At 48.1% G+C, this 144,179-nt stretch overlaps 1 protein-coding gene and 1 long non-coding RNA gene across 8 annotated transcripts; one reads left to right on the top strand and one right to left on the bottom strand.

Annotated features, from left to right (window-relative positions):
• Nucleotides 1-79,746: 79,746 nt before the first annotated feature.
• LOC307116491 lies at nucleotides 79,747-121,397 on the bottom strand. 6 transcript variants are annotated; one of them, XR_013815215.1, is made up of 7 exons: nucleotides 121,275-121,397; nucleotides 117,652-117,773; nucleotides 116,167-116,232; nucleotides 106,647-106,839; nucleotides 90,879-90,987; nucleotides 81,375-81,511; nucleotides 79,747-81,195 (listed from the first exon to the last, which is right to left on the bottom strand). It is a non-coding gene; the product is annotated as an uncharacterized lncRNA (long non-coding RNA). The 6 variants fall into 6 exon arrangements; XR_013815216.1 differs by having other exon boundaries at nucleotides 81,396-81,511; XR_013815217.1 differs by lacking the exon at nucleotides 79,747-81,195 and having other exon boundaries at nucleotides 81,338-81,511.
• Nucleotides 121,398-123,237: 1,840 nt separating this feature from the next.
• On the top strand, nucleotides 123,238-126,285 carry IRX5 (iroquois homeobox 5; the record flags this gene model as incomplete). 2 transcript variants are annotated; one of them, XM_079760013.1, is made up of 3 exons in its annotated part: nucleotides 123,238-123,874; nucleotides 124,911-125,316; nucleotides 125,504-126,285. In XM_079760013.1, exons 1-3 carry the CDS (start codon nucleotides 123,626-123,628, stop codon nucleotides 126,283-126,285), a joined length of 1,437 nt encoding a protein of 478 aa, XP_079616139.1. In that variant the 5' UTR covers nucleotides 123,238-123,625. The 2 variants fall into 2 exon arrangements, with proteins under 2 accessions (XP_079616139.1, XP_079616138.1); XM_079760012.1 differs by having other exon boundaries at nucleotides 125,501-126,285.
• Between the last annotated feature and the right edge of the window lie 17,894 nt (nucleotides 126,286-144,179).

The raw sequence follows: 144,179 nt of genomic DNA, 5'->3' as shown, positions 1-144,179 counted from the left end.
ATTGATGTTTCTGTCTCTCTCCCTCTCCCTCTCCTCTCTGAAATCAATAACAATATATTTTTAAAAACCACAAATAGTTATGGGCACCGACTCCAGGCCAGGCACAGTTAACACAGGACCGAAATCCCCCGCCCTCAGAGGACTTGCATCCTCACAGGGGAGATGACAGCCACCACACCTGGGCACGCAGGAGGCGGGGCAGGTGCTGGACGTGGACACAGTGAAAGGCCTGATGTCCGTGGATGCCGAGCTTCGCCCGCTGCCCGGCCCGCTGTCCATTTCCGCCACCGGGGAGCTCACAGCCATTCCTGGAGCTGCACTGTCGCCGTCAGGTCCCTGTCACCCAGGCAGATTGGATAGGAACCCCAGCACTGCCCCTGGCGCGTCCCTGCCCGCACTCTGGAGCTGTACACGGCCGCTGATTGTTTCGCTGAAAACCATTTAGCAGACGAAATACCTCCCCGCCAAGAGTGAGCGTCCCTTACCCTGTCCGTTCAGGCTGAAATCACTGGGAGGGCGACGGGGGCAGGCGTGTGATTGGACACGTGTTCCATCTGCTGCAACAGCGGAGACGCCACCTTGAAGCTGGTGCGTGGTGCCACTTTGAACCCTGGGTGCCGGCGAGACAGCATGCAGGGGGTAATAGGAAACTGACAGCTCAGAGCTGGAACACAGGGATGTACAGACGGCGAAATAGCAAAGCCGTTATTTGCTGTGATGATGGTTATAACCCTGACACGGGACTCAGACCCCCGTTCTGCTCCGGAGATGTGTGCGCCCAGCGCAAGAGCTTTTGTGCGGCTTAGCTGAGAGCTAAGACGTTTCAGGGACATGCAGCAACTCGAAGTGAGTCTCTCTGCACCCGTTATCATCCCGGCCGAATAACACAAACTCCCAGCACATGCAGCAGAACCCGGGCCAAGGAGGAGCGAGCTTATCAAGGAAGTGCAGGTAGGAGCAAGTCTCCGTCATGGAAAACACGGGAGATGGACGTAGCCCTGGCTCAGGATCAGAATATCAGAGTTCCGGCTTTCGCTGCAGCGAAGCCCATACACAGACGGTCTTTGGACTTGTTTGTGATGTTGGCTGCTTCCCGAGGTGCCTTAGGGCCGCCCGTGTGCCCTGCCCTCTGCTGAACACAGCCTCAGTGACCACCTCCACTGAAGGCCCATCTACAGATGAGGAGACACAGGCCCAGAAAAGCCAGCCCCAGCCGGTTTGGCTCAGTGGATAGAACATCTGCCTGCAGACTGAGAGATCCCAGGTTTGATTCCCGGTCAAGGGCAGGTCAAGGGCACATGCCAGGGTTGTGGGCTCAATCCCCAGTGTGGGGCCTGCAGGAGGCAGCTGATCAATGATTCTCTCATCACTGAGGTTTCTATTTCCCTCTCCCTCTCCCTTCCTCTCTGAAATCAATAAAAATATATTTTTTAAAAATCTACTTGGGCTCCACAGTTTCCCATGAGGCTAGAAGTAAACAGCACCAGGGTGTGAGTCACCACACTATGGGCCCCAGAGGGGGGTCTTCTGACAGAGCCATCCCCCCTAAAACAAAGACACACACTGTTCTCCAGTTCAGAAGACGATGGGTCATTCACGGGCACGAGTCTGGGCACATGCCCGCTCCCCCCAGCCCGGAAAATCCGCTCCCTGCTGACCTCGGCCCCCGCGTGACCCGCCTCATGGGTCTGGGAGACGTTGGCTAGGACTGGGCAGCGAGGAACTTGAGTGTGAAAGTAACCGGCTCACAGGAGTGTGGGAGCCACGATCCCGGGCTTCTGAGGGGCCACAAGGAGAATGGGGATGCGGATTCCTCAGTGTTCCCCATGGGCAAGCACAGGAGATGGCAGACAGAGGCCCCAAGTCACACGCAGGAAAATACAAAAGAAAAGAGGTTTGGCCCTCGCTGGTGTGGCTCAGTGGATGGAGTGCCGGCCTGCAGACTGAAGGGTCCTGGATTTGATTCAGGTCAAGGGCACATGCCTGGGTGGCGAGCTCAATCCCCAGTAGGGGACTTGCAGGAGGCAGCCGATCAGTGATTCTCTCTCATCACAGATGTTTCTATCTCTACCTCTTTCTTCCTCTCTGAAATCAATAAAAACATTTTTAAAAATGGATGCAGAGCCCGTGTATTTGGGAATCTTTAGAGGTAGTCTGTCGGGGCTGGAATAGAGTGGGTTCCTGAGGTGAGGCCAGAACTTGGAGGTTTTCGAGGGGCAAGGATGCAAAGAGACGGCGTACTCTACCTGCAGGCTTGGGGAACTCACCAAGAACTCGGGGCCGGGAGCGATTCGGCCAGCTACGCAACGGACTGAAGAAGAGTGGAGGCAAGGGATTGGAATCGGGGAGCTGGGTAAGGAGGCTGCTGCCAGTGTGGAAGGGAGAACTGGGGAGAGAGTGTCCTAAGGCAGAAGCCGAGGAGCAAAGGGAACCATCACCGGAGACAGGAAGGGGAAACCACAGCCAAGACCTGGCCACCAGCTGGAGGCGGGAGATGAGGACGGGCATGGAGACAGCCAGCCAAGGCTCCTGGAGTGAGCCATCCTGCTGAGTGGGTTAATGTGCATTGCCCTGATGAATGATAATTCTGGGCACCTTGGCAGAGTCTTATTGGCCATTCATTCATCTCCTCTTATGACGCTTGAGCTCAAGTTGTTCGGCCATTTCGGGTTTGTTTTGCCCATTTTAAAATTGCTTTGTATTTTTTTTTGTTATTGATTCACAGGAGTTCTTTATATATGGTGGATAGGAATATATATATATATATATATATATATACACATACATACACACACATATATTTTGTGAATATTTTCGCCCAGTCTGTAGTTATTTAATTTTCACAACAGTTTCTTTCATCGAGAAGAGGTTTTCATTTTAATTCAAGTTTAACTTAGCAAATCTTCTCTTTTATGGTCAGTTCTTTAAAGTCTAGCAAACCTTGGCCTACCCCAAGATCAGAAGGCTATTCTACTGTTGTCTTTTTTTTGTTGTTGCTGTTGTTTTTGAAAGACACATTATGGTTTCAACTTTCACACTGTGGGCATGGTCCCTGCTGATAGGAGAGGGCAAATGACAGGAAAGGTTTGGGTTTGGTTTTTGTCCTTTTTTTTTTTTTTTGGATGCCAGCTCGTGTCCTCTCCATCCACCACGTACCAAGGACCTGGCTTCCACTTGCTTCCTAATTCCAGCCGTAGACATCGGCTTGTCAATCACGCAGGCACAGCATCCCCGAGTCCAGGCTTCCAGGAGAGAAGCGGAGCCCTGCTCTGCGGGGAGAAAGAGCGTGTGCGCCTTCCGGTTTGTGCTTCCTCACCACAGGCAGCGTGCGGAGCTGGGGAGACCTTCCTTGCTTCATCTTCATGAAATATTTACTCTTTTAATTATGTGAACGGCCGAGTGCCGGTTGTTTCCCAGTAGAGCTCTCAGCACAACCTCCCGATGCCTCTCCGAGCATCTATCACCTGACTGCAATCTCTCCAAACCCATGAATCATATGTAAATGTTCGCCGTATCCCATCATGCCCCTTTTACAGCTCTATTTGGTTAATTACACTTGCTCCCTATTCATCTGAGACAACCAGTTTGGGGTTGGGATTTGAAGAGAGAAGAGAGAGAGAGAGAGAGAGAGAGAGAGAGAGAGAGAGAGAGAGAAATAAGTAAATGAATAAATAAATAAATAAAACGAAAACAAACTCCAGAATGAAAGCCCCTTGGTCTTTGGGAGGTTTAATCCAGGTTTGTGTTTCGGCTTGCACTTGGAATTCTTTCTCTGACTGCTTCTAAGTCACTGCATCTGTCTCTGGGTCGGTTCCCGTCTTTTAACCCCCTGGTGGAAATCCCTTCACACAAGGACGCCTTCATCGTTGGTATATTTCTAACAGATCGTCACCATCTCACCCGCTCTTGTCAACCCGTCAGCTCCTATAGCTCAACTCCTACGAAGAAGGGAGACCTGGAAAATGTGGACCAGGACAGCCAACGGCTGGGGAACGATGCTACATTTTTAAAACAGCCAAAATGAAGAGTATTTGTAAATGCGGGGGGTGTGTGTGTGTGTGTGTGTGTGTGTGTGTGTGTAATTTCCCGAGGCATAGGCCTGATCAAAGGGAACTTGAATCAAATCATATTAATAGTTACTTAAAGTACCTCTCTCGCCTGCTTTCAGTTCCAGAACTTCAAAGTGAAACCCGCTACCCGCTAAGTGGCTTCTCCCCACTGCCCACTCCCCCAGCCCCGGGCACTGCCCAGCCATGCTGTGTATCTATGGATGTATCTCTTCTGGATGTTTCATAAAAAGGAGCCAGGTGGTACGTGGCCTTTGGTGTCTGGCCGCTTGCAAGAAGCATCACGTTTTGGAGGTTCGTCCCCATTGTAGCAAGTATCAGTACTTCATGGTTTTTAAAAAATATTTTTTATTGATTTCAGAGAGGAAAGGAGAGGGAAAGAGAGAGAAAGAAACATCAATGATGAGAAAGAATCATTGATCAGCTGCCTCCTGCACGCCCCACACTGGGGCATTGAGCCTAAAACCCGGGCATGTGCCCTGACTGGGAATTAAACTGTGACCTCCTGGTTCATAGGTCGACACTCAACCACTGAGCCACGCCGGCCGGGCAATACTTTGTTATTTTTATGGCTGAACAATGTTCCACTGCATGCATATACCACAGTTGGTTTGTCCTTTCATCCACGGGGGGACCTTGGAGCTGTTCTCAGCTTTGGGCTACTGTGAATAGTGCTGCTATGAACTTGTTTAAATGTCTGTTCTCAGTTCTTTGAGGTCCTTTTCTAGAAGTGGGATTGTGAGATCATATGATTCATTCTATGTTTAATTTTTGAGGTTCTGCCAAACTGTTTTCCATAGGACTGAACCACTTTCCATTCTGACCGGCAGTGTGCCAGAGTTCCAGGCAGGCTCTCCACACCCTCACCAGCACTTGTTACTTCCTGGCTTGGTGTTTGGGGTACGGTCATCTAGTGAGTGTGAAGTTGCATCTCACTGTGAATTTGACTTGCATTTCCCTAATAACTAATTAGCCATTTCCTTAATTTCCCTAATGAGTAATGATGTTGAGCATCTTTTCATATACTTACTGGCCACTTGTATATTTTCTCTGGAGAAATGTCTGTTCAAATCCTTTGTCCATTTTTTAATGTGCTCATCTGTCTTTTTGTTGTTTTAAGATTTTTTGGTGGTTGTTCTCCTAAGAGCTCTTGATGCAATCTTGATACTAGATCTTTTCAGGTATATGATCTGAAAATATTCTCTCCCATTCTGTAAATCAGCTTTTCACTTTCTTGGTAATATCCTTTGATGCACAAAAAATTTTAATTTTGATGAAGTCTAAATTGACCCATTATTTTCTTTTGTTTTCTAGGCTTTTGGTATCATATCTAAGGATCTGTTGCCAAATCCAAGCTCATAGAGACATACCCCTATGTTTTCTTCTAAGACTTTTATGGTTTTAGCTCTTATATTTAGGTTGTTGATCCGTTTTGAGTTATTTTTTCCAAAGGGCATGAAGTAGGGGTTTCAACTTCATTCTTTTGCAGGTAGATATCCAACTGTCCCAGCATCATTTGTCAAAGAGACTATTCTTTTCTTGTTGATTGGTCTTGGCGCCCTTGTCGGAAATCAATTGGCCACAGGTGTAACTGAGACACTGTCTTGCCTTGGCTTTGATGACTTAGCACTGCCTCTGAACTCTCTTTATCTCCTTTGCAGGCTCAACATCTTCCTCCCAGCCATTAAGACTCACTCAGTCCTATGCATTTTTCCCTTATCACTGCATGCCTGCTCTCCAGGCAATGTCTAGCTTCAATTACCACCCCTTTACAGATGACTCATACGTGTGGATTTCTAGCTCAGCCCTCTCCCCAGAGCACCAAACATACTAGGTGCACCAGTTAATAATGCGGATTTTTTTCAATCGATGGAGTTACACATATGTTGATATATATATGCGATTTGATATGTAGACTATTTTGTTGTATTGACAGCAAGCTTCAAAACTTCATATGTCAAATTTTCTGAAGGTATTAACATCATAGATATTTTTAAACTTGAAAAATGTCGAATTTCGTGCCAGAAAAAGAGCATTTGCAGGAAGTTTTATTCATTACTTTATTTTGAAGAAAAGTGCTGCTGAAAGTTATCGTATAATTCAGGAAGCTTATGGTGAACATGCTCCATCTCAAGATACTTGTGAACACTGGTTTAAACACTTTAAAAGTGATTATTTCAATGGGAAAGATAAAGAACATCCAGGTCAACCGAAAAAGTTTGAAGACCAACAATTATAAGCATTATTGGATGAAGTTGCGTGTCAAACTCAAAAACAACTTTCAGAAAGATTAAATGTTGCTCAGCAAACAATTTCTGATCATTTACAAGCAATGGGAAAGATTTTAAAGGAAGGAAAATGGGTGCCACATCAACTGAATGAAAGACAAATGGAAAACCGAAAAGTCATCAGTAAAATGTTGCTTCAACGAATTGAAAGAAAGTCTTTTTTGCATCGAATTGTGACTGGAGATGAAAAGTGGGTTTATTTTGAGAATTCCAAAAGCACAACATCATGGGTTGATCCAGGTCAACCATCAACATCGACTGCAAGGCCAAATCACTTCGGAAAGAAGACAATGCTCTGCGTTTGGTGGGATCAGGAAGGTGTGGTGTATTATGAGCTTCTAAAACCAGGTGAAATGGTTAATACTGACCGCTACCAACAACAAATAATCTATTTGAACCACACTTTGATCGTGAAATGACCAGAATGGGCCAGAAGACACGGCAAAGTAATTTTGCTTCATGATGACGCACCATCACACACTTCAAAACCAGTTAAAGACATGTTAAAAGATCTTGCCTGGGAAGTATTAACCCACCCATGGTATTCATCAGACCTTGCTCCTTCAGATTACCACTTGTTCCGATCGATGGCACACACACTTTCTGAGCAGCACTTCAAAACGTAAGAAGAAGTGGAAAACTGGGTCTCTGAATGGTTTGCCTCAAAACAAGAAAAGTTCTATTGGGACGGTATCCACAAATTACCTGAAAGATGGAGAAGTGTGTAGCTAGCAATGGACATTACTTTGAATAAAGGACTTTTAATGTTTCTCTTGAAATTATCATGTTTTCTTTGATTACAAAATCCACATTATTAACCGGTACACCTAGTACACATCCAACGGCTAACTTGCACACGTCTCCATGGATGTCACAAAGGCATCTCAAAATTCACCTGTCGGAAACCAAACTATAGCTCTTTCCCCTCCAACCTGGTTCTCTTCTGATGTTTTCTATTTTACTGAATGACACCACCAGTTCTCCTATTATCCAAGCCAAGAACCCGGGAGTCCAACTTTCAATGGTTAACCCACCAGTAAGGCCTGTGAATCGTGCATCTCAACTGTCTCTCAAATATAATCCTCATCTCTCTTTCTCCACCAGCACCTCCAGTCACAGCTACATTTATTTCTCCTCAGAATTAGCCTTCTCTTTTTTGTTAATCCTCACCCAAGGATATTTTTTCCCATTGATTTTTAGAGAGAATGGAAGGGAAGAGGAGAGACACAGAGAGAGAAACATCGATATGAGAGACACCCATTGGCTGGCTGCCTCCCACACACATCCCAACCGGGGCAGGGGATTGAGCCTGCAAGCGAGGTATGTATCCTTAACTGGAATCGAAACCACAACCCTTCAGTCCTAAGGCCGACATCCAACCACTGAGCAACCAGCCAGGGTGGGACTAGCCACCTCTTTCATCTACTCTCATCTCTTCTTGCCTCTTTCAAATTGTTCTCCGTAACTGCAGCCACAGTAATTCTTCTGAAAAACAACATAAAATCGATTCTCTTTTTATAACTCTTCCCATTCCTCTTGGAATAAAGATAAAAAGCATTAGCCTGGCCTACCTGGCCTGATAGCTGGGTCTTACCCTCGTCGCTGACCTGCTTCCCTGCATGCACCCCTTTGTCCGCTGTATTTTAGCCACATTGGACTTCTTTCCGTAACTCAAACTCACAGTGCTGCCTCCAGCCCCAGGGCCTTTGAACATACGGTTCCTTCTTTCTTCTCCTTCAGTCCTCATCTTCATTATCACTTTCTTAGGGAAGGTTTCTCCGACCTCTTCGACCAAGTCCGTTTTCTTGGGATTTATCAGACTTACACTTTTTCTTTTGTTTGTGGAAGTCTCTCCACTGGAGGGTCATCTCCGTTAGAGCAGGCGCCATGTCTACTTCTGTTCGCCACTGTGTCACCGGCCTGTGATTTCTTGATTGTAGAATAAATGAACAAATGAGTGAAAGAATTATTTTCAAGAAAGGTTATTCCCAAATACATAGCCAGTGGCAATAATGAGAATGATCTTGAAGTACCTTGTATTTCTATCTACTAATATCAAGTCCTTTAAAGTTAATTTTCTTTTTTAAAAAAATATATTGTTATTGATTTCAGAAAGGAAGGGAGAGGGGGAGAGAGATAGAAACATCAATGATGAGAGAGAATCATGGATCAGCTGCCTCCTGCACTCCCCACACTGGGGATCAAGCCTTCAACTCAGGCACATGCCCTGACTGAGAATCAAACCATGACCTCATGGCTCATAGGTTGACGCTCAACCACTGAGTCACACCAGCCACACACAAGTTAATTTTCTTAGATACAGCCCGATACTTTGTATCTTGAAAGTGAACTACCATTTAATTCACTATAGCAGTAAAAATTTGAAATACATAATTTTAATGAGAAATACTTAAGGCCTATGTGAAGGAAAAGCATTATTGAGGAACACAGTTTTCTAAAAATGAAAAAGGACAAACCATGCCTATGGATAGGAAAGTTAATATTGCGAAGATGTCAATACTTCCCAATGCTGGCTTTAAGTCAGTTCTAATAAAATTACGTATCCACTGCACAAGCAAGAACATGCACCAACAAGAAGATTGCAACGCACTTCATTGAGGTGTGGAACCTGCAACATCTCTGAGATATGCCTGGGCCAAACGTTTATAAGTGAGTACTGAATGACAGGAAATTGTTTTTAATAATTTTTTTATTGATTAAGGTATTACATATGTGTCCATATCCCCCCTTTGCCCCCCCCATCCCACTCCCGTACATGCCCTCACCCCCCTGCTATCTCTGTCCATTGGTTATGCTTATATGCATGCATACAAGTCTTTTGGTTGATCTCTCCCCCTTACCCCCACCCAAATTTATCTGAAAATTTAATGGGCAAGACTATTGAAGATGCTGTGGCAGAGAAAGATAATGAGTAAGGAAGTGACAAATATATAAACATATTAAAAAACTACAATTATTTAACCATTGTGTTACTGACACAAGAAGAGACAAAGAAATCAGTGGGACAGGATATAGATTCTAGCATTTCAAATTCTTGAGAACATGAATACCATCAGCAGTTTTAGAATAATCAATGAACTGTTTAGAAAATGAAATTTAATTTCTTTCTTATCCTATATAATAAAACCCTAATATGCAAATTGACCAAACAGCAGAATGACTTGTTGCTATGACACACACTGACCACCAGGGGGCAGACGCTCAACACAGGAGCTGCCCCCTGGTGGTTAGTGTGCTCCCACAGGGGTAATGCCCCTCAGCCAGAAACCGGGCTCACGGCTGGCGAGTGCAGAGGTGGTGGTGAGAGCCTCTCCCGCCTCCACTGCAGGTAGGCAGTAAGGAGCGAGGGGTCCCGGATGGCGAGAGCCTCGGACTGTGAGAGGGATGTCTGACTGCCAGCTTAGGCCCACTCCCGCCAAGGGGTCCCGGACTGCAAGAGGGCGCAGGCCGGGCTGAGGGACCCCCTCCCTCCCAGTGCATGAATGTTTTATATAAAAACTAGAGGCCCGGTGCACGAAATTCGTGCACGGGGGCAGTGTGTGTGTCCCTCAGCCCAGCCTGCACCCTCTCCAATCTGGGACCCCTCGATGGATGTCCAACTGCCCGTTTAGGCCTGATCCCAGTAGGATAGGGCGTAAATGGGCAGTTGGACATCCCTCTCACAATCCAGGACTGCTGAATCCCAACTGCTCGCCTGCCTGCCTTCCTGATCACCCCCTAACCACTCCCCTGCCAGCCTGTTTGCCCTCCCCTGCAGGCTTGATTGCCCCAAACTGCTCTCCCTTGCAGACCTGGTCCCTCCCAACTGCCCTCCCCTGCTGGCCATCTTGTGGCAGCCATCTTGTGTCCACATGGGGGCAGCCATCTTGTATGTTGGAGTGATGGTCAATTTGCATATTACTCTTTTATTAGATAGGATAAACTCTAAATCAAAACAGAGCCCTAGCCAGCATGGCTCAGTGTTTAGAATGTCAGCCTGCCTACCAGAGGGTTGAGGGTTTGATTCCCAGTCAAGGGCACATACCTGGGTTTCAGGTCTGATCCCTACCCCTATTAGGGCTTGAGTAGGAGACAACCAACCAATGTGTCTCTCCTACATCAATGTTTCTCTCTCTCTCCCTCCCCTCTCTCCTTCCACTCTCTCTAAAATCAATGGAAAAAAATATCCTTACTCCTTGGGTGAGGATAAATAAATACATACATAAATAAATACAGAGTTACATGTAAAGAGTGAAAGTATTAAGTATCTAAGTAGAATATTAAATAGTTACCTGTATTTAAGGTGGGAAAAAGTTTCTAAGCCTAAATTTGAATAGAAAAACCATGAAGGACATGAGTGGTGGATTTAAATGCATAAAGATGGAAGAAACAATGATCTTTTAAAAAGTAATTAAAATTAAAAAATAGATAAATTACGAAGAATGCAAAATATCTTGTATACAAAGCATTAATATCTTTACATTCTAATGAGTGTTTGAATATCAGTAAAACAAAAATGAAAACCCCAGTTTTAAAAAAATGGTTGTAGACAACCAAACAGCTGATTCACTAGAAATACCAACAATCAATAAAAAAATGATAAATATTTAACATCACTAAAAATTTAAAAATGCAAATTAAAACAATTCATTTCCATCATCAAATTTGGAGAGTTAGCAAAAAAGAAAAATGATAACAGATCCTTTGAAATACTGCTGGTAGTAATTTACATGGATCTACTCTTCCTAGAGTTTAATTTGGCAAAATGCATCACTGGTCCTCACTAGGGTCTCTACTTTGAACTAGTAACTCGACTTCGAGGAATTTTCTCCAGCTTCAGGAAATGATCCGAGATGTCCACAAATGTGTACACGCAGGGAGAGTTACTACAGAATTCCCGTTAATAGGGCCACAAATTGCAAACAAGAAGCAGGTTTAAAAATGTCGCAGCGCATTAGGTATGCATAGATGATGGAATGCTGCACAGGCATGGAATACACTATTTTAAAAGAGCCTTTAAGAGCATGGAAAAATGCTCACCATCTAAAGCTGTGAAAGGAAGAATATACAGGATTAAAGTGTGGGGGAAATTACAACAGAAGGTCATCAGTGATTTTTCCTGGGAGGTAAGCTTATAGGTGACTTTAATTTATTTGCTAGCCTTTCTATCCTGTGAAGAAAAGGTATTTTTGTTTACTTTTTCTTGAACAATGTTTCATGTAAATGCATTGCAAAGCATTTAAGGAGTGGGTGAATATATGGAGCCCCTCTTTCCTCCTGCCTCTATCTGCCTCCCTAGGAGTAATAACTATGAAAGGTTAATATACCGAGTGGGCACAAGTAGGTTTTCGGTGGTGAGTACACGAAAGAGTTTGTTCTTGTATTATTATTCATTAATTACTATATTATTTCCCATGTCAACAATTGTAAACCTACTTTTGCCCACCCTGTATATTCTTCCAGACATTTTTCTATATAGTTACACATATGAATATTCATGGTAACTATTTTCACAATCAGAAAAATAGTGCTTTAATACGAAAACCAAAGAATTCGGGGATCGTCGGGGGTTGACTAGATTTTAGTAAATTATCCAATAACTAAAACTTAAAAAGAATGACAACTTTGCCTTTATTTCAGAGTAAAATCACTGCCCTCAATTTTCAAATAGCCAGGAAAAAAAGAAATGTCTGGGGGAAAAGGTTAAAGTGGCAGTGGTGGGCAAGATGCATGGCCCCGTCAATCAAATCAATGGCGAGCCAACTCTCCTCTGGCCCTGCATTCTGTGTTAGGAAATGCTAAGCACACGCCAATTCGCGATCTCCCATTCCAATGTCGAAATAAGTGTGTTTTGGAGAGTAATGTGTGAAATACAAATAAACCCCAGGAAAGGACCCCCGCACAATAAGGGGGAGGAACAGTCCACGCAGAGCTGCCTGCTCCCGGGCGCTGGTGGTCGTGGGCAGCGAGCTGAGGGCGGGGACATGAGCCGCTCTAATCCCATTCTCCTTTATGGCTGGCTCGAGAAATGACCTCTAGCGAGATCGGGCCCTTGTCCTATCCGGCAACTAGATTTTTCTTACAGAAAATAAATTAAAAAGGTGTGACCTTGCTGAAGGCTTGCCGAGAAAATGAGGTACATCTTGTCACGGGCAGAGGACCTATTTGTTCAATTTGAAAGGCTGCCGCTTTGCTCCGATGAGAAGTTAAGATAAAGGCTGGGGATGAAAAGAGGAGAAACATTTCTAAGCGAGGAAATTAAAGAGCTACATTGGAGACCCTTTCAGCGCGACAGCGGGCTTTTTGTGTGGGGTTTATCGGGCCCCATCAGCCACACCTTGTCCCTGCTCCCGGCTCCCTCTCCTGCGAGCACACAAAAGCGGGGCATGTGGGGGGCCCAGGAGAAGGCCCCTGGCTGATACCATCGGCAGCTGCCACCCCCTCCACGGCGGGTCACAGCGGCGGAGAGGGACCCACCCACATTTCCTTCCCGGGGTCAAGAGACTCAAAGTCATTTCACAGCCTGCGCAGAAGGGACCGGGTCAGGAAGCTTCTTCCTAACCTTCCCGGCCAGGAAACGATCACTTCATGGAGAATTTCTCCAAAATCCACTCAAAGCAACGGGCACGGAAGTGCCTTTGTGTCCATCCAGGTCTCAAGCCAGCAAACATCTCCATCCAAAGCCCCGGAAGCAAAGAAACCTTCCCTCCATGTCTGTCTTCATGGTACAGAGACACCTTTAATGCTCCACCATGTCCTTCAACTCTCAAAGCAATGGTCCGCACAAGACAGTCAAAGGAGGCAAGAAAAAATGCTGGGCGTCCCCTCCCCCCCAAATGGATATCCAGCATCTCCTCCCTGCTTCCCTGTCCCTGCCGAGGCTCCGAAGACTGGTGGGTCCACCAGACACCTCAACCTGGAATCCAGTGCCCGGGTCAGGGGAGGCCCACTCCCCGTCCCAGTTTTAGTGTTCTTTATTCCCTCCCACATTCCAGCCGTGATGTGTCTCCCACGTGTCCACTCCCTGTCTGCGCTGGAGTGGATAATGCTGCTGGGATTCCTTTTCTCACTCTATCTTTCCGGCTCCCACTCCCTGCACGGCCACGTGTCTTTATTTGCAGAATCTACGTGTTGGGGGAGTGTGTTAGTTGGCTCGAGCTGCCGTAACAAAGAACCACACCCTGGGGGACTTAAGCAACAGACGTTCATTTTCTTACAGTTCTGGAGGCTAGAAGTCTGAGATCAAGGGGTCAGTAGGGCTGGTTTCTTCTGAGGCTTCTCTCCTTGGCTCATGGATGGCCATCCTCTCCCGTTGTATCTTCACATGGTCCTCCCTCTGGGTGTGCCTGTGTCCTGATCTCTTCTCTTAAGGACACCAGTCATTCAGGATGAGGGTCCACCCTAATGATCTCATTGTAACTTAGTAATCTCTTTAAAGACCCCATCTCCAAAGACAGTTACCTTCTGAGGTACCGGGGTTAGGGCTTCAATGTACCAGTTTTGGGGGATGCAACTCCGTCCACAACAGGGAGAATCCCTCACCCTGTGAGTGTTGGTGGGATGAAGGCACTCATTCCACTATGAAAGCTAAAGGGCAAGATAGTCCCCTTCGCGATTCCTGGCAGTAGATGTGCAAGCAAGCAACCCGGACCGCCAATCAAACGCCCTCATCTGGACCTAGATTCTGCAGGAGAGAATCCAAGATGCAGGGCGGTGGAGCACATCTGCATGGGAACCACGCTGAGTTGGGCAGTTGGGGGTAACGGGCACTGTCCCAGCCAAGCTGTGCACTGGAGTGAACTTGGCCTTAGTCCTCACTGCTGGACCTCCCTTGGTTCAGTTCCGTGTTCTGGTCCTCCATGGATTCTGGAGCCAATACATTGTTTCCAGTAAATTCCTTTTCTTAAGTCAGCTGCTGCCCACTTCTGTTGCTAGCAACCGAGAACATCAGCGGAGGATACACCATTGTTCAGGGTACAGCTGCACGCTCGCCATTTCTATTAAGTTTTCTCAGGAGTATCTACGTAGAAAGCACCACTCCCTCCCCTCAAGTGGCCTACACTTTGTCCTTTCATTTGCACAACTATGTTCTGGGCAGCTAGCTACCATATACTAAGCTCCATTTTTGGTGCCAGGAATCAGAAGATCAAAAACACACCTGATGGTATTCTGTAGATGAAAGGTGATGAAATTTTTTAAAATAATACTATTAAGTAATAATTGCAATGGAAGGACAGGGTTAGGTGCAATGGGAGAATATTAAAAGGAGACGCAGACAGCTGGTGGAGGAGGAGTAGAAGGAGGGATAGTCAGGAAGGCCATAATAGGGAGGAGATCTTTGAGTTTCCATGTGAGCACTGAGTGGAGCCAGGCAGGAGAAGTGGAGGTGAGCGGAGGGCAGGGTTGATGGACCTGGTAGCACCCTGTCCAGGCCCAAGAGATGTGCTGACCTCCAGGTTGGGGTGAAATGCCCAAGTTGGAAGAGTCCAGTCCATCTTGACCCTTCTCCAATCTTAACATTCCACTCCTGTTTTTCCCACTAACATTTAAACAATAATTGGCTGACTTTTAATTTTGAAATCATCATTTTAAAAGAGCTGAGCCTCTTAGCACATTTCCCCTCAAAATACTCCATCTGAAAAATTGTATTGCACAGCACAGCTTGTCCAGCAAAAAAACAACAACAATTTGTCTAGTGAATGAAGCCCCAACATCTTAATATCAGAAAGATGATCCCTGGACTCACCCTTCCTGTGTCTTCATGATTTAGCATTCTTAGGGTGTTGGCTGCTCAGTTGCCTACAAGAACAAGGAGGAACCGCTACCAATTGCCAGGAAACCCAACCGTGGGAAGTGCCTGCAACTTAACAACAGCTGGTGACCAGGGGAAGAATGAGAGCACCCTCAGAGTGTGTGGAGAACAAAGCACAGCGTCCCACCTTCCCGACTGGCCAAGGCTGCACTGTGACTATTTCTCCCGACATATGGGGGGGGGGGGGCGGGGTGAGGGGATGGGAGATTGAGGGTGCCAATGGGAGGCCTCAGGAACTGCCAAACCAATTCCTCTACTTGGATTTGCTCTTCATTCTGTCTCCCTAGGTCCCACCTAATAGCGGTGAGATTTTGCATTTTGATGTGAGTTGGACCTTCTATGCCTTAGGTGTTTGGATACTCCCACCCACAATGAGAGGTTCTGAAAGTGCCCCCAACAAACAAACACTTGGCCGCCAACTCTAAACACCTCACCTGTGACCCACTTCTCCCTCCCTTTAAGGGTCCCATCTGTAAGGTGACAAGGAGGCTCATCAAGACCCACCTAGAGCTGACACTCGTTCAATATGTGGTTGAGGCTTACGCGGAATATATCAGGGACATACACAGCCTCTCTTCACATCAAGGTGTTAACCAAACACATTCCTCTCCATAATAAAGTCAACATCCTGACACTATACCCACTATAATCACACCGAGAACTCAAGAACTTTCTGAGCAAAGGAAAGAGATTTCTTCACTCTGATCTAACAGTTGATAAGGAAGAGGAGGAGGAGGAAGAGGAGGAAGAGGAGGAGGAGGAGGAGGAGGAGGAGAAAAAGAAACCCACCCAAGTTCTGGTTTCTGTCTTCAGTATCCCTTGTTGAAATCATGCTTTCAATGACCCAAAAGCTGGTAGAATGATGAAGTAAATGAAGGGAGAAGCAAGGGAGAGGAAGGCAGGAAGCTCCCTCTTTCTGAGCACCTACTATGTGCCAGGTACTAACACAGCTGATCCCTAGAATGGGATGAAGCCCCTAGGAAATGTGTGGTTTGCCTTTTTCCATTTGAGTTTTCATTAAGTGACTTTTCAGTGCTGTAACTTTGGGTTGCTCCCAAAGGGCCTTTGCAATATTTTCATCACGCTTCTTCTTTCTTCAGCTTTCTTTTCAGACCCAATTTTGTATTTTCTAATTGCAAAGTCCATTCAAGTTCCAAAAACACTCTCTTATAATTATCGCCAAACAAATGCTGTGATTCCACAAAGCCCAAACATGTGTCGCATTAATTCTCGCAACTAAAATGCTTTCATTTTTCTTGGACTCTAAGCAAAACGGACCATAAGCAAAGTGTTTGATAAAATGACAGGTGGAATTCCATCCAATTAAGACATAAATATTTTTCCAGAGGCTAAGCTCACTGCGAAATAATCATCTTCAGTCAACGCATCTTTACATGTCTCTGGCAAAACACCTGTCTAAAACTGTTAACACTAAATATTTGGGGAGCTCTGTACTTCAAAGACATCCCTGAAAATGTCAAGGATTGTTAAAATGTTGAAGTAATTTTGGTTAAATGCTTCTGTGACAACTGTCGGACTTGATTTGTTTTAGCTGAATACATTCTGAATTTCGCTTGGAATCTGGCAATTGGTCATTTGCCAACAGATGAGAATTGGACCGAAGTCAAAAGAATTACATGCATCAAAGAAATGAAAAAAAAAATGGAGGAAATCTTTGGGTATTTTAAAAATGCAATTTATCTTCTAATTTGGAAGCTTCAAAAGAAGATTCTTACCAATGGGTAGCCTTTACAGGAAAACTATAAAGCACAGAAGTCACTCTGACTCTTGGCCAACTTCATACACAGGGTGTCACACTCACAGTTCCTCCAGCAGGTGACAAATAGCATATTTTAGAGCGCCTTGACAGGATGAGTGAGATTAAGCAATACAAAATGGAGGTGTTTTCCTGGGAACTTTTAGCTAATTGGTTACCAAGCGCACAGAGTTCTTAAATCCACAGATAGGCCCCAACTGAGGCCCAAAGACTTAAAGCCAACCCTAGTTGCTAAACAGAAACCCATACAGAAAACAGCGGATGCGTTTGAGCTGAAGGGTGGGCAGTGGGAGAGACATTTGGGAAACATACCCACATATGGTAAAAGTGGAACAAAACGCCACAGAGGTAGAGTGAGGCCTATGGTAAGAGGAACTAAGGTTAACTGGGAAATTGCTATGGGCCAGGCATTGTGCTAAGCATGTTACATACATCATCTCATTTAATTCTTGCCGTTACCTATGCACAGGGTGCCATTATTACCTCACATAGACAAACTTTCTCGGCAAATTGCACAAATTAGGCAGATAGCAATTGGAATCAGTCCTGTATGATTTCAAAATCCTTGCTCTTAATCACAGCTTGAACTTCCTCCCAATGATCATGACTACAGAGCTTGCTCCTTTTCCAGGAATTCAAGTAGGTATTGTTGTAACATGAGAACGCTACCATAATAATGAATTGGACCATCTGGACCCGCTACAGGTCACACCTACCTGTGGAGTCTGGAGAGAGTGTATTATGAGGGTTAAGTCTGAAATGTTCCATGAGACTCCAATTCCAATAGTCTACTCCACTGTCCCATAAGGATACACATTCTTGACATAGTGTGTGTTTGGAACTATTTTACAGAATGTTCTAGGCCTTGACTTAGTTGGAGAGACTCTTGGAGAAATGCAAAGGGGAGAATTCTCCATTTACCCAGCATGTTTTACTGAATACCACTCGGTCTAAGGCTGGCCCTGCACCAAACACTCAGCGTTTGGTCTAAACCAGATCAACATTGAACCTGGAGGGGATCAGCTATTTCCACGTTCCCTTCATAATTAGGGCTCTTTCTGTGCAAAGTGTCAGAATCCCAAGTCAAACTGGCAGAGACAGGAAAGAGGACACAGTCTCAGAGAACTGGAAACTGCCAAGGCAGGCATATCTGCAGATGGGTCTGAATCCTGAGACTCAAAAGGGCCAACGGGGTTAAGTTTCTCCCCTTTGCATTTCTCAACTCTCATCATCTCTATCGTTGGTGACACACAGGTGACTCTGCCTCCTCCCCAGCCATTCCAGGAATGCGTTATTCTTGTTGCCAGCGATCCCAGCAAAAGGAGAGTTTCTCTTGCTCTGTTTTTCTGGCAAAATTGCCAGGTTGCGTGTCATAGGGTTAGCTTAGTCATGTGTCTACCATCAAACCAATCACGAGGAGGGGGAGGGGCAGAGGGATGGACTGTGCTGATTGGCCACTCCTAGATGTGCAAAGACGTGGGCCCCTGTCTGATGACGTGAATTAAAAGGAGGAAAAGGGTAGTCCCCCCAGAGGGAAACCTGAGACCCATCACAGGAAGTGGGGGCAAATCAAAGCCAAACAGGCACAATCAACAGGTCCTCACACCAGCCCCATCTCTCAGGCATTGCCATCAAGGAGAGGCAGCAGGGACTGGCCCGGGACCTTGAGAGGCACACAGGAGCTGAAACAGCTGGGGGAGGGTGGGAAGCTAGGGAAGTGGTTCTCAAACTTCAGTTACAACACACTCACCAGGGGAGCTTTGCTAGGAAAACAGATTTCTGTTCTCTGCGCCCAGAAATTTGAATTCAGCAGACCTGGGACATGAGAAGTCGCATTTTAACAGCGCCCCCTAAATGATTATCATGCAGATGGAGGCCTGTATTTCAAAAGACATGGGTTTTCATCCTAGAGAGCTATTAATACCCCAGTTCTGGGGTATTAAATGTGTTTCACTAAATTCCAAACAATAGCCGGAGGGAGTCTTTGAAACAAACCAAATCAGTCTTGTCTCTTTCTCTCTGTGAGCGCCTCTCTCAGTAACTGTACCTCCCTGGACCGCTTTGGTGGGGGTGAGGGGGGTGAAGGGGGTGGGAGGCAGGTGCTTCCTACATGCTCTGGGAGATGAGGGCCTCCATCCATCCAGGCCAATGGCTGCCAGCTGGTTTGTGGACCCGCAACATGAAGACATATGGGACTTACAAAGAGCTTTGGATACCAAGTCAGAGATGCTGTACCTTATTATCCAATGCATAAGCCTGATCATAGGACTACTGTGTTTCAAGGAAATAAGCGGGCTTTTAACACCTTGAGAGAAAGAGAGAGAGAAGAAAAGGAACAGAAAGAAAACACTTCCACCACTAGAAAAAGGATTATATTTATACTAGAGGCCTGGTGCACAATCATACATGGGTGGGGTCTGGCTGAACTCCTGGTCGAACTCCTGGAGGAGGGGAAATTTGCATATTAGTCTTTTATTATATAGGATATGCATCGAAAAATAGAAATAGCGGACTGTTAATTGAGTCTTTTGCTCTCCTCTCTCCTTCTTTCCCTTCCCCTCTTTTCTTCTCCCTTTTCTCTTCTCTCTTCTTTTTCTTTCCCTCTTTCCTCTTTGTTAAATGCTCCATTGGTAGACATCCAAGCACAGAGCAGTAGCAGCCACAAATCGTTTGGAAAATGCTTCCTACAAGGTGGCCGGGCAGGAATTCCATGGAAGGCCACCCCGCCAGGGTCCCAGGACAGCCTGCTCTCCCTCCCAGTCACACAGACCTAAGAGGCTTAAGGTAAGTGTCCCTCCTCAAAGCCTGAGACAACAAAGATTAGCTTTTAGCATCACAAAGACACGTATATTTATATAGGTTCTGAAGGAGAGGAAATGCGTTAAGACGTTTGGAGTGAGGGTGGAGGTGAGGAGAGACAACTGTGGACAGAAATGACAAATTGTCCTTAAGCAAGGGAGGGAGCATTCCGACAAGATTACCCACTGTTTACAAAGAAATAGACTGAAATTGAGATTTACTCAAAGGTGACAAAGGAGGCATGGGCTGCAGAACCTCCTTAAGCTGAACTGACTGAGCGAGCACTTGAGATTGGACCCAAGAGCACATGTTTGGGGGTTTTTCCTACTCTGTAAGAAGGTTGGTGAGGATTATGAGGGTAATTGATAGTAAAGCCAACACGGCAAGAAGAACTTGGTCATCTTTAAGAAAAAATATACTTGTTTAAATAACTTCAGAAATGCCTTACTATGTATATCATAATGGAAAAATAACCCTCCATGCCTCAGTTTCCAAAAATGTTCAATGAAGCAGTACTTAAAAAAAAGGGGGGCTGAGCTCCCATTTAAAAGTCTAAAAGAACGCAGGAACCTCAGGAAAACGCACTCGTGTGCAAACTGTGCAGAGAACTGACTTGTTGCATGGGAAACGTATCCCCGTCCTGTGGTCATCAATAAGACTGACCTTCATACACATGTTGTGTCTTTCTCGCTTTTATTTTTATTTTTCCAGACAAAAATGAGTTGGCTACTTCCCCTCCCTCAAAAGGAAATAAATACGGATTACTTTTTTTTTAAGTAAACTTTAATTCTGCTCAAAAGCAAATTTCCACCGGAAGTTCTTTGGTTTGGCTGGACCACGAAGGTGAACCTGTGGATTAGTCTTCGACCTGGTCAGCACCGACATCGGACCCATTTCATCTCGTTCGTTCTGAGAGCCACCGTGTGGACAAGGCAGATGCACAAACATGAAGGTGGCAAACGGTGCCAGGACTCCCGTGGCTCTGGGGGCAGGTGGGGGTGACGCTAGAGAGAGAAACACCCAAATTTCCCAAGGCTTCAAGGGGAATGCGTTTTAGTGGGAGCCTCTGTCAAGTCCGACAGCTCATCTGCACCAGGAACTGCCTGGCTGACACATCCGTGGCAGCGGAAGGTTGAGCGTTTCACTTCTAAGGATCTCCGAGCTCAAGAGAAACGCAGCCACTGAAATCTTTCCAGGTGTCCGTCAACTTCTACCTGCCCCCACCCTGGCAGGGAGTGGCCACCGTGGAGTGGCCACCAGGGAGTGCATGACAAGGCCCTCCCACTGACCACGTTCCGCCCATAAGTTCTCCACCCCCAGATACGCATGTTAAAACTTCTGAACACAGTTCGCCCTCTCAGCCCAGGAGCAGTTTGAGGTGGGCAGTGCCCTCTCCTCCACTCTAACGGTTATTAAAGTAATGGCCTATCTTACAGGAGATTGAATCTGAACATCAGGGAAATATGCAAACACTCCCCCACCAGTCCCCTCATCCGGTATAGCAATAGGAAGGTGAAAAGGCTCAGAGCTTTTTATATATATATATATAACAGTTTCCATTACAAGGATGGTAGGACCTTGGATTAAAAGATTTATCCTGCCCAGCCGTGTGGCTCAGTGGTTGAGCATCAACCTATGAACCAGGAGGTCTGGGTTTGATCCCCAGTCGGGGCACAGGCCCAGGTTGCAGACTTGATCCCTGGAGTGGGGTATGCAGGAGGCAGCCAATCAATGATTCTCTCTCATCATTCATGTTTCTATCTCTTTCTTCCTCTCCTTTCTTCTATGAAATCAATAAAAAAATATTTTTTAAAAAAAGCTTTATCCTGTTCATTGTCTATTTTAAATTTGTCAAGAATGCCAAGATATAAGGAAATTTTTCCTCACTGCTTTGAGAATGGGCACTTATCTGCGGCTAAAAGGCCCATCAGGCATGCTAGGCACTGCCCTGGAAACCAGGGCCTTCTGGATGTTGGAACAAGCCTTCACAGTCAGTTCCCATTTTCTGACAAGCCCCCGGGAAATGCGATGAATTTGGACCTGACTCTGAATCTATGGGGACGCTTCCCTGTGGTCGACCAGATGCCTGTCGGCATGGCTGGCGTGCTGTCCTGACACGAGTGGAATCCTCTGGAAGAAGCAGTGAGCCAGGACACGCACAGAGCTTCTTTATTCCCCGAGAAGCAAAACCAGATGGGGCGTCAAGCTCTGCAGGTGCCCCGTGTCGTAGGTCAGGTTTCCCCCAAACAGTCCCTGGCACGGGGATCTGAGTGCCAGTCGTTTATTTTGGAGGGAATCCCAGGAAGCACCTGTAGGGGAGCAGGGGAATGAGTCGGGACGAAAGCAGACAATAAAGGGTACATTCTCTGGCAGGTTACTGCTGCGGGCCACTTGGGCTCCGTCTTGCTGGCAAATCCTGGGAGAAGGTAGAGAACACACTTCAGAACTGTCCCGAGCGAGGAGTGAGGGAGCTTGGGCGCTTCCACACCGACACCCACCCATCACCCCTGAGAGCTGCCCCTGGAGACAGGGCCTTTCCCAGCATTTTGAACCTACCGGGTGCATGGGCCAACCCAACTCCAGCAGCCAGAAAGCATTCTTGGGCAGAGAGTGACAGGTGTCAAGAGTAAGAACTCATCAGAATGTAGGGATGGGGACGGTGAATGCTAGGGAGATAGGGGCAGGGCACAGGCAGGGTCTGCTCCACACGGATACCGTGACTTTCCCTTCAGGCGGCCTTGTCACCATTTCCAAGAAGCCGTTGTCCCATACAAGGAGGGTTTTTTTAAGAATACTTTTTTTTGTTGCTGTTAATCCCCACCTGAGAATATTTTTCCATTGACTTTTAGAGAGAGTGGAAGAGAGAGGGAGAGACCGAGAGAAACATCGATGTGAGCGAAACACATCCATTGGTTGCCTCCTGCATGAGTCCTGCAACTAAGGTACGTGCCCTTGATCAGAATCAAACCCGGGACCCTTTGGTCTGCAATCCAACGCTCTATCCACTGAGCCAAACTGGCCAGGGACAAGCAATGAGTTTTAGGGTCTTTTTTGTGGTGTTTTTATTGACACCATCCCTCATGCAGTGGGCCAGAACAGGGATCTGTGGGCATCTCTAGTCTCCTCCGGTTTGATAAGGGACACAGTGGCTGGGCATCCTCCATGTTCTGCTTCAGAACAGTGAAAAACAGACCAGTGATTCTGGAACAGGTGCTGTCACTTGACTAAGGCTGTTTTTTCATTCCTCTTTTCAAATCATACCCTAACTCAACTATTTCCCAGGTACGTGGCTTCAACAAGGCTGCCTTCCACAACTAAGTGGATTATTTCATGCCACAATCTTAGAGGATGCTTTGAAACAAGACAGGTTTTGCATGGATACAATGGAATTTGAAATAGAGTTGCAGCATTTTTCAAGACAAGGCTCCTTTTCACATAACACCATTTTCCTAGAGGATTTTCAAGATGGACAGATGGAAAATACTCCTTTAAGACTGTTGGCTTCACTTTTCCATTGTTCGGAAACTTTCTGCACAAGGATAGCTTTTTACTTAAATGTCCTTTCTCATCCAGTGCTACAAGTGGAATGACCTCATCATATTTCCTTTGCTTTAACATCTTCCAATTTAAGTTGATGCAATCAAGACAGATATATCCTATGTAATAAAAGGCTAATATGCAAATTGTCCCCTCCACCAGGAGTTCAACCAGTGGGCGGGGCTAGCAACTAACCTCCCATGTTCCCTCCCCTGGCCAGCCCTGCCCGATCGGATCGGGGTGGCCAGACCAGACCCCATCCATGCACGAATTCGTGCACTGGGCCTCTAAATATATAAATGTTGGAGGATCTTGACTTCTATTTATGGGGGAAATCATCTCAACCATGATAATTAACAGGTTACTGTGATCATTTGAAAGTTTGTTTAAAACATATTTCCTCCCCTACTTGGATTCTAGGCAGAGCACACCTCCCCACCCCACTGATCTTGGGCAGGGCCATGTGATTGCTTTGGTGAATGGGAGTTTGGTTGACGTGATCCTAGCAGAAATATATGTGTCCTTGTGCCTTTTGGTTTGGCTCTAGTGCTCCTGCTTCTCCATGAGAAGAACATGTTGTGAGTAGTTATTGGTCCAAGGAAGATAGTGAAGCAGCACCAGCTTGGATCCTGGAGTCCTGAGCCTGAAATCCAGCCTCATCAGTCATGTCCCAGCCAACCAGTGGATGACAAGTAAGCGCCTGTTATTTTAAGACACTGAGTTTTGGGGTAGTTTGTTATGCAGCATTATTGCAGCAATTGCTGAGTAACACAGCCTATATAATAAAGCGGTGATATGCAAATTGACCATCGCACCCTCACAAGATGGCTGCCTACGACCTCGCCGGCAGGGGGGTTAGTGAGGGATGACCCAACGACTAAACAAGCAGGTTGTGTGGGGCGACCAGGCCTGCAGGGGGGTTAGTGAGGGATGACCAAATGACTGAAAAGCAGGCTGCATGGGGCGACCAGGCCGGCGGGGGGTGGGGCAGTTAGGGGCAACAAGGCAGGCAGGCAGGTGAGCGATTAGGAGCCAGAGCTCCAGGATTGTGAGAGGGATGTCCGACTGGGGATCGGGCCTAAACCGGCAGTCAGACATCCCCCAAGGGGTCCCGGATTGGAGAGGGTGCAGGCTGGGCTGAGGGGACCCCCACCCGTGCATGAATTTCATGCACCGGGCCTCTAATTATTGTATAAAGTAGCATCCTTTCTCACTTCACAGTTGCTTGGATTAAAAAAATTCTTGGTACAGTTGGATTTAAAGCTTTTCCTCCCGCCCCCAAAGCCAATTAAAAAAAAAAAAAAAATAACAGGACAGGTATTGAAGAAAGTATATTCTTTTTAATGTGTCTTATTCCCAAGTCACTCCCAAACTATACAATCTGTGAGAACCGGCCTGTCATTCTCCTTTTCTTTGTTTTTGTGGTTGGCACTAATTAACAGTCTATTACAATGGCATTTCCCCAGCTGATGCCTTTTGATGTGAAATTTTTCAAGCCCCATCTCATCTGCATTGTAACCTTACAACTTCTCACCCTGCCACAGTTTAATTTGTAATCAAAATTATGAACTAATGAAATAACACAAGGCTTTTTTTTTAATGGGGTGGTTTGCTTGTTTGTTTTCAAAATTAGACCAATTTGCCATTTTACCAAATTCACACCATTTTTTATTTTGTTTTTAATGAAAGCTACATCTTCACTATCCCAATTTGAAATGAGACGTCTCCTGGACTTGTTGCATACAATTAAACCACAACAAAAGGAAGCTGGAGTCATTTCACTTTTCATAAGGCTGTAATTATCCTTCCACTATTGGAATGCAACATCCCTCAGGAGCTAATTATCGAAAAGCTCTCATCACACATAGGAAACACACAGACAAATCCTGCGAGCACAAAGTAAATGTTCAACAGTAAAGATCTGCATCCAGGAAGTCATACCAATCAGCCGGTCCAGCTAATTACGGATCTGATTTTTGGAGCATTTGCGTTAGCTAATTATGACCCCTCCTCATAACATGAAAAGCGTAGCCTTTGACTTTCTTTAATAAAGATCTAGCTACGAGAAAAAAATGTACTAAGAACAGTAATGCAAAATTTGCATTGCAACAGAATCTGGGAGAAGTGTGGGAGATATTTTTTTTAATAGAAAACCTTTCATTCATCACATGATAGATATGTTTAATATACCTTTTCATGGATGTCACGTTGAAAGGCAAAGTGGGCTATTGTGTTGATATGGTTTCCTACGAGCCACGCAGTCCTGCTTAAATCCCAATTCAAAATTTTAAATGTGTGTTATAAAATGCTGTTTTGAATCAACTGAGTTTCACATTAGATAGATATAGCCTATTAAAGATTATGTTATGGATCATATTCTAAAGGGATTAAAGTCAGAGTCATTTCCATAATGTGGAGACCGCGCTAGTCATTCTTCAATATATTCCCTATCAGCTTACTCAAATCCTTCTTGATTTTTAAATGGTTAGAAAACGAATAAGCACCCATGTACTGTTGGTGGGAATGCGTGTTGGCACAACTTTTTCAGGGGGCAACTGGCCAACAACTATCAACATAAGAAGGTATATTCTCTTTTGACCTTGCCATTTACCTTCTAAGACTTTTTTCTTGCAGAGAGACTTGTCTTAGTGCTCAAAAATAATGTATAAGGATCTACACTGTGGCGTTGAAAAAGAAAGAAATAAACAATCTAATTGCCAGTGAATAGAGGACTGTTTTATGATAAATCCATACAACAGGGTACAAGGCTGCTACTAAGGACAGAGAGAGAGACACCCAGTATATGCACTGTTCTACAAAAAATGTTCAAGATACAGGACACACAAAAAGAGGTAAGTAATAAACCCATATGGATGATGTGATCCCATTTTTGTTACCTAAAAGGGTTATGCATACACAGTCCTGATAAATGTACATGCAAGTATTTTCCATCACAATGTATGTGTGTGCATATGTATGTGTGAGGGTGGGTAGATAGATGATATAGGATAGATATTCATAGATAAGCATTCTAGAAAGACACAGAACAATTAGCAGGTCTTTCTTTGGGGAGTGGTGCCATCATTGTGAAAGCAGCCGTAGGTCACATGTGAAGGAATGAGCCTGGCTCATTCCTCTGTTCAAGTACAACTTTAATGGGAAAAGGCAGCCAGCCCGTAACCTATCGTTTGTGGCCTCCTGCCCATCTGATTTAATCCAGTCTCCATGGCTGTGTATGTCCTTTCCATACCATGACTCCCAAGTTTACATCTCCAGCTTCAATCTTGCCCCGACTGTGATACTTGCATGCTACAAGGCAACTGCCATTTTCACCTGGACGTCGGGGCAGAGATGACTAACCACCCAATATCCATGTACTTCCTTACGTAGTATAGTTGTCTCTAGTACCTGGCCAAGGACTACCTTTCCTGCCGTCCACCCCAGAAGGTGACATGTTACTCGTTTATTCCCAGTGCATCTTCCCCACGTTCTCTTTGCCCCGTCAGTGGGATATAACCCTAGAGAAGGGTGGAGCCACAAGATGGAAGGAGCCTGGGTCCTTGAGTCACCACGTGGAAGGTCCTCACCCAACAAGAACATCTGCATTGCTCTATCACATGAGTGAGAAATAAACTTGTTTTAAGCCATGGAAATATGAGGATTTATGTCATAGTCAGTAGCATCGCCCTAATTAGTGCATATGTCTAACAGCCATCTAAAACTTAACATGTCCAAAATGGAAACTCTTAATTTTTGCCTTCTATGCATCTTGCCCAGTGTCCCCATCTCAGAACATGGCACCTCCATCTCTTCTCACTGCCAAGATTTTGCTCATTCTGTTTCTGATTTCCACAAGTACCACCACTACCAGCTGCGACCACACTCTCAATTAGACCAGTTTCTCGGGGTGATTCCTAGATACCCTTCAGGAGTCAGCTCATAAGGCCCCCTCCTTGTGTTCCCCAAGCAGCTATCACCCTCTGTAGTACTTGCCTTTTGACTCATGTGCCCCCCACCCCTGATTTTTAAAGTGAGTGAGGGCAGGAATCTTAAGAGCAAATGAGATATTTGCCTCTCACGAGGGGTGATAAAGGGATCAGGACATTAGTCCTGGGGAGTGAAAGTGTGAGATGGCGGAGAACCTTGGTTGCAAGCTAAGGAGTTTGGATATTGACCATTTTTGAGTTGAGTAGTAGCCTTATAAGAACCAGAACAGAAGACAGCAGTCTCTTCATCAGAACTCTATAAAGATTTTGATAAAGTTATGTGACTGGTATGTGAAAAATTAAAGTTTTAGAGCAAGGATGGCAACTAGGTTGCATTAACTTTGACCAAGTAGTAGCGGCTGCCTGGAGGGCTGTGGTGAGAGGGTTTGGGGTCATTTGGGGGCTTAGAGGGCAGCAGTCATGGGGATCTATTCACAACGTCTGCTCCGGTGGGGGTGGTGACCAGAGGTAGCCCCAGAGCCGAGGACTGGATGCCAGAACTTGAGCAAACAGCCTCAGACCTTGTACCTCTCAAAAATAAAATAACGAGTCTATTTTCCAAGATTCTGTGGTTAATCTAGCATCCTCCAAAGCAAATCAAAAATAGCAAACATTAATAAGATCCTCCAGCCTTTTCCAAATGTCAGGAGCTAGAACAAAATACAAATAAATTAATCCACCGGGAGCTTTTTCTGTTCACTCCTCTCTCTGAGTATAAACACAGCTCCAAAATTTAGGAACGTCTAACACTCCCTTTCAACACAAGAAAACAGGTCCTCCAGGCAAAGAATTCAAACGTCCTTGCTTTGGACTTTGATGATGCATTCCAAGGCTGCATGGAAACGCCTAGAAAGAGAGAGGGGAGAAAGCTAATCCTTTAATGACAGGTCTGGCCCCAGAGAGAAGAGCAAACACCGGGCCATGTGTGTCTGTGGGGGGAGGAGGTCACCCTGGCAGAGCCCACTGCCCAGGCCACCCCACCATCTCCACACGCCTTAGGGGCAGCCTCACGCCTTCCAACGTAAGGGCAACAGGCTCAATAGACTGCAAAGACCCGGCTTCCTAAATGACCAGAAGCTCTGCCCTGGGTACCTGTGCCCACTCAAGAGCGCGTGAGGAAACATGACTCCCGAGCTTGGCGGTCCTGGGTGGCTCCTGGCTCTCCCTTTTCGTGGGTGAGATGGGGTGGGTTCCTGGTCAGGAGGGATTTCCCTAGGTTCCTGGGAGGGGTACATTTCCTTTCTCTGCTGGTGTGGGACGCGGCCATGCTACTTGCCATCGCACCCTGGTATGTGAGGTGTACTTCTTATTCCATTCATGTTGGGCTTGGCCATGTGACTTGCATTGGCCAATGGGATGCTAGTGGTTTTGCTGTGGTCAGACGTTGAAAGTGTGTTTGTCGGATTGGTTTGCCCCCTAGCACCTCTGCTATCACTATGAGAAAAACATGCCGCACTAGTCCCTGGTCGTAAGAGGATGAGAGGCAGGTGGAGCAGACCTGACCCCAACCCTGGCTACAGCTTGGAGTCAAGCCTGTCGGAGCCCAGATGAGATCCAGAAAGCTGCCCCAGCCAACAGTGAGCAGGCAAGGCTGCGGGGCTGTCACCTGAAGCTATTGAGTCTCCAAGGGGCCGTTACAGATGTTGTGGCAATTGATGGAAAGAGTAGGTATGAGGCCGTGGGCAAGCTCCCGTCTCTGTACCTCAGTTTCTTCCCATAGTAAAGGACACAGTGGTGGTACCTTCACAGCTTTGTGAGCATCGACAGAGACAAGGCATCCAAGTCGCTTCCCATAGTGACCCACGCAGAATGAGCAGTCAACAGTCATCATCCAAGTTAAATCATCACCCAAGTTAAGAGAATGGACTCTTAACTGGATCCATATTTTTAGTCAAATTCTAGCTCTGGCACCATGTGTCTGCTCCAGATTTGAGGTAGGGGGTTGTGGGGCAGAAGAGAGCCAAGTGTGAGAGAAATTTCAAGTTCAAGACCATGTCTACACTAGCAGAGGAGCCCAGATCTGAACCTCCTCACTCAGTTACGTATTCTTGCTACCACACGTCACAAAGGCCACACACAAGGTCCTGGTAGAATGCCCAGGCTGCCAATTCCCATGGCTCCTGCTCTTAGACTTTGGAGGGACACGGGGGGGGGGGGGGGGGGGGAAGGCTCCGGGGACTGAGAGGAGGTGCCTGAAGGGGGGCAAGGGCTACCGACCTGGGGCTCACTCGGCAGCCAGTTCCCGGCTGGGCTGTGAGAGCCAAGCTTTTCTCCCTGAGGCTGTGGTGTGAGAGGAGCGGACGACCACCCCTGTTTGCAAGGAGCTTCTGAAACTTGCATCACAGGGAGATGAAAACCCAGCATCGGCGGATGGCCCTGAGCAGGCATGTGACTTAAAGCCCAGAGTTAAGAATTCAGAGTCCAAAGGAGAGAAGGTCCCCAAGAGAGCTTTCGGGACAAGCCGATGGCAGGCCTGGGCCGGGTTCTGTGGACAGCACCACGTCTGGGCACTCGGACTGGGGAGAAGCACAGTGGGGAGTGTAAGAGCGTGGACTCCGCCAGACTGCCTTCGGTTCAAACCCTGAGCCTCGCGTTTCAGGACATCTCAGAACCTTAGCTTCCTAAGGGCCATTAGGAAAATAGGGATAGTAATAGAACCTATCCTGTCAGGTCCTTGTGAGGATTAAAATCATGAAATATATAAAACACTCAGAATGGATTATAGTAGTAGCTATTATTATTATTATTATTATTATTATTATTATTATCATCATCATTATTATTACATGCTCACAGCCCCATACGTGAATCCCTTGAGCCAGAAATAATGTGTTTTGTAATTCAGAGTTGTTCCTATTTGAGGCAAGAAATATGGTGCCATATAAAATTGCAGCAGAGTCTGGCCTGCAGTCTGTAACCAAAGACATGAATATGTATGCCGTGAAATGTATGCATGTTTAGATCAAATAGAAACTATAAATAGCTTCCCGTCAGCTCAGGCCAGGTTTTGCTACCAAATACCATTTTTTTAAAAAGCCAAACAAACAAAGGAAAACAAAACACTCTTCGCGTTTCCGGGGCGTTGGGGGTGTGGGAGCCGCAGGGAGGCTTGTGCGGCTGGAAGAGCGTGGAGGCGCGTCAGCGAGTCCAGCCAGGAGCCAGGGCAGAGGAAGGCCTCCTGCACCTGAGCGTGGACGGTAAGCAGGAGGTCTTCTCCCTCCGTCACCCCGCCACACATTTCCCGAGGCGTCATGGCCCCAGGCCCAGGCCAGGCCGTGGATACCTGGGATAATCCACGAAGCTCACCCTCTGAGATCATACACATGCAGCAGACACCACCTCAGTGACGTTTGCAGTCGAGCAACATGGAGCACCCATGTAGTGTGTGTAGGGAGGGGCGGGGGGCACGCATGTGGAGATGCATGCTTACACAGGCGTAGATCCCACCTGTCTCGCTTCTCTAACGCTCGTCCTCCGTGCAGAGGTGGAGGCGGAAGGCAGTTTGGATGGAGCGGGAAGGGTCAGCGTTCTGAACATCGCGGTCAGCGCCCTGGGCCTCAGTTTCCCCGCCTGTAGAGGGAAGTGAGAGGGAATGTTTGCTAAGGATCCATTTATAAAGATCTTGGGTTTAGAAAGTTAAATTCAGGAAAAATCGAAATGCAGAAAGAAGGAACCACCTGGTTTTCTGAATTTTCTTTTTATAAAACACCTGACTGAAAACTGATTTGTTTTAAAAAAAAAAAAATCTATGCTTTTCCACCCACTGTGCCTTCTTTATGAAGTGGGATCCAGAAGAGGGATTTATTTGAAAGTCAATAGACTACATATAGTATTCACACATCTACTGTATGTGCTGGCTTACATTCAACATTTTGAATGGGGTAGAGAGAAACGCACCAGAATTTGACCAAGGATACACTCCTATGTCCGTTTCATGCTCCCGCTGTTTAATCAAAATACGAATAAAAGGTCTAACGCCCAACAAGCAAACGTATCGCAGTTGTGGGATTCGGCGATTGCTTCCCCATTGTCAACCAATTACTGTGCAATTTTTCCCTGTGACTGAATAACTAACTGTGAGCAAATAATGAAAAGGCAATCAGAGCGACGCTCTGCTCCTATCACTCTCTTCGTTTTATTCCTGCCGTAATTATCGGCAGAGCTGGAGGGTCACTGTACCATGGCAGCGGCACGGGGCAGAAATGGATGGGCTGGTGCATGGAAAATTGCAAATGTCACAGCTACCTTCATCGACACTGTTGGACCTCAGAGATGAAAACATATCAGAGGAGAAAGCTCTCCATGTGGCTTTCACAAATTCCCCACCTCAAGCTGTTGTGGCAACGGGGGGAGTCGGGCCGGTGAGGGTGCGGGTGGGGGCCAGCTGAGCAGCGGGCGCGATGTTTGCTCTTTTCTTATGTGTCATTCCCAAAGGGCCGTGCGTTTTCGCCACAGTCTGCCTGCAACCGACTCGTGGAACTCCTCTTCGCCTTTGCTTCTCATTAACGGTCTCCATGCTGTTTCATAATGGGGAGTGGCATATAAATGATGCATTTTATGGGGTTTGATCTTTCTTCAGAGAGGGAATCTGCCACATATGGGCAGATGTCTGAGGAAGAAAATGACGACCATGCCCTCTTTGTGCAATCGCCGGGTACTATTTTTAGAAGCTGACTTTCACTGACCGTATGGAACATACTTATTTTTTTACTTCATTTTTTATTAATCAGAAACTGTAAAATAAAACCAAAGGGATAGAGGTTATGTCCCTAGTATTTTTGCCTCTTATTTATTTGATAAACATATCCTGAGTGCCTACCATGCACAAGGCACTGGACTAGACTGAGGAATCAAAGATGAGGGAGACATGGTCCCTGCCCAGAAAAGGCTCTGTCTTGAGGGATTTTTATTCCCAAATAAATTTCTCTCTGTATGAAAAGCAATATAGCAGAGTTGGAAAGTGTGTAGAACCATATGTTTGAAGATTTGGATTCTATTTCTAGCTCTACAACTTACTCACTGGTTTACCTTGATGTATCAGTTAGCTAGTGCTGTGTAACAAACTATCTCCCACACTCTGTGGCTTAAACTAACAATCTATATATATAAAAGCCTAATATGCAAAGTGTCCCCTCGGGAGTTCGACCTACCGGGAGTTTGATCGCTCACTATGATGTGCACTGACCACCAGGGGGCAGCACAGAATGAAGGAAGGCCCCGGCCAGCGGCCGGCAGCCACTAGGGACCCTACCCATGCACGAATATCGTGCACTAGGCCCTCTAGTCACATATAAAAAGCTCATGAACCTGCAAGCCTGTAGGAGGCTCTGCTTTAGGTCGGCTTGGCTGGGGCATCTTAGCTGAGGAAGCGTTGCTGCACAGGTCCTCCCTGGAATAGCTGCCAACCTGGACTGCCCTTCCCATTCATGGCCATGTCTGAGGGGCAAGAGAGTAAGCACAACCATCCTGCACTTACACCAGGCCATTCCAAGCCTCTGCTTTAATCACCTCTGCTAACAGCCTATTGGCCAAAGAAAATCACATGGTCAAACACAGACTCAAGGGTCAGGGAAATATACTCTTACCTCTCAATGGGAAGAACGTCAAAGACAGATGAGAAAAGGGAATGGTTACAGGGGAGGTGAAGAAGGCTGGCCTTCCCTGCTTTAGAAGATCGTTGGAAGGATCAAAAGTAGTGAGGAGCCCTAATGACGATGATAAAGAATGATGACTATGTAATCTGCTGTTGCTCTTACTACTTCCTCCTTATTTTCACACTGTAAAAACTTTAGGATTTGCTTTACCCGACCAAAATAGAGATTCTCTATAAACTTCAAATTTCTTTGAGTTTCGTCATCAGGTGTTCTTTCATTCATCACAGGTATTAAAGTGGAAAATGGAAATTACTTTTTGAGTCTATTCTTTCCTGTGTTATTTGTAAAACAGGTCACTTCTCCGGGACCCTGATCTGATTGTGGGGGCGACAGAACCTCCAAAGCTATTATTCTTGGCTCCCGGGGCAGCCAGCCATGAGATCCCCGTGGGTTTAAGGTGAAAGACGGGAACGTTCATAGGCTAACTCGGGCTGCTTGGGCAACTCCTGCCCTTGGGGTATTTCCGTGGCAAAAGGAACGCAGGTGGTGAGCGTCTGGTTGGTCATAAATAAACAAGCAAGGATATGCATTCCCAAGGTCAAGAGAAAGGCAGATTAGTAATACCAAAGTCAAGGGTGCCATACAGTAACTCAGAGAGTCAGACCGCTCTGGGTTTGAATTCTTGCTCTACTGCTTAGGAACCGAGAGCGAGCCCTTTTTATTTCTGATTGGAACACTGTCGTGAACACTTAGACCACACACACACACGTGGCGAAGATGAGAATTATGGCCGGCTCATCCCCGTGTGCCCCTGGGTCCTGTATTCTTCACCCCAGAAGGAAAATAGAACTCAACTCTTTGTTCCACTCCTAAGCTGATCTGCAAACAGTTGAGACGCGTTCTCCCTTACATGGCAGGCTCTTATTTCATTCATGTCATTCTGACCAGAAATATTTAAAAGTATGTCATACGCCCCTCCTGCCTATTTCCACAGGGGTATGGGCCATCTTTTAACCAAGTGACAGAGGTCAGCAACTACACTGAGCTTAAAAATGGCCATGTTCTCGGGGCTGCAGAAGTGCGTGGAGGCAGCTGAGCCTGGTGGACAAGGCCACTGTCCTCACCTCCAGGGAGCCCATGTCTCGTGGGGAAAGACACTCCCTGAGCAGGCAGCTGGGGGGACTGTAGGCAGCTCTGTGGCCTCAGGACTCTGGCAACCTGGTCCCGGGCAGGAAAATGCAGCTCTCCGCAGAGGCCGCTGGAAGAAAGCCTCGCTTCCCCAATCACCTCCTGCCTTGGGTCACCGGAGACAATAGGGTTTCCATCTTCCAGGTCAAACACTGACACAGGAAATGACCATCCCGACTTTCCCAGCCACATAGGCCTAGAGGTGAGAGGGAGGGGGGCCAGCGGGCCAGCCATGCCCGGAAGTGACGGCGGGATCCCCGAGGCGTGTTCCACGTAGAAATGCTCTGATCTCTCGCCACCCCAAGTCCCCAAATCAGGTGTCAATAGGTCCTTCCAAACACAACTCAGAATTTCTCCCCTATTCCCAGGAGAACACGCCACAGACCATGAAATGATCAGACTCCGTCTAAAGGGAGAAGGAAAGACACCATTACCAGGTTAATACATCGTGAAAAAGCCACATTTCTGATAGATACTTAACAGTGCGTCGGCGATTAAATTAATGGCACGTGACGGACGGAAAGCTCGCTCTTCAGTGCACGTGAAGCATTAGCCATTGGAGGGAACGGGCGCCGACGCGTCTCCTCTCTGCAGCTCCCGTGCTCAATGCCGTGTGCTTTTGTGCGGGAGAAAGGGATGGTTTGGGCTGTGACTGTCCTTCCCATGAAGGCCAGCCCCCTCGCAGCACCGGGGCCGCCGGCAATCAGCTTAATCCTGAAGGACCGGAACCAAATGGATTCGGGCAGCCATGCCGACTACTGCGTTGAAAAGTTTTATATATCAAGCGTCTGACTGCCAACGAAATCAAAACCTTTCAAGGCAAATCAAAGGGCCCGCAGCTTCTCCCTGCTCCTGCCAAAAGCTTTGTCTCTCCGTTTCCTCCCTGTGCTGTCAGGAGGCCGCGGCTGCTGAGGTCAAGGTCAGCCTCGGCGAGGGGCATCCATACCTGTCCCCTTGTCCTTGACAAGTCAGCTCATCACCTTTACTTTAAGAGCCTGGGGGTCCGGGTGGGCGGGAGGGTGGGCTAGTGGGGAGCAAAAAGAAGCAAAACAAACTGACTGATGGCAAACCCAACTATGATGTCAGCACGCGTTAATGTTTCCCACAGGCATGCTAAGCAGCTCCATGACATAATAACGGCTTCCATTACACCGGTGGGACTTCAAAGTTATTCCAAAGATAACACAACACAACACTCGAAGCGCCGGTAAACTTCCACCGCGGCCTTTAGATGTTTCATAAAGTTACCAGTCTTTTCACTGCGGGGGAAAAAGCAAACAGGCCGGAGGAAACAGAAGCCTGGACGGGGAATGAATCGGGGTTGGAAAGTGAGTTCATGGCACATTCCAAATGTTCAAAGAGAGAGTGGCCATTAAAAGGCTGCACGGGGTCGCGTGGAAGAGCCGCCCGGCGCAGGCTGTTCTCAGGCAGGCAGCGGGCACCATTCCCAATTCGGGGACACACCGAAGTCGGTGTGAAAGGTTCAGGTGAGCAAACACCTCCACAAGAAGAGTGTGAGGCGGGAGAGTGTGGAGACCAGGACTGCTTCTCTGCTCTGACCTCTCCTGGACACTTGACGGTGGGCCAACGACTCAATATCTCTGAGCTTCAGTCCCTCGTTAAATTGGAAATGAGGGTACCTACCTCCCAGTAGAGTTGGACTAAATCAGGGGGTGTATTCAGAGCCCTGCATCAAAGCAGGAATTCAGTAAACGCGACTGTTACTCTCACTATCCAGAAACCTGTGGTATCGCTGACACTGGGACAGTTACTATTTCTAGTAACACATACTCTGCTACGTGCTGTCCTAAGGGTTCACCCACGTTACCTTTTAAGTGCTCACCTTCCTATGAGTAGGCACTATTATGCCTAATTTACAGATGATGAACCTGAAGCAGGGAGAGGGTTAGGTTGCCTGCCTAAGATAACACAGACAAGACAGAACAGCTGCAGTGTGGACCTGTGCCATCTGGCTCTGTCTGTATTCTTAACCACGACTTTCTCTATACGTTTGCACACAAGAGGATACACATGCACACACACACACACACACACACACACACACACACACACAAAGTACTCAGGATGACCTTGAGCAAGTCACTTAACCTCTGAGACTCAGTCCTTGATCTGGACAAGGGGAACAGTCAGAACCTAGCAGAGAAAAGACAGGCAATATAGAGTCGGTGCAGTACTAGACACAGCTGGTGACCGACTCACGCCAGTTTGGCCTGACCTCTGATTTCAGCCAGGCCTGGGTGGACAGTGCTAGGCAGGTTGTAAGTTATCCTATATAATAAAGAGGTAATATGCAAATTGACCCTCACGCCCTCACAAGATGGCTGCCTGCAACCAGGCCAGCAGGGGGATTAGTGAGGGATGACAAAACGACTGAACAGCAGGCTGCATGGGGTGACCAGGCCAGCAGGGGGGGGCAGTTGGGGGCAACTAGGCCAGCAGGGGGGACAGTTAGAGGCAACCAGGCTGGCAGAGGGGGGCAGTTGGGGGCAACCAGGCCAGCAGGGAGGAGCAGTTAGGGGTGACCATGCCGGCAATAAGAGGCGACCAGGCCGGCCGGGGGGGGGGGGGCAGTTAGGGGCAACCAGGCTGGCAGGGAGGGGCAGTAAGGGGTGACCAGGCTGGCGGGTGGTGGGCAGTGAGGAGCGACCAGGCCGGCAGGGAGGGGGCAGTTGGGGGCAACCTGGCCAGCAGCGGGGGACAGTTAGGGGCGACCAGGCAGGCAGGCAGGCAGGCAGGTGAGCGATTAGGAGCCAGCAGTCCAGGATTGTGAGAGGGATGTCTGACTGGCAGTCAGACATCCCCCAAGGGGTCCCAGATTGGAGAGGGTGCAGGCTGGGCTGAAAGGACCCCTTTTCCCCACCCCATGCACGAATTTCGTGCACTCGGCCTCTAGTTTCAAGATAACAATCTGAGCGCCATACAACTCTGTTTGGTAAGTACCATCCCCTCACCACCACCTCTCCCCCGATCCCTGGCAAGAGCCCTAGAGAGCTTGCTCAGCCCTCCCTCCTGCCCTGCTGGAAAGTGCAGGTAAATGAACAACCCCTGGGGCAACCATCAGCCACTGCGGTCTGACCCAGTGGATAAACGCCTCAGTTCCCATCTTCCGGGTGGACACACTTGCTCCATTCCATACGCTTCCCAGGAGGAGCCTGTGGAATCGAGTTCCCGTGGCCAATGCAGCAACCTCACTTATGCCCCCTCATAGTGCTTTGCTTCCTTTGGGCTTTTATTCGCCGTGCCCCCCTCACCTACACCCTGGGGCCACCTCCCACATAAGCTACCTGCACCCAGGTCCTTGTCTCAAGGGTTGTTTCCAGGGGAACCCAAGTCACACCGGGTGATGTAGGAGTTCCCTCTGGGGGCATCGCCCCTGCTCACAGCGATATGGAAAAGGGCATCCCAGATACGTGTCAACTGACTGCCAACTGTCAAGTGGCAAATAGCGATGCAGGGAGCGGGCGAGGCAGCAGAGTAGTCCAAGCAGAAAACACAGGCGAAGCTAGCACAGGAGGGCAGGCTCGGGGCCTGCAATTCGCTTAGACAGCAATTAGCCACTCCCACTGGGTAAATATGTTTATGGAATCAGACAGAATTCTTCCCTGTCCTTGATCGCAGACCCCAGAGCTACCATCACAAATAATCTCATGAGCTCTGGTAAATGATTTTAAAAATACACAAAGCATATTTGTATGTGATAGACCATGTCCAAAAAACCCTTTGTATGGCAGGTGGAGATCTTTCGAATGCCCGGGCAGAGAAAGCAAACGAAGGCCCCGGCACCCCAGGCAGGGCCTCCACGAACCTCAGTTTCCCCATCTGTAAAATGAGCCCATGTGTGTCAGGTGCAAATGAGTGACTGGTCTCCATTGTGTTGCGATTCAGATAGTCAATATAACCAATAATCCATCCCGTCTGAAAAGTACGTACATCCAAACTTTCTCTACCAAAATGATAGACTACATCCATCCAGCCGTCACTTGGAAATGCATTCATAAATAACTTCCAACAAGTAAGGAATCCAATTTAACACAGCAGGGCCAGGGAAGGGCATGGGGGCAAAAGGCAGAGCGGCTGAAAATGTACATTTTGACATTAAATGAATTACATGGAAATTATATGCAAATCATTATGTAAATGTGGCATATGTTGTTTCTGAGTTAACAGCTTGGACACTTTTAATAATTACGGCATTTTTTTCAGGGTGAATTAAGAGCCCCAATAAACTATATTTAGGATCCACTTCCGACGAACAGGATTGAATGGCCTTTGTTTTTCATTGTAAGTGACTCAGGTTCAGAGAGAAACTTGAAATTCTCTCTCTTGGCCCCATCCAGGCCACTCTATCTTACACAATATTCTTTTGATGACAGTGATGATTGGTGACAATTAATAAGCACATTAATGCCAAAAGCCTTTGAAAATATGGACTTCTCAAGAGAGCACTGCTTTATCTTATTTTATCCTTTTCGACCTCGTGAACAGATGTAAGAGATTAAAATGAAATATCTTTCTCTCCATTGTATTATTCTTCCATAATTTAAGAAACAGAAACCCTAACATCGTATAGTGAGATGCACCGCCATGGAGGCCCTTGTCCCTGGAGCAACCTTACCTTATTTCTTGATCTAAAAAGGAGACATCAGCCCGGCCAGTGTGGCTCAGTGGTTGAGCGTCGACCTATGAACCAGGAGGTCACGGTTCGATTCTCAGTCAGGGCACATGCCCTGGTTGTGGGCTTGATCCTCAGTGTGGGGCGCGGCAGGAGGCAGCTGATCAATGATTCTCTCTCATCATTGATGTTTCTATCTCTCTCCCTCTCCCTTCCTTTCTGAAATCAATAAAAATATATTTTAAAAAATAGAAAACATTAAAAGGAGACATCAGATTTACTGTTCTTTCTTACTTTTTCCAAACCTCCTCCAAGGGTTTATTTTTTGAGAAAACTCAGCCACCGCCCATGCAGGGTCGGTACAGCTAGTGAAGTAAGGGCTGTCAATTTTGTTTGGGGACATTTATTTCTGGGAATATTTCGAACTAAAGAGCCTGAAGAATCTCTGATTACGGAACCTCTAGAACTACTGAATGATACACAATGAACATCCTTTTAAACACAGCAAAGCTGAGCTTGTAAAAAAAAAAATTTTTTTTTCAGGGAAACCTTTGGGCAAAGGTTAAAACAAAGAAGCATTTGAAGTCTCGAGAGTTCCATGTGAAATGACACCGCAAATGCCCTTGGGCCTCTTGGTAGCCAGTTTGGGCAAAATAGGAACTTTTTTGGCTTTTCCCATCACACAGGGATAGGAGTGAAGGCTCGGTGTGGACACGAAGCCAGGAACATCCAAGAGCTGCACCCTGAGCGACAGGATGGAATAGGCAATCTTCTCTCCAGAAAATGTAGGTAAGAAGCTTGACTCTGTAGACCAGGGCCTGGGCGGGAAATTGTCTGTATCTCCCATGAGAATTCACAAGGACAAGACTCCTCTCACTCTCTGGTTTAGGGTCCATCTGGAATCCACAATGAGCAGTCTCAACTGGGAATCTCCCCAAGGGCACCTGGCAGATAAAAACAAGCCCCCCATACCCCAAAGGACACACTCCCCGACTAGCCCGGAGACATTTCCCCACTAACCATGAGGTCGCAACGCAAAATTACACAACACGGGAAAGAAAACTCAGCATCCTGGGTACCAAACAAGCTGGGCCTCCGGGTTTCCCTTCCAGCATCCAGGGATAAACAGGCTGATGCCTGAAAAGAGATTCCTGGCCACACCACCGGCTCTATCAACGCCGCTGACCAGGAATGTGGTTTCTGGCGAAGAACCCCTCCATAATCTCCATGTGACGAGGCAAGAAAGAGAGGAAGGCAAACTCTTGTGTTTCTGTGGATACAAAGATGACCATGAATCGCAAACCCCCACACCCTTCGACCCGGTACCGCCCACGCGGAGCCGCACACTCTTCCCCCGTGCACAGTTCCAGACCTGACCACGTGGCCCTCCTATCATGCTCTGCCGGAAACATGGGATTTAGATCAACGGGATTTTAGCAGCATGACAGGCATTTTGGACAGAACGTGTAGGCATGGAAAGGAAGCCTCGGGCCCCCTAGACTTAGTTTGGCAGGTGAACAGACTATGTGGCTTTTCTGCACATGGAGTGCTGAGACTAAAAGGCGGTTAAAAAGAAAAGAGTATAAGCCTGGCCATCGTGGCTCAGTGGTTGAGCATCAACCCATGACCCCGGAGGTCACGGTCAGGACACATGCCTGGGTTTCAGGCTTGATTTCCAGTAGAGGGTGTGCAGGAGGCAGCTGATCAATGATTCTCTCTCATCATTAATGTGTCTATCTCTCTCTCCTTTTCCCTTCCTCTCTGAAGTCAATAAAAACATATCTTGAAAATAAAAAGGAAGAAAAGAGTAGAATTTGTAAGCGTTGTTATGCTCGGGCTTGGCGGCTACATCACCACTCTAAACTGGGAAGGAGAATGAGAAGGGAGCATTCACATTACGAAGAGGCTTTCTGGGTAATTATCACCGGTGGTAGGAGTCCTGGTACGGTTCGGAAACTGTTGTGTAATTTGAGGTAAAGTAAACAAGTAACACGGGGTGTTCTGATTTTCATCATTCCCCGTGTCCTTGGGTACCAGGGTTCTCGGTGGAGCATGGGGGAGATACAGATGTTTCACGGAAGAGGCTGGGTTCACTAGAAAAACAAACAAACCAATAGCTGTAGCCTTGAATTGGAAGTGGAAACATCAATATAAACTCATGAGGTCCACGGCAGGGTTCTAAAAATAACTCTGGCACGAGGGGCGTGATCCTGAAATGCCATTTCCCACAAACAGAAGAAACCCTCCTTGTAGAAACGGCCGGTTTTCTGTCTGGAGCAGGAGTGTCCAAGATGCGTCGGGGATGTCCTGTCATGCCAGAGATCCAGAAAACGTCCAAAGACTTGGGTCACACGCAAGGGACTCAAGAGGCAACCTGGAAGAGGCCAGCAATGGATGGACGCTTTAGGCTTCCAAACAAACAAAAAGTTGCAATTGGTTGAATCCCATCAAAGATGTTTAAATTTTTGAGCTCCTAATGACATTTTCTAAATAAACATTTCATTTTAGTTTACAGAAAAACTGTGGAGGTAATCCAGAGAGTTTCCATATACCCCGTGCTCACTTCCCCTGTGGCTAACATCTTACATTGGGATAATGCAATTTCTCTTTTCTTTTCTCTCCCTTCCCCTTCCTATTCTTTCCCTCCTTCCTTTCCCCTTCCCATTCCTTTCCTTTATCATCCTTCCTTCCTGTGTTCCCTTCTTCCTTTTTTCCTTTTTTTTTTTTCTGGCTCTCAATTTGTTTTCTTCTCTCTCTTTTTGATGATGATTAATGGTGATATTTTAAAAGGCACTGCTAGGTCACCTTTGCGATGATAGGGGGCCAATTCATTACTTGAACATGAGTAACTACAGGGAAAGGGTTACACCTGTATCCAACCTTTCATATGTAGACGGTGCCACTAAACAATGGAATAGAGCTGAGAGCAAGCATCCCTTTATATTCATATTTCTACCAAATACAAAAATGCTAGTTAGAATACTACCATTGTACCAACTCACATGAATGAAAGGATCTAAGCATTGCGTGTCTACGGCTGCTACAACCACAAAAGAGACACACACACTCACATGCTTCCCGATGAAAGAACACACCACCAACGGATTCTCCCCACGCAAATCAGACATGAGTCCGACCCAGCCTCTGGGCCCCACTGCAGGCAAAGAGGCAGGCGGAGCAACATGCTGGAAGGCGCTGTGAATTCACCGCCAGCAAAGTCCGGATTGTGGAGAACTCTGAGTTCTTCAACAGAAATAGTTAAGGAATAAAAAGGATGGAAAGAAAACGTATAGCTTGAGAGAAATTTTTAAAAATAATAAAATAAAATGCCTTTAAAACGGGCAAGACTAAACGATACTGTCTAGATGCCCAGTGAGCGAATGAAACGATAAAGAAATGCAATCGAGTTCCCCGAAGTCAGGGTGGTGGGCAGGAGGGATGCTGTGCTGGGAGGGGCCAGCGAAGGTCTTCTGGGCTGACGGACACGGTCACATTTCTGGTTCTGGGCAGTGACGGCAGGCTGTTTGCCCGGCAATAACTCTAAACCACAGATGTTTGACGTGTGCTTTCTCCTACCCACGTCTCAATTCACTTCCGAACAGTTAACCAAACACAGGGGAAGAAGAGAAGGGAGGAGTCCAGGCCTCAAGCAAGCCCGAGCCCCGATAAGCAAGTTACACACACTTAGGAGTCACGCGCAGTAAGTTAAACATTTTCACTTCACAGGGAGCCACAGACGGGCCGGGGCTCCCCGGGCACTCTCCACAACACACAGTGCCTCTGCGATCCTGAAATTCTGAATGGACCCTTTGTTACACTTCGGCGCAATAATTAATTATTCAGAGGAACTGGCAAGCAGAGGTGGGGGAAAAAGAGAAAAAAAAATTAATGTAAAAAAAGATCCCAAATCCAGCAGCCCTACCCTCCTGTTTTGGCCAAAATCACTACGAGAGATTTTTCAAAAATCCTCGGAAATTGACGTCTCCAGAGCGGATGATGCCAGCCCCTCCGATGGGATACCACTTCGTAATTGAATCATGCAAACGGCTGGGAAGCGAATACCCAACCTACAGCCTCTGTGATGTTAACCTATTATTCCTGGCCCCCTCGTGTACCCATATTATTCTCAAAGATGTCTGTAAATAGTCCCTTACCTTCCATCTCGCCAATCAAACAAACATGAACAAGAGAAGGTGAATGCATAAAGAGTCTCTGCTCACATATTTGCAGTTCAAAAGCCTGGCCCACAAAGGGGAAAGCTGGAATTGAAAATCTCTCTTTCGAAGTGTTTAAACATTCACAGGAGCAGAGACAGAAACGCTCATTGTTGAGGGAGACCCAGCAGCTCCCACATGCTATGGGCGATGACGACACTGCTGTTACTTAAGACCGGTCACAAGATTGCTAGATCTTACAGAGGCGTCATAATTGGGACCCTTTCAGAGGTAGGAAAACGCACATTCTGAATTCAGGTGTAGGTTCATCTTCTGTTAGAGTGAGTTAAGCTGTGGGGTTTGGATTTAACCAAGACCTTGGCCAATACCTCCCATTGTACAGATGGGGAAAACTGAGGCCTAGGAAAATGAATGTGCTCTCCTAAGGTCAAACAGCAAGACAGAATCAGGATATGAAGGCGGAGTTCTTGACTTGACTTGTTTCTATAGCCTGTAAGCAAAAGTGAATGAAGAGAAACTCTCCTGGGGCTGGGGAAGGACAGGGGTGGGAAGCACTTAAAAACTTGGCTAGGAAGAGCTGCTCTTGAGACACGGAACCGGGGAATACAAAGAGGCAGACTAGGTGGGCTCCGAGAAGGACTGAGTAAGCCTGGGAAACATGTTCAGAAGGCATCCAAGGTCCGTCTTATAGTCATTGGTTCCCCTGAGAGACCAGACTGGGCGTAACCACGTGGGGCAGCAGGTACCAGAATGAAGACCGGGAAAACAGCTCCACCCTGGGCAAAGGTCTGGTGCTGGGAAGAGAAGGGGTGTCACAGCCAATTCCACGCCCAGGGCCACCGGGAAGAATTCTGAATTCCGCCAGCTCCTAGGTGGATGCTGACAGAGCTCGGGGTCAGCCTGCTGCCGGCTGGGATTATCTGGATGACTAGAAGGGAATAGTTCTCCAGGCTCCTTTGGTGGCTGAAGTCATTTCTGGAAACATGGACTGCGTAATTGAGGCCGATTTCTGAGACCATGAACTAAAACAAATCATTTCACCTCCGTCAATATTGTATAATCTTCTTTCCACTCCAGGATGTCCAGAAAGTAAAATGTTATCAGTGGGAAAATGGCACGGATTAAAATCTTTCCAACTTTAATGTTGTTCCAAAGGAAACGACCTCATTTATTTCCCTGTACTTTGGAAGCAGTCAAAATCCCTCCAGGTCAGAAGCAAACAGTTACGATTAGCCAACTAATTTGGACAAATGAGAGAAGGTCTGTTTGCCCAAATTACCCAAATCATTAGAAGTTTGTAGACCTGCCTCCCCACTCTGCCCTCCCCACAAAATAACATCAGCCTAGGTCTGAATCTTTGTGGTTATCCCAGCAAAACAACACATGACACTCTGTGATTTGGGGAGATGGTCTTTATTCTTATTACTTGACATCAGATGGATTGGAAACCCATGGCAGGAGAATTCCACATGGGTGAGGGAGGAAAAGATCCAATTAAGTAGGCAATGCTAACTAGCTGCCTGCGTGAGCTCTGAGGCATGCCGGGATATTACATGTCCGCAAAGAAAATATTAATTTTAAGCTCCAAGAAAAAAAATAAAATAAAAACGGGAACTAAAGGGAGGGGGAGAATAAGAAAGAAGTGTCAGGATATTTATATAAACTGTCATCCCTGTGTTTTCACGAAGGCTCATGCCCTCTGAGCAGTCACTCAACGCCCTCTCTGATCACAGGCCTCGCCCTGATTGAGTGGGGAGACGTCAGCCGAGGAGAAAAACATGTGGAGAATCTGTGAACCATGTGTGTCGCTCGCGAAGTCGACATGGAAGGAAACAGGGGAGCGGCCTCCCCCTTGTGCCTTCCCACCCCGGCTCCGGGAAGGGAAAGAGCGCCGTCGGCTTTTGAAACATATTGATGATTACTGTTGTTGTTATTGTCCTGGTGATGACGGAAATACACAGAAGGTGGTGTGAGCTCAACACAAATACAAGCCCAGCTGGCTCTTGAGGGCTAATGTGACACCAGCAACCTGGGTATCAGTATCAGTTTGGGAGTTTAACTTTGTATTTCTTGCCAATGGAGGACTGAAGACACACTCTTTTTAAAAATATATTTTTAAAATTATTTTTATTGATTTCAGAGCGGAAGGGAGAGGGAGAGAAACATGAATGATGAGAGAGAATCATGGATTGGCTGCCTCCTGCAAGCATCACATTAGGGATCGAGCCCACAACCCGGGCATGTGCCCTGACCAGGAATCGAACCTTGACCTCCTGGTTCATAGGTCAATGCTTAACCACTGAGCCATGCTGGCCGGGCCAGACTCTTTTTTGGAAACACTGAGAATTACTTTTTTTCCTGGTCTTACCTTAAAATCTCTTTCCTGCCCGGGTACAGAAGTCAAGACAGCTGCAGCTTCAGAAGCCAGTGAGAGCACCCGTAGCAGTGATGCGTAGGGGATCACGTGATAGCAGGTGTGCTGGGGTACGAGAGCACAGTGGGCTGGTACCCAGAACTAAGTTCTGGTTGGAGCTGTGTTAGCATGGAACCTGGGGACATTGGCAAAGTCACTGAACCTCGGAGCCTTGGTTTCCTGCAGAATGAAAAGTTTGGCTTCCAGCAGCACTTCGCATACCATCACATGCATACAGATCACCTGGGGATTCCAAATGCAGGTTCGGGGTCAGGAGCTCTGGGTAGGGACCTGGGACTCTGCATGTCCCGGGTGATGCTGGCCCCCGGGCCACTCTTTGAGCAGCAAGGGACTAGATGATGTTTACAGTGGACATCGGCTGCCTCTGCCTGCCCAGCATCCAAAGATTAGGGCATCTTTGTTCCCCAATGAGTCACCTGGTTTTCTTTTGGAGAACCACATTTCCTCCCTTTCACTTAGGAGTTTCAAGTGGGGCTGAATATTCAAAGAATGGGCCCAGGACTTAGGCCTAGCCAATCAGGGAACTCCACCTCTGTGACTGGTTCATACATGGACACATGACCCATGACAGGTTAATACAACACACAGGGCTTTTGCCGCTGTAGCTACTGTGAAAGTGATGCTCTTTCGCTGGGGTTACTGAACGATAGATAGCTAGGATGTTAGTCATATACTGGTAAACCCTGCCTGAACATAAAGTAAACAGAGAGGAACGCAAAGCTGGGCTTTCCAGGCACATCCTGGATACAGCCCTGCCTGAAGACGGCTCTCCCTGGCCTCCTTAGGAACACAAGCCCATCCCAAACTTGACGGCTGTGAACTTGATACATGTATACACAATGCAGCTGCAATTATTAGTGTTTTCTTTATCGGTTTTTAAATATAGACCAGAAGTCAGCAACTTCTCTGTAAAGAGCCAGATAATGAATACTTTAGGATTGCAGCACATACGGCCTCTGTAGGGACTACTCAACTCTGGTCCTGAAGCACAGAGCACTAGATAATAGGTAACAAAGGGGCGTGGCTATGTGCCCGTACCCTTTCCTCACCAACAGAGGCGTCCAGCCCTCGGGCTAGTGTGCCAACCTTGGTCTGGACAGTCAACAAAGCCCTGATTGGTAGCATTTGCCAATTCCTGTAGTGCAGAGACCACCGAGGCCGACGCCAAGCTACCCACATAACGTCACCCAGTGCAGAACGGGGAAAAGATAAGCACCGTCACCATCGCTAGGACTTCCGCCAGGGAGATCCGGATCCGGCCGGGATAGCCCCACTCCTCCCATCACAGGAAACACAGTGCGAGCATTAGAAAACGGGGAGTTTTCAGGATTTGTATGCTTTGTCTTGATAGCATTTCTTTACGTGTAAACTGATCAAGTTTACTTTGTAATAACAGCTTTGTCTGAGCCAGTTTTAACATTTTCCTGAAAAACTTAGCAGGTGGCTCTGTGCGGCCGTGCGAGCTGGTTCTCGGGCACCACTGGAACCAGGAATCACAAACCAGGACCCAAAGCTATCACCAGGCAGATCAGAGTTTGAGCAGGGATTAAGGGCCTCTTCAGGATTCGAGGCTTAAAATTCCAATGTCTTAGGCAAGGCCTTTTTGAAATGGTAATGCCTGGTACCTGAGTGGAAAAGACAATTAAGATAATGTGTTAATTTTCCCCTCCAATCTGACAGTAATATTTTGATCCTGTTAATTATCAGGAGAACAGAAAACGTATCTAATGTGATTGCGCCGTGCCGCGCTGACATGCTGCCTGCCTGGTTAAGTAGACACACTTATCCTATAATTAGCTGCTTGGAATGCAACTTCCATTCCTTCCTAAATACACCCACTCGAACATAAACCAACGTGGCGTTTCGGGCTGCGCCATGGGCTTCTCCCCCTGGGAAAACAGCCAATGATTATTTACTAGAACGTAGCCTCCTTTCACAACTATCAGAAAATAGCAATCTGCTTGCTAATGGTTTCTGGCATGTGAGGGCGGATCAATGGTATAAGGACACCGAAAGACCGCGTCATGATGGCCCCCGCATGCCTGCCTTCTCCAAGGGATAACCCCATTGATGTCACTAAGCGAGCATTTTCATGAGAGTTCATGACAAACCGGGACCTCTGTCATGGGCAAGTCAATCCGTAAGGGGGAGAAATACGGGCCCAAAATTATTTTCATAAGCTGGCAAACAGGGCTTTCCAGATCACTATGATGAAATCCAGGCCTGGCCGGCGTGGCTCAGTGGTTGAACCTGTGAACCAGGAGGCCACGGTTCAATTCCCGGTCAGGGCATAAGCCCAGGTTGCGGGCTCGATCCCCAGTGTGAGGTGTGCAGGAGGCAGTTGATCCATGATTCTCTCTCATTGTTGATGTTTCTCTCTCTCTCTCTCTCTCTCTCCCTCTCCCTTCCTCTCTGAAACCAATAAAAATATATTTAAAAAAATATTATGAGGCTCAGACCTTACTTTCTTTGGGATGGAAATCGTGGCCGGTTTGGGCGTGCCCTTCACAAGATGTTTTCTATTTACTCTTCTTTTAAACAACATACCCAACCCCTCTGCGGGGAAGCTTACGAAGGAGGCAGGCACTTCCGTGAGGATGATGGCATTTCGTCCGTTACATAATCGTAATCTAGCTCGACCCACGGTATTTAACATGTTCTATAAAAAAGCACAAGGCCGTGCTGTCTTGTTTTATTCCTTTCGCATGTCTGTGTGTCCGATCTCCTCTGGTATTTTAAACAAGCACGTCAGGGTAAAAATAACCCCGGGCTGTGGTCAGAACAGCCAGGGTTAGGTTCTCACTCGCTCTGTTTCTAATCTCGGCACCTTGGCACAGGCAGGCACGTTCTCCGGCCTTCAGGTGGCCACATCTGTAACGAGGATCACTGGACCATCAAGGAAAGACTTCCTAACACGCACATGTTCCGACGGGGAAGGAACGGCTGTTGCTGCCTTTGGATCCCAACACAGAGGGCCGCGCTCATCACAGATGCTCGGAGGTCTACAGAATGCATGAATGCGTGCCTGCGTGCGTGCGTCCCTTCAGTCACTGACCTGCAGGCGTCAGAAGGGGCCGTGAGCCTAGGACCTGAGGTCATGCCATCGGGGGAGCCTAGCGGCTGGGGTTGGAATGCCAGCCCTGCTCCTTACTCAATGGCGTGTGTCCTCGGGTGAATGACTTAACCTCTGTTCCTCGCGGTAACATGGGAGGGTGATCGTTCTTCACTGGATTGTCGTGAAGGTGAGTACGTTTCCTGGCACGGTGCCCAGCTCAGAGCCAGGGCGAGGTGAGCAGCCCCAAGCATCACTGCCGTCGGGATGATAACTTACCCACTGAGGCTCCTTTCCACGCGCCACACGCAGCCTCGAACATCTCACATGCCTGTTTCTACCGGGCATTGCCCTTCGTGTTCCGATGGGAGGAAGCATGGTGTGGTGGAGAAACTGAAGGACAAGAACTGGAGCAGACAAGGGGGCGTGGAGATGGGGCTGGTGAGGACGGGGCTCCTCGGGTCCCCTTAAGGGCTGGGGGCTTCAATCAAAGAGCAGGGAGAAGCCCTCTGCAGGTGTGGAGCAGCCAGAGGAGCACGGTCAGGTCACTCTGGCTGCCGCGAGGCCAAAGGCCCGGAGGGGCCAGAGTAGCTCCAGGTGGTTGGTCAGCTGGGGGCTTGGGCAGCGGTGCAGGCAAGGCGCGAGGAAGGTGACGGCTGCGTCAGGGAGAGACTGAGGGGGCAGGGCGCTTGCTATAGGCCTGTCACTGGGCGTGGCCTTCCCATCAGTTCCCCGCCTTCCCATCTTCCTCCTTCCTTGTTCTCTAAAATCAGTAAAAGCATATCCTCGGATGAGGATTAAAAAAATAATTTTTAAAAAAGCTGGAAAGGGGAGAGAGGGAAAGGGAGAGGGAGGGAGGGAGAGAGAGAGGGAGGGAGGGAGGGAGGGAGGGAGGGAGGGAGGGGGGGGAGAGAGAGAGAGAGAGAGAGAGAGAGAGAGAGAGAGAGAGAGAGAGAGGTGTTTCTCAAAGGCCCTGAGTCTAAGGTAAGACAACGGCAGTGGCCATGAGGAGTGATCACTGTTACTCTGGCAGCCACGAGAGATCCAAAGGCCAGCGAAGCCCCGAAGGGCCCGCGGCAATAATCATAAGAAACGAGGAAAAGCTGCCCTCATGGCAGTCACCAAAGCAGACCCGGATAGGTGAAGAGATGCGAGAAAACGCCGTGTAGCCGCATCTAACAGGCATGGCACGGGAAGCCCGGACCCTTGGCCTTTCGCCTCTTCAGGGGTCAGCTCTGTGCACCCTGGGACTTGACCTCCATTAAGAGTCCTCTGTCTTGTGTCCTGGCTCCCACGGAGCCCCAGAGGATCCAGGTCAGCATCACCTGGTCAAGGTGGGGCCAGTGGTTACGGCAGAGATGGTGACAATGGTCTAGGCCAGTGGTCTGTTGACTAATGAGTTTGCCGACCACTGACCTAGACTCTCGATTCCAATAATTACAGGCTGTTGTTGTTCATTGTGATTAAGCCCCTATCCCAGTGGTCGGCAAACTCATTAGTCAACAGAGCCAAATATCAACAGTACAACAATTGAAATTTCTTTTGAGAGACAAATTTTTTAAAATTAAACTTCTTCTAACACCATTTCTTCAAAACAGACTTGCCCAGGCCGTGGTATTTTGTGGAAGAGCCACACTCAAGGGGCCAAAGAGCCGCATGTGACTCGCAAGCCGCAGTTTGCCGACCACTGGTCTAGGCCAACTGACACCTCTGGTCACTATAGGGAATACCAACTGGGAAGAGTCATGCCTCTTACAGAGGACAAGGGCCAGACCGCCATGACAGTTCACCAACCTGGACTCATTCTCCTATTTCCAACAGCAGACACGGCATCAAACTCTCGCGTTATCATCGAGCCTTTTCACCCTGCTAACATCTTAAGATCTAAGGATGTTCAGTAATTTTGGGGATGTTATTATTAAAAGTGGCATTCATTTAGCAGCCCCAGGTCCTAGAGACTCTCACTAGTGCACATAGTATAGGATAGGATGCTATTAGTGATTATAATCATAGCTCGGGGTTATCCAAAAATGGGTAAATCAAACAGAACCAAAGAAAGAAAGGGATATGTAACTACCAAGAACTATTAGGGGGGAAATTCAGCTCTTAAACCTTGAAGGTTTAGTTGTCTCAAAATTTTACTCATGTGAAACATCGTATTCCCACTGATACCAGATGAAGGAAGTCTTCTGTACATTTTCTCCAATGAATAAGGCATTGTTTCATTGTTTCTCCAACCGTTTGTAAAAGCGTGGTGACAGAGGAAATGTATGGATGTGAAAGGAAGTCTTACGGGCTTGTGAAGTCTCAGGAAGGTTCTTAAATGACCTGACCAGATGTTTTGAAGTCTGATACACCCTTAACCCGAACTGAAATTCATAACGAAGTCAAAAGCAATAGAGTGAAACTGATTCCCAAATGCCTTTTCTAGCAAATCTGAGTGTTTACAACAACTGACTTGAACAGGGGGCTAATTCCTACTTGGGAGAGATGAGATGGCCCTGGGAACAATCAGATGCATACCAGAGTCTGAAGACGAGATGAAAGTTAAAATTCAGGTAAGACCTCGCTGTTGGCTAAATTAAGAATCCTCAGTTCTGAGTCCATGGTTATTCTGAATGGCTACTTGTTTATTCTGAGAATATGGTTCCGAGCCTGGCCCGAAAGCCAGACTGCTGGTTAGCATCCTAGCTCTGCCCCTGGTTAGCTGGGTGACCTGGGGAAAGTTGCTTGACTCCTCTGGCCCTTCAGCTTCCTCGTCTGCAAGATGGGGATAAAAACTGTACCCTCCTCATTGGGATCTTGTAATGGATTAAATGAGATAGTTCAGTAAAGTGCCTAGACCTTTTGACCATATTGTTATAGCAAATAATCAACAAATTTTATTTATTAGAATTTTTTAAATGTTAGTTATATTATCTAGACAGTGAAATTATGGACACATTTGATTTTTCCCCCTTTTTATATATAAATGTAAGGCATTAACATTTTTAAAATGTTATTTAAAGGAGGAAGTTCAGTGAGGGGGGGCAGTTGGAATATGGTTTCTTCCGCTGGTTTGTTAATTTTGTGGGGGGAGAAGTATTTAAATTGGAACAGGTTTGGTTTGGTATAAACCATTTGAGACATCAACCAAAAATATATAGACAGAGACAAACAAAATGGTCCTGAGTTGTGTCCACTCCAGCACGAGGCGTGGGTTAAAGGATCCTACAGAGTCAAAGAGAGAATGCCAGGCCGGGGTCTGGAGACCTGATCTGCACTGTGGCCTTACCTCTAACTGAGGAGTGACACAGAGCGAGGCACTGCCTCTCTCTGAGCCTCAACTTCCTCACCCACAAAATGAGGGGGTTGAACTCAATGGCCAAGGTTGAACTCAAGGTTTCCTCCGGCTGGTACTGCTTGTAGGAAGCTGTAGAATCCGATGGCTCCAGTGAGAGACTTGACTCTGGATTTGACCACGAGCAGCACGTGGTTCTGATCCAAAGCTGGCCACACCCAGGCCACACCAGCCGTGTCCCCACTTCCAGGGACCGAGGCATGAGGACGTGAATGGATGGGTCCCAACCCATCGCTGCTTGGGGAGAAAGAGCTCAGAGCACATGCCATGTAGACTCCAGGTCAAGTCACGGCCCGTCACTCTCAAAGCCCTGCTGACCCCAGCAGAGAGGAGGGAGGAAACCATTTACTTAAAGCCAAGTGGGGGAAATAAATATGCGAGAAGCAATAGCTCACTATTTTTTGAGGACTCGGGAATGAAAGTCCAAGGTAGGAACACAACACAACAACCGCTGGCATTTCCATTCTGAATAGACAATGTATGCCAGGAGCTCGGAAATAAAGATAGTGCGGTTCGTTTAGTATTCCTTCTCCTTAAAACCTGCATTAATTCTGATTTCTATTTAAATAAGAATGATTAAATTTTATCAGCGGAGATGGAAATATTGTGATAAACACTGGCTCGTGGCCAAACTAATCTCCCAAGCCCACAGCTTACGGCCATTGTCTTGTGTGGATATTTGAATGGCAATGGGCTTTTATCAGTATTTCTAAAGGCACTCATTTAATTATGTGGTTGTAAGGATTTTCAAAACCCAAAAGAATACCATCAATACATATTCATTTCTTGGATTAATGCGACATTAACATCAGAAAATATTGTTATTTATAGGATGCTCGTATTTGTTTTTGCTTTTGCAAAAAAAAAAAAAAAAAAACGGCATCTGATACTGGTCACAATGGTGTCTTTTAAATGTTCTGTTTAACTAAAACTAAGAAAATGCAATGCACAATGAGGTCAGCCTGAAATTTAGAATTATGGGGGTTTGAGGGGAGACCCAGAAACTCCACAAATCTCTAATAAAGAAGTATGCTACACAGAGGTTGGTCATAGCAAGGAAACAAGATCTCTAAACAGGAAGTCTGTACACATGCGAAGGTCTTGTCAATCAAATGTAATATATTTCAAAGCCTCCAGGAAAAAATATTCAAGGGCAGGGGCAGTCTAGGTAGTTCCTGCACGAATTTCCACACCCAGAAACTTGACCGATCTAGATTTCATTTCTATAGGGGATACTAGGTTTCTTCCAGAACTGATAAAAGATACAAACATGCATCTGACACCTCTAATATTCACAATGTTTCCCCAAAAACAGTTCTATCGTTTTCAACATGACCATGGGTTGGTGAAGCAAAGGCTCACACTCCACCTTAAGGTTGGGCTTTCTGGCTTCTCCCGGGTTGGCTAACGGGACAACTCCATTCACTGGAACCGAAACGCTTGTGACCTGCGTCTGTAAACTCAACCACTGCTCTCTTTTTTTTTATTGTGTTTGTCTTTCCATCTGAGCAAACTTCCATCTCAGGGGTGGGGGTGGTTAGGGAGAGCCTGGAGGCCACACTGCAGATCTGACCGTAATAAGAGGAAATGTGGGGAGAAAGCAGGACTAGGAAGGAAGAGCCGCAGAACATGGCGTTCATCTGAGAAAGTCTTAACCAACTCCACAGGGAGCTTCAGAACTCAGGGCGCCCATGCATGGAGCTCTGCGTCGGGCAGAGTGACACAGACGTGGGGCCCGGGGAAGAGCTGGTGGGGCTGAAAGCGGCGGTGGGATCTGAGGGCCAGCAGCTGGAGGCTGTCAGGGAACTGGCTTCCTGGCAACTGGATGGCAAGCTTTCTTGAAGGGAGATGCGAGGTCATGGCCACCACCTCCTCAGCACGAGGATCCATGTTTTGTACAGTGTGCGCTCTCACCCAGTGCACCCACCCAATGCTTATCAAATGTGGAAGTTATTAATGATGCTTACAAAAGTACACATTATTTATTCATCTGTGATGAATAGTAAAAACCACAGTGCAGCATTAGCCAAGTGATGAGCTAGACACTCGGTCAACCAACAGGGCTGTCTGATCATTTGATTGATACATACTCAAAAGTCGGGCTCTTTCCCGCTTCCTCCAAATGAACTTGGCTTTGGGCACGCAGCCTGTGTGGGCTGAGGTACCTCTGGACCTGATGGGTCTCTCTGGCTCTTATAAGCTCTCCACTGAGAACAGAATCCCCCCAAGTGCTGGTGGCCAGAGTGAGATCATGCATGCTACTTGTGGAGAGCACTTCACACACCATTTAACCCCAGGAGAGGGTGTTCTGATTCCTATATTATTAAACCTGTCCTTTCCCATCAGCTCTTTCTCACTAAAGTGTTGCTAAATAGCCTGGTTGGCGTGGCTCAGTGGTTGAGTGTCAACCTATGAACCAGGAGGTCATGGTTCGATTCCTGGTCAGGGCACATGCCCGGGTTGCGGGCTGGATCTCCAATAGGGGGTGTGCAGGAGGCAGCCAATCAATGATTCTCTCTCATTGATGTTTCTATCCCTTTCCCCTCTCCCTTCCACTCTATAATCAATTTAAAAAATTTAAAGTTTTGCTAAATAAATCTTCCTATGCCATATCCCAGGCACAGTCTTCTGTGAAAGGCAACTAGATTGTAATAGTTTGTGATGACCTGCTACTTTGTTTCTCCGGACTATAAACTCCGTGTGGACAGGAACGAAGGTTTGGCTCCCCATCAGTTACTACTGGGCTCCACCAGTGAGTGAGTGGTGAGACGCACCCTCTGACCTGGGCTGGGACTCCAGATGTTCGTGCACCGGGCTTGCTCAGGAAGAAGGTGACCTTGTAGTCCAGATCCCTCACAAGGACAGAAGTGAAAAAGCTCATCTAACTCAAGGGCTGTGAAATAATGTGCCCCGTTGAGTCACATGAATGGTCATCTCGTTTAATTCTGGCAACGACCCTATGAGGAGAGCCCCTATTTTGTCACCAAGGAAACTGGTGCAGAGAAATTAAGCAAAAACCCTACGTGGCTGATGGAGATGTGATACCAGGAAGGGGGACCACACCTCCGCCCAAAGGGTCAGACCTGTGGTTCCCTAGCTGCTCTGTTAGGTTATAACTGAATTTAAATTTAAGAAACCAACAAAACAAGATGCCTGATTTCCTACAACCCCTTTCTGATGCTCCTAGCTAAGAAAATAATCAGTTCAAACAGATACATGAGATTCTCGTTAGAACAGATTTCCAACCTGACTTTGATTCTCAACAATCAGAAGAAACTTTTGCTCCACACCTGGGGCGGGCACACTTCTCTGTGAGAGGCAGATGGTAAATATTTTAGACTTCAGAGGCTAAAAGGCCACAACGGCTCAAATCTGCTCTTGAAGTGAGAAAGCAGCCAGCAGTTAAACAAATGAGTGTGGCTGTCTTCCAATAAAACTTTATTTATGGACACTAAAATTAGAATTTTGTATAATTTGCATGTGTCATAAAGTGTTATTTTTCTTTTGATTTTTTTTACAACCATTTAAAAATGTAAAAACCAACAATGGGGGACATGTGTAATACTTTCAACAATAAAGAATTAAAAATAAATAAAATAAAACTGTAAAAACCATTCTTATCTTGGAGGATGAACAAAAGCAGGCAGTGTGGGCTGGATCCGGCCCATGGACCATTGTTTGCCAATCCCTGCTCTAAACCGCTCACTTACATCTGAACCAGTGTTTGGGAACAAACAAAGCTTTTCTTTCTTTTTTAAAGAAAGATTAAGAAGTACTCTTTTTCTTTTCTTCTCTTTTTTTTTTTTTTTTAAGAGAGGGAGGGCAGGAGAGAAAAAAAACACCAATGTGAGAGAGACACATCGATTCGTCACTCCCACACGCACCCTGACTGGGGGTCAATCCTGCAACCCTGACCCGGGAATCAAACCCACCACCTTCCGGTGCATGGGTCAATGCTCCACCCACTGAGCAATACCAGCCAAGGCACAAGGCTTTTCTTATGAGAAAAATAAAAACACTAGAAACCCTGTTTTCTCATTTCTTTGCAATATGAGTCTGTATTTTCTTGGTCAAACTTTGCCCTATTTCCCTAAAGATATAAAATTTAATATCAATAAATATTTAACCATCAAGAAGGTTGAATTCCACTTCTACATTGGCTGCCAACAAGCAGATGTCGGCGCCGTTGTCGATTCTTGTTTGAAATTCAAGCCCAAGACAAAGTAAAATATATTTGCAAATACCTACAAATGCACGCATGAAATCTAGGTGTATTTTAAAGAATCACCTGACGGAAAGTACTTGAAATGTCACAGCCGCCACTAATGCAGACGGCTAATCCTATTTACATTCATATTAGCCTGGGTATCTTTTTCCCTAAGATTTCCCTATTTGTATGCTTGCATGAGTTAAACTGCCTTTTGCATGATATCGGGACTTTTGTAATTTAAATCTATAAAAGGCAATTTCTTTTAAATATACTTCCTAACCGCGGGTGGAAAAGGCACCCAAGTTATTTGAGAGCTGTACACCTCAGTAAACACGTGCAGTGAACTCGGAGCAACGTGCAGAATGCGGGGATTAATCTTAAACCGGGGGAGTGGGACGGAAAATAAAACCGGCGCTCAGAAAGAAACAGCCTTTGAAAGGGGCCGCTCGGCATTGTTATCCACGGAGATGGTGTGTCTCAGAATTGCTCTTTAGACACGTAAAACGTCCCCCCTCCGGAAAGTGTGGGCGCACTGCACTTCCCTCACTGTGACTCCTGTTTGCATCCCACATCGCTTTAGCCCCATGGGAAGCGACTTTGATGATGAAGTGATGGTGGTGGCTGATGAACAAAACACGTTGACCGTTTGGTGACCAGGGTCAACGTGAAGATGTCAGTGGTGACTCCCTATGGGACATGGGGAGCGGTGTAAGCAGGTTTGGATTTGGGGTTGGGGGTGAGGTTCCGAAATAAGGAAGCAGTTTCAGCCAGTGGGAGTGTTTCCCTTCGTATAATTCTGTGAAAGGCTCCCCCGCCTTCACCATCTCCCGTTGACAAAAGTGAAAAGCAAATAGTTCAGTGTCTTATCTTGCCCCAAAGAGGCAGTATCTTCCTGATATGTAGGCGCACACATCAGCGCACTGCTAAGCAGGCTGGGATTGTCCTAGGCCAGTGGTCGGCAAACTCATCAATTAGCAGCGCCAAATACCAACAGCACAACTGAAATTTCTTTTGAGAGCCACATTTTTTAAACTTAACCTTCTCCTAACGCCACTTCTTCAAAATAGACTCGCCCAGGCCGTGGTATTTTGTGGAAGAGCCACACTCAAGGGGCCAAAGAGCCGCATGTGGCTCGCGAGCCGCAGTTTGCCGACCACTGTCCTGGCTGCATGGAGCACATCGGCCCGAGGAACTGGCCATCTGGTCTACCTCCCATGGCTCGGGCCTGGGCCTGTTTCACAGAGCTTACAGGTCACCAGCTGGAAGGGGCCCGTTTCACACGTCCGTCTCCCACAATGAAGCCAGGACAAGGCAGTGTCCCAAACCGGGCACCAGGCAGCGCAGAACGACTGAAGGGAGGGGCGCCCTTCCTCTGGCGCATCTGAAGCGGGGCTGGTCAGCCTGAGGCCACCCAGGACCAGCCCCGCTTCAGATGCGCCGGAGGAAGGGCGCCCCGCCCTTCAGTCGCTCTGCGCTGCCCTGTTCCCACGCCTCTGGCTGGAAGGTCTCCACTCACCAAGTGTCCGGGTGGAAATGAGGCATTCTGCTCACTACCCAGGTCGCTCCACACACCTTCAGCCACGGGTTCATGACCCCTGATGGCCACACGTGCGCGCATGCCTGTGCGCGCGCACACACACACACACTTCCACCACCCTGCAAGGAGCTGTTATAAATGTTTCATGTGGGACTTTCACAACCCGTTAGATGCGCCAGAGTTTTCAAATTAACTCCCTTCTTGCCCAAGGGGATCGCTCGAAAAAAGGTTTCTCCCTCATCCAACCTCCGCGAGAATATTCTGAATTTGAAACAGAATGCAAATAATGCATTTCGACTCCCTAATCAACACATGGGATCAACTTGAATTGATTAAGAACCTTTGAAATTAGCTGTCTTTAATTCTCTCCATGGCCCGCTGCTGGTACTCTGAAGATAGGAGAGGGGGGGTGGAGGGGGGATGGGGTGTGTGTGTGTGTGTGTGTGTGAGTGTGTATGAGTGAGTGAGTGTGTGTGTGTGTGTGTGTGTATGAGTGTGTGTGTGTGTGTGTGTGTGTGTGTGTGTGTGTGTGTGTGTTGGGGCAGAAGTTGGAAAGGTTAGTTTCATTTTTTTTCCAAAGCACATATGACGGTCCTTTCAACATAAAATGCATTTTGTACTTTATTCTAATAGTGACACAACCCTAAGAAGGCAGGCCTCCGTCGGGTGCGATGCTATGGCTTTTCATGAAGTACGTTTCCAGTCGTTACTGGGCTGCATGAAATCTGCACAACTTCAGTGGAAAAAACACACACACACTCAGAAATGAATGTATAAATAATATGCAACTGTCTAGACAGCATAGGTCACTTGCAAAGAGAGCAGGTCGGGGGGAAAAATTGTCCATCAGTCAGACAACCATAACTGATTCTGACGCTAAATAATGGCCCAGATATTCAGGATTCTCTATGCGAAAGGCTTCGCTGAGCAGTCCTCTAACCGAGCCTTCCACTCGCTCAGTGCTCTGTGCAGCTCCTGGAAGTGCGCTTACTATTTAGGCATTAAAATGAATGCCCCGAGCACAGCGGGTGAGCGAGGGGTGCCACTGACCTGTGTGATTGCCTTTTGGAAAAGCAAAAAGAACCCTCCACCCTCAACAGGGTGCGCTTCCCATACCCGCAGAATCTTAAAGAAGGGCGGTTATGGAAACTTGAGGCGAGCACAAGACCCAATATGCATGCACAAATGCGCGCGCGCGCACACACACACACATGCGCGCACACACAGATTTCATGGAACATTTTCACTCCAGTAATAATGTGAGACAACAGGTCCAGGTATTCAAATCTTGTACTGTTGTTTCAATTAGAATAATCTGCACATAGTAAAAAAAAAAAAAAAAAAAAAGGCTTGGAAACGAAACCAAATGTGGTAATTATTGCAGCCTTCGGCACCATGGGAGGCGAGGGTGCAACTGCTGCTGTCGCCGCCCCGCCCCCCAAACGGTGGCGTGAACAAGGTTCATCAGCTGGTGCCCAGGGCAGGGGATGGCCACCAATCGGCTCTCCAGCCTGACAGTCCCTGGAGCTCTTTGCAAGAGGAGCCCAAGGCCATGGGGCTGTGGTGGGGGAGGCCCCACGCCTGCAGGAGGCAGAGCCCTGCTCACCTGGCTGGGGGGGGAGGGAGGGAGGCAGACAGGCGGCTGCCCTGCACGCGGCTGGGCAGTCCCTCACGGAGGACCATGGTGCCCATCCGAGAGCAGGTGCTGAGCTGGGTAAGGCCTGAACATGGAGGCCCTGTCTCGCCTCGCCCTCACCAAGATCCCGCAGACACGCCATGATTTATGATCCTCCTTCTACGCTGGGGAAACCGGGGCCCAGGAAGGTTAAATAACTTGCCTGAGGCCAAACAGCGAGCAAGTGGCTGAGCGCAAGTTTGATTCAAGGTTCCTTTCAAGCTAAGCTCACACTCTTAACCTCTGTGATACTGTGCACCTCCTGGCTGCTCACCCCGCCCCCACGCGGGGCAGACTTCCCCACGAGGTGCAGTGGGCACAGGGCTTGGGGCCCTCAGAGCATGAATATAAGCGAGATTCATGCTGCAGCTTTTGGCATAAAAACGAACAAGATCCAGACCGGACTGCATTTCTATGCTGCCAGAGCAGCAATAACGTATTTTAATTATTTTTAGTGGAGGAGGCGGCCGCGAGGTGCTTAAGAATCATGGCATTCCTAAAACAGCCCCGCACCCCTGGGTCCTAGCGATATTTCAGAGTCTATCTGCTCACTTCACCTAGAGGGGAAACTGAGGCCTGGAGAGGGGGAGTCACCCAGCAAGTGGTTAAACCTGGACCCCGGGTCCTCCCATCTCACTCCTGGCCACTTCCACATCCAAACCGATGAGCCGGATCCCACAGCTGCCGCCTCCTGTGTCCTGTGGCGGGTCCCACGCTCAGTGGGCAGAGTGCCCACCTCAGACCCACGCTGCATTTAGCGCTTCCACATCTCCCAACGACTGTCGCCACGTTGTTTTTCAGTATCGTCACTAGAAAAGGCCCAAGTGAGAAGTACGATGCCGCTGGGCGCTGCCTCCCTTGCGCCGCCACTTTTCATATCACACCCAGCCCCGCACGCGAGGGAGCTCGGAAGGTGAGAAGGCCTCCGAGCGCTGAGAGTCACTGAGGGAGAGAAGGTGTCAGGCTGGGTGTTGGGAACTGCCCAGTGAAAACAGTCTCTTAACAACCGCCGAGGACGACGTGGGAAACCCCTACCTCTCCACTCGTCTTTGGTTTTAAAGTTGTCCGAAGCGTCCTCTCTCCAGGCCGGTTACCCCGTGCCCCCTCTGTCCCCTCTCCCTCCGACAGGCGGGGTTTCCACCAGGGGGCCCTGTGCCTGGGCCCATTCCATGCTCCCGCCCGTCCCTTCCTCCCGGCCGCCGGCGTTATTTCTTTTTAAGGCCTTGGACTCATTTCCCTCTGGTTCTGACCAGGTGACCAGCACACGGCTGTGCCCGCAGGTGTCCACAGCTCATGCCGCTCCATCTGTCTGCCCCGAACCCACCCACCGGAGGGCTCGTTCTGCAATGCCCACCTCTCAGGTTTCCGTTTCAAAGTATTAGCCTGCGTGCGTGGCATTAAAGATCCATAGGTCGAATTAAAGGTTTATTGGGGGGAGGGGTGCATTATTATAAGGCAAGTAGCGCTCTTTCCGTTTTAGACCTATTGGCTACTACGATGTCATCTTTTTTGGCTAAAAGCTCAATTACATCATCACTCGAGAACCTCCGAACACTGAGCTAAAAGCCAGGCTTCTGGGCAGCCAGGTGCCTGTTGCCCTTTAAGGATTAAATTTTCTAAGAATGAATCCCATCCCTTCGATCAGAATCATCTCCCTGATTTAAAAAAATAAAATAAAAAACTGATGGCGTTATGCCTCTGCTCAAAACCTCCGCGGGCTTCCTGTTGCTCTCAGAGCGAAGCTCAGACCCCTCCCTGTGTCTCACAAAGCCTTCCTCAGCCCGGCCTGCCTGCCGCCCACAGTCCCTGCCGCACCTCCTGCTCTCCCGCCCACCCGGAGACCAGGCCCTGGCAAAACGGCCGCCTTCTACACAGGCGGGTCCTCCCTCCCCCTTCATTCAAGACCTACGTTCACCCAAGGGCAGTGTGCTGGCCCGAATCCGTGTGCCCCATAACCTGCTCACCTGGCCACATGGCCCACCCCTCCCCCAGACTGAGTTCACATCGACAGGAATGGAGAATGCCTCCTATTTGCCACATGGGGGTCAGCACAGAGCCAAGCACACAGGCCCTAGAGACGAGTGAGTGAATGAAGAAGTGAATGAGTGAATGAACGAACGCACCTGGTCAAGAACTCATGTGCATGATGGCCAACAGAACACAGCCACACAATCAGCAGCCACGTCAGCACTTCCGTTCTTACATTCGAGCTGCCCAGCAGGCACTGAGTGTACACAGGGAGGAGGACCCATCCCCAGGGGCCCTAGGACACAGGTGTGGCCACAGTGCGTGCTCAAGGGATAACCCCAGGCGGCCCGAGCCTTCGGTAGACGCCGGAGCCTCTGAGACGTGTGTGCTGGGTAGAGGGCATGTGTTTGGGAGAGAAAGACAAGTGTCTCTGCATGGGTGACCGCCACTGGGTGTGTCTGACAACATAACAAAGGCCATTCTGGAAAGAAAGGGCCGTCGACCTCCTGTGCTGAGGTGGGAGGAGGTGACAAGGGTCTCCGGGAAGGAACAAGCAGGAGGGACCGGACGGGGAAGGGGATCTCTGGAACAGGTCAAAGGCGGCTCTCCGGACTCAGAAGCAACTGAAAAGGGATGGGAGTGGCCCCTTTGCGAGGACCAAGGCGCCTGCACTTGGGGACTCCAATAGTCCTGAACAAAGTTTACCAAGCGGATTTTGGACTCTGGGACAGGAAGGGCAAAGTGAAAACACCTGGACGGTGGACAGCTATTCCCAAGCCCCCGGGTTCCTGGGAGACACCTTCCACTCCTCAGCAGCTCTGGTCCCTCTCGCCTTCCCTCGCTCACCCCAAAGAAGAGAAGGGGCGACCTGCTGGATAGGAGAGCTCGGGGCAGGCCTGGCGGGGAGGGGGGCAGGCCTGGCGGGGAGGGGGGCAGGCCTGGGCCCTTCCTGGCTCTGGCCCAGGTCTGTCCACCTGGAGAGAGCGCCCCTCTGGCTCCTGCCACCCCAGGCAAAGCCCGCCTGCCGAGCCTGGGCCTGGCATTCCCTGCTGGAGGCGGGCTGTGCGGCCATTTCTGCTGGTCTGGACTCCGGGGGCTTGTCAGATGGGAGGCCGAGACCCCCATGCAGGGCCGGCCTCAAAGGGTGCGGCTGCAGGGGCCCAGCACGGCCGCGGCCGAGGCAGACGCTGCCCGCCCGCCCGCCGTGAGCAAGATCCAGTTCAGGCGGACAGGTCGCAGTTCCTCCTGCCGGACCGCCGAGCACAGCGCCCAGCTTCTGACCACACACGAGGGGAACGGCCAGGAGAGAAGCCGGGGAGCCACGGGACCGCCCGGGAGCTGGGGAGCTCTGGGGGTGAGGCTGGAGTGGGGGTGGGGCTCCCGGGGCTCTGGCCTACCTGCAGGGTCACCGCACCCACCGGCCGCCCTGCAGAGAGCTGCCCGGCAGCAGGAAGTGCCCGGGGCCCCGCCCACCCCGGCCGGAAGTGCCTCCTGGGGCGCAGGCGCCAGAGATCCCTGCGCTCCCGCCGCTTCCCCAGCTCCCAGAGCCGGCGCAGGGCCTCCAGGAGCCACACCTGGAAGCTTAGCGGGTTGCCTGCTTTCCTGTAGCTCGGAGGTGAATAACGGGCCCCTGGGGAGACCCCTTTCTTCCGCCCACGTGGGCTCATGACCTCATCTGGCTCTGCAGTCCTGGGTCCAGAAGAGAACCCCGAGTCCCAGCTCAGAGCTGGAGGTGGGAGCTGAGCCGAGGGGTGAGTGGCGCTCACACCACCATCACCAGCAGGAAACATGCAGGAGCCGAGCTGGACCCCACACGGCGCTGCACTCTGCCCGAAACAAGCCGAGTCTCACTGAAGAGGAACAGGACGAAGGGGTCCTTCAAACAGAACGGAACCTCAATGTTTTCTTAGAAAATAATTTTAAAAAGAGTGTCGGAGGTGCGCTACATGAATGGCAGGCCGTTGGCTGACACCAGGAGAGCTTGCCTCTGTGACTGGAGTTGATAGTGCTCTCTGCCACATTCAGAAAAACAAAAAATCTAAAAAAACCTCACCTACTGCATCAAAACAAATCAAACCTTCAAACTATTTCCGGATGTTATATTCTGTTCAAGTATCAAATACACATCAGGCGATTTTCTTTTTCCAGGCCTAGAAAAATGTTCAGCAAATTTATCTATATTTATTGCTCCTGTCTCATCCTTTTAATTCCCCCGAATTAAGTCACATTCCCTTTTGGTCACCACCTTCCACCCCTGTTTCATCTTTAAGCGTACATATGCATGCATGACCGACATCAGTAGCCCGAAGATTTTTATCTACGTTGGTATAATATTTCATGTTTTCTCAAAGGAGAAGACTTGAGATTCGTTGGCTGAAGCACAGATGATGATGGAATTTCCTCTTCTTAAGAAGCTTGAAAGAATTTTTGAAGGATGAGCTTTTAATAGATCTCAAGGAGATGAAGCATGTCTTACTGCCATCCAGGTAGCTAGCCTGTGGGCCTTCCAGTTCTGACTTGCACGCGGCTCACACCAGACAGAAGCGCAGTATTTAAATAAGACGGTCGGAGAGTCGTGCGCCTGCTCCCTTGTTTCTTCATTTGCTGATTCATTCATGTATTCATTCAACAAATATTCAGGGAGCCCCTCTGTGATGGGCCTGGAGTGGATCCGGGGGGATTAGTAGTAAATAAATCATAGCCCTCCTTGGATGCACAGATTAGGAGAGGAAACAGAAGTATCAGCGGATGAATCACCGAGGCATAAGAGCTACAGAGAAGTTACAGGGAGCTCTGAGAATCTTCGTGTTTCTGATAAATGGTTGTGGCCATTTATTTAACGGCAGATGGAACGCCTAGTTCCAAAGAGTTTGAGCTCAAGGAAGCAAGCTTATCCAGTTCTAGTTCACTGCCTCTGTCATGCAGGAGGTCCTGAACCTCGCAAAGCCCGCTGAACAGCCTCTGCTCCACAGCCGTGGGCAGGCTCCGCTGTGGCCAGAAATGGCAGAAAATTATGGCTGTAGCGCCAGACCGGTGTGGCTCCATGGTTGAGCCTCCAGCCATTGCTAAATGCCAGACATGTGCCTTTAGACCTTCTCTGTCTTCTCACAACTACTCCTCTTGGATGCCTCGTATGCATTTAAAAGTTTCTGGGTCCACCTGGCTGGTGTTGCTCAATGGTTGAGCACCCACTTTTGAGCCAGGAGGTCATGGTTTGATTCCCGGCCAGGGCACATGCAGGCTTGATGCCCAGTAGGGGGCATGCAGGAGGCAGCTGACCAATGATTCCCTCTCATCAACAATGTTTCCATGCCCCTCCCCCTCTCCCTTCCTCTCTGAAATCAATAAAAACATATTTTAAAAAAATTTATGGTTGTAATGGTTGTAGCCAAATGACTATGCCCTTACTTTGGTCCAGACACTGTTTAAAACACTTTAATTTATTGCACCCTCAAAACTACCCTGGAAAAAATAAAAATAAAATAAAAGCACCCTAGAAGGTAGATACCCTTGTAATTTCCACTCATAAAGATGAATCTGAAGCACGGAGATGATGAGCAATGCCTCCAAGCACACGGTTTGTAAATGGTAGAGTTCATACCTTTACTAGGGGCCCAGTGCACGAAATTCATGCACGGGTGGGGTCCCTAGGCCTGGCAGGTGATCAGGGACGATCAGGGCCAGGCTGATCGGGGCCCGAAGGCCCTGGCAGGGTCGGGAGAGGAGGTGACAGTCGCCAGGCTGGGTGTGGAAGGAACAGACGCCAGACGCCAATGCTGCCCTCGGCGCCCCGCCCCCTCACGGTTCCCCGCCTCCCCCCTCCTCCTTCCCTAGGTGCCACGCCACCACCAGAGGCCTGCTGGCTGGGGGAGGGACAGGGAGAGGGCCGGGGGAAGTTTCAATCCCCAGTTTGGAACGTGCAGGAGGCAGCTGATCAATGATTCTCTATCATCATTGATGTCTCTATCTCTATTTCCCTCTCCGGAGTCAATGAAATATATATTTTTTTAAATGCAAGGTTTTTAGAGGAAGAAAGGTAGGGCAAGGGAGCTATTGCCAGGGGGCATTTGAGATCTTGCTCACATTTCAGATAGGGTAACATAAGGTGGTCCTCAGGGGTGACAGGTGAGGAGTGGCCGTGGGTGGAGCAGGGCACTGCGGCTGAGGAACGGGCTGTAATGACTGGGAACGTCTGTGACAGTGACCCTGAGCATGTGTTGGGGCCATCGCTGGGATCATTCATCCCCAAGGGGTTTTGATTCCGGAAGGGAGGAGAAACATGGAGATCAGCGGGCCTTTCTTAGCCTAGAAGGTGAGGCGGCGGCAGGAGCGGGCTGCCCTGCTTCCCTACGAATGTAAACAGTGTAACTGGACATGGACGTCAGTCAGCGGCCAAATCAATGCCCAGCCCGCCCTGGTGGCTGTGCCCCGCCACTCTCTGGCTGTGCTGCGGCGCTATTGGCCGGAGAGGCCAAGGCCATGACCCCAAGCACATGTAGTACACGAAGGGGCGGGCAGGAAGCCAGAAGCTGGAAGTTGGAGCTGAGGTGGCCAGGCAGCACTGCATCCGCCATGGAGCTGGACCGGCAGCAGCTGTCGGTGCCACCGGCTTTGGAGTCAGAGGGGCTGTGCTTCCTGTACGTCACCTGTGGGTCCCCGCGAGCCTGCAGTGCGCCAGCCGGGCCGGGCGGGCTCGGGGAGGCCTTTCCCTCCTGGAGCCGTTCTTCCCAGGGTGGCAGTGTCAGGCCGCTTTTTTTTGTTTGTTTGTTTTTTTCAATTTATTTTTTTATTGGAAAGCAAGCTCTGGGTTTGTGGTTCCTGGGATCCCTAGGCCACAGCGTGTGCCTCCAGGCCTCACTGCGTCCCCCTCACCCTCCTCCTGCATTGAGCCTCTGGCCCCTGGTGGTCAGTGCGCATCATAGCAACTGGTTGACCGGTCGTTCAGGTCATTCGGCCCATAATGGTTGCTGGGCTTTTATTATATAGATATGGTCAATGGAATACAACCAGGGTGGGAGGGAGAGGGGTTCTCTTGAGCTAACTCCCTGCTATGGGTGTTCTCTCTCTCTCTTAATATCTCTCTCCCTCCATCCTTCCTTCCTTCCTTCCTTCCCATTCTCTCCTCAACCCCCATCTCTCATAAAAATAAAGCACAATATTTATTAAAGCCCAAGAATTGTGCTTTGTGGGTTTTAGGATTCTGAGTTCATAGGAATGCACTGTTTTCTCAAAAAATAAACTTTTATCTTCTATGAATCCTCTCATACAGCTCTAACACATACAGGAGATATATATATATATATATATATATATATATATATATATATATATATATATATATTTTTTTTTTTTTTTTTTTTTTTTTTACAGAGAGGAAGAGAGAGGGATAGAAAGCTAGAAACATCGATGAGAGAGAAACATCGATCAGCTGCCTCTTGCACACCCCCTACTGGGGATGTGCCCGCAACCAAGGTACATGCCCTTGACCGGAATCGAACCTGGGACCCTTGAGTCCGCAGGCCGATGCTCTATCCACTGAGCTAAACCGGTTTCGGCAGGATATATATATTTTAAAAGCAATGAAATGAAATCTAATAGGTAAAAAAATGCACAATTATAAAAATGTATGTAAAACATATAAAAGTAACAATCTATTTTTTCTTTCAATGAGACAAACCAAATTTAAAACAAAAAAAAAATCAGTAAAGGTCAGATCCCTAAATACACTTTAAAAACACGCACATCAAATCGCTGCAAAATTATAGGTTATTTAAGAAAAACCATAAGAACAAAGCCCTCCCTTACTTTTCAAAGATGAAAGAAGAAAGACGTATGAACTCCAGTGAAATATCTGAGCATTCATTCTGCCCGAGGGACTGAATCCCACTCATCAGGCCTCAAATTCTCACAAGTAGAGACACTGCTTTGAATGAAAACCTTGTCATCAGAAGGTCTCTATATTCTATGTGTTACTTAAGAAAAGAGTAAGCTCTTTATAATATATTAGTGTCTTGTGATAAATTATTACAGCGTAATTTGTCAAATTAGCCAACAACAACCTTGGAAAGCATGCGGCAGAAATAGAAAAGTAAATTATCATTGAGGATGGATCTTCCTGGCTCTTCACATTCTTTTGAGAAGACTCGTTCTCATCGATTGGTGAGGACTCTTGACACAGGTTAGTGAACGTCCGCTGATGTTGCCCCTTAGCGTCCCTCCTCCTCCTTCTGGTCACAGAATAGCTCTGTGCCATAACAAATGCATTCCAGGTATTTTGCATGACTCAGACCCAGCCCTTTCCCTGCCACAGGGTAGCTCAGGATCCAGGCCTCACCAGGAGCACCAGTGGGTAGAATCCACTGGAATCTCTGAACCAAAGGGAAATGGGAACAAGAGAGAAAGAACCCTCCTGACGCAGGGGTTATTCAATGCTGAACGTGACCCTGCTGAGCTGAAATCCCTCTGGGAGCCTGGCTGCTGGTGCCCTGGAGAAGCCGCTCTTCTCTGGGCGGGGGCTGTTACCCGGCAGGATAGAAGGGACTGGGCTGCAGGCGACCAACATGGCTTCCTCAGGAACTAACTTCAGGCAACTGCCAATGCTATTTGGTGCACAAGCCAGTCTTCCTTCGATTATTCCAATGTGACCTTTACTTTGTCCCAATCCATAGCGACGCTTGGTTTTTGTTTTGCTCCACGGACGCCTCCCTCTTCCTGGTTCAGTTCTGCACTAACTTTAATTAATGGATTCTTACACCTGGGAGAAGGCAGTTCACCCACCTCCTCCTCCTTTCTCTGACCATGCCTGCACATTTACACTTCCATGGTCGTTTTAGAATCTTTTAGTTTCAAGTTCCATTAAAAAACCTTTATAATATTGAGTGCATCCGTGAAATGACATGTTCCCTTGAATTATTAAAGTTCTTTTTGTGCTCCTCGGGAGAGTTTAATATCTTTCTCTTAAAAAAATATTTTTATTGATTTCAGCAAGGAAGGGAGAGGGAGAGGGAGATAGAAACATCAGTGAAGAGAGAATCATGGATCGGCTGCCCCCTATATACCCAACATTGGGGATCGAGCCTGCAACCGGGGCATGTGCCCTGACCAGGAATTGAACCTTGACCTCCTGGTTCATAGGTCGATGCTCAACCACTGAGCCATGCTGGCAGGCAATAACTTCCTTTATATTGGTCTTAGGCATTTTGTGTGTTTGGTAATTTTTTAAGTGGAATTGTTTTAACCATTCTATTTTCTAAATAGTATTTACTTGTTTATTCTTATATTAGCAGCCTGATGCACAAAATTCATGCAAGGGGCTCAGCCCTCGCAGCCCTGGCTTCGACCAGAAGGTCCTTCGGCTGTGTGGTCTAATTAGCATATTACGCTTTTATTATTATAGATGGGAAAGCTATTGGTTTTACAATTAGGATGGTAAGCCCTCTTTGTTCTAACAATTCTCAGTGTTTCTTCAGTTGTCCAGGTGGACAATTTCAATAACGTAGATAACAGTATTTTTGCCACCTCTTTCCTAGGAAAGACTCATTTCTTACTTTCACTAATTACACTGGCAAGCACTGCAGGACCTTGTGAACACATATCACCCCTAGCAGGGCATGTTGGTCTTAGTTCCAACTGCAATGACATGATTCTAGCGGGTTCAGGAGTGAGCAAGGGATTGACTATTGGTTTGAGATCATATATAGGGTGTCCCCAAAATGTATACACACACTTTGAATAATTATAAAGGCAGTGCTTATTAAAATAATTTCATTTTCAAAAGGGAGCTATCTCAGCAGTTAAAGTGTGTATGCATTTTTGGGGGATACCCTATATATGATAAAATTATCATACCTAAATTAAGCATTCAATTCCAATTTTGCTAAGACTTTTTTTTTTGTCCTTTTATTTTTTGTTGTTGTTGAGACAAAACTTACCTGTGAAGTGCACAGGTCTTATTTGTTATAGTCAGATGAGTTTTGAGAAACCCATACTGCCATACAATTCCCACCCCTAACAAACTGGAAACATTTCTATCATGCCAGAAAATTCCTTCTTATTTTTTCTGCCCATCCCCCTCCACACCCCGACTCTGAGGCAACCATTGCTCAGTCTGTCATTATAGATTAGTTTTTACTGAGATAGAATTCACATGAGAAAATTTGTGCTTTTTAAGTATACAGTTCAATGGTATTTATTATACAGCAGGTCCTCAAGTAACATTGTTGATGAGAAAAAAGACCAATTCCCGGCTGGGGCCCCTTAGTCTTGGCTGATGGAGACACTTGGTCCGCCCTGGTATCAGTCACAGGTTTCCCTTTGTGTGAGGATACCCCCCAAGACGTCAGGAAAACCTGGTGGGAAGTCCCAGCTGTGCTTTGGGGAACAGAGGGGGCGGGGGGGCCTGCATCCCCGGGAGGAGAAAGTTGTGGCAACCTGCCCCAAAAGTGACTTTCATAACCCGTGAGAGGTTATTAGTGGGGACTGTCAGTGTTAACCAGGGCTGGTTAGGGGAACACAGAGACCCCAGGAGGAAGAGAGGGAAGACGATGGCTCCAAGGATGAGGCCTGGGTTATGTGACTGTTAAAGACAATCCTGACCTTGTAGCAGGTCGGCTTGGGGGCATCTGAGTGGCGTATATTTCTAGACATCTTCCTACATTCTTTGGGTGAACACCTGGCCACCTCAGAATGGACGTCCCATTCATTTCTTTGGTAACAAATGTACAGACGGCGTTCTTCAGGCCTCAGGCCGGTGCTCCCGTGTAGAACTGCCTGTACAGTGAGCTCTTCTCCCGTGGGAGGAGCCAGGCAATCTCCTTAAGACCCGGCTCTCCCTCGTCCTAGCTGCAGGACCTCGGGAAGATTCCTCAAGTCTCTGAAGCATCCCTCTCCCCGCGCCTTCCCGCCTTTCGCTCAGGAGAATCGGTGAGATCGTGTCTATCAACCAGGGCCCTCAGCCCTCTGCCTCGTGGGCCCTTTTTCCATAAAAAAAACAGCAAAGGGCAAATACAGTCCAGATTGGATTCCTTGTTATGTTCATTATCGTGATTTTAATTTTATTATGGGAACTAATTAATATGTTATCGTGTCATTATATTCATTGTTTCCTTCTGGCTTTCCAAGAAACTCAACTGAAAACACTCCGTGGGCTCTGGGCGCTGCACGCACTGGAGTTCCATGAGGCCACGCGCTGGACACAGGATGGGCACGTCGTAGGTGCTCCACGGTGTGTCCCGCTCTCTCCCACCGCACAGCGAGAGAAACGTGTTCAAAATCTCCGCGTGGCGAATTAAAATTCAAGAAATAGGGTCCAAAGGAAAAACGTCCCCCAAGCCCGTGGATATCTGGAACAGCAGGTTTCACTTACGGCGAATATCACTTTACTGCTTTTAACCAACTTCAAAGAAAACGTTGTAAGGCCATTCATTCTACATGTCTGTTTCACATCAGTCACAATTATAACCCAGCCCCACTTCTCTCCCCTCGTTATACCTCATAAATTGTGTAACTAGAATGTATGTGTAGTGTATGGATTACATTAGGAATTGTCAGAAGTAGCCTGATAGTAGGCATTGGCCCCCCACCCCCTCCTGGCATATCTGAACCGCTGGGAAGGGGTGCGAGCGCGCTGCACCCGCCGTGGCGGGCCGAGAGCCCAGCTGGGGGACAGGGAGCCTGTGTCCTCCACGGCCCCCCCGGAGAACCGAGATGGCCATCGCCACTACTCCGGAGCAGGGCTCCAGTTCTAGGACCCAGGTGTTCATTTGCCTGCGGAATGCTCATCCCAAAGTAAAGACAAACATCCAATTTCCAGGGGAACCTGGAGAGGGGGATGCGGGGAACCGTGGTGTCCAGAGCAGGTGAGCAGAGCCTGCTCATCCTGAAGGACTGGCCTCCGCCAAGCGCCGGAGGAAGGGACCGTCTCCGGGTCCCCACCTTCCTTGTCCTCGCTCTTTCATTCGCGGCGAAGACCCTCGGCAGCGGTCCGTCCCATAAGGAAACAACTAGGGAGATGAAATAAGTGGCAACCCGGCCTCTCTGGCAACCATTTGGCCAGTGGCGGCCGGCTTCACCTTCCCGCCAGCCCCCCCCACCCACCTCTGGTCCTTTCTCCCTCACCTTGTAAAGGACGAGGAAGTGACTCGTGGATGGCCAGCAAACATTTGTTTGCAAGAGGCAGTAAAAAAAAAAAAGTTACATGGTCAAAGAATAGATTCCTTATTCTAAATGAAAGAGCTTTAATAAAGTTATAATTTATCACTCATGTTGCATTTATAAGATCATTGAAATTCAAGACTGTCTCAGTGATCGAGGGATGAGAGAGAGCTGCTTCCCACATGCGCTTCCCCTGATAACCCACACTTACGCCCTTTGAAGCACCAGCACGTGGTAAAATTGAATCTTTTTTTTTTTGATAGAAAATTTTCCAAAATGCCACACATGGTTCCCAGCCTTTCTAAGCAGACTTTCCTGAAACAGAATTTAGCCTCCGTGAGGGTCAGCCCATGGCATTCTGCTCATGCACGCGAGTCTGGGAACCACGCAGACTGGGTTCGCCGCTGCCGCTGCTGCTGTATGGCCCCGAAGCCCTGGGTGGGTCCACGTCTCTGAGGGATGCTATGTTCCCATCCATCGGGATGGCATAAAACTGGCTGCCTTGGAGAGAGGCTGGGAGGGGCGAGGGACGTGCCACATATTTCAAAGGTTCAGCACGATGCTTGGGAGATAGTAAGCACTGAGAAGTGTGCAGTCAGCCCTAACCGGTGTGGCTCAGTGGATAGAGCGTCGGCCTGCAGACTGAAAGGTCCCAGGTTCGATTCCGGTCAAGGGCATGTACCTTGGTTGCGGGCACATCCCCAGTAGGAGGCAGCTGATAGATGTTTCTCTCCCATCGATGTTTCTAACTCTCTATCCCTCTCCCTTCCTCTCTGTAAAAAATCAATAAAATATATATTTTTTTAAAAAGTGTGCAGTCAAAACCTAAATGTTCATTTGCCTGCGGAATGCTCATCCCAAAGTAAAGACGAACATCTGATTTCCAGGGGAACCTTTAGAGGGGGATGCGGGGAACCGTGGTGTCCAGAGCAGGTGAGCAGAGCCCAGTGAGGAGCGCGATGCCCGCATCCTGGAAGGACTGGCCTCCGCTAAGCGCCGGGATAAAGGGACCATGAGTCTGGAAACCCAAACGCATGCATGGCCCTGGGTTTACATATTTTAGCCAATAATAACCCCAAATAAAACGAATATGCCAGATGAAAATGCAACGAAACTGGAGTACACTGAAAGGGCCTGGCTCAGTGCAGGGATGTATTCAGTGAGCATCATCAACTCTCCCGCCAAAGTGGCCGCCCATCATCATGCCTTTCCAGTTCCTTGTCTGCTTTTTTCATGATTTTCCCAACTTTTCTTTTTACAGTCAGTCCGCGGGGGTCAGTGCCCACCTTTTCCTTCTCGCCAGGATCAGTACCTACCTCTGCTGGCATCTCTTCGAGCATTTTGCTTCTAACATTCTGGGAGATGGAAAAACACATAAGCAGGTTGCACAGAAGTATTTGTAAGTAAGACCCAGTGAGTTCTAAGGCCTGGCTTTAGGTCGTGTTTTTTTTTCCCCTTCAAGGAAAAATTATCTTGACTTTCAATGCACACTATTAGTCAGGATGGGGTAGGTTTTGCTGCAGGAACAAACAACTGTGAAATCTCAGGGGTCTTAACAGAGCAAAAGTGTGTTTCTTGCTCATTCTGTGTGTCCACTTGGGATGCAGGGGAGCTCTGCTCAGCCTGGTCATTCAGAAGCCCAGGCTGACAGTGGCTCCCTCTCAACCTCTGCCTCAGCAGCCCCCGTGTCGGGGACTGGGAAGTGGAGAATCCTCAGCAGGTCTTATACATTCTGTAGGAAAAGACAGAGGTCGCTAGGCTTGCATTTTATGGGTGAATACAAATGACATGGTGGCTACACATCTTCTAGAAGGCAGAAAAATGCAATTCCGTCACGGGCTGGCCATGTGGATGGAAGAGAACCGGGTTACCTCATGCATGGCCCTGGGTTTACATATTTTAGCCCATAATAATCCCAGTTTCATTGCTGAGTGCTTTCACTATGGGCCATGTGCTGTACTGTGTGCTTCACATGGAACACGTATTTCCCCTTTTTTCACATGAGGCGAATCTTCATGTGCTACTGGCCAAAACAGCCTTTTGATATCTGAAACGGACTTTTTCACTCCGGAGCAATAGATTTTACCTCAGAAATTTAAATGCATCATTCCCAGGCATTTATAACTACACGTGGAACATAAGCGCCATATTCTGCCGGCGATTGCTGCTTTGGGGAAGTATGCTTCTCCGTCTAATTGTCGTCCATTTGTAGGTAATTTTGTTGTTTTCCTCTCGGGCAGTTTTTAAGGTGGAGACTCTGAAGTTGAACTACCGTGATGAAAACTGGGCTTGCCTTTAATTTAGCAACATGGAACCTGGTGTGCTTCAGTTGGAAGACACATGTGTTAGATAATAAAAATTCCTGACTATAATCTCTTTGCCTCTATTTTTTTTCCATTTGGAACTCTTAGTAAACATATGTAGGACCTTGTCATGATCAGTTTTATATAGTCTATCTCTTTATTCTTTGGTGTTATATTCAAGGCGATTTCCTCAGATCTGTCTTCCAATTCACATAGTGTCCCATCATCAGTATCTACTTTCTAGTCTAACTTTTCCATTTGGTTTTCGTTTCTATTACTCTACTTTTCATTCTTAGATTTTCCCTCAACTCTGTTTTCAGATAATTGTGTTATTTGCTTTGTGATTACTGTTACTGTCTCTGTGTGTTGAAATGTTTTAGAACACTTTACTTTAAAGTCTTTTTTAGATTGTGCAGTTATTTCCAGTTCTTGAGATGAAAATTCTCCCATTTGTTTCATCTACTGGTGCCCTGTTTTTCTTTTTCTTTCTGTTTCTCTTTCCTCCATGCTAACTCTTCTTTATGAAGATGAGAGAGAAAGGGGAGTCTACAGAAGCTTCACACGCTTTAGAGCAGCGGTCGGCAACCGGTGGTCCGTGAGGTCCGAAAGGTTGGCGACCGCCGCTCTAGTGCGTCCCTGTGAGAGTATTTTAGCTTGACCAATTCTGGGCAAGACTTCAGGTTCATTTCTTAGTTGTGGGTTCCCATGGCACATGAGTAATAGAAACTCAGGCCTTCTACCATTTTGGGCACAGACTCATGCATTTACTTATTTATTTGTTTTTATTTATTTATTTTAAAAATATATTCTATTGATTTTTTACAGAGAGGAAGGAAGAGAGATAGAGAGTTAGAAACATCGATCAGCCGCCTCCTGCACACCCCCCACTGGGGATGTGCCCGCAACAAAGGTACATGCCCTTGACCGGAATCGAACCCGGGACCCTTCAGTCTGCAGGCCGACGCTCTATCCACTGAGCCAAACCGGTTTCAGAACTTATTTATTTGTGATTTCTGTTACTATCACGGCCAGGAAAACGACAAGCTGTCTTGCATCCCCCTAGGCCAGTGGATGGTGTCTGTGGAGCCGGGTTCAGGGACGGTGGAGAAGGACGGCACGCCCCTGGCTTTACGCAGCAGCCTGGTTCTAGCCCCTGGCACTTGTGGGCTCAGGCCCACAGAACTGTCCCCACAGAACTTCAGAACTCCAGATGCTACAGCCTCTCCCTCCCCTCCTGACTCCACGTGAGCGTTTTCATTTCACCTCCCCGTTACCACTGTACCTTCCAGTATCCTCTTTACTGCTGGCACTAGAGAATATACACGGAGTAGCCAGATTATGATGATCTCTGAACGCATAATAATCTGGCCACTCAGTGTATATCCTATATAATAAAAGGCTAATAAGCAAATTGTCCCCTTGACCAGGAGTTCGACCAGCAGGCAGGCTGGCCAACCGCCATGTCCCTTCCCCCTGGCCAGGCTGGCTGGACCGCACCCATGCATGAATTCATGCACCAGGCCTCTAATATATATATTTATTATTAGATTATTAATATATTATTATGCATTCAGAGATCATAATAATCTGGCCACTCAGTGTGTGTGTGTATACACACACAGTATATTATCTCTCTCTCTCTCTCTCTCTCTCTCTCTCTCTATATATATATATATATATATATATATATATATATATATCGCTTTCAAATTTGAAACTGTGTCAAAAACCGGGGAGGAGGATGTGTTTTCATCCATACGTACCTAAGTGCAAAGTGGGAGTGTTGTTGTTTTGCATTGCTTTTCATCAGCTTGGGTTGGAAAGAAAATTTGATGAGTAATGCACAAGACCTGGCAAATGACTGCATGGTACTGACCTGGTTCTCATCCCCCACTCCCCTTAAAAAGGAGATTCTGAGACAGGGATTTGGGAGCAACTAATATGGGAGGAAACACCAACAGGGAAGTGAGGAAGTGAGACAGGGAAGGGAGGGGCGATAGGGCGTTATCAACCCAGGTGCTATTCTGAGAACCTGGAACTTCATGCCCCTGGGGAAACCCTAGGAGTTCGGCGCTGCCACGGGGGGGGGGGGGGTGGGGGGGGGTGGGAGGGAGTAGGCGGGGGGGGGGGGGGTAACCGAGGAAGCTGTGGCATTTATACAAGCTCCTGCGTGTCATGGGTTAAGGGATGCTTCCAAAAGGTAATCCGCCAACGTTTCCAGCCTGCCACGGGGATGGTTTATTTATACACTGACGTGCAATAAATTATCCCAAAACTTCATGGCTTAATACAATATTTATTATCTCATATTGCCTGTAAGGGTCAGGGATTTTGAAATAGCTTAGCTACTTGGTTCTGGCTTAGGGTTCCTCATAAGGTTACAGTTAAGAATTGGCAGGGCTTTTGTTATCTAAAGACTGAAGCTGAAAGATCTACTTCTAGGATGGCTCACTCGCGTGGCTGGCCCGTCAATGCAGGCTTTGGCTGGAGGCCTCAGTTTCTTCCCAGGCAGACCTCCCGCTCCACGTGACCACTGGAGTGTCCTCTGAGGCATATGGCTTGCCCCCAAAGAGAGTGGGCTGAGAGACAGCAGGCCACGGTGCCTCTCATGTCCCAGTTGTGGAAGTCCCATTGTCGTTTCCACCACGTCCCGGGTGACAGAAGCAAGTCAAGTCATGAAGTCTGGCTTACATTCAAGAGGGAGGAGGGAGGAATGTCAAAGTATCTGCAAACGTGTTTTTAAGCCATCACATCAGGCAGAGCGGGCTCTGGCAGCCAGAGACAGCCCTCAGGCAGAGAAGTGCAGGTGCACTCAGAAGCCAGGCAGGCCGAAGCGGTCAGGGCAAAGGGAGCGGGTTGGGCACCCACAGCATCCTCTACAGCAATAAATACAGATGTGGCCATTGTCAAGGCAGGGAGAAATGGACTTGACCACTGGATGGGAGGAGTTGTAAAGTGACATTGCACAGAGCATGCATACCGAGAGGGGCAAGGATTCGGCACATTTTAAGAATCAACCTGCTGTAACCACTAAGAAAAACAAATAAACACTGCCAATTAGTTTATGATACCCCATTGATTACAAGATGTATCACAGTTTCAGAGATACAAATGCAAGAAAAAAGAACATCTTAAAATCAACAAGCATAATAGTTGCACACACAAAACAATAGTTGCACAAAGAATTTCAGAGCTTCGTAACATATATATGTACTAGAGGCCCAGTGCATGAAATTCGTGCACCGGTATGGTCCTTAGCGGCTGCCAGCTGTTGGCCGGGGCCTCCCTTCCCCGGCTGCCGGCTGTCAGCCGGGGTCTTCCCTCGTTCCACACCAACCCCTGGTGGTCAGTACACATCATAGTGAGCGATCGAACTCCCAGTAGGTCGAACTCCCAAAGGGACACTTTGCATAGTAGGCTTTTGTGTGTGTGTGTGTGTGTGTGTGTGTGTGTGTGTGTGTGAAGTGAAGAAGTTAGACAGGAAGGGAAAGTGGACAATAGAGGTTGTTATCAATTACACACACACACACACACACACACACACACACACACATATATATATAATTGTTGCAAAACCCAACACTTCGAACAGTGTCTTCCATCGTATACAGGTGCCATTTGAAGTTAAGCAAAGACGGGGATGGTGTGGGGTGTTAGGTTTCATTCCTTACCAGGCCATGTCCCAGAACTTGAGCAGGTGGTTTAATCTCTCTGAGCCTCCATTTTCACATCTGAAATGTAGATAAGGCACCATTCTGATTCTCCTACTGATCAATTAAAGATGAGTTCAAACTAGTGTTTAAGATTAAAATGTCCTGGAGACGTCAGGCGCTGCAGATGTGCAGAGCAGCTATGCAACTCGGAGGTGAGTCCTACAGAAGCAGATCCTGCACGTCAATGAAGAGGACAAAAGCCCAGCTGGTCATTTTCTAGCCGCTTCCATACACCCGGGCACAGGAGAGCCACCCAGCTCACGGCCTGGAGCTCGCACACCTGGTTACCGCTCACGCAGGGCCGTTTCCAAACAACGTCTACGCGGGGCAGAAACGGAGGCAGAACCTGGGGCTTTCGGCCAGAAAAATCCAGGCTGCCCCGCGGGGAGCTGCGAGGTCCCAGGTATAAAGGAATGACACACACCTGAGCAGGTCTGATGTATATTCCTCTCCGCGGAGGGCAGCGGAACACACGCCTGGGCCATTCATCATGCGGCTAAAATTAGATCCTGCTTAGAAGGAATGATACATTACTGATTACATAATAAAGATAGCGATATTTCTCATGAGAAACAGAAGGGAGCGAGATAGAGTTAGGCGCAGGGCAAATATACCCTTGATATGAAAAATGGATTCATTAAGTATTTAATCTTTATCCCATTCCTGTGGAATAAAGGCGCACATACATCACACGTGTTTTAAAGTGACTTGGTAATTAATATTGTTACACTTGAGAACGACCCCGGTTCTCTTGGGCGAGTCCCACCAGGAGTCAGAGGATGCAGGCGGGGCTGCCCTCGCCCGCCTCTGCGTGGAGGGCGTGGCTGCACGCCACCAGCCCGGGGCCGGCCCACCGCACGGCCGGGCTGGCTGCGGACCTGCAGGGCGATTCATCCTGTCTGGTGGGGCCCGTGGCTGACACCGGGCTTCCCTGAAGGCGACGGGTTGTACGGTTCTACAGCCGCAGAGATGGCAGTGAAAAGGCACCGTGGACCCAAGGGCCTGTTACTTGAAGATGGCCCTTGTTCTCCCCTTTGCACATAAACCGCCCCCTCTCCACGGCATTCTACACCCCTCTGCAGCAGGCGGCCTCCAACGACGGCCCGCGGGCCACATGCGGGTGTTTGTGCCGTTTTGGTTTTTTACTTCAAAATAAGGTATGTGCAGTGTGCATAGGAATGTGTTCATAGTTTTTTTTAAACTATAGTCCGGCCCTCCAACGGTCTGAGGGACAGTGAACTGGCCCCCTGTTTAAAAAGTTTGAGGACCCCTGCAAAGTCCTTGCCATAAAGGGCGAGGCTCACTTAAAAAAAAAAAAAAAAAAAAAAAAAGCCTGCAGCCATGGAGGAGGCATTTCCAGATATCTTGGCGACAATCTCCTGACTGAAACACAAGCGTGTTCGGCTGGAGTTTAAACAAACGTGAATTTGTAGCGCCTTGGGTGCCAAGGCTCAGTAAAAACAAATCTGGGAGAAATGAACAAAATAATTCTAAGGAGAGTAGCTTTGAACAGAAGGGATCCAACGAACGTTTGTGTGAAGAGAGCACGGTTAGGAGGGACATGCAGCGGGCTCTGAGGGATTAAAAGCTCATCACCTGTCTGTTTACACCACAGGGAGGGGACCTGGGTCTCCACGTGACAGGAACGTGGGTCCTGGTGCCGCTCCGACGTCCGCTGGCCAGGCGGTTCTCAGACACGCCGTTCACCCGCTCCTGAGCTCGGCTTCGTCTGTGATGTAAAAGCCAACCCCGCCCAAAGGCTGGCAGCATCCACAGCCTCCGGCACGGGGCCTCATGAGGAGGTCAACAGCCATCACTTCTCTTTCACTCTCCCTCCCGCTGAGTCTACCAACTTAGCGGAGCACAGACAGATAACGCCAGACACTTTGGTGGCAAAGAACTGGCTTCTCTCCACTCTGCCAGGCCGGAGGTAAATTCAAGTTCTAAGGCGTTAGCAGGGCACGTTCCTGAGGAAAGTCCTTGAAGTAGTCAGGATAGGACCGGCTCTGCGGCAATAAAAATAACCCCCATGCTCCGTGGCTAATGCGCTATGTCTCTGCATGCCCTCTGTCCACTGGGGGTCATGAGGGAGTGTGCTCAATTTAGCCACGCGGGGACGTTCTCAGAACACATCCCTGCCATTGGGCGACACACGACTGTATGATCTACTGATCACACACACAAGGTCCTTAGGACCTGAAGGTGACCAGAGAGAGGCCTTTGCCCGGCCCCGTGTTTGCAGGCCCTCCACAGTGATGATCTGACTCCTTAGACAGGGAGTGTGCTGTCCTCCTTCAGATCACTTTACACTAAGGAGATTCCTTCGTTAACTAACTTCACGGCAGATGGGATTTAACAGTGACAAAATCTAAGCTTACCAATATATTTTTAATGTATTCTCACCAACCCCTGGGACTCCAGGTTTCCTAACACAGAGCACTACCCGCTCAAGAAAAAGAGGGAGGATGCCAGGACACGCCACTGACCGGGGCTTTGGGACCTGTGGTCAGACAGGCCTCCTGGAGAAGGCGCCCCCGGATCTCAGGCCTGAAGGTGGGGAGGGCGGCAGTTGTGTGACCCTCGGGGGAGAGATTTCTAGGCAAAGGGAATGATCCCTGAGAAAGTTCCGTGAAGGGCGTGGCTTGTGGAACAAAGAGGGAAGGGCGGAGTGAGGCTGATGCTCACGGCAGGTCCTTATCCCGGGTGCTGACGAGTGACCAGCTGAAGGGCAGCAGGTGGGCACCCCGATGTGCAGGAGCCACAGGAACTGGCTGTGGTTTTACTGCACCAGGAACGAGCAGCGGGCGCACAGACCGTGTTCTGGGGCCCATCTGCTCTTCGGCATCATGTTTATGGAACACGGAGACTGGGTGGCCCCCGACCGTTTTCCCTGGGAGTGATACGAAGTAATCTTTTATTAATCTTATTTAAAATCTGTTACCATTGTACATGATCTCAGAAGACCACGTCGAAAACATACTACAATATAAATCAAAGGCATAAATGAATATGAAAGAGAAGACAATTATATGCCCAAAGAAAAACCTTTCTATTCTATTACACTGTAATGCATTTTGTAAATGTACATATTGTACACAAATGCTAGATAGATATATTCATGAAACCTTCCTCCAGATTCTTTTTTAAATAAGACTCTCAGGAAGGCGAAGAGGTGTAATTTCATATTTAAGAGTTCTCTTGGGCCCCCATTTTCCAGATCCAACAAGGAAGCCATGATCTCAGCAGCAACAATGAAGAGATGGTTGGGGGCCGACAACTAGGCTCAAGTCCTACCTTGCCATTTAGTAGCGGGTGACCTTGGACAAGGTGCATGATCTATTCAAACCCTTGTTTCAAACTATTGCCGCTATTGAGAGAGTGTAGCCCAGCGGCATGTTCACTGGTACCATCATGCTCTCTCACCAGAGGGCATGGCTGTGGGCAAGCATCACAGGCTCATATACTTCGAAATGCACCGGACCGGCTCAGGATGCGTGGGAGACCCTGGCGTGGCTGCTGCCCTCCCCCTGGGTGGCTTGGGGTAGACACCGAGCTCTCTCATGGATCCTCTCGGTCGGTGTGGATGCGGGAGGGACCGGATCAGCTCGTGCAGCTGCCTGGCTGCACGCTTAGCCTAGCCAGTTTGGCTTCTGATTCTTCATTAAGGAATTTGATAATAATTTTAAAAGTGGTTTCTGGAGAGAATTCTTCCTGAAACAGAGTGTCACCTGGAAACTCATAAAGGGTGACGCCATCCCACACACACAGGAAGCCGCCACGCAAGGACGCCTCTGGAGGACTGCAGAGACTGGTGTCATTCATGATGGAGAAAGAGATCCACGTTGGGCGGGTTTCCTCTGCAGCTACAGGGGAGCACTGTTTCCCCTTCTCTCCATTCACAAGGAAGACAATGAGCGCAGGCCTCAGAGTCAGCAGCGCGGAGCCCAGGCAGCACCTGGAGTGTAAATGAGATGAAAAGGAAGTCAATAGCTCACCTGCTGGCAAGGCCACGCCTTCCAGTCCCCCCCCTCCCTCCCCGTCCTCCCACCCAACCCCCCAACCCCGCTGTGGGTCCATTCCTCCTGCTGAGTGGCGTCGGACCCTCCGGGAGGGGTTGGTTGAAACAGGCACAACCTTGAGCTTCCCCAGGAGAACCCCGGCCTCCTCTGGACACCCAGCGTCTGGAAGACTCGAGTCTTCTAACCCAGAGCGTGGATGCTGCCTCACTGACATCAGGAGAGGTGGTGCATCCCTGTGACCAACTTCGCTTCCTGTTGGACCAAAAGGGGACAAAAGGCTTAATTTAAAAAACAGGCTGCCTCTTTTAGTCACTGTGACCGATTAGTAAATTATCTTATAGATGCAAATTCTTACAAGTCTAGCATGTGGGCAAACACACTTAATAGTCAACAGAAATGGATTCTGTACAACAAACAGGCGGCTTAGTTTCACGGGGGATGGGGGAAAAAGATAAGTCCAGAGTGAGGACTTGGGTTCAAGTCTGAAGTCAAATACGGTAGCTGTGTGACCTTGGACATGGCCATCTCACTTCTCAGGATGTACTTACTCATCTATAAAACAGAAATGATACTATGTATTTCAGGCTCCTCGTACAATTGGGTGGAATTAAAACAGCTATGAAACTGTAAGAGAAACCACAGTGGAAATGGTATGGTTATTTCCAATTTTTATAAGAATTACTCAACACCTTATCCTTAGACCATTATCAGCAAGCTGACACCTGACAAATGAGAACTCGTTACTGAGTCACATCCCATTGTCTCATCCTCAGCTGACAGGGCCGGCCTATGTTCCCCTGTGAGCATGCCGGTAAATCCTTGGTAGAGGACAACTCTTTAAAAGTGGGAAGCCCCCATCCCATCTCCCCTCTTCCCACACACTCTTATACCCACACAATGTCACTCACAATTCCTAAAGCGAGAGAGAGAAACAGAGGGAGCATGCACACACCTCTGTCGTAGGTTTCCCCACTGGGTCAAGATGCTTTAGGCCCCAAATGGCCTCACCTCCTGAAATCTCTGAACAGATCTTTTGAGCGTATGGTATAAATAATCCTCTTACTTTGCTCTGTGGGAGAAATATGTATAAGCAGTACAATAGCTAAGAATTAGGATGCAAAAAAAAAAAAAAAAAAAGAGGTATGGAAGAGGTGAAAAGCAGCATGGGTAATCCAGAAGCTACCCAAACTCTTGAATAACATCATTATTTTTTATGTGTTTTCCACGGTTTCTGAGCACCCAGATCGAATCAAGCTTCCTTTTTTCTGAATGGTGATATCATCCTATTCCATAAAACTTATTTTCAGATTTTTTTTGGGGGGTGGGGGGTGCTTCTCTTTGGAAGAGAGAGAAAGTGCCTGCCATACAATTATTTGTTTACTGTGTTTGTAAACATAATAATTTTGGGCACATAACAGGCATTAAATATGTGTTTGCTGATTAATACATTAAGAGTCTCGGAGAGGTTAACAGTAATACATGAAGGATAGCAAAGAAATCACCTAGAATCCACTATCTTCCCATTGGTTGGAGGCAGTTAGAACACAGTAGGTAAGAAGCCAAGTCTGTCACCTTCTCTTTCTGCATCATTGGACAAATGACGTCATCCCTCTGGCCCAGAGTTTATGCTCATTATAACAACAAGGATAATGAGCGTGTTTACACTGTAAAGTTGTTGTGAGAATTAAATTAGGTAATACAGAGCAGCATTTACAACACTGGCACATGATAAGTATGTAATAAATGTAGCTATTATTATTGTGATTTTTTTCTGTTTCTGACAATACAAAAGTCCATTAAAACGAGAAAGTAAGATATAATAGACTAATTAATTTCTAAAATAATAGAAAATTTAGCCCTTATCTCCACTTAAGTTAGTCTTGTTTAACCACTTAAGATTAATTTAAATAATAAAATTCAAACTTCATTTCCAGGTAAAGGTGGCAGATTGCACACACGCATTTCCTTCCAGTCCCTTTCAAGGTGATTAAAATGGCAGGAAAAAATCATTTAAAGGGATACACACACAGGATTTGGAGAATTAAAAGGAGACAACAATAACAAAATGTCTTGTCAGACCATCACCTATATACCTGGGTTTATAACAGTTCTGGCATTGGTTACTGAGTAGAAGGGATGGATGAAGTGTGGAAGGAAAAAGACAACTGAGCATCTAAGAGACATGGGACAAAACCAAAAGATCTAACCTACGTGTAACTGTCATTCCAGAGAGGAAAGATAGGAGGAGATAACACACAGGATTTTCAAAAATAAAATGAGATACAAAGCAACAGTTCCAAGACACTAGAAGAACATCAAGCAGAATAAATGTTCCCCTCCAAAAGGACCCTCACACCAGAGGCACATAATATTCACACCCTGAAAACCAGAGACAAAGAGGAAATGATGAAGGCGGTGGAGAGATAACACATTCCATGGAGAGGAATCATAATTAACAATACAAATTACAATAGACTTCTCATGAGAAACTATGCAAGGCAGAGGATAATGAATTGATATCTCTGTTGCTGAGTAATAACAAATACCTGTCAAGTCAGAATTCCATACCCAGCAAAAATATCTTCCAAAAGGAAGTAGAAATAAAGACCCAAAAACAAAAACAAAAAACAAATCTGCCGGTGACCCACACTATAAGTGATTCACTGCCGGTAGACCCACACTATAAGTCATGTTAAAACAAATACCTTCAGGCAGAAGGAATATAACAGCAGACTGAAATCTGAATCTACACCAGGAAAGTAAGGGCACTGGACAGGAATAACGAAGAGTAAACAGTGTTTAAAATTCTTTTTTTATTATTTTTAATTGGTTTGAAAGATACCTATCTAAAGCAAAATAGCAGTATTGTATATTTATAGCATATGTATGAGTAAATGTCAGCAACAATAGAACAAGAGTGGGAGGGGGAAGTAAGGGGTATATTACTGTCCTTACACTAGACCTGGAACAGAGTATTATTTAAAAGTAGACTTTGATTAAATAGGATGTATGTGGTAAATATTAAGGAAACTACTGCATTTTTTTCAAAAGAGGTATACATGGTAATTCAATAGTGGAAATAACATTAAGTCATTAAATATTTTCAATTGATCAAAAAAGGGGGAAAATAAAGCACAAATGGAACAAATGGAAAACAGCTGTTTCGATGGTAGATATTAATTCAACCATATCAATAATCACATTAAATATAAACCACACTAAATCGAACATAGATTGTCAGATTAGATAAAAAGCAAGACCCAACTATAGGCAACCTACAGAAACACCACTCTTAATGTGAAAGCACAGATTGGTTAAAAATAAAAGGATGAACAAAGATATGCCATGCAGACACTATTTAAAAGGAAGCTGAAGTAGCTTTATTAAAATTAAAGTTGACCAGACAATTTTACACCAGTGATAAAGGGCTATTACCTAATGAAAAGGGATTCAATTTCCCAAGAAGACAAAAACATTAATGATTTTTTACCTATAAATTCAACAGCTTAGAGCAAATGGACAAATTCCTTGAAAAGTATATCTTATCAAAATTATACAGGAAGAAACAGAAAAATTCAAATAGCTCAATATGTATTTTCAAAATTGAATTCATAATTAAAACACTCACAACAAAGAAAACCCTAGATATAGATGGCTTTACTCATAAATTCGATCCAAGTTTTAAGGAAAAAACTAGAATCAGCATAACCCTGATACCAAAACCTGACAAAGATATTATAAGAAAAAAAAATTACTGACCAATACCCTGCATGAATATATATAAAGTCCTCAATTGTTTGCTAAAACACTAATTCGGTGTTATATGAAAAGGATAAATGTCATTTATAAATGGAGCTTATGCCAGGATTGCAAGATGGGTTTCACGTTATAAAATCAATACTTATAATTCATCACATTAACAGAATCAAAGAGAAAACAATAGCATCTCAAATGATACAAAAACATTTTTGACAATATTTCACACCCATTCATGAAAAAAATTCTGAAAACAAGCCAGGAAGAGGAATTTCATCAGCCTGGTGCTGAGCATTACAAACACCAGCAGTTCCTGGCATGTCAGTGGACAACGATGGAACGCTGCTGGGTCCAGGAGAAAGTGCCCCTCTTCCCCCTCCATTCAACGGCGCACTGGGGTCCTCGCAGGAAACAACGTGAGAAATAAAGAAGTGTACCAGTTAAAAACAAAAGAGCAAAGGTGTCTTTTTTGCAGATGACACGATTATATACATAAAACATCTTAAGAAACATATTCCTCCACCACCACCACCACCAAATAACTACAGGAACTGGAAAGTGAATTTAGCAAAGTCACAGGAATCAGGTCAATGTACAAATTTTAACCACATTTCTATTTTTACCAGCAAGTGATAAGAAAGTAAAATTAAAAAGCCATTCACTTATAATCTCGGGAAAAACATAAACTACTCAAAAATAAATTTTAAAAAGTATTTATAAAACTTAAATTCTAAAAGCTATTACATATTGCAGAAAGATATTAAATAAAAACTTACAACATATAACATGCTTATGGATTGGAAAAACTAATATTGCTAAAGTATCAAGTCTCCCCCACTTAATCTATAGATTCACTATAATCCCAATCAAAATTCCAGGAGGCTTTTAGTAGAAATTAACAACTGATTACTAAATGTACATCAAAAATGCATAAATTGTCAAAATAACCTGAAACTTTTGGAGACTTATAACACCTGCTCTGAAGACTTACTATAAAACCACAATCAAGTAAGACACTTATAAAATAGACAAACAAATCAATGAAATAGAATAAAAGTACTGAAATAAATGCACATATGCATGGTCAATTGATTTTGAACAAAGGCGTACACACACACACACACACACACACAATGGGGAAGGGAAAGTTTTTGCTACAAATGATGATAGAACAACTGGATATCCATATTTAAAAAACATCAATACCTTAACCTCTACCTCACACCGTACACAGAAATTAGATCGAGGTAGAGGACCTTAATGTACAATTGGGAACTATGACGCTTCAATGTTTTCTGAAAGAAAACAGGAGAGTATCTGCATGAGCTGGAGGTTGGCAAAGATTTCTTTGACAGGACACAGAAAGCACTCATCATAAAAAGACATATATTGGACACAATTAAAGTTAACATTTTCTGCTTATCAATCGACACCATTTAAAAAATGAGAAGGCAAGCCACAGACGGGGAGAAGTATTTGCCAAGCCTATTTCTGACAAGGAACTTGTTATCTAGAACAGACAAGAACTTCTACCAATCCTATATAATAAAAGGCTAATATGAACATTGTCCCCTCAACCAGGAGTTCGAATGGGAGTTCAACCGGGAGTTTGACCAGGGGGTGGAGCTGGCCGGCCAACCACCCATGGCCCCTCCCCCCAGCCGGACCCCACCTGTGCACAAATGTGTGCACTGGGCCTCTAGTCATTAATAAAAAGACAACCCAATAGCCGCAAACTGGGAACAACTGGAATGACCACCACCAAGTTTATTGATGAACCCACCGTGGTAGACTCACACAGAGAAATGCTGTTTGGTAGTTAAAAGGAGTCAATTTCTGTACGACTCTCAAAGACATCATTTTGAGCCATAGTAGCCAGACACAAAAGATGACCCACTGCATGATTCCATATAGAGCAGGAAAATCTAATCTAGAACCATAGACTATGATGAGAGGAATAATGAGAAATAAGGGGTTGCCTCCTGGAGGGGACGGACTGACTACAAAGGTGGACGAGGACACTTCCTGGGCTGATGAAAATGCTCCATGGTTTGACTGGTGCACAGTGACTTGGGTGTATTCATTTGTTAAGTCCCACTGAGCTGTACATTTAAAATCTGTGTCTTTGCCCAGCTGGTGTAGTTCAGCAGTTGAGTGGAAAGCCAGGAACCAAGAGGCCACCGGTTCGACTCCCAGTCAGGGCACAGGCCTGGGTTTCGGGCTCCATCCCCAGTGTGGGTTGTACAGGAGGCAGCGGATCAATGATTCTCATCATTGATGTTTCTCTCTCTCCCACTCCTTTCCTATCTGAAATCAATAAAAATACATTTAAAAAAGTAAAATAAAACCTGTGCCTTTCATTGTAGATAAGTATTACCTTGCTTTTTTTAAAAAAGAGTAATTTTAAAAATTGCCTTAATGATAAATGAAAAGAGCAAGTCACAATATGATTCCAATTCATGAAACACTCAAAAACAGGCAAATAACCAACTTCTCACCATGAAGTGATTTTCTAAAGAATCTGCCTCTGGAGAGACCACTGTTTCTCTTACATAATTAGAGACTATTTGACACTTTAAAATCCGGGCATAGCCAACTTCCGTAAACATATAAAGTCCATGGAGAAACCATACCCACTTCCTGGTCGGTGGTGTTCCCTTCTATGCAGAATTGTTGACGTTTGTTTCAAACAGGAAATTAGTTCTGATGGGTGAATCCGGCAGCAGCTTCACCCGCTAAGTCCAGGGGGCCGAGTCCACTTGCCGCTGGTTGTACAATACGGGCACCTTGTTCCTAGTCGAGCATGAAAGACAGCGGGGGGACTTGCATCCCGTTTGACAAGGCGCTGGGAACGTGTGCGTTCAATTAGAGGCAGAGAGGACGGTGACAGGGAGCCGATCTGTGCTCCCTCATTACAAAGTCTCCCGCTCGCCCAACTGACACAAATGCTAAGTCAGATTAAACACTGCCTAATTAACCAGCGTCCACGGGGCGCCAAGACCAGCGGCGAGGTACCCTTCAGTCAAATAAGCGAAACCCCAGGACGTGCCAGCTCTGGCCAGCCCAGATCTGCCATGTCCGCCAACTGCTAGGCCGCCGTTAGGCCATTTTGCTTTCGCACGTCTCTCCTTTCAGGGAACGGCTTGTAATATTTACAGAAAAAGGCAAGGCTGGTAAACAGTTTCACACAATGAGGTGTGAGAGTTGATAGGGTCCTTATTCAAGCTCTGAACTCCCCTGATGAGCTGCCAAAAGTTGTTATGAATGGCCCAGCTGACAGGGTGATGACTGATAAAGGAAAAACAAACAGCCCGGGTAATTCATGAAAACACACAGCGCCAAGACAACCCCGAGTGGCGAGTGACAGTTCAGATAATGGAATTTGGGGAGCTTTTCTTAAGGGGTCTTCTCTATACAATTACTCTGTGAATAGATTCTCCCTGAACGTAGCTGGATCTTCGACTTTTTCCCGCCGAATAATACGTATTGCGATGCGCTGGCGGCAAGGCGCTGGCCTTGGGCTTTTACACAATGGTCAGTTTTTAAGACCATTTCCTCTGCCCAGGGCAGGATGGATTTTACTAGTAGGTGAGGCCTGTGCCTGCCACTTAAAGAAATAAAATATCCTATTTCCATGTCTGGCACTAGAAACATTTCAAAGCATTCTTCCTTCATCTCTTTCATTCATCTGCTGCAAACCTTTGATTGGAAAATAAATATTGGTTTATGCACTCCGCTGCTAATATGTTAAAGGGGAACGATTTAAATGGGCTTGAAGTCAATTTCCAATTCTGAAAACCTATTTTGGGTTCATTTTCTTAAATCAGGCGTGACCAAGCAAGAAAGTACCAATTTGTCAATGCTTTGCCTTTGTACCCAATGGTTTTTCATGAAGTTCATTGTGCTTTCTGTAACAATGGCCTCTTTCTCAATTAATGGTTTAGGAAGCAAGACTATAAAGGCATATATAAAGTATGTGCATGTGCACACATAAGTCCTATCAGATCATGTGCCCAGAGCAGGAAAGAAGAGAGGAACACGGGGGGAGGGGGAGGATGCCCAGGAGCTGTGTGTTTTAGATCCCACTACCCTGGGGTCTGAGGAAAGGCAGCTGGTTAGGAAAGCAGATCCGAGTCCTGCTGCCCCAGCCCCCAACCGAATGGGAATTTGCATTCTAACAAGGTCCCCAGGTGACTCATCTGCACATCAAGGTTTTGAGAAGCTCTGTCATTTAGATGACAGTTTTCCTTCATAGTTTAAGTTTTATAGCTGTGATTCCTGTTATACAAAGGAGTTGAAAACTATATCATAAACTATTTAAAGCTACCTGGGAGAATTTTAATGTCTTTATTCAAATTTCCGATTCTCTTCCCTGAAGAAGTCAAGCATGTCCCGGAGTGCACCACGCCTTCCAGAACCGCTTTCCTTTTACCCCAATGTTCACAGACCCATCAGCACATTGTGGAGGGGTGGGCATGGGACAGAGAGTAGCTGTTTAAACCTTCAGTCACTGGAGTGGACGGTATGACTTCTGTAACACTAACAGTGTTTTTAAAAATCACCGTTTGGCTGTGATATCACGTGTTCTGCTGCCACAGCAGGGAGTGAGTACCTCACAGGAGGGGTGAGAGAAGCACTGGGAAGGCCTAGACCCCAGAGGTGGCCTTCACCCGCCCCCCCACCCCACCCCGCCCCAAATCAGCAAAAATCCCCCAGGATGAGCATTGCTTTAGGTTTCGTGGTTGTTAATATCTAGAGTCCTCTTTAGACTTGAAGGGGTCTCCCCAGCAAACTGTCCAGCTGCTACAGCAGCTCAGCATGTCGCCCAACCCCAAGGGAACCGAACATGTGCTAGGAGCGGGGAGTGTTGCTCCGATTCTCGGTGCTGTCCCATCGGTAACGCGCAGCCAGTGAATGAAACCACTTCTGACATATTACACCAGCCTCTGACACGTGGCCAACGTAAAATGACAGAACAGCCTGAAAATGATAATATTTAAACTGTGATAACCTACAGACCCAAACAACCAGCATGAAGAACAATTCCAAATGTTAACGCGGAATGATAATAACCCCTTCATCACATTATGAAAATGCATCCTTCTCAGAATACTAAAAAGGTAGCTATGAACAAATGTTGAAGACCTGCCCTGTACAGACTTTATTCTAAAGACTTTCCATAGATGACCTCATCTTCCTCACAATAGCCCTCTCAGGTAGGTACTATTAATATCCCCATTTTACAGACCAGAAAACCAAGGGCCAGAGAGGTGGAGCAAGCTGCCTGAGGTCACACAGCTGGTAAGTAGCAGAAGCTGCATTAACGATGCCGCTCCATACACTGCGGGGGGCCTGATGCGGCGGGGGCCAGACATGGCGGGGATCTCCCTTTTCCGCATCCCGCGCGGAAAGAGAGATGAACGAACCGGTTCTAAGTGGAGGTGGCCAGGGATTGAGAAATAATAGAAATAAAGAAAACAAGACACAGAAATAGATTCATGAAGCTGGGGCTGGGTGGGACGCCATCTTTCCTCTCTCATGGAGAGGCAGCATGAAGACGACGACCCTGAGCCACCCAGCAGGTTTATTTTATATCCCAGAAATCCAGGAAGTAACACCAAAACTTAGGATCAAAGGAGCTTATTTGCATTCTTAACTAGGCCCCAGCATTACTGGATTTACATATCTAGACCCGCCCCTGCTGACACCTGGGCTGCTATGAAGTCAGAACTGATTAACATGTCCAGCCTCAATGGGGAAGCATGTTCCCAGGGCGTGACTTGGCCTAAGCCCAATACACCTCCTGTGAAAGGAATCTAGAATTTCAATGTGCCTTTTAAAATTCACTCCATAAACGAGATACCTGTGACACGCACAGCTGGGCAGGAATCACCGAGCACGTGAAGGGTGTGCCAGGCTGGCTGCGTGAAGGTCATCAGCCAAGGACTCGGCTTCTGGGAACCGGTGGGTCTCTGAAATGGAGATAAGGATGGCATCTTCAATTCCAAAACTGTGAAGCTTCGACAGTTATGAGCCGACGTGTGTCCCCCAGCCCAAGTTTATGGGTTGAAGCCCCAACCCCCGGTACTGTATAGAGTATGACTGTGTGTGACGGCTGGGGTTTTAAAGTCACATAATGGGGATGGTAGCCTTTCAGCTGCTACCAAATAGGTTGTGGCTACCTATGTGCCTCGATGGCTTTGCAATCTCTAGGGATGTGTAACCCCTGAGAAATGCCTAGTATTGTGGAGTAGGTTTGGTCGGGGCTTGGGGGGAGGGAGGGACTTGTTGCCCAGGAGCTGTTCTCTGCAATGTGACAGGGGACATGCTGGCCCATAGCGCCCAGCTCGGAGTCAACCCTGAGGACCAGCACTCACAGGCCGGAGTGGGTGTGGTGCGGATGCAGCAGCAGCGAACCCCCCGGGGGGGGGGGGCGGGCACTGGAGGAGGCCTTTCCTCATGATTGACAATTAGCATTCGCATCCAAAGCTCCAAAGCACCAGCCCAGTTGTCTAAAGAAAGGTGCTAAAGTTAAGAATCTGGGTCAAAGCCCCAAATGGGCCAATTAGCTTCACGCAGAGAAACCTGCAGCTCAGCTCCAACCACAGTCCACCCCTGGGTTAGAAAGGGGAGAGAGACAGAAAGCAGAGTGACAGAGAGACCGACTCAGCCCAGCGCTGCACACTCCAAGCTCAGGTGCCCTGAGAGGGCCCCCCCCCCCCCCCCCCCCCCCCCAGTAATCAGGACTCAGTGAGCATCCCTGTGGAGGGAGAGCAGAGGAGGCTGGCCGATGTTCTCAGCCATTTCCTCCCAGACATGTGAGGCCCCGCGGTACCTAGCAGCGTTCCTAGCAGCAGCCCAGCAATGAATATTTGTGGACTGGTTACATTTTAAAATAAAAATCAGTCTATTAGTGTTCTTTTAACCTAACAGATGACGCTATCTCTACTACATCGGTTGGAGTAGGGTTGGCTCATGTAGTAACGTATTGCACTGTGCTAAAAATTCTGCCAAGTGTGCAAATTTTTTAAAAATCAATTATTTTATTACTTAAGTTTTCATTCAACATAGGCAGTAGAACAAAACGACGAGTATATTGGTTTATTTTCAATATAGAAAGCTATCTGGAAGACCTTGAAGACCTCTTTGAGCTCTGAGAAAGTCTACCAGGCAAAGAAAACAAAGAAAAAACTCAACAGGCTAGCCATCGATGGGACTCCCAGGCCGGGGTGTCCAGCCAGCTCCTATTTGTTCCAGCCTCGTTCAGGCGTCCCAGCTCTGCACAGGGAGGGTTTGTCAGTGACTCTGCGCACGCGTCCTGCGAGCAGTGCTCAGGCCGGCCCTCCTGCCCCAGCAGAACCGTGTGCTGCGGGAGCCACTGGAGTGGCTGCTTTTGTCCTAAGAAATGCAGAGGTGAGCTTTTATTCACAGCAAGGTTCTTTTCCCTGATTCAGCATGCCCTGCACACCCGATCTGGAACCTTCCCAACTGAAAATTACGTTTAGTCATGCCTTAAAAGACGCCGCTGCTAGGAGAACGCAAGCTCTCCTGCAAATATCGGGGTTCCCAGAGCCTTATCTGAAGGCACCCTTCAAATTCCTCTGCACTTCCGGCTCTGGCATGGCTCTCACAAGCAGAAAGCACAGACAGGGAGAGTGAATTCCTGCAGCCTGAGTGGTAACCCTTGCGTCTCCTCCCCACTGTGCCCCTGAAATGCCGTTTGAAGTCACCTCCCTAGGAGGTGAGGGCTGACGTGGGCGGCTGCGAGCAGTAATGTTCAGCGACTTAACACTGGGCCACATGTGGCAGCTACACAAACATCACTAGGATGTGAAATCCACTACTTGCTTCGGTGGTATTTCCCTCGCCCTCAAATCTTTTCAAACCCAAGGGACAGGGTAGATGAACTTGGGGGGAGAGTGGGGAGAAATGTCTTGTGATTTTAGTCCAAAATGTGTACGGGATAGTAAATCTTGGAACCGTGTCCTGATGTTTTTATTCACGCTGTCCCAAGAGTCTGCAATCTCGGGCTGCAAGAGTGTTGCCTTGAACTCAAAGCCGCATGGCGCAGGGGATTTGCAAAGCTGGCCACTAAAATTTCAGGGGTTTTACATTGATTGTAAGTCCGAGAAGGTCCCCAAAGTGTCTTTCTCAGGCCAGGCGCTGTGCTCATTTAAGCTGCTCCAGAGGACCGCTTCCTGAAGTCCCGTGGAGGAAGAGCTGTGCGCGCTTGCCAAAACTGACCCAGGGCCAGCCCGCCTGTTCCTCTTCGCCTGGTGGCTGCAGGGCCGAGTCCCACTGTCCCACGTGAGGGTCAGCTGCACAGTGACCGGTGGCTGCACAGGTCAGGCTCCTCTCTCTCCTCAGGGCCACCAGAGTCGGGCCAGACAGGTGACCCCTGTGATCATGTCTTCCTCTGCGATGTCAGGCCTCCAGCCTCTTCCTCTGATGCTGCGAGGCTGGACGTGGAGGGAGGACGCACCGCAGGAAACTGAAGAGCATGACCAGACCACAGAAGCTCTGGCGCCAGGCAGGCCGGATACAGTCCTAGTCCTCTCATTCCCGAATCCATGGACTCGTCTTCTCTGAGCTTCCGTTTCCTCGCTTGTAAGAATGGGAATCCCAGGGATGCTCTACCTCCTGGGAATGAAGTGAGACCATGCACGTTAACACAGGAAGCGTGGTGCCTGGCACCTGGCGAATGTGCAATAAATGGGCGCTCTCATGAGTGACATTACTAACATTCAACCCCAGCGTGCTGATCTACACGCTGTGCTCCCAAAGGGACAGGGCTTACATCATCACAGCTGGAACGCAGATGTGGGGGGATTGAGGAGCAGCCGGGATCTGCCTCTCCACACGGATCCCAACCTCACCCCTTCATAAAGCATGAGGAATCCGGCACATTTCAAGGCAACACAGGTGCTCTGACAGCAGCTTCCTCCAGGTCAGCATATGCACAGGAAAGCGCCCCACTTCCCCCAGTCTAGAAGTCTTGTTCATTCTACAAGTATCTATCAAGCAGGCGCCAGGCTTGGAGTAAAGAGTGGTGAGAGGTGGAGCTGGCAGCCCAGAGAGGAGGCGAGGTGAGACAGGATAGAGGTCATGGAGAACCAGGAGGGACTCTCTCAGGAGGTGAGAGTTAGGCTGAGGCCTGGAGGAAGAGACCAGAGTTCCAGGCAAAGAGAACGTGAGAACAAAGGGAGGCATTTCACACCAAGTAAAGGCACAACCCGTCAGGAAGAGAGAGTAAAACAAAACCTTTACGCCACGAAAAAACAAAGCATCAAAATCCACAAACAAATTATTGAAAATCCGAGAGGACTTCTGAAAACCACAGTTCTCAGAAACTGATGGGTGAAGTATATGAAAATAAGATCATGAGTATTGGAAAACACAATTAGCAAGCTTGACTGAATAACCAAACTTAAGGTAATTTTCCTAAGGCGGAAATACGTTTTCTTTTTAAGCATACAGGGGATGTTTACAAAAGTTAACAGTGACTACAAAGGAAATTTCAATAGATTGCCGAAGGTGGCCCCATTCTTTAGCTATGTATAAAACAAACAAACCAACAAACTAATGCCCATAAATTAGAAACACGACTGAGTCAAATGTTCATCTGAAAAAGCAAATGCGTGGAAACTTAAAATTTCTTTAGAAGAAAAAAAAGACTTAACAGATATCAAAACATACTCTAAAAACCTCTACAGTCACAATTCTGCAGATGACCCTTCCCCCCACCAAGAACACACCCCACAACTGTTCAGAGTTATAACCTGTCATGACTGGACCTGGACTAGGGGTCTAGAGAGGGCAGCAGAAATTGGAAAATTTTTACTTTTCACCTTTGCATTAGTTTTCCATTGCTGCTGTAATAAATTGCCACAAACTTGACAATTTCAACAACAAAAAAATTATTACCTTCCAGTTCTCTAGGTCAGAAGTCCAAATTGGGTCTCACTGCACAAAAGTCAGGGTGTCCGCAGAGTTTTGATCCTTCCGGGCCGCAGGGGAGAACCTGTCTCCTGCCTTGTCCGGTGACCAGTGGTGGCCGCCATCCTCGGTCGGGCCTCCGTTCCCTAGCTGCCAGGCCGGCCGGAGCAAGGCTCAGTGGGCTCTCTGTGGCACCGCTCTGGCCCTCCTGCCCCCCTCTTGTACATCTGTGATCACACTGGGCCTACCTGGGTCATTGGTTTAATCTCCCCATTTTAAGGTCAACTGATTAGTGACTTTAATTCCATCTGCACCTGAATTTCCCTTCTCCATGGAATGGAGCATATTCCCAGGAATTAGGACGTCGTCACCCTTGCTTACTGCAACTGTCTATGTTTCTAAACTATTGCTATTTGTTCATATAAATTTGTCACTTTTTATAATTTAAGATTAAGAGTATTTTGCAGATTCTTTTTAATTTTAAAGATTTAAACTTACATTTATGCTATAAGGCTAACAAGTGCAACATTGCAGAATTAGACAAATGGAATATTCTAAAGACATGGCATGTATGGAGGGGTATCACATTTGACAAAGATTATGTTTCAAACCATGGAGACAAAAAATGGACAATTTACAAAATGAATCTGTGGGCATTACTGGAAAATAGAAGTGTTGACCTTTTCTTCACACCACACATATATGTAGAATGCTTTGAATATTGCCTGGCACAAAGGAGTCACTCTATAAATGCTAGTTCCATATATTATTATGACATGTGCACAAAAATGCACACATACATACTGAAAACACACACACACACACACACACACGTAGGCACACTCAAAAGTTCATTGTAACATTACTCACCACAGCAAAAAATTGGAGATGACTTCAAATGATATCAGTAGGCAACAGATAAATTAATTTTTACCTCCAAAATTTGGAATGACAATTAGCTATTAAAAAAAATGAGGATGATCTGGGCACCAATATAGGAAAATTTCTATGATAAATTAGGTAGGGGGGAAAGCAAGTCACACACTTCTAGGGCAGTGGTCGGCAAACCGCGGCTCACGAGTCACATATGGCTCGCGAGCCATGGTTTGCCACTCTGTTTGCCGACCACTGTTCTAGGGAATGATCCAAAGCATGATCTTTAAATATGCTATACGCATTTAATGTATGCACATATGTAGCTGTATAATATGCACAAAAAAATGTTATGAATGTTTGGTCTCATTAAATTGTTAGCTAAGGTACCAAAGGGGAGGACAGTGGGCTGGAGAAGGGGGGTAAAAGGCAGAGTTTATCAAATAAACATCTACAGTTTTCTCTTCTCTATTAACATAAGCATGTATTGTTCTGAAAATGACAACAGAAAGGAAATCTTGATCAGTTAGAATACATTCCCACAAAACTGACACAGAAACAATGGTAAGCAAACGAGAATTATGAAGTCAATTTGTTCTCTGCAAGTGCTTTTTTCCGAGGAAAGACAGAACGACTGCTAAAGGGATCAGTCTAGTTATGCTCTGAAGGATGTCTGTTTAGCTATGGTGTTCCCAATACTTGGAATGCGGGCTAAAAATGTCAAAGTCATCCATCTTCCCAGGACAAAGATTACAATACATAGCCTCCATTAATTGTTCCCATTGTTCAGACTACTTTGTAAGTTTTACAATCCCAAGAGAAAGAATGTTTTAAAAATTCAAATCATGGACCTTCAATATTACTTAGATGACATAAACAAATTAAAATAAGGCCAACCTAAGCCAGTTGTGTTGATCAACCTGATCCCCTCTGAAAACGAGAAATGAAGTCAAATACCCTTTAATACTGTTTATTAGTGGAGTAATATAATACATTTTGACAAGCTGAACAGTTGTAACAGGCGGCTGTTAAAGTCTCGGCAGGGCTGTTTAGAATGAAAACAGGAGTGAGAGACAGCTCTATAACTGGGTTTTAAGAACAGCTCAGCCATCAACTCTATCCTAACCAAGTACTTTTATCCAGTTAATTTACGTAGGGAATCCCTCAGGGTCTCCAGCCGTCTACCGCTGCAGCTCATTAGAGCCCCACATCCAACTCCCCTCATTGTAACACTGAACGCATTTATGCTTAAGATGTAATTAAACTTAAAACAAACAAGAACTTTATTCCCTGACAGTCCCGCTATTTTTAAATTGACAAAGGCATGAACTTATATAGGATTATTTGGAAATCACTATACATTTCAGCCACTTAAGGCAAGACATTTGCCCAACTGTTCATCCTGCATGCAATTAGAAATCTAAATACTTGGGTAACGGGTTTCTGCTGGGAATTAAACTTGCAGATCTCTTACCAACGAGTAATGTGGTGAGACTCGCTGTCCAATGAGGTGTCTTATTGAAATATCCCAGGCCGTTTCGCTTGTCACAGCTGTCGTCTCAGCCGCTTGCACTCACAGTGTACAGCTTTCATTACGAAAATAGAAATTTGTGTCCTAAGTGCTGTTACATTACTAATGCTAAATATTTAATTCCCCGGGGTTCCAATTATGGTTGAGCACTGGCAACGCTGGTTCTACTTTTTAATAACAACTGTAAAAGCAATCGGAGCGATTTTCAATTAACTAAATACATAGCGAACGAGTAACCTCTTGTCATTCTGCCCTCCAGGACCCGAGCTAATTGGTGTGGAATAAAATGTTTTGAAAATTAACTGATATTCCGGTCTGCACGCTGTTATGCCACGAAGTTACAGTTTGCGAAATGAAGTTTGTCTTCTGCTGGTCCTCATTGGAGCCTGCAGATGTGAGAAAGTACCTGTGTTGTATGTACTTTATGGTGCTTCTAATGAGCGCAGAGTTGAAAGCGGAGAGCAGTTTCTCTAAACACCAGTCAGCATCAATAATCCTCTCCATTGTTCACAGATAAATGCAACAGATTTCAACAGGAGAGTTTCGCAGGTTTCTTTCATTACGTGTGTGCACAAGGTTAGCTGAAACACTGTAAGTCGGCCGTAAGAATTCCTATCGTTGATTATGCTCACGTACAAAGTTCACCATTACATTTTTTTAGATTTCTTTCGCAACAGAAAGTTACAAACCAAACATCTGGGAAAGTCCTTCCTTTTGAAGCACTTTGCTGCAGGCTCTCCCTCGACCACAGAACGATGTCATAAATAAGCTCTAAATTGGCTCCCCCCTTGAAGAGGATGGTGAGGATGAATCCTAAGAGCAGATGCCACTTCACCCACATTTTAAAATGAATCTTTTCCTGAAGTGCAATGAAATCTGATGAAAGAGACCATCTCCTTGTAGAAAAGCATCTCTGACAGGTGTTCTACAGCTCCGAGTCTCGATTGGCCCTAATCTGAAAGCCACGCTCAGAAACGGAATGCCTTTTCGGCAGCTGTCTTCCTTACCGAGATGATCCCCTAAACAGGTTTCCCTGACTTAGGAATCTCAGCAAAAGCAGGGCGGCTCATGGAATAAGACACAGGAAGTGAAATTAATCACTCTGGGAGAGAGGGCAACAATTATAGGGAAAATGTATCTCCATACCAATTTTTAGGGTTTAAATCTTTACTATTTCTAAGGTTTTCGTAACATCTTTGAGAAATGACTTCTAATTAGAGGATTAACTTGATAGTGCTAGTTAGTTAATATAAGTAAATCAGCCTACATTTCTGACTTTTAAAAATCAAACTGAATAATGAGAACATTTTAGAATTTGGGGTTGGGTTGACTTCTCAAGAAGCAATCTCCACTCCATCAGCAAATACACACACACAAATCAAAATATACATATATAAGTTTAAGATTTATTTAAACCTTGCTCTACATGGAATATCTTAATATACTTTCAAAATCATTGGCTTAATATAACCTTATCAATAAAAATATTAACACAAAAAGCCATAAAGTGGGTATAAGAAATATTAAATCCAGTTTGAAAATTATTTTTGCCAAAGACTATTTTTTTCCCAGCTCGAAGGACAGTTATATTCTAAAATCTAAAAGGAAAGGAAACCTATGCTTTGGATACATGTGGTACAGATATTGTTTGTATTCAGAAATGAATCGTAATTTATTCCAAAACAATAGGTTTGCCGTTGTGAGTATGAGAAACACAGAGTTTATTCTTGCATTCTTATTTATTAACTAGAGGCCCGGTGCACGGATTCGTGCACCAGTGGGGTCCCTCGGCCTGGCCTGCACCCTCTCGCAACCCAAGACCCCTCAGGGGATGTCAGACTGCTGGTTTCAGACAGGCAAAACCAGCAGTCCGAGGGATATAGCCGTGCACAAAGCGGCAGGAGGCCAGGGAGGAGCTCGAGCCACTTCCGCTCATTCCCTGCCCACTGCGCCTGCCTCTGCTGCTGCTCAGTAGCGCCACCGCAGCTGTGCTCACCAGCCACGAGCCCGGCTTCTGGATGAGCAGCGCTCCCGCTGTGGGAGCACACTGGCCACCAGGGGGCAGCTCCTGTATTGAGCATCTGCCCCCCCCTGGTGGTCAGTGCACGTCATAGTGACCGGTCGACCAGTCATAACAGTCCCTTAGGCTTTTATATACATAGATTATTGTGTTATTTTCCGTATGAACAACTGAAGACCTACTTTAGCCCGACCGTGTATTCTAAGGAGCTCCGTTACTCGGTCTCCACGTCCACAGAAGCATAAAAGCAGCAATTTGAGGGGCAGAGAGAGGACTACAACTGGAGCCAGTGAGAATATAAATGACAGCAATTGAAGAAACAGAACTATTTTAAGAAATGCCAATGAAAATTCAAAAACTAAAACAAAACACCTAAGTCCATAATGAGAGCTGAGTTATAGAGTCAATTCTTACCAGTGACTGTGAGTTATTATCAAAGTTCAATGAGATGCCTATTATTTTCAAGATAAAAGGGCAAGTTATGATACAGTTTAAATAGGTTTCCATCGCAAATAGTCAATGTTATTCTAAAAACTTGGCCATCCTGAATAACCCACTCCCTGAGGGTTCCAGATTATTGTGGTTTTACTGTAGTTAGATAGTTTTATGGTTAATGTACTGTGGTATACATAAATACAGCTTAGCCTAAGCGTCTCCACTGGAAATATGTGTCATAAAATGACAAGTAAATTAGGTCAATGACCAAACCTATAGTCAGTAATTCAAGTATAAAAGTACATGACATTAGGATAAACTAAAACTAGTCCTCTTCAAAATTAGGGTACATTTACTCAAAATGCACCTTCAAAATAAAGAGCTAAGTGCCCAACGGCAAACGGTGAGAAAGCGGTTTAAAACTGATAACTTAAACCCTTTTGATGAAATCTAAATAATTATAGGAAAGCAACCTAGTTTATGCATCTGTGTGATGATCGAGTAATATTCTACCCCATTCTCATTTGATCTTATATCATAAAGACATAGTAGGCGCTCAACAAATTGCTGTTGAACTGAATACAATGTAGAAGTGGTTTGGAAGTCATAGAAATAGAGGATGGGAGATATCAGGACGAACACCAGCTTTTCGGGTGTGTGTGTGGGAGGGATGGGAGGGTTAGGCATGTAAGACGTAAGGAAGGGGAAAGAGAAGAGTTTGAGATTTTAAAGGGCAGCACTCCACTGATGGCTACAAAGCACACGTCAACTTGGTCTGCATCCGGGGCACAGCAGCTGGGTGGCTCGTGTCCAGTTCTGGTCAGCTCCCAGAATAGGAGATGGTGGCTGACCTGAAGACACTCAACATAGCACCAGGAGATGACAAGGACAGGTCAGAGTCCCGCCTCACACTTCCCCTGGCACTAGCCTCACTACCAGGTGAGGCTGACAAAAGACGCCCCGATTCCTGGCTTTGGAGAAATAGGGAGGCAGGGTGAGCTCCGTGGAGCCCTTGGGGCGGAGGGAGGTGACAAAGCCTTTATGCATTAATAGCAAACCCGCTTCACCTTCCCTGTGCCCATTAGGTCAGGGTTTTAGTAACCCCGCTGTTCTAGATTTTCATGTACATGGCTATCCGGTTTGGGCATGTTAGAGGCAAAGTTTGGCTTTAATGTCTTTCTTTTTTTAATATATTTTATTGATTTTTTACAGAGAGGAAGGAAGAGGGATAGAGAGTTAGAAACTTCGATGAGAGAGAAACATTGATCAGATGTATGCATTGCTATGCTTTCTACCATTCTATTAACTCAAAGGTATTAGTAACCTCTGCTGTTCCCCCATCCCCCAGGCTGGGAAGTCTAGACAGTATACCAGACCAAGGACACGCATCCTCTGGGTCTCCACCCTGACCCCAGTTTATGAAAAGCTTAACTCCACGCTCCACGTCCAGAATTCGGAGCCACCGAAACACGGGCAGACACTGCTGACATTACACAGTGTCCATGCAAGGTGTGAGTCCTCCCTGCCCGTCTCAGAGGAGCTGGGCTGTGTATGACTTACAAGCACCTACACCACCCCTACGCCGTGCTGGGTGCATGCCACGCACCGCTCACCCACCTTTCATGTCTTTGCAGCTGACTGCCAGGTAGGGGTGGCTCACGCATTGTCGATGCTAGTTTAGAGGGAAAGACCCAGGGATTTAGGAACTCTAAAGGTAAACTTAGCAAGGCCTCTGAAAGGCTATTTCGAGACGGGGCAGAAGGGAGACATTCTCTCTCCTGTGAGCAGGGTTTGGCGAACGACGGCCCGTGGGCTGAATCCAGCCTGCGGCCTGTGTCCGCCAATGTTTTCGTAACACTTTTATAAGGTTGTCATCGGGACACGGCCACACCCACGTGTCTATGGTGGCTTTTGAGTCACGATGACATTGTCTGGCCCACAAAGCCGAAAACCCTCACTCCATGGCCCTTTAAAAGAAGAAGTTCGCCAAGCCCTGCTTTTGAGGGTCTCTCTCTGAGCAGGATGGGGATCCCAGGAATCTGCCTCTGACCTGGAGAGCTACTTGCCCTGACCCCTAGCCGCTCTCCCCCAACCCCGAGATGGCCAGATGCCGGTTTCAGTGTGGCTTGGCAATGACTCCTGCCTACAGGCCGGAAACGCACCCTCCTCCTTCCAGCTGTGAGATGCCCATGAAGACGCAGGGCGTGGGATGATCAGGGATGTGACCGGGTGTAGGCTCCCTCCCTCGCTCCACGTTCACGCCACACTGACTGAGCATCCGGGCCGCCGCCTGTGCCTTCGATGTCAAGTACAGGAAAGCCGCAAGGAAGACGATGCTAAGGGAAGTGGGGGTTTCACCAGGAAAGGGGAGAGGTGGGGAGGCCTTCCAAACAGGAGAGGGAGGAGACACCCACGCAGGCGTGGAGGTGGCAGCGCGTGCTGGGGTCTCCAGTTAAACCAGCTGCGGAGAGAAGGGCCCACGGCCGGCGGCATGGGCGGCAGGAACGGAGCTGGAGGAGTCCTCCATCAGGTGCTGAGTGGCCCCAGGAATGGCGCTGAGAGCTGAGAAGTGTGAGGCAGAAGGGTGTCGCTCAAGGGTTGAAACAGGGTGTGATTTGATCAGATCTCTCTCTTAGGAAGATGGTTCTGACAGCAGGGGCCAGGTAGATGGGGTGGAGAGGTCTACGCAATCCCACCTGCTGCTCTGCCTGCCACCACGTCTGCTCTCCACACCCCTAGTCATGCTTCCCTATGCACTCCAGGCAGTTTGACCTTCTCTCCTGGGGGAACTCACGGCGGTCTCATAAAGAAAATTACAAAAATGGTGTCGCTCCCTCTCCAAATGATCATTTCTTTTTTTAAAAAAATATATTTTATTGATTTTTTTACAGAGAGGAAGGGAGAGAGATAGAGAGTTAGAAACTTCGATGAGAGAGAAACATTGATCAGCTGTCTCCTGCACACCCCCCACTGGGGATATGCCCGCAACCCAGGTACATGCCCTTGACCGGAATCGAACCTGGGACCCTTGAGTCCGCAGGCTGACGCTCTATCCACTGAGCCACACCGGTTAGGGCCCAAATGATCATTTCTTGACTGCCGCCTAGGCCCACACTTCTCCATCCATCTGCAGTGAAGGACCAAGTGCTTTGTTTCCAAATTCCAATTTCTGTGGGCCGATCGTTTTGTAAAGTACAAACTCATGTACCTGGATATCACAGGAACCTAAAATTGCTATTTGAGTTTCCAAATGCTTTCTCTTATTTGGGGTATTTATCTTGTCACGAGCTGATTAAAAAAGACAAACCGGTTTGTGGACTTCCAGTTTCTGGTCTGACAGGTAAGGAGTTGGGAAGTCAGTCACCACTGCCCCACCCTAGCAGCTAGTAAAAAGGTGAGCAAACTGAAAAATCAACAAATCGGTTTAGATCGGTAAGAGGAGGCCACAGGGCAAACCGCGGTCTCCCCAGTTGGAGAGACAGGCAGGTGAGGAGCGAGAATCACAAGTCAGACGCCCGGGTAGGGGACATACACTGTAACCGAGGAACTGCTGAGGCTCCGTGTGGACAGCTATGAGAGTAAAATACGCCAGGGGATGCAGTCCTAGGGGGTCCCCACACTTGGTGAGTTTTCCCCCCAGGAGTTCAGCCAGCTTCTCGCAGTGAAGAGCAGAGAAAAACTCCCCTGAGCTTTAGGCAGGTGGAAAGGAAAAGGAATCCTTTAAAGGGGCCAGAGCATTCTGTCCTTCTCAGCCAGACGCACTCTCAGGAGAAACCATTTGAGCAGCACCTACCCTGCGGGGTTTTATCGAACCTCAGTGACCTGGGGAAGAGAAGCGTCCCCTCCTAGCGGGCTCTAGCCTTCCACACAGAGAAGGGGCACAGACAACTCCAGCCCCCGCAGCCCCCCTGTCCCACCGCAGGGGGAAGCACTTCTGAAGTTCAGGCAAGAGGCCCCGGCTCACCAGAAGTCGGAGACCCAATCATAAGGCTAACGCATGCCTCCCACCCACCATGCCTTAGCACCACACAACTAAAGGCCTACCTTTCACACAGGACATCATCTGACTACCAGGAAAAAACTTGAAGACATACAAAGAGGCAAAAAAACGGAGTCTGAAGAGACAGAGCAAGATTCAGAACCAGACTCAGATATGACAGGGATGCTGGAATTCTCAGACCAGGAATTTAAAACAACTATGATTCCAGGATAAGAACTCTAATGGATAAAGTAGACAGCATGCAAGAACAGATGGCAATGTAAGCAGAGAGAGAGAGAAATTCTAAGAAAAAAACACACAAAGAAATGCTAGAGATCAAAAACACGGTGACAGAAATTAAGGATGCCTTTGATGGGCTTATTAATAAACTAGACACTGGCTGAGGAAAGAATCTCTGAGCTTGAAGATATCTCAGTAGAAACCTCTGACGCTGAAAGGATAAAAAAAAAAGACCAGAATAACTAAGAACTGTGGGATGAGTACAAAAATTGTACATATGCATAATGAGAATACCAAAAGTAGAAGAAAGGAACAGAAGAAATATTTGAAGTAATAATGACAGAGAATTTCCTCAAATTAATGTCAGATACAAAACCACAGATCCAGGAAACTGAGAACAAGAAGGGTAAATGCCAAAAAGAAAAAAAAAGCACAAAAACTAATGTAGGCATATCATATTTAAATTGCAGAAGAGCAGAGATAAAGATTTTTTAAAATCCTGAAACCAGAGGAATCAAGATAAAAATTACATCCGACTTCTTAGAATCATGCAAGCAGAATGGAGTGAAATACTTGAGTTGAAAGAGAAAAACTTACCAATCTAAAATTCTGTACCCTAAAATTTTATCCTTTAAAAATGAAGGAGAAATAAAAACTTTCTTAGAAAAACAAAAATTGAGAGAATTTGTTGATAGATCTGTCTGCAAGAAATGTTAAAAGTTCTTTAGAGAGAAGAAAAATGATATAATTCAGAAACTCATATCTATATAAAGAAAGCATGAGCATAAGTAAATAAATAAATGAAGGCTTATGTGATAAACCTACTCACAGTGGGAGATTCTGACACCTCTCTCGACTGATCAAAAGAAACAAAGAAATAAGTAATCATGTGTATTAAATATCTTAACTACAAAATCTATATGATCCAGCAATCTATCATGCTTCTGGGTTTATTACTCAAATGTGTTGAAAACTTTTACCCATACAAACACCTGTTTATAGCAGCTTTATTGATAACTAGAGGCCCGATGCACGAAATTCATGCAAGGGGCTCGCACAGCCCTTGCAGCTGTGGTGGCTTGCCTTGGCCCTCGCAGCCACAGCTTCGTCCGGAAGGTCATCCAGAAGGACATCCGGAAGGTCGTTCAGCTGTCTTGTCTAATTAGCATATTACGCTTTTATTATTATAGGTTGCCAAGACTTGGAAGCAACCAAGATGTCCATCATTAGGTGAATGGATAAACTGTGGTACATCCAAACAATGGAATATTATTCAGCCCTAAAAAGAAATAGACCATCAAGCCATGACAAGACATGGAGGAACTTTAAGTGCACATTACTAAGTGAAGGAATCTAATCTGAACAAGGCCACAGACTGTGTGATTCCAATTACATGGCATTCTAGACATGGCAAAACTATGGAGAAAGAAAAGGTATCACTGGTTGCCAACAGTTTGTGGGGAGGGAGGGATGACTAGGCAGAAAATACAGGATTTTTAAAGCAGAACTATTCTTAATGATACTATAATGGTGGACACATGTCATTATACATTTGTCCAAACTCCTGGAACGTACAACGCCAACAGTGAAACCTGACGTAGACTTCGGATTTTGAGTGATAACGATGTGTCAGTGTAGGTTCATCAATTGTCACAAATGTACCACTCTGGTTGGGGTGTTGGTAATGAGGAAGTTAGCATGTGTGGGGGCAGGAGGTATACGGATAATCTCTGTACTTTCTGCTATTTTACTGTGAACCCAAAACTGCTTTAAAAATAAAGACTATTTTTTAAAAGTCTGTGGCCTGTCACAGTCCATGGACCACACTTATGGCTACACTGTGGACTGTGGCCTTTTAGGTACAAAGACTTGGGTTTCTCCACCTTGTATGTCCAAGTATCTCTTGCGAACAGGCCAAGGTGTGTGATTTGGGAGGTTTTAGAAGGCAGAACTGACCCAGCCTGTGAGAAGCTGAGAGTAACACTGACCCAATTTGGTAACTAGGGCAAGGGTGGTGCCATGCACCAAGACAAATGCTGTGGAGGGCAAAAGCAAGGAGGAGGCGCAGAGCAGGTAAAGGGGGGTGATCAGTAGGCATGCATAAATGGTAAGGAGCAAATGGAACGTTCTGTGGGTTACAATTCAGTTCTGAGATTAACACACTGTAATTTGCTACTTGTACCCATATTCAGTGCCAACACGTTTATATGACATGGAGAGATGACAGTAGGCATTTAACACTAAGCGGCCAGATGATGATGATCTCTGAACGCATAATAATCTGGCCACTCCGTGTATATCCTATATAATAAAAGGCTAATATGCAAATTGTCCCCTCGACCAGGAGTTCGACCAGCAGGCAGGCCGGCCAACCGCCCATGTCCCCTCCCCCTGGCCAGGCTGGCCGGACCCCACCCGTGCATGAATTCATGCACCGGGCCTCTAATATATATACACACACACTGAGTGGCCAGATTATTATGCGTTCAGAAATCATAATAATCTGGCCACTCAGTGTATTTCTGCCATATGTAAAATATTAGAATAAAATATGACTAAGAATAGGGTTGTGATACAAGTATCTGCAAATTGAATTTCCAGAACTGGGGACACGCACCTTCAAATTGGCAGCATGTGCTTTGGAGTCAAAAGATCCTCATTATCACTTATTAGCAAGTCATTTCATCTTCCTGGGACTCAGCTTCTTCGTGCGGGAAAACAAGTCTTCGCCAGCTTCCGAAGCCCGCAGGCGGACGCGGCCTGCTATTTTTATGCATTGAGTCTAGAAGGTATTTTGAATAGGAAGGCTCCTGGAAAAAAATAAAATAGACTACTAATGTGTCTGCCACTGCCACTGCAGTGTATTCACCCAGAAAGCTTAAAGATGACAAGTGGGTTAGGAACATCCAGGAGTAAGTTGTTCTAAGGACATTTTGTGGAGAAAATATATATAAACAATTATAGACAAAATTATAAAGTGCCTGGCATCTTTAAAGAATATACAGAGAGTACAGCAATCACGGCAGAGTCAGGAAGTCTAGTGGTAACCAACCTATGATTTGCAATATTTGCAAAATTTTTTTAAAACTGTCTAAAATTGCACTGTTTTCTTTTTTCTTTCTCTCTTTTTTTTTTTTAACTACTAGATAAACAGTACTACAAGCTGATTCCACAATGCTAGGCCATTATATTTACTCAGAACTTCTAAGGAACTTCTAAGTTGCCGACCTAATGTAGCTCTTTCACAAAACACAATTCACTTGGCCTCCACATTGGCAATGCCATAGAGTTGGAGATACTGGAATCAATATTATTACATAGAAAATCCCGTGTTACCTTGATTATACTGTCTTTATTACCAGTGTGATCGCTCTATGATTCATCCACATTTAAAGAAACTATAATGGATCCTGTCTCTTTCTTTTTCCAAGTTCCCAAGCGAAAGGGGCCTCAGTCATATTACAGCTTCCTATTTTAGCCACCTAAAATTAGATGCATATTTAGAAAAGGCTCTTAACTCTCTTGCTACCTTGAGAAGTTAAAAAAAAATAATGCACAGAAATACTTGTACTTTCTTAGGGTGCTCAAAACAGTTTTCAGTAAGGCCAGCAGGTCTATCTCTGGTCTTACAAATGTATGCTTTGTGCAACTTTTTATCTATATGTCATCTTGCAGTTTTAACTTTGGAGTCCTTCAAAAAAACCTTTAAGTTCTAATGTGATTTTAAGCCTAAAATAAACTAAAATTTTATAAAGTATTATACTCGTACAGATTATGCATTTAAGATACTAGAGAAGTATAAAATATACTTGTTATTAAATATAAAAAGAGGAAAATAATATTTTGTTTCACACACACAAACAGATCGAGCCTCATAACCTAAAGGCCAAGCCCCACTTTTAGGAGAAAGAGCATCTACTGTTTTTTTCACTCAAACCCACATACCTAAATTCAAATATTACTCTTCCAAAAAAAAAAAAAAAAAAGCATGCCAAAAAAGCCAGCCTCATTTCTGGTGAGTTCTCTAGCACATCAGAAGCTGTTAAATATACCCTGGGCAGTGACCGATCCCTTTGATGCCCCAGGAAGTCCTAGCCAGACCAGATTCCACCCCACTTCCAACAAGCACCCGCCTCGGGCTCACGTCCCTCCTCCTACCTGAAGCCCTCCGTGTCCTCCAGATCACAGACTAGCAGACGCTCTTCAGAAGGCAAGCCTGCCACTTTCTGAGAGGCCGACTCCAGCAGGGGCGGCTCCCCAGTCTCTCTCCTGAATTCTGAAGGTTCCATTTCTAGAAAGCACAACCATGTTGGTCTCTATCTCAGTTTCTTTTTCCTCTCCCCGTCCCCACTGCCCAAGCTAAGACCTCTGAGGACTGTGCTAAGAGGACAGTGTGTGTGTGTGTGTGTGTGTGTGTGTGTGTGTGTGTGTGTGTGTCGAGGGGTGGGAGGGGGGGACTGCTCTTTTACTGACAGGTCCCCAGCGCCTGGAAGTGCTCGATAATGGGGGGCTCGATAGCTGCATAGGATAAATGACTGCTGGCACAGAAAGAGTCCATGTGTCTATTCTATCTTTTACCAGGTCGTTCTTAAGGGCGAGGTGTTTTTTTTTTATTATTTTATGTCATTTATGTCACTGTGGTCTTTACCATAATGGGCTAAAGATGAAATAGTATTTGGAAGCACTGAAAGCTGGGGGTCCCCTGAGCCTCGTGCCTCACTCAAACAAGTTAAAGGTTTATAATAATGTCTTGTATCAGAAGGGTCACTGTAACCAGTTAACCGCAGCCAAGGTTTCTTTAAAAATGGAGCTGCCTCTTCCAGGAGCGTTCTAAAGACAACCTAGATGGTGAAAATCGGAGTAAAATTATCCTTGCATATCCTTTCAGTGGGTCTCCCCAAAAATAGAGCACACATGATTTTGTACCCAGCTCACTATGTCTCCGTAGGTATAATGTAACAGTATAATTCCAGCAGGATTTGGAACAGAGCTGTTTCTTCCATTAAACCTCCTGTAAAGTAGTTGTGTTTTTAGGGGCTGTGCACTAGGAAGAAAATAATTTATTTCTTTTTCCTACTAAGTGCATATAGTTGAGAATCAAATGAGCATTAAATGCAACAGCACTGAACACAATCTTTATTAATTAAAGGTAATTAATTAAATCTACAAATAAAAACTGCAGGAAAGATGACGGCGACAAAAGCTAGAGTCCATCAATTCAGAGGCTATCACAACACATCCTTGAATGTCACGTCTTTATTAACACTTGGGGAATTTCCCCAAAATTTCTCCACATGTCTTATCATCTTTGCAACATCTTTTCTATAGTATATGTCTACTTTTATTTCCCTTACATAGGAATTATTTACCTCCAAGAAAAAGCAATGTTTAAAGAAGTATTTGTTTAGGATAAATCAGGAAAAACATCTACGTTGTGAAAATTGTATTTTTTTATATCTGGCTACAAGTTATGTATGATGTCTGCGTGTTTTAAAATCCTAAACAAATCCCGTTACAGCAGAAACGCTGCAAACATGTGGATGCCCTCCGTCCTCCCTTCCACACACAAAACGTCAATTCTAGTCTCAAAAAGAAACACTGCAATTATACGAACCACAATCGCACTCCCGGGCATTTATCCCAGAAAAACGAAAACTTATGTTCACACAAAAAAAACTATACGCAAATGTTTATAGCGGTTTTATTTATCATAGTCAAAAACTGGGAACAACCCTGTCCCGACTGGTGAGTGGTTAAACCAACCATGGGCCAGTCATGCCATGGGATACTGCCCAAACATAAAGAACAAATGACTGATATCTGCGAGTGGGATCTCGAGAAAATCCAATCGCAGAAGATTATACTATGTGATGCCATTTATGTGACGTTCTGGAAAAGACAGAATTATAGAACTGGACCACGGACTAGCTGCTGCTAGGGTGAGGCAGAGGGGTGGGAAAGGAGTGAGTACGGATGTCAGGGGGATCTGAGGAATGCTTGTGGCAATGGAGATGTTCTACACGGGGTTGATGTCCAGGTTGTGATATCGCACTATCTACTGTACGATGTTACTATTGGGGGACACTGGGAAAAGGGGACAAGGGATCTCTCCGATATTTAATACAGCTGCATGTGAAGTCTATAATTAGCTCACACTATAGAGTTTAATTAAAAATAAAAATCTATACTAGTAAAAGAGAAATATGCAAATTGATCATATCTCCATAATGCCCGCCAGCCAATCAGGAGTGAGTAAGCAAATTAACTCAACAAAGATGGCAGGTTAATTTGCATATGCAAGCCGGAGTGGCCAGGCGGGGCAGGACACCTGCTATGAGGGGGAGGGCAGGGGGCGGAGGGAGCTACAGGAGCGGCGCTCCGGCCTGAGCAGAGAAGGCTGAAGGCTCCGGCCAGAGCGAAGGCCTGGGTCCCGGGTGCCGGAGGAAAACCGGCACCAGCAGCCAGGGGAAGGAAGGCCTATTGCACGAATCTTTGTGCAATGGGCCTCTAGTAAAATATAAATACTCTAGCCTAGTAAACAGGCTGCCATATTGCGATCTGAGCTTAAGAAGCCATCACATAGCACTTTGATTCTTTATAACAACTAGGGAAGTGGAAGTACCAACTGGGTTGCTCACAACAGTGCAACGCATGGCAGTTTGCACACGTGGCCCCAGCCTCTGTGAACCTCCCCAGGTCCCTGGCTGAGGGCGGCCTCCAGCCAGCCACACCCATTCACAGTGCTCCCCGGCCTACCGGCTACAGGGGGGTCCCCCCGCTCTCCACAGCCACTGCCGAGGATACCAGCAGGAACTCCCCAATGGCCGGGCACCTCCTCAGGATACAGTCTCCTCCGACGTAAGGAGTCTGGGGAAACTGGATGGCAACCGTCTTTACATAAATCAAATATTTAAACACATCGCACATGCTCTGCCAGTTAAGGCAACTGTTTCTTGTATGTGAGCTGAGCTAATAGATTTGTTGAGGAGAAAGTGTTCTATTCCAGAGGCACTGAATATAGAGAATTAAAATATATATATAGCTGTCAAGTCTTTTTCTTCCCCCAAATATAACACCGTCACATTAAACAGTGATCGTAACCCTACTCTAATGATGCTGGATTGCCAGGAGAGTTTCCGTGATAGAGAAGGGGGTTGCCTGGAGACCACTTTTTCAGGTGTAAACATTCATGCCATGCGATAAAGACATTTTAGAAAAAAAGTCAACATATAAAATTGATTTTTTTCTATATTTTGATTAAAACAGAAAATGGTAATACTCTAATACTAGACATTTAAAATTGATGATCAAGAAGCACCTAATCTTCTGAATGACAACTGAGAATTGTAATTGGAAAAATACTTTCGTCTATAAATAGGAACATCCAAAGCGTATTTAAACCACTCGAGCACTTGATTCTTCCACGTCCTTTGCATCTACAGTGCACAGAGCACAGGAAATTTCAGACCGACTGCTGAATCTCAAAGAGAGAATAATCCATTTAGTTGTCATGATCACTGTCACCATCAATCCCTAAGATCTTATACTTCACCAACTGCACTTGACTCTGCATTGCTGCCCTATGCTTAGGAGAAGATAAATCAGTAATCAATTATGCACACTAATTAAAAATGCTACCTTAGGAGGCATTTTAATAACTCAGAACCAGGAGTGAGTTTTTCTCCAAACTGCTTACTTTAAAACATATTTGACAACACATTAGCCAGGAAGCACTGAGCATTTGCAAACACTTTATAGTCTACATAAACTATCAAATTGCCCCCCCCCCCCCCGCACCATAGTGGTAGCATAATTCTGCAACTAGCTGAGGCCACATGGAAAATAAAATTATATGCTAATTTGTTCATATTAATTTATCATAAAAGGTCTAAACAAACATGGTAAAATGAATTCTGGGGAAAATTAATGAAGTAGATTGGTATGTACCATAGCAAAGTGAACTGGTTATCTTAAGAGGTACAAATACAAGAAATATCTTACAAATGGGCATTTCCTCCTTTTCAAAAAATAACTGTTTTAACCAACCCGAGGCAGTGACTTGCATGATTTGAAAACACTTTATATAGTTTTACCTTAAAGGATAACAACAAAGGCAGGTTATTTGTCTTTGGGGGGAGAAAGGAAATGGGGAATGGCATAGTATCCAAAATAGTTCTACACATGTGCTATAACATGAACACACAGGTTGAAACTAAATGACGGGGTCAAGACATACTGACTATGGCATAGTTATTATTTTACTCCAAAATAAACTAAACAACAATACAGATGTTTTCCTTGGCATAGATTTATCTGAAGAAACTATGCTTTATTTAAAATACTTTAAAATCTATACCCCTTTTCTCCTAGAAGGCATAACTATACATATGCCTTATTCATAGGTAAGTTCTGTGGATACTATATCAACTTAGAAAACTATAAACCAAATTAATGGTTGAAGAATTTGGACTACCGGTTTTATATATAATGGTGGTACATCCCTCAGATTTCTATTTTCAAAGGTTCTTATGTAGAAACAGGGAAAGAATTTGGGGGCGGGTGATGGAGAAATGAAATCTTACAGCGTTTGAAACCATGGAACTGGCATTTTATAAAGCATCTAGTTTACTGCAGGACACAACTAAGACGAGTGACAAAGATCATCTGTGTCCCACCCTTAGGCAAATACTTGGGGGGGGGGGAATTAAATGATAAATTTTTGTTCTAGAGCCGGTCCCTTTTTTCATTAAAAGACATGTTTATACTTTTCATTTTATTGCAACGCTTCCAATGTCGATGGCACAGGAGAGCTGGCGCTCACAGAGAAATCCGCGTGTTCTCGGAAGCTTAGCTCCTTTTAATTCCTAAAGGGACTTTACCGATGGCTTTTAATGAGGCTTTATTATTATTGGTTGTCATCAACTATGCTAGGTTCCCGTGAAATATCAGTTTGACATCTTGTTCAAATAGTTACTTTTCTGCTGGGTATCACCGGCATCGTTTGCCCCATTTTCTCCTTCCCAAGTTAGATATGGAGATGCTTATTCAGGCATAAAACCTTCAGGCTCCTTGATGGACCATAAAATAAAGCTAAGTACTTCTCTGCAATCATTCCTGCTTGAAGGGCCTTATTATTGAGATCTTAATCCATAAAAAAGGTGAGGATTACCTTTGAGAAAGGGGGAGAAGGCTGACAAAAATGAAAGCACGCACTGGTGCCCACAATAGCAGGACTTAAGTAAATTAATCTTCATTCCCACTGAAAGCAATCCGATGTCCAGGGACTGGGAATTATTCCACCATAAAATACGGCACATTAAATACTACAATAACCCATTAGAAATGTCTGAAGATAATGATTATGTCACCTCCACATGATTGTACATATAGTTATATTTTAATATTCATTACCGGGGGTTCTAATGCAAAATATGTTGAAATTGTAAAAATATTACGTGGGTCAAAGATCAGATCAAGCAAATCAGGAGCCATTTTATGTGACCAAAAGTAAGACTCCAAATGAGATTTGAAAAAGACGCAAGGAAAGCGAGGGCACAATATTGGGGCCCTGCTTTTCACAAGCAGCACTACCATTCCTGGTGGTTTGCATATAAACCCCTCATCGCCACAAGCTGGTTGAAAAGAATGGAGAGCTTCTTCCAAGCAGCCAGAGAGAAAGTCTCTCCCCTGCTCCTTGAAAAAGCTCATTTTCACATTACTCAGGCTTCATTATGCTAAATCAATATTCGTTTAGTCACTGGGGTTATTGACATATTTTAAAATAAAAGTATACCCTTCAGCTACTGCACTCATTACAGGTAATTTGTCTTGTCAGAGAGCAGGGAATATTATCCTAGTCTTTCAGGGGCTGACAGCCATGGAAATACCTCCCCATGGTTACAACTGTAAATAATTTTAAGGTAAAATATTGAAAAATCAATGACTGTTTCCTGCAATCTGTCACAAACAAATCAATCATAATCTGCACTGCCAGAGAGGATGATGTGAGGGAGATGGGAGCAGATGTAATTCTTGGCTGGAATCTCTCATTTCAAAATCACTTCACATAATGGTGTCATCATTTAAACACTTAACAGTCAGTGCAACTGCCACTGTAACATCCAGTTGGACAAAACCACAAGGAGGAGGAGGAGAAAATGCCATCACTGTTATGTTAACAAACATTTAATTTAAATGGTTGCTGCATTAGGGTATTTTAGTTGAAACCCGTTTTACCGGCCCCCTTCCAGATTTCTAAATTAATCAAGGCTGGTTTCTATGTACTGATGATGCTTAATAAATTAGTCCGGGACTCAGAATTTTACTCTCTAAAGCACACACACCTTTTCTTTTAAAAGTCCATTATAGAGAATAAAATTTGGAATTAATAAATAAAACATTTGGAATGTAAAATAGCCATAATTCTATCTACATAACAAAGACAAAAAATAGTGTCATCGATGTCAAGATTAGACTTTTAAAGTAGGTTTAAAGGTCTCCGTTGCCCAGATATTAAATTTTATATTTTCCTTCTATTAATAAATATTACATTTTAACTTTGTAATATTGTAGAATATTTTAAGATGACCATCAAGACCTATTAGTTCATTCAAAAAGACCCTGGCATTCCATACACAAGCTGTTCCACAGACTGCTATTTCACACCCTGGAGTAATAAGCCAAGTACATGAAGAGTAAAAGTTGGTCAAGGTTATAATACGGAATTGTTTTGCAAATGTAAACTGCTTTCCAAGTAATCACTTTGATATCACCATTTTTCTAGGCTACATTTTAATGGCTCCCTCGGCTATTTACTACCTAGGTGTGAATAAAAGAACCTGAGATTGGTATATTTCCCCCTTCCTGTTGTGTTAACCAAAAACATCCTTTAATTTCAAGATTAAATAGGCTTTTCCTGAAGGTTTTTGTGTTTAAATGTATACTAGCTCCTTAAATGGAATACATTAATTTTAGTTACCACATTGCTTACCAATTTCCTCATTATATAATTAGACATCACGAAGCCCTTTATCGTTCTACTAATATCCCTCCATAGACATAGCTCAGGGAGGAGATGTTTCTGAGGACCAGAAAAGTATGTAATTTTTCTCAAAAATGAAAAAAAAGGCCATAAACACCATTACACGATTGAAGCCTGTCTAAGCATGTTCAGATGCAGGAACTAGTCCTTGATAAGCGGGTTGTACGTTTGGAATTGAACCTGCACATTCAATGTGGTAGCGCAGCATGAGAAGATAGCAGCTCTTCTGATGGACACAAACTGAACATAATATTTGCTCTTCAAAAATCTTAGCTTTGGGGGTGGGGGTGTCAATCGGGGAAAAGGGAGACATATGTAAAACTTCAGACAATAAAAAAAAGAAAGAGGAATCTTAGCTTCACTCCTTAACACCGACACTAGGTTTTTGAAAATGAAACAGCACGCGAATAAATGATCGAAAACATCATCCAGAAGAAGCCAGAGTCCCCATTCCCTGTGAATCCCCACGACAGCTGCAAAGCCAGCAGCCAGCCAGCCTAATGAGAGGAGAAGGACAGATACCCGTGGCCTCGGACTATGCAAACTACGGACAGGGACAGGGACGGAAAGCTGCGAGCGGGAGGAGAACCCAGGAGCCCGAGCTCCTGGCCTGCGGGCAGGAGAGCCCAGAGCTGCCCAGGCGGGGCCGGCCACCTCCCGGCAGAGCTCTGCAGCCTGCGGTCCAACACCGTCCCGCTCAGCTCAGCGTCAGGTGGCGGCTGGCCCTGCGGGAGAGCAGGCCCAGGGGAGGCCTCGGAGCCTGGGAGGGCCATGAGGGCAGCCAAGCAGCTGGCTACATGCACCCACATCGACGACAAACTAAAATGCTATCTACCAGCGCCGTGCCGCCGCCATCGCAGGTGGAATTCTCGGAAGGCCGCTATTTTAAGGGTGCTGAGCACGCCTCCCTGAGATCCCTCCACTCTCCCAACACAACCATGGCCCTGGGAGAAGCAGCTCAGCACCTGGCCCAGGAAAACCAGGTCATTTCTTACCTCAAATGGAAAGAAACTGCTGTCAACTAGATAACATGCTCCTATGTAATAAAGGCTTGGGGTGACAGAGGAAAGTATTCTTTTAAAATAAGAACTATTACCTCCCAATCTTCAGAGTCTCCTCCTTCCAGTAGTCAGTACGGCCGCTCCATTATGAACTGCGGATTCTTAAAAAGAAACACGGCAATAGTTAGCTTCATCTTTCCTACTGCGACTTCCTTCTTTGATTGAATTACAATTTAATTACCAATACTTCAAGCGATTTTATTACCGACTGATACATTTCTCAAAGAGCACACCCCAGCTATCTCCACTGAGAACATTTAGTGCAAGCTTCTCAATTAATCAACCGTAACCTATTACTGCTGAAGGGACTTGTTTTCTTAATATTCTCAGAAGAGTGGGGAACCTCCCTCCTCCCCCCCCACACACACCTATTTTATATAAAAAGAGTCTTAGTTTTAATATGTTTGAATACTATTAATATGCATGACATATGAAACAATATATTTGGGCTGATAACAGATACAAAACTCAGCCAATTCACATTAATGTTTACGTTTTTCCTATATTTATCCTTAGGAGGAAAAAACAAACAAAAAACAATCCTCTTATCTTTTAAATTCAACAACAACTCTACGGATAGTTTGAAAAAAATACAGAAAAAAATAAGCTGAAAGGCAAACAAAGAGAAATCAGAATGCTCACTGCTTACCATTTTCTTTATTTTTGTGTTGTGTGTTTTCTAACTTGCTGTAATGCTTCAGCTCTTGGTCAGACATGAAACCTCATCTCCCTAAGACCTAACCAGCGATAGGGGTTCACCAGTGTGTTATTTAAGTACAATTATATGTTACTTTGTGTTACGTGGAAAATCACTTTCATGCCTTTGAAAGTGTTCACAGAGAAGCATTTGTTCTGTTGCGGGCTCTGCTAACTGTAGAAGCCTCTGTAAAATTAGCTTTTTTTTTTGGTCACACAACCACCTCTTTTTACTTAACAAATGTTCCTTATCACTAATTCCAGTTCCTTGCTCTCCTCACTGTACAACACAAATATTTTGCAAAATACTTTTTTTCTCATTGCTTTTCTCACCTACTTGTATCCAGCAGCCCCTATTTTGATGAAAAAATGACACTTTACACATAACTGTGTACTCCTTGTCATTTAAAGAGTTTGGTCTCATGACTGGCGCTGATCCTCCCACTAAATTTATTCTGAAAAGAACTGGGTAATGAAAATAATCAAAAAGCTGCAATTTGGTAGAATCAGAGTATTTCCTTTCGATAATAATTCTATTATTCTAAAATATAGCACTAGTCTTAATTTTTATGAAAAGCACTGAGTTTATAAATTTCACTACTCAACTACATCATTAAAAATAAATTATTCAGCAGATTTCCATGAAGCAAAAAATGTTCTACTTGCTGAACCTTGGTTGAATGCATTAATAAAATTATATAACCAAAGGCCTCAAGTGACATTCTGTACTTCGTCTCTATTAGCAACATAAATACTTTGGTAAAACCAACACTGGTGCTATCTGGGGTGTAGTCCACACACAAGCACCCTGTGCAGACACTCACTGGAGGATGAGCCGGGGATATCCAAGGACAAAGTGCAGCCAACATCTGGAGGAGCCCCACGGCTCAGAAGTCAGCTTAGCTGAAAACATCCAAACGCATTTTGGAAGCATCCTACTTATCACCTGCACAGAGAATGGAAATGATTCTGTTTAAGGAAACCCAGAAGACTGGTTAAGTACTTTGGGGATATTAAATGTGAATATCTAATCTAATTTTCTCCAAGGTATCACTCTATATTATGGCAAATAAACAAATAAAGGCCCTATCAAGGTGTGGAACAGCATTAGCCCGAGAAAAGGCTAGAAAAACGAATTGCGTAAATGACAACTGCAGCAGAAAATTACATTCCCTCCTCTTGAACAAATGTTAAGTGCCTCCTTACTAATAAAGACTTAAATTCAAACTACATTAGAATATACTCGTTTTCAATTTTGAAGCCTCTAAGTTAATTTGCCAAGCTGAATTGGTGGTTAGGTTTACTCTGGCAATAAAAATACTGCAAATTTATGTAGAAATAAGTCATGAGAATCACACATCAGAATAGTGATAAAAGCAAACCAGGATCATTATTGAATAAGGACAAAATAATTCCAAGATGTTACATCTTCTTAGAGTTGCATCAATTGCTATTCTATTAAGAATGATTCTTTTCTATGAGGCAGCTAATAATCATACAAAAAAAGATTTAAAAATGCAAAAGTCAACACAATGTAGAAATTGAAGGGAAATATACAAAGATATTGAGACATTACCACACAAAACAGGCTGTGCTATCTCAGAGTTAAAACATCATCCCCAAAATATAATACTGTTTTCATAACCTATAATTCACTCAGAATTAAATGACTTCATTTACTTGAATGTTACCATCTAAAGAACATTTAAATTTTTCTTAAGATTCCTATGATGTAAACATACATTAATGATTATTTGTGTTATTAATTAAAATGAATGATAAGTAATTAGCTCATATTCCTGTTTCATTTCTTTTAACACAGCATATCAAATTTTAAAATAATACATGGAAAAGCGCCTGGAGATGCTGATCTTGGCTGCCAGAAAAATAAATTCTGATAGGGGAGGTGTGGGGTCAGTGAAGCAATTATCCTCAAAAATTAATGCTCTTATTGGAATTTCAGCAAACAAATCTAAATAAGTCTTTCTTTGATTTTAGTTTACCAGGTAATTCTAGCCAGCTAATTATCCCTGGAGTCAGGAATGAGCTGTGACTCTCTCTACACCTGGCTTCTCCGGTCATATATGCCTATGGCCTCCTCCACTTTCATTTCCTCTCTCTACAGCGAGTTTGAATATTAAAGAAAAACACTCACACATCTTATATACACAATGATGGACAGCCAGCTTCCTGGAAATCATGATCTACAAAGAGGGGGGGAAATCTTAATGCAATACTTATGTTGAAGGGTATTAGGTGCTGGGTAAGCCAAGGGTAATATGATCAACAGCATCCGTCTTTGCTATTGGTTTTGCATTCAGAGATTTGAAGTCAAGGACGGCAATATTAATTTACTGGTCACCCAGGTTATGATTCAGATCCTTAAACTATTAAGAGCCTAAATGCACTATCTTCACTCACTCACCAATTCAAACTTACAGAACAATGTTCTGGAAAAAATAAAACAGTTTTTTTTCTATTTCTGGAAATAAAAACAAGGCATTCCATAAGCAATGTACCTAAGTGCCTGATGATATGAAAACAGTAATTGTTTAAGATCAATAAAACATTCCAGGAGAATGTTTTCCAAATAATCAAGTGGCATAAACGTCTCATATGTTTACCTTCTGATTTCTGTGTCTGCACATCAAGCATGCCTTCCTCTACACATTTATTCCCAACACTAATGAGCATTTGCTTAATAGACTGCTCTGTGCCTTCCTTTCTAAATGAGTAACCATTATTCCACAAAGATAGTGCACAAACAACGCCGACAAAGGCATTGCCCAAAAGCCACAAGGCCTATGAGTACGTGCCAGAACACCTAACAGTAAACGGTCATTTCTCTCTCAAACTTCCATTGCCAAAGTGCTCACAAAATCTGGAAGCTCAAAGACAGGTTTCAAGTGCAATTAAATTCTCCCAAAGCAAAACTGTACAAAAAATACGCCGCCCTTCTTATGTCACCATTTTATAGACAACATTTTCTCAGGATCTTAATTAAGATAACGATGCACACCTGTGTCAACATTCTCCGGCAGGACAGCCTTATCAATCATAATCCTTTAAGTACACTCCAGAACAGCCAAGTGATATGACAGAAGCAATCTGTTGCCTTTCCTACTGTGGGTGTTGTGTCTCCCACAAGAATGATGAGACCTTCAGGAGACAGCAGACCTACTTTCATGAGTCTTTAAAGTTTTCACTGTAAACACTGATTACACTCAATAAACAGGAATAACCTCTTTTGCACTTGATTTACACAATGACAGCTCTACAGCCGAAACTCAAAGAGCGAGCTCGGAGGCCCACGTCTTCCAGGGCAGCTGCGGGTCTGGGGCCAAAGCTGTACATGTGAAGAGCTGGGCATAGCTGGGACCGGTGCAGACAGGACACACCAGTAAATCCTCGGAAAGCTTTCTCATGAGAACATGTGAAGTCTGACATGAAGAACCATCAGGGCAGACCTATCCCCTAGTCTCAGTTAGAATGTTCAGAAAGAGAAAATGCAATAAATAGTAAGCCCACCTCCCAAACCGCCCCCCTCCCCCCAAAAAAGAGAATCGGTCTTCTTGGTAACCTGAAATAAGAGGGCGGTAGCTCCCACCTCTGCTGGGGCGGAAAGCTCCAGTAACAACAGCCCAGGGACAGGACTGCTAACAAGTAACCGGCTCCCACTCGGAAAAAAACTGATGAATAAAGGGGGGAAACGGGGAGGGAGAGAGGGGGAGGGGGAGGTCACCACCGCCAAGATAAAAAGTTTAAAACCTCGCTTTTACCGGCCCAAACCTGAAAGCTTTCACAGGAAAACGGAGAAAACCCGCCCGTGGCTGCCCGAGTCCCGCCCGCCCGCTAAGGCAGGAGCCGCTCTGCCCTTCCGGGTGCGCACAGTCCGGGTCCGCGCCAGCCCCGGTGCGAACGGCAGGAGCAGAGCCGACCTGAGAGCCGACCTGAGAAACGTCCTGAGAAACGTCTAACGCTGACGGAGCGGCGGTGACCGGCACCGCACACAACCACACATTCTGAACGCGCCCCATCGCTCAGGAGTCCTCCTCCCGGGTCCCGGACCCAAGGAAGAAGACAGCAGAGGGAGAGGGGGTGGCGCGGCGGGGTGGGGTGGGCACGGCCCGGCGGCCCGAGTGCAGGAGGACGTAAAGAGCGTGTCTGTGGGACGGCTGGGATGCTCGGCGGCACACACCTCCAGGGCCCGGTTCGGAAATCAGCCTGGGCGAGAGCCCAGAGGGTGAAGCTGCCGCGCGTGGACGGAGGGGACACACGCGCGCGCGCGCGCCCGGGGCCGTGGCACCTGGGGAGGCCCACCCCACACTCACGCAGGCCCTGCCCACGGGTCCCTCCGGTTCACGAGGGGACGCGGACGCGGCTGGAGGGGCGGGGGAGCCGGGAGCGACAGGGTGGCGGGCCGGTGGGATCGGGGCGCAGGGCTCACCTCGGAGTCTCGTCGCGGGAGCGCGGGCCGCGGACGCTCCCTCGTGGCCGCTGTGAGCCCCCGGCGGGCGGCGCGCGCGGGCCGCTGGGGCCGCTGCCGACCGTTACCGCGAGGGGCTGAGCTGGCGGCGGGCGGAGCCGGGGGCGGGCGCTGAGCGGCGGCGGGGCCGCGGAGGCGGGAGCGAAGGGAACAGGGCGGGGACGCTGCGAGGCGCTCCCGGCGACCACCCCGGCCCCGCCGCGCCCCGGAGGACCCCGGGCCTCGGTGCCTGGGAGGCCGCCGCGGGCCGGGTCCGGCCCCCTTCTCGTCCGGCGGTCCGGCCGCGCGGCCTCGCTGGGTCTCGGCTGGCTCGCAGCCACCTCTGCGCGGCGGGGCCGCCACCACTGCCGCTGGCTTCCCGTCTCCATGACAATAGCGCGCCGACGCCCCGCCCCTCGGCGCCCTGACTCGCAGGGAGGCGGGCCCAGGACCTGGGGGAGCCGCGGGGATCGCCAGGGTCCCCGAGAATAGCCGCTGGAGGGGCGGAGCCTGGGAAGCGACGGAGGGGGAGGAGTCGGCGCGCGTGCGCGTTGTCGCGCACCAGAGCTCCAGCGCCAGGGGCCGGCGGAGCTCAGGATGTGTGTTTCTCGCCATCAAAGTCATCACGGGACACTTTGTGTCTAGTCGTGCTTCGGCTTGCGTGTGACCCCATTAATAAAAGCGCACCAATTCCCCGATATAGTGAGCGCCAGCGGAGTGCCCAGCCAGGTGCCCGCCCCCGTCCTGGTTCAGCAGCGCCCCTGTCTGTCCCTGAGATCCAGCGCGTCTGTGGCTCGTGGCGGCGCGGGGTGGAGAGACCTGCAGAGTCTGTTTTGCACTCTGACTGCGTGGCCGGGGTGGGCCAGGGCTCTGCCTGTGACTCAGTTGTGTGTGTTTGCCTTGCCAGCGCCTCGCTGAGCAAACAGTGGTTGGGTTGGGCACTGCTCCGTGGAGTGTTTACAGTGGGGCTTGGGCGGGGGTGCGAGCGCGTTCGTAGGGGAAGGGGACCCTCATCCTCCACCACCACACCACCGGCCTCGGCAGGGCGAGCTGCGGGTGAAAAGCGCCCAGAACGAAACAGCGAGGCTCGGAACAGCTGGGGAGGAGGAGTGGGGTCCGGAGACCTGCCCCGGTGGGGCTGCTTCTCCGTCTGGCAGCTCTTGCTCGCTGCCTCCCCTCTAGAGAAAGGCTAACCCCCCCCCTCTCGTTCCAGGCCCCCAGTGTCTTCTCCCTCGAAATCTGGCAGGGAGTTGGTGGAAGTAAGAGCGGGTCTAATACGTGCAGATGCCCAAGGCCCGTCTCTTGCCCACCTGCTGCTGCTGGCGGAGAGGGACAGTCTCCCGGACTCTCTACGCCCCGGACGAGGGCACTCGTGGCACTCTCTCAGGGACCTTCATTCCGAACCTTCAGCTCGTTCTGGGGTCCCCCGTCTTGTGGGAGAAGCTAGGGGAGGCGGGGCGGCGATCCGAGAAATCCGCTAACTCCGGGATTTGCAGTGGCGAGGAGAGAGCCAGAACTCGCCGCTGCGCCCTCCTCCGCCTCGGTCTCTTTGTACTTCGGGGCGGTCAGGCCCGCCACCAGGGCCCGCGGAGCTTCGGCTTCGCCGCTCCACCCGGACTTAGCCGAAGAGGAAAGTTGGAAGAGATCGGCGCGCCTGGGATGTGATTGTCATCCTGGGGCTGGCGCTCGAGAGTCTAAGAGAGAGGCGGGGTGGGGGTGAGGGCGCAGGAGGGGAGGGGAGGGGGGCAGAGAGACCAGGGAAGGGAGGGGGGAGAAAAAGAGGGGGGTGGAGAGGAGGGCAGCGGTGGAGGGGCGGGCGCGAGGGAGGGGCGAGGGGAGCGCCAACGAGCGAGAGAGGGAGCCGGGGAGGAAGAGGGAGAGGGCGAGGCGCGCCTGGCGGCCGGGTTGGCTGCGGCCGCCCAGAGGCTCCTGCCAGTCCAACCACCGACTACACCCCGGGAAGGAGGAGCTTCAGGCGCGCACAAGGCGTCAGAATCTTCAATTTCCAACTTAGCATCTTGGCAGGACCTTTGCGAAGCCAAAAGCAGAGCCCCCCAGTGCAAAGAGAGAGGGGGAAAAAGAGAAAGCAGCAAGGGAGGGGGAGAAACCCGGCCGGGGCGAGAGAGGCGCGCACAGGAGCGGGCTCGGCGGTCGCAGTCGGAGGCGCGCGGGAAGCCACCGAGGAGGCGCTGCGAGCCGGCGCTCGAAAGCCGGGGCCCGAGGAGCGACGGCCCGGGGCAGCCGGAGGCCAGGTGCCTGCCCGCTCGCCCTCGCAGGGCGCCGCCGGCTCGTTGGCGGCCGCGGCGCGGCGCGCCCCATGCCCGTGCGTGGCCATGTCCTACCCGCAGGGCTACTTGTACCAGCCGTCCGCCTCGCTGGCGCTCTACTCGTGCCCCGCGTACAGCACCAGCGTCCTCTCGGGGCCCCGCACGGATGAGCTCGGCCGCTCGTCGTCGGGCTCCGCGTTCTCACCCTACGCCGGCTCCACCGCCTTCACGGCGCCCTCGCCGGGCTACAACTCGCACCTCCAGTACGGCGCCGACCCCGCCGCGGCCGCCGCGGCCGCCTTCTCTTCGTACGTGGTGAGTGAGCGGGGCCGCGGCGGGCGAGGGCGGCCGGGGGCTGCGGGGGCTGCGGGGACGGGGGCCTCGGCGCCACTGCGGGCCGCCCCCGCCCAGCCTCGCGGCCCCAGCAAACTTGGGCGATTGTCTCCTTCGGCTTCCGCGGGCCTCCGGCTCCGGAGCTGCTGGGAGCGGAGAAGCGTGTCTTGCTTGGACCGCTGAGCTGGGGAAAGTGTTTTGGGAGGAGAGATCGCTGCAATTAAAGAGCAGCATTTGGTTCGAACGTGAGCTCCAGGCCGCCCTGCAATTTGCATTTTTAATTTTTTTTAAGTTTTGCAATTTTGGAAAACTAGCTCAAAAGGTATAAACCCGGAATCTGAGCAGAAGCATGCTAAGTTTATGTAAATGTGTTTGGCTTCGCCTTTAATTAGTCCTCCGAAATGTTGCAAATCCGTAATCCTATCTCCGCAATCCGATTTGGAGGTATTACATTTCCGAAAAGTCGGCCGCGCTGCGGTGCATCCGGGATTTCTCGGCCGGGCGCACTTTCTGGACAAGCGCCGCGGCTCCGGTTTGGGGTAACGTTTTTGGAGGGGCGGAGTGCCGGGCCAGCCGAGCTTTTCGTTCGTCTTTCTGGGAGAGGAAAACGCCTTTCCTTCCCGGGCTCTCCCGCCTGGCGCCTGAGGTGCAGCCACCCGGGCTGGAAGCGGAGCGTCGCCGCCGCTGCCCGGACCTCTCTGGGTGGAGGGCCCGAGCGCGGTGGTCGGATCTGCACGCCCGGGACCAACGTGAGCGGGCGCCCGGGGCCTACAGGGGTCGGGCCGAGGCCGGGATGGTTCGAACAACCACTAAGAACCGGACTCGGGACTTGGCGCTCCCGCTGCGTTCTGAGGAGGGGGAGGGGTTGCCCTCAGCTCAGTGCCCGCCAGCGGAAGCCGGAGCTCGGGCCTCGCCGCCCGCCCGCAGACCGCGGGTCGCGGGGACAGTGTACTCGGTCGCCCAGGTGGCAGTGGGGACCATGGCCCACTCTCACCTTCTTTCCGCCTGTTCCCTGCAGGGTTCTCCCTACGACCACACGCCGGGCATGGCAGGCTCCTTGGGGTACCATCCCTACGCGGCGCCCCTGGGCTCCTACCCGTACGGGGACCCCGCGTACCGAAAGAACGCCACGCGGGACGCCACCGCGACGCTCAAGGCCTGGCTCAACGAGCACCGCAAGAACCCCTACCCCACCAAGGGCGAGAAGATCATGCTGGCCATCATCACCAAGATGACCCTCACCCAGGTGTCCACCTGGTTCGCCAACGCGCGCCGGCGCCTCAAGAAGGAGAACAAGATGACGTGGACCCCGAGGAACCGGAGCGAGGACGAGGAGGAGGAGGAGAACATTGACCTGGAGAAGAACGACGAGGACGAGCCGCAGAAGCCTGAGGACAAGGGCGACCCCGCGGGCCCCGAAGCAGGTGGGTGCGCACGGGCAGGGTGTGTGGAGTGAGAGTAATGGCACGGGAAAGGCGGAAGGGGGGCGTGTGGAGCAGGGGCGCACAGGGCCAGGAGGTGGGGTTGGAGTCTTTGCTGTGCGGGATGGGACGCCCCCCCCCTGCCCGGAGGCCTCCAGGCGCCTCACGGCCTGCGTTCCGCCCGCAGGAGGAGCGGAGCCCAAGGCGGCCGCGGGCTGCGAGAGGCTGCAGGGGCCGTCCACGCCCGCCGGCAAGGAGACCGAGGGCAGCCTCAGCGACTCGGATTTTAAGGAGCCGCCCTCCGAGGGCCGCCTCGACTCGCTGCCTGGGCCCACGCGCACCAGCGGGCCCTCCCCGGCGGCGCGGCTGGCCGAGGACCAGGGTCCTCACTACCCTGCGGGCGCCCCGGCCCCAGGCCCGCACCCAGCCCCGGGGGAACTGCCACCCGGTCCCAGCGGGCCCTCGGTCATCCACTCCCCGCCACCACCGCCGCCCCAGGCGGTGCTCGCCAAGCCCAAACTGTGGTCCCTGGCGGAGATCGCTACATCCTCGGACAAGGTCAAGGACGGGGGCGGCGGGGGCGAGAGCTCTCCGTGCCCACCTTGCGCCGGGCCCATCGCCGCGCAAGCTCTCGGAGGCAGCCGCGCCTCGCCGGCCCCGGCGCCGTCACGCTCGCCCTCAGCGCAGTGTCCCTTCCCCGGCGGGACGGTCCTGTCCCGGCCTCTTTACTACACGGCGCCCTTCTATCCCGGCTACACGAACTATGGCTCCTTCGGACACCTTCACGGCCACCCTGGGCCCGGGCCAGGCCCCACGACCGGTCCGGGCTCGCATTTCAATGGATTAAACCAGACGGTGTTGAATCGAGCGGACGCTTTGGCTAAAGATCCGAAAATATTGCGGAGCCAGTCCCAGCTAGACCTGTGCAAAGACTCTCCCTATGAACTGAAGAAAGGTATGTCCGACATTTAACGCGGGCTGCGTCGCTCCCGGACTTTCCTAATTTATTTAAAACCAAACAAAACATGGCCTTGGCAGTTATTTTTCCATCAACAAGAGAGAAAAAACTACCCCTCCTATTAAAAAGTTTATAGTTCATGGAGATGGATGACATAAAAAATGTAAACATCTCCACACACACACACACACACACACACACACACGTCTTAACCCACCGAAAAGAAAAGTTTAAAAAAAAGGATTTGTATTAAATCTTATTCTGTATATTTAATGTAGCATTTTGTATTTAAATTGATAATTCAATATCTTTGAAGTAAATTATGAAATTAAGACACCTATACAGGCATCTAATGTTTTTTTTGTAATATAAGCATATACGTTTGTGTTCCCCCCTCCAAAAAAAACTGTTTCATAGTTTAAAAATACAAGTTTAATTTAATTTTTTTACACCTATTGATTTTTTTTCTGGGTATGAGCTAAACTATTATTACAGAAAGGAATCAGATTATACTCTTAGATTTAAAAAGTAAAAGGAACTGCAGCCGCCTTTGTAAAATGCAAAGTATTTAATTAAAAGAGATTTTAACATAATCAGAGCCTCAGTTGCTTTTTAGAAGCCTCAATACACTGTCCATCGCCTAGGACACAAGGTGCAAACTGCAACTTTTTTTCCAAGTGGGGAGGGAAAGATTCCACAGAACCTCGGGGTGCCAGGGGCTCATCTCGGGCTGCAAGCCCTGGGGAGCATGGCCCCCCCAAGGCGGTTTGGGTCACTGATGGGGGCTGCTTGGGGGAGACTGGACCCTGGAGGAAGGAGGAGAGAGACCCAAGTGTATGCCCAGGAGGGAGAGAGGATGGCAAAGTCAGCTAGAGGCACGCACCAGCCGAGCTCTGTCGCTTAACCTGATTACTTCCAATCAGTGTCGTGTTTTATGCAAAGCAATCAGCTGGTGAACTTTGCTAATGAGTTCGATTTTATGCCGGATTTAGCCCTTATTACTATTTCAAAGGTGCTGCGGGCTACTGCGGGCGGGAAGCGTTAGGGGGTGCCAAGGAGAAGGCCGTCCCAAGTCACTTGTCTGCGTTCCCCCTTCAAAATTGGGCATTGATCTCTTCCTTGGATTTGATCAAATTAGTCAATGTCCTATTGTGCATGGTGCGGAGGGTAGGTGGCCCGTAGGTTCCCCGCACAGTCTCCGGGCTGGGGCCGCGGGGCGGCGAGGGGACGGTTCCCCCCTTTCACAGGTAGGTGTCACACTTGTCCTGAATTTCAAGCCTGCACTTTGCAGAGTGGGAGACGGGAGAGTGGGCGGAAGTGGGGGGAGGGGGCGCCACAGGGGCTTGAGGGAGGAGAGGGGACCCTGAACGCATCTGGAGAGCCCTAGCCGCCCCCGCCCTCACCCCTGCAGCGGCCCCGTTTTGTTCAAGTGGCCTTCCCAAGTTGGAGGAAATGCGCCTCGATAACGAGGCCCGCCGTGCACGCCACCAGGCTTGTCAGCGCTTTAGCACGTTTCTATCTCCGATTCGAGAGTTCCGATAGCTACAGAGGTATTTCTGAGGTTGTTATATTCTCGTCTTAATCCCGCACATTTCATCCCAGCGTGTGAAAGGTCAGGATGCGACTCCATCCCCATAGAAAGGAGACCCGGCCCTGTGCCCCGGGCCCTCCACGCGGTCGGTGCTCGCGTCTCCATTTTGCGCGCGGACGTGCGGAACCGCGGACGTGTTTTACTTCGTGGGAAATTTTCAGCGGTCGTGGGGAGGGGAGCGTTTACTGGAAGAAAACACACACACACAACTCCAGCGAGGGGAATTAATTTGCTCTATTAAACTCATGCCTGAGTGTAGAGAGAATGTGTTTGCACATAACACTGGTTTAATTAGGCTAAATCAAGGTGCGCTGATTTGCATTGCGACTCAAGCTTACTTTATCCCTACTTGCTTTTTTAAACACCTCCCCCCCCCCCCCAACTTTCATCGGAGTTTTGATTTTTGCTGGGTTTTTTGTTGTTGTTGTTTAAGCAGCCACGGAGCGCCTTTAGCTTTTCCTAATTTAAACGAGTTTGAAAGCTTTCTCCAGATGTGTTTCTACCCCCACCCCCCACCCCCCACCCCCCGAACAGCGGTCGGCTTCAGATTTTAAATTAGTGAGAAAATTCACGCAGGGAAAATGGTTTCAAAGCTGGAAGTGAATGATTAAATATGCATGAGGCGATCGTATTTTATTTTGTCCCTTTAATTATAAATGATTTTTTTAAACAATTGAATTCCAGAGATGACTTGCCCTGCCCATCCCCCTCGCGCCCCAGCCCCTCCACCCCGCCCCCCGCAGCCGGCTCACAATCAGCTTTTCGCCCTGTTGATTATGCAGCCCCAGGAGTCACCTTGTCTTCTCAAAAAGTCAGAAGAACAGGCCGGTCCTCTCCTCTGGAGAGAGAGTTTCAGGACGACCTCCACTCTGCTGGGTTTGGGAAGCCCCGGCCCGACAGACACCCTGCCCGGCGATTTTTCAAGAGAAAATTACAGGCCTCCCTGTGTTCCCAGGAATATGGAAATGGCGCGGCGCGGGCCGCCCCAAGTCTGGTTGTGGGGACTCGGGGGGTGGGAGGCCAACGCCCGCGGGGCTGCCTGGGCACAGGAACCGCACACCGGGGAGCCCCTAGGCGGTTCTCCTCCACGGGGTGCCGCTCAAGGAGCCCCGCGGCTGGGGAGCAAAACTAACGGCGGGGGGGTGGGGGTGTGGGGGGGCTAGAAGGCTGGTGCCGGCGTCGCCGCCTCCTCCCCGCACCCCTCCCGCCCTTGGCCTCTGCCGGGTCCACGGTTTCCTTTGCGTGCTTCGTCTTCAATTAAGTTTACGGGTTTCTCCTTTGCGGGGCTGGGTTTTTGGAGGCCAGTGGTTTCTCGGATGTCTGGAGTCCTTGCAGTTTGGGGGCGGCCTGCCGGGCAGATGGAGGTTTGGGCATTTAGAAAACGCCTCGGGCGTTGAATCCCAGAAGTAGTTGCGTGTCTGCGGGGTCCTCGAGCCTCCACTGGGCCGAGCCCAAGGCAATGCGCCTTGGAGGAGAGGGAGGGAAACTTCCGGCGAGGGCCGGCCTGGGATGCGGTTAGTTCGCAGGCCTGGGCTGGGGCGCGGAAGTGGAGCGAGGCAGCGGCTAGGACACCCCCGTGCTGGGGCTTGGGGGGCATTTGCCACCTGCGCATGGCTGCACTGGCACCAGCCCCCAAGGCGAGCCTGGCTCGGCACTTAGGAACCAGTAGGCCCTGGATCCCTGGCAATAGAAACCATGGGATCACCGAGTTGGGTCTATGCAGTCCATCCCCCCAGAGGCAGAGCCCAACGGGGGACCGGGTGGGTCCCTTCCTTTATCCCTCGGTGCCCGGAGGGATCCGTGCCTGGGACTTGGCGATGAGGAGCGAACAGCCCAGTCAATCCCCGAGGACGCCTAAGAGGGCGCCGAGGAGAGGCTGTGGAGGGGGCTTTTACTTCCCAAGCTCCTGGCCTGGCATGCTCCCTGGTCTGGGTGCGGGGCCTGCATCGAGGCCTCCTAGTTTGCAAAGCGCTCGGGGGGCCGCTCATTCCCGGTGAAGTAAGTGCGCGACTCTTGGGGCGCGGGAGGTGGGAGTGGGCAGGGGGTCGTCGCGCGGGCGGTGTCTTTCAGCTCACCTTTCCCCCTCCGCCCCCCTCCACCCCACCCCCACCCCCTGCCACTAGCTGCCAGCTCGGCAGAAGCCTAGAAGAGCGCTCAGCAAAGCGCCCAAAGTGAAAGGAATGTGATTGCGCTCCGCTCCGGGAGAGAGCCGGGCGCGGCGCAGCTTAGAAAGGGCGCCGCCTACTGGCTCTCCGGCGCCGCGCGGTTAGCAGAGGAGGAATAAGGCGACGCCAGGCTCTGCCCCCCACCCACAGCTGCGCCTTAGCTCTGAACCCCAAGCGGGTCAAACTTTAACCGCTCCACCACCTCATTCGCTTCTGCTCGGGACCCAGTGCCCACTTAACACTGGGGATTTGGAGAGCAGGACCTGCGACTAGAACTACTTTAATCCTACAGATTCCCACCGTGACTTAGGCACCGTCTGGACAAACCGGCGGGAAGCCACGGAGAAATAGGCCCTCGGCTGAAATAGCCCGAGGGTGGGGCGGGGGCTGTGCGCATCCTCGCCAGTCAGGGTCCCGGGGCTCCCGCGCCCCTTGAGGTGCCTGCACTTGGGTGTCTGCTGGCCCAGGCTCTGGGCCCCGCACAATTTTGTCTAATTTGCGGTTCAGCATATCTGAGGTCTGCCGTGCAACCTTGCCCCTAAGGCCGGTTCTGACTTTTGGACATCTGTAGGAAAAGGAAAAACAAAACAAAACTGCCCTGCAATGCTTCAACCCCTCCTGTTTCGAAAGAACCTTTAACGAGGTCGACGAGGCGAGGCCGGAGGTGCTTACGTGGGCGCCCCCAGCACCCTTCCCTAAGCGCCAAAGGGTGGAATCAACTGCCCCCTCCCTGCAGGGATATTGGGGGGAAACGTGAGCGCGCCTTCTGCTGGGCTCTGCGCATCCCTCACCACTCGGCCACCGGCCACCAAACAGGAGGAAAAACGGGCCTGACCAGCACCTGGCCGCCGGCACCGCCCCGGACTGGCTAAAGCCGAGGGACTGTCCCGAGCCCCACCCCGCGGGTCTCCCTCGCCTACCCGGCTGGAGCTGGTCTCCCTTTCGTTTGAGCGCTAAATGCGACTTGGATCCCAGCACAAGGCGTGGCCCAGGTTGTGGACTAACGGGATGGATGGCCTCTGAGGCCATGCTGCAGCTCTGGCTGCACCCCTGGCTCTGGCCTGCCCCCCGGGGCTGTTGTGGTCTCTGGCCTCCTGTGGACCGCAGGCCCCAGTCCCAGATCCCCAAGGTCGCCGGCCAGGCCGCGCTTGTTTTCAGCGCCCCGTGGAGCCCGGCGGGCCCAGACGCCGCGTTGCCCAGTGAAATCTGCTTTTCTTTGCTCCAAGCAAACCCCGGCTCTCAGCGCTTCCGCCTGATGGACGCAAATGTAAATGTGCACTTCTTTAATTGGATCGGGCCCCAAGATGAAAGAGATAAACGGCTCCCCGTTTGCTAACTTATTTTCGGAGGCGTGCGGCGCCGCGTGGAGGGGAGGCCAGCGAAGGCGCTGCGCTCCAGCTCTGGCCGCCCGCTCGGCGGGGGCTGCGGTCCCTCATCGACCTGCCCGCCCGGGAGGTCCCCGCGGCCCGTCTGGGCACCAGGACGGGAACGGGCGACGGCGCGGCGTGGGCTTCGCGCTTGCAAGCCCCTCACCCCCTAACCGCATTCTCGGCCGGTGCCCCTCCGTTCGTACCCAGCTCCCCGCGCAGGAGCCACCGGCCGGGCCGTCCTGGAAGGCCCAGGGGCGTCCTTCCCCGGTGGCAGTTTTTGAGAGAAAGATGAGCGGGCCGTGGAAAGGACGAGGCTCGGACCTCCTGTCCGGCAGGGCCCTGGGAAGCCGCCCTGCAGACGGAAGGCCCTTCTCTGTCCCCACAGGGCCCGCCCGTGGGGCCGGAGATCTCTGGGAACGGGCTGGAAACCACGGGTGGTGCCTTCCCCCCGATAACGGACGCGCGCGGTATCCACGCAGCCCTTCGTGTAATTTCATGGAGTCTGGGAACCCCAACTTCCAGGTTTGGGAGGAGAAAGGGCTTCCTGATGCCTTCCTCCCCGGGGGCTGGAGTTCGGAACTTCAGCGCCGGCGCGCCCTGCCCCGCCACCCTCAGGTTCGTCCCCCGATTTGGGGCCTCGGTTTTCCCGAAAAGTTTCTCTTCTGCTCAGAAGAGCCGGGGCGGAAGGTGGTGTGGGCGAGGGCAGGAGGCCGCACGGAACAGGCCGAGGATGGGTGCAAAGGAGCCGGGCATAGGGGGCACCCTCGGCGGAGACCCTCGCCCAGTAGCCCCCAGGCAGGCCGGCGGGCGGGGCCAGGCGGGGCGGGGTGCGGCCTGGCTGGGCAGGGCGGCGGGCGCGCCCCGTCTCCCCCGGGCGCTGATGGATTGGCTTGTCAGGAGAGCTCTGTGCGCCGAGCCCATCAGAAAGCACTTACCTCGCTAAACTGAAATTACTGTCTTTTCAGGAGCTAATTTGTGTAACTCCCATGGAGGGGCTTGAAGGGGGCTTGATGAGGCATAAAATGATGATTAATGAATTTATGGCCGCCGCTCATCAAACAAGGGCTGGCGAGCTCGGGTTCGCACCGGTGGCCTGGAGGCGGCGCTCAACACAACTGGGGTTTGGCCTCCCTGGGCTGAGCGCCCACAGGGTTTCTCCTAGAACCGACCACGGCCCTGGGCGCTTTCCTTGACTTCAGCGGCTTTCTGCTGGCCGCTGGATTGGGATCTGGGCCCCAGGTTCTAGCTGTGCCACCATCGCCCCCTGCGGGCTGGCTGCTCAGCCTGGGGGAGACCTGGGCTCCTGAGGTTGCAGGCCCGAGAGGGGAGGGAGCCTCTTTGGGGCCCTCAGTCTCCTAGAAAACAGGACTCGAGTGTGAGCAGGGCAGCCCAGACAGTGTGGAGAGGGACACCTGGGTTGTGGCTTACTGGTTTGGGCCCTGGTGGCTCAGTCCTCCCTCTGCAACTTACTAAGATGTGTGTCTTCCTCAGATCCAATCACCCCTCTGCACCTCAGTGGCTTCCTCTGTAAAAGGGGCCCTGGTTTGTGAGGATTCTAGTGGGTGGCATAGAGTTGTTCAGTACAGTTATTAGGGCGGTGTTGTTCTAAAACGTCACTTCAATGAGACACTAGCAAAAGCCTCCTCTTCCCCACCTCTTCTGGCCAGGCACCCCTCCCTGGGCTTGGTCTGGGGGTGCACTGGGGAGCCTGGAAAAGCAGTGAGACAGGAGTATGACCTGATCAGGGTTGAACTTTGGGGAGCCGGCTGGACCTGACTTGGGATAGGATTGAATTTCAGGTTCGTCCCCAGGGCAATTCAGAGCTCCTCCTACTTATAACCCACCCTTTGTCTGCAGGCTCCTGTCCTCTGAAATCTGTCCACAGGGCCTTTTAGCTACTTCCTCTGGTCAAGAACCTGCAGCCTTATGAACGGATACATTTAGCTGGGATTCTTTACCTACCTGCCTTCCTCCCCCCTCCCCGCTGCCCTCACAGGCCCGCCCAATTCTTCCAACAATCGCTCTACCTGTGACTCCCTAGCACATGCTGCTCTGAGGACACACAGCCCAGGAAAGACCCTGACATTGGCCTCTCCAATTGAATGCTGGGGCTGGCCTCCATTTAGCGCAGTTCCTCTTAAACTGCTCCTTTCCCCGACTCCCACGTACACTGATTGAGCACCTATGATATCCCAGAGGCAGGGTTCTAGGTGCCCAGGATGCAGATAAACAAAACAAAGCCCCTGCCCTGCCCCGCCCCGCCCTGAAGCTTACTGTTAGAGGAGAGACGGAAGGCAAACAAATGAGTGTGATAATGGCTTATCCTGAGGTCCGGGTGATGAGTGCTGGGAGAAAAATGAAGGAGGGTCGGACTGGGAAGGGAGTGTGCTCATTCTGCGAGGGCTGCCCCTTAGGGGGTAGCATTTGACCAGAGACCTGAAAAAATTAGGGACTGGGCCACGAAGATATTTGGGGAGAGTTCTGGGCAGAAGGAATAGCACGGGCAAAGGTCCTGAGGTGGGAGCAGGTGCAAACAGCAGCAAGGAGACGTTTGTGGGAGGGGCTAAGGCTCTAGCAAGGTTATAGGTCCTGTTTGGTCCTGGTGAGATCTTTATTTTTTAATTTGTTTTTATTGATTTCAGAGAGGGAGGGAGGGAGGGGGAGAGAGAGAGAGAGAGAGAGACATCAATGATGACAGAGAATCATCCATTGGCTGCCTCCCACATGCCTCCCAGTGAGGATTGAGCCTGCAACCCAGGCATGTGCCCCAACCAGAAATTGAACCGTGACCTCCTGGTTCATAGGTTGATGCTCAACCACGGAACCACACCGGCCAGGCAGATCTTTGGGTTTTATGATGAGAGAGAAGAAGAGACGAAGAGTTTTAAGAGGAGTGTCAGGATCAAATGTATGGTTTAAAGTCAAGTGTGAAGAGCTAAGACTTTTGGAGGGCAAGAGCAGAAGCAGGGACCAATTCGGAGGCTGATGGAGAATCCAAGGGCAGGTAATGCTGCCCTGGACCAGCGAGGTAGCCAGAGAGGCGGGCAGGAGTGGTCAGCTTTGAGCTGTGTTTTGAAGGTAGAGTCAACAGGCTTTGCTGATGGATTGGGTGTGCAGGACGAGAGGAGGGACATTCTGGATGCCACCAAGGATTTGGGCCTGAGCACCCAGGGGCTTAAGGGTGACTGGTGCTTGCTGAGATGTCAAACTGTGGCAAACCAGAGGCCTCAGAGCTCTGACCACGGCATCCTCTCGTTATACCCGTCTTTCTTGTTTATTTTTTTCTCCGTGGAGAAACTGAGGTTCGGGAAGTGCAAATGACCTGCCCAGGCTCACACGGGAGCGGAGAGGCAGAGCCCCATTGCAAACCCAGGTCTCTGGACTCCCAGGCTCTCTCCCTCTGCCTCGCCCAATCTAAGTTCTCCGGGATATCTCTATTTTAACAGGGAACTCCTGGGAACTAAACGCTGTAACAGAGAAGAATGAATTTATAATGGTGGCGCCTCAGACACCGTGACAGGCTGTCAAGGGAGATATTTTTAGGCCGGGCTGAGAAACATCCTAGCCCTCCTGCAGGCCGCCGGGCAGGGCTGCCTCCGCAGGCCTCCGTGTGCGCCGTGCAGAGGAGGGGAACGCCAGGCAGGTGCCACGTCTCCCAGACACTCAATGGCAAGGAAGAGCAGGGACTGTCGCCCCTGTCGGGGGTGGGGGGCGGTCTTTCCTAAATAATTGCTCCCCGAAAAGATTTGCTCATTTCTCCTGTTGGAAGTTGATTCCCAGCCTACCCACCATGATCTCACTTAATGCAAGCCCCAATGAATGCTCCTTGGTCCGTCATTTTACAGAGCAACTCCTAGCAAACGGAGAGTTGAGTTGGAGGCGAGTTCCTGAATGAGGGGGCTTTCATGCATGTATTTGAATTTATTTATTTCCTTCCTTCCTTCCTTCCTTCCTTCCTTCCTTCCTTCCTTCCTTCCTTCCTTCCTTCCTTCCTTCCTTCCTTCCTTTTTTCTGTGTCTCAGCTTGACTGTTTTTCCCCCCTCAATCCTTCTCTTGACTGCTTGTGTTGTCTCTGTGGTCCTCAGCTCGGGACGTTTTCTGTAAGACTCTCGGTGGCTTTGTCCCCAGGGAACCCACCGGCCCTCGGATCAGCACCCTGACATCTTTCGAGCAGAGTGAGACATCTGTGAGCTCTCGGTGCCGAACACCCTCCCAGCTCCGCCCAGACACCTTCTTCCCGGCTAATGCGGTTTGCCCTCAGACTAACCACACAGTTGTCATTGCTGAGGCCTTTTTTTTTAGATCCAAACCGCGATGTTTTTTTTGTTTGTTTGTTAGTTTTGTTGGCCCTCTATTTGTAGCCAGCCTCTAAATCCAAACCCTGTGGCTCCTTTTTTTTTTTTTTTTTTTCCAAAGACTCCTCCGTGCAGATGTTCCCTGGCTGTCGGGGACCGATTTTCCTGGATGACAGAGAAGAGTGGATGAGTGGCAACTTAGAGAGAAGGGCTCATTGGGAGTAAACACCACCTCTCCGCTCCATGAAGAGGTGGTAGAAAAACCGTCGGCCTGGTTTATTTTGGTTGGTGGAATTGTTTTTCTGTCCAGATTTTTTTTTTTCTTTCTTACTTCTTTTTTTTTAACTTTCCCTTTTAATCTGGGAAATGGCTGGCAGGTCCCAGCAGATGTAGGGATGTCTGGAAGCCTCCCTAGAACCGGAGACTGCAAGGACGGGGCCCTCACTTTGCTCAGTGCCCCTCGAAACCGACTCATCTGAACCCCACCCTCCAGACACTTATCTTAGCCTCCGACTGTTGAAACTACCATTTGCAGAAAAATGTCCTTCAAATTTTGTCACCACTTATTTATTCTGAAAGAAATATTGATGCCGCTACGGTAACGGAGAAACCAGTATCCCTTTCCATGGATGGAAGACAATTATTAAAACAAAAAAAAAATTAATTGAATGAAGTCCTTGGCCCCTGGGCTTTGAAAACCACGGGCATCTCTCAGCACTTCTGCCTGTTCCTGAAGGTCTCCCCAGCCCCATGCCTCCTGCTGTGCGGGCTGCCCTCAAAGCTCGGGGGCCACATGGGCATCTCTTCACCCCCCACCCCCGCAACGTCATCGCATGTCCCACCAGAGATGTGCTGACCACACTTTGGAAAACAGTAACTGCTCATTTCCCACATGTGGAAACTGAGGCACTGGAAGGTAGAGCAACTTGCTGCAGATCACACAGCTGTTGGTTGACAAAGCGGTGGGGGGGAGGGGGGAGGGGCTGCCTCCCTGTTCCCAGCCTGCTCCCTGCACTGTCCCTTTCTTAATAACCCTTTGCACGCTAATCCCCATCACAGGGTGTGCTTAACGGGGCCGGAGCCCCTCACAAACCCACAAATCTGCTGTGCTGTTGTTCCTTCCATCCCCCTGGTCTGGCTCTACAAGGTTCAAGCCCCCTTTTCATGTCTGTGGGTGTGTTGGAGCGTGGGAATTTTTTAAAATATATTTTATTGATTTTTTACAGAGAGGAAGGGAGAGGGATAGAGAGCTAGAAACATCGATGAGAGAGAAACATCGACCAGCTGCCTCCTGCACACCCCCTACCGGGGATGTGCCCGCAACCAAGGTACATGCCCTTGACCGGAATCGAACCTGGGACCGCTCAGTGCGCAGACCGACGCTCTATCCACTGAGCCAAACCGGTTTCGGCAGAGCGTGGGAATTTTTGAGCACTACTGAGGCCGTGGACTGTGCCCCAGACAGAGTTGTCAGTGCCGACACCAGGCCAGGCCTTGAGATAGGGTCTCATGGCCCCTTCCCAGCCCGTAGGCCTTCTTTCACAGAACACTGTCAGCTTTCTGGAGAACAGGATGACCCTGTGAACAACATGGTCGTCAATGGCATGATCCTGACGTTGCTTGGGAAAAACTGTTTTGTCTTGGGTTACTTGTTCTGCAAAAACCGGATGTGGTTAATGGGCTTAAAAGCGGTCCTACACAAAGGGTCGCTGCTGCTCTCTGGTCTCCTTGCGTGGAGAAAGGCAGAGCAGTCGCTAGTTGGCTGGCCAGCCGGCAGGCTGGCTAATAAAGGCTCCCTAAATTTTAATTTGGTCTGGGCTCCAGTGGTCATTCATTCGCGTTAGCTCCACAACAGGTCATGCTTGGGGGTAAGAGGCCAAGGCCCACAACCCAATATGCTCTTTGACCCCACAAAGGACTCTGGCTCTTGTCATTTTCTCTGTGGGGGAAGGAGAGGGGGCTGGGGTCCCCAGCTCTGAGCAAAGTTAGGAGAAGGGGTTGGTGGGCTTGAGGGGTGGATACTGCCTCCCTTTGGGAGGCTCCTGCCCCAGCGGTCCCTCAAGATCCTTTCTTCAGATGCTCACAAGGGGGAGGTTCCCATCCCACTCCCCTCCTTCCTGAAGCCTCCCACAGGGACACAGGGTAACTTTCTTTTTAAAAAAAATATGTTTGTTTTATTGATTTTAAATATATATTTTTTAATTTCAGAGAGGAAAGGAGAGCGAGCGAGAGAAACATCAGTGATGAGAGAGAATCATTGATCGGCTGCCTCTTGCACATCCCCCCACTGGGAATTGAGCCTGCAACCCAGGCATGTGCCCTTGACGGGAATCAACCCATGACCTTCTGGTTCATAGATTGATGCTCAACCACTGAGCCATGCTGGCCGGGCTGGATTTTGTTGTTGTTGTTGTTTTTTTTTTAATTCATTTGAGAGAGGGGAAAGGAGGGAGGGATAGAGAGACAGAAACATCGATGAATGGGCTGCATGCCCCCTACTAGGGATCGAGCCGGCAACCTGGGCATGTGCCCAGACTGAGAATCGAACCAACGACCTCTTGGTTCACGGGTCCGGGCTCAATCGCTGAGCCACACCAGCCGGGCCAGGCTAACTTCCTTTAGTGCTAGTAAGTGGGAGGCTGTTGGGTTCCTGGCTGTAATGTCACCCAAAGTCAACCCCTACCCCCGCCCACGCCTTGCCCTTCTCTTTTCTCCCTGGACGAGGGCCTTCAGCAGAGCTTGCTTATGGGGCAGCACCTCCCCGACCTGTGCCCGTCGGTGGCCCTGCAGCACACCTGGCTGGGCTGGGCATCCAGCGCCAGCTCTCAGCCCTGCTCCAGGCCGCACAGCCCACTCGCTGAAGTAAGTCGCCAGCCGGCAGGACCACCAGCAACTCTAACTCAAAATGCCCCAAACCAAAGTCAAGTCCCTCACAATTCCTCCTCTCGCCTCAGCCTCAGATCCATTTCTGTCGCCTTCCATCCTGCAGTCGCCTTCCTTCCTGCAGGCGCCTTCCTTCCTGCAGTCGCCTTCCTTCCTGCAGTCGCCTTCCTTCCTGCAGTCGCCTTCCTTCCTGCAGTCGCCTTCCTTCCTGCAGGCGCCTTCCTTCCTGCAGGTGCCTTCCTTCCTGCAGGCGCCTTCCTTCCTGCAGGCGCCTTCCTTCCTGCAGTCGCCTTCCTCCCTGCAGTCGCCTTCCTTCCTGCAGTCGCCGCTGCCGGTGGAAGGGCTTGGAAACAGGCAGACCTCTCCCCCACTGCCTCCCACGCAGCCGCTCCTCACGACCATAGATCCTTCTGAGAGTTCTTCAACCCCCTCCCCTCCTCTGCTCTCCTCGGAGCCTGTGTCATCTGTGGACAGACGACAGCTGCCCCTCCTGCCCGGCTCGCTGCCCCAGTCGTCTTCAGAGGCCAAGGCCCGGAGCGCTGCCTCTTCAATAGTGTTGGTGCAAGTGAAAACAAACGCAGGGCCCCCCGGGCAGTGTCCTTGCTGGTATCTTCCCGGGAGGCTCTGCATTTTGAAACAGCGCTGGGGCAGACAGAGGGAAGGCCAAGTCCTGACTGCACTCCCTTGCCTTGAGTGTGTTAGTGAGACATTAAATGACGAGAAATCCACACAGAGGGCGCGGGGCCGAGGTGATGGAGAAGGTGAGCCCAGCCTCTCAGAAAGTCAGTGTCCTTACCTATAAAGCAGGAAAAACAGCAGTACCTCCCGCAGAGGGTGAGGGTGACAGGAGGTCATGTAAGCCAAGCCCACCAGCGCACTGGTTCCCTCTCCATCAACGTAAGCTCTGACCATTATTACTCCATAAATACGGTTTCATCTTAGCATGAAGGACACCCTGTGAGAATTTCCAACATCGTGTAGCGTGTTTTCCCCAGTCCTTCACTATAACTTTTGCTGATCAGCAACGGTTAAGATGTATAGAGTTAAAAAAAAAGAAGCTTATTTTAAGAATCATTCCTTGGAACATTATTTCATTACTTAAACTTTCTGCTGACTCATCTGTTCCTTGGTAACTGAGTCTTTCTTTACCAATAACTTTAATTACATCAATCACTCATTCCCAAATCTGCTGAATCATGAAAACTCCTAGCGGTGATACCATGGACTTCTGTCACACAAGCACGGGCTTGTGGAGGGAGAACAGGTCTTCCTTCCTCCCTCCCTCCCTCCCTTCCTTCCTTCCTTCTTCCCTTCCTCCCTCCCTCCTTCCCTCCCTCCCTCCCTCCCTTCGTTCCTCCCTCCCTCCCTCCATTTCTTCTTTCCTTCTTTCCTTCCAAATAGCCATCAGTACTTCAAACAGGGAAACTATGTTTAGCTTTCATGATTTGCTATCTGTCCATCTATCTCTCTACCAATTTTTAATTAGCAATCTCCATAACAGGAGGAATGACAACTCATAACTTCTTGAATAGCATGGAATTAAATTTGTTTCATCTGATATTTCTGAATCATAAGGCTCATGTCTCCACCTTGGGGGTAAAATAAATGATGTTTGAGAATTCCCACACCTTTGCTAATGGCTGCTAATAGCATAGTTCAAGGGTTAACATATTACCTAAATAATTATTTTGTTGTCAATAATAGCTACCTTATTAAGCTCTTAGTATATGCCAGTTATTGGACTAAAGGCTTTACATACATGATCTCGGTAGAGCTTCATCCAACCTATGGAGTAGGTGCTACTATTATCCCCATTTTACAGATGAGGAAACTAAGGCACTGAATGGTTCACTTGTGTAAGGAGATGTCAGAGTGGGAGATGAACCTAGGAATGTCTGACTCTCATTTTCTGGGCCTTGATGGAGCTGGGGGGGCGGGGCGGAGTTACTGGCTGCTCTTTGCTGCTTTAGGCATTCGCTGTTTTTCTGGCTATTCATGGCTCAAGTCTACTGGGAGTAGATTAAGGTACCGGCTATTTTCTGAGCTTGAAATGTTATCTGATGCTGCAGGGAAGCAGTGATCCTCCATTTGGTGAGAGGAGTCAGATGCAGGTGGGGTGTGGGGGGGTGCATCTCATAAAACCCTGCCCCAAAGTGCATGCTCTTCCTCCCCTCCCCTCCAGGCCCTAGTGGTCTCCCTCTGAGACTGTGACACCAGCCCCCTAACCGGCCTCTCCGGCCCCAGGCCCTCCCTGCACCTTTCCATCCTCATGCTCTTACCTTACCAGCTGGGAGACAGAGGCCAGGGGAGCTACGGGAGGTTGTAGAGGAGGAGAAGGGCTAAGCCAGAGCTGAACTTCCAAATGATTCAAGTCCCGGTTCCTCCCTCTGCCATCTGAAGCTCTTCATCTGCCTGACCCCACTCTCCGATGCGACCCCGTCTCCCCAAACCCTTCATGGGCATTTTGATGGGGTCACACTGGCTAAAAGGTCACTCCCTCAAGGTGATCCTTGAGGCGGGTTCTTCTGCCTCAGAGCAGTCCATCCCAATCACATTGTCTAAATCCACTCACAGTTCTGAGATGGACTCAAGTGCTTCTAGAAGCTTCTAGGGCTTTCTCAATGGCTCGTGGGGGCTGCTGCTGAGGAAGGGATGGCAGAATGCCAGGCTCTGGGGTCAGTCAAGCGGGGTTTGCACTGCACCTCTGCCACGTGCCAGCTTTGTCGCCTTGGGTGAGTGGCTTAACCTGTCAGAGCCTCCGTTTCACCGCAGTGAAGTGACGACGTTGGTATCTGAGTCCTGGGAGCATGCCTGTGGAGTGCTGGGGGGGCCGCTCACTCATTCTAGGGTCCCTGCAGAGCCAGTATGTTTCACTGGTGACATTTTGAGCGACCGCGCGTAAGGACCGGAACCAGGATGCTCCTTGGCCTGGGTGGTTCCACGCGCACCTAGATCTGGTTCCGAGCTCTCGTGGTCCACTGGCTCGAGCCTGCACCATACCGTGTGTCTTACTAGGGCTTTGCAGGGCGTCTGCAAGCCGGGAGGGCAGTCCTTTCTTTCTGCTTTTCTTTACCAAAACCAGTGGGCTGAGCATTTCATTCCCCCACACAGAGTCCTGGACGAGCTGATCAAGGGCTTAAATCGTGTATCTTTGCAGACTCTACAAGGAGTACAAACCAGAGTGTGTCTTAGCTTCAGAGTCATGGGGGCGAGAGCATCCAGGGGATGCTCTGAGGATACAGGCTGAGGACGTAAGAACGTCCACGCCAGGGTTCTATCAGCATCCACCTCCAGACCCCTGGGAGCCAGTGCTGGGGGAAGCTGAGGGCCCAGGCGTCGCCCCTCGGGTGGCTGGGAGGGAGGGGAAGGCCTGTGCGGCTCTGAGGCGGGTGGGGGCGGGACCAGGAGGAAGCAGTGACCTCGGTGCTCTTGGCCGGGTGTGGAGCAGGCCCATGAGGACTTGGGACTTCCAGTGCCCCCACATCCAGTGCGGGAAGTTTCTCCACTTCCACCCGGGCTTCCTCAACAGCCCGGCCCAGTCCTGCATCCTGGCTCTTCCTATGGAATGACAGGTCCCGGGATTTGGAACACGTAGGGATGAAGAGAGGCTGGGGGACCAAGCTGTCTGTGTTCCTGTCCCCGCATGCCCTCCCTCCCCCGCCCTGCCCCAGCCAATGACACCACCATCTATAAGGAACCTGAGACTCAGACTCAGCCTTTGCCATCTTCTCCAAAGTGCCAACCGCCCCCTCCCTGCAGTGACCAAATCTGGATGAGATTCGGTGGGTTCAACTTCCTAGATCCCTACTTCCATCCCTGAGACCCAGGCCACTGTCATTTCTCACCCCCTCAGTGACTCCCCAGCATGAGTCCTGTTCCCAGCAGTGAGCCCATGTTCCCCACTGAAGACAGATGCACTCCCCGCCCTGCAGTATTTAATGGCTGGCTGCTGCCCTCATGCCAGGCCCCAACTCCAGAGCACGATGCTTCTTCAGACTCGGTGCTCTAACCCTGTGACCCTGGGGCGTTTCTGTGCCCTATGTTGTCTCTGGCTGTCACACATGCTGCTCCCTCTGCCTGGCCTGCCCAGGTTGTCACTCTCCCCTTCACCTTTCTACAGTCAACGCCGCCATAGTAAACGGTCTGTGTTTAGTAGAAGCTCCCTCCTCCCTCGGTGCTCTGCCCCTCTCTGTGCTAGAGGTATAAAGTAAGGGAGAAGCACAATTCACCAGTCTGTGACCTGGGGAACTTAATTCGCCTCTGAGGTTCAGTTTCTCTATCTGTCACATGGGACACCATCCTGGTGATAAGAGTCCATTCCAGTGGACATTTCAAAAGTCAATGTATGATTCAGTGTCTCACAGGATTGTTGTGAGGATGGAAGGAGATCATTGCGGCACATTTTCATAGACCTGCAGGGGAATGCACAAAGGCAGCAGGCCCAGTCCTAGTCTTCAGGAACTTTCCATGAGCTCTGATTCATACCACCGGGGCTCCCAGCTCTTTGAGGGCCATTGCCTTCCTTCTTTCTTCATTAAGGAACCTCAACTTTGTTTGGCATGGCCAGGTACCCAGACCTGCGGGATGAACCTTTTATGTCCAGGCCGGTTGAGATCCTTCCAATTCCCTTTGCCAGATGCTCACTTTCTTAGCCTTCCTTGCTGCTAGGTGATCATGTGATCAGTTCTAGCCAATGAGACATGAAGAGATAGATATCTACTTCTTTCTCAATATCAGCCTCTACTTGTATAAAATGAGGAGATGGGATCAAAGAACAGCGATGTTTAATTTCCCCACCCCCTACTTTTTAAGAGTAGAGGAATCTCAATTTTTAAAAAAATATATATGTTATTGATTTTTTACAGAGAGGAAGGGAGAGGGAGGAAGAGCTAGAAACATCGATGAGAGAGAAACATCGATCAGCTGCCTCCTGCACACCCCCTACTGGGGACATGCCCTTGACTGGAATCGAACCTGGGACCCTTCAGTCCGCAGGCCGACGCTCAATCCACTGAGCCAAACCAGTTAGGGCACCAATTTTTTTTTTAGTTCCAAAAAATTGTACATGGAATCCTAATACATACAACAAGTAAAGCACAATTGCCCAAATTGGAAGGGAGATGGGCGAGTGCAGGGACCCTCTCATAGACGTTGCAGGCAGCCCCGAAGTATGTTTACAAAACAACACTTGGAAAACGACGGGTGGGAGCATCTCTACATCCGTGGTAGACGTGTGATTTTATTTGTGCATTATTCTTGGACACTTATTCTGGTCCAGTATCCTTAATTTTTCTCAGGAACCATCTCTCCTTTCTCCTGGATCCATATGGTTTTCATGAAGTTAATTCAATTCTGATTCTCGGGCAAGACGTATTATTTAGGCCTGACCAACAGTCTCTGCCCCTGGATACAGTGATTGGTTCAGGAATGTGCACATGACCCCATTTGGCTCCGTAATATTGAGATCTAAGATGTTATTAAAATTGAAGAGAGGTAGAGGCCTTCTCTTCCCATTGAACTTGAACCCTGGGACTATGAAACCCGAGAGCAAAGCCCACATGGAAGGGAACAGAGCTGAGCGATGGAAAGGGACCAGACCTTAGA

This window comes from Cnephaeus nilssonii, assembly GCF_951640355.1.
Source record: "Cnephaeus nilssonii genome assembly, chromosome: 20".
NCBI lineage: Eukaryota > Metazoa > Chordata > Mammalia > Chiroptera > Vespertilionidae > Cnephaeus > Cnephaeus nilssonii.
This window is presented reverse-complemented; position numbering and strand designations above follow the sequence as displayed.